This window comes from Prinia subflava, chromosome 9 (genome assembly GCF_021018805.1).
Source record: "Prinia subflava isolate CZ2003 ecotype Zambia chromosome 9, Cam_Psub_1.2, whole genome shotgun sequence".
Taxonomy (NCBI): domain Eukaryota; kingdom Metazoa; phylum Chordata; class Aves; order Passeriformes; family Cisticolidae; genus Prinia; species Prinia subflava.
In genome coordinates, this window is record NC_086255.1 from 15,034,728 (window position 1) to 15,178,906 (window position 144,179).

Consider the following 144,179-nt stretch of genomic DNA (forward strand, 5'->3'; position numbering starts at 1 on the left):
TCCATTTTTGAAAACTATTTATACTGGTTCTGCTTCAGTAAGACATTTGCTATTTGATTTTATGCATAAACGGAGTGAAAATTATTTTGAGTCTAAAGAGCTGCCAAACTCTTCTTTTAGGATATTACTTCTCACTGTTAGGAGATCAAGCACCTTGCATTAGAACTCCTCCTTTCTCTGTTCCTGAACTCTAAGGATTCAATGCAGTTGAATACTCCCCCTTATGGGCTGCTACAACATGACATTATAGTGCTTTGTATTTCTCTTAACTAAATGCTACCACCTCCTACGTGCACTGTATATATAGCAAAAGAGTTAAGATAGGTCCAGAGTATTAAAACCCAGTGAAATGAAACAGTTTCTAAAAGACTGTGACAGCAGATTTTTAAAACTGTGGATTGTCATTCATTTTTTTGCCATGAAAGGTGTTTTTGATTATCATTATTAAATTTCAGAATAAATATATAGAATAAATATATAGGAAGAGAATTGATTAAATCAGGATTTGCTGATTGGTGTTTTGCTCCTATTGGAATTTACCCCAGACAATAAATACATCTAAGCATTGTTGTTAGGAGATTTGTCACTGCAGTGACTTATTTGAAATCATATTTGTTAATCCTGTAAGAACCAAACATAGAACAGCAAAATGAAATCTAATTAAAATGGTATTCAGTACATTCTGGTGAAGAAGTGGGAAAAAGCTGTACAGCATGTGTATGTGGCCACTGGCACCTACTCTCTGTATATTTGCTGAGAATAACTTTCGCCTCCAAGTTCACTACTCATTCTTCAAATCAAGCAGTCTATTTCAAAATGGATTTGCAACTTCTTTGTGCTAATCTTTTAGAAGAAAGCTTTACCAGCTAGACATTATATAAGATCTGCTGCCCTAGACTAAAATCTATCCAACTTAAAATGCCTTTCACAATTCAGAAAGTCTTTCCTGGTTTCTGTTTTCACCCTGTTGGTGACTGAAAACACACAGGGTCTCTCACCTGCTAAAACAGACTGTAATACCTTATTCCTCAGTGCATTTTGTGTTAGTACATGTTCCCTGTTCTACTATGTCCTCATCATGCCTGAGGAGGGGAAAGTGTGTTGATATTTTTAATCTGAAATGCTATCCAAAGAGTAAAATGCATCATCAGTCCTCTTCACTTCTTTTTAACACCAACTCACCTTCTCAAACTGCTGAAAAATATTCATTAACAGTGATATAACTTCGCCTCCTTTGTGCTGTCAGTCCAGCAAAGTTCTCTGCTCTCTTGCAAAGTCTTCAGAATTCAGCTGGTGACTTAAAAGAACAGCAAGCACTAACCTCCCCCAGAAGATCCTGTAACATTAAGCTAAGAACATTAAGGATTAAGATCCTCTCTGGAAATAAACAACATTTCATTTGATTCAAGTTCTTCTCCTTGAACTTTAACTGAGTGGTCCTGAGGTCAATCTAATAAAACAGTTCACTAAAAGGATCCTTTCAGAAAGTGCTTTTATCTTTGCTTATTCTGTTTATAAAAATGAATAGATTTATCTGCAATGGATTTGAAATTTAGATATCTAAACAAAATTATCAGATTAAAAATTTTCTGCAGCATATTCTGTGGGAGTTAATGCAAAAAAAAAAGGTTTAGATTATTTACTAGACTACTCAAAGTGTAAAAACAATACAAAGGATAAAATCAACTAGGGAACTGGTTAAAAACCTACCAAAATCCCCTCACAAAAAATCAAGCTTCAATACTGAAACACCATATAACATTTGACAAATAGTTCCCAGTACTATTTTCATCTCCTCTGTGAACAAATGTGGTGGTGTCAGCTCCATTCAAAAAGTTTACTTGATTTTGCTTTTCAAGTTCCCAAATAATGTTAAATCCAAAAAATAAATGTTCCTCTTTTAGGCAAAAATCTTACCACTAAGAACCTTTTGAAACAGGGAAAGTTATTTATTATTTTGCCTAAATTCCACTATTTTGAAGCTATCAAATAGCACTGAAATTTTGCAATATGAAATGTTAAATTTCAACTTCTCTCTTTCTGAGACTGATTGTATTTGAACAGAATCTTCTTTTGTAAGGCAGACTGTTCTAGGATCTTTCTATATGCAGTTACACAAAACACTTTTGAGGTTTTAAAACTGGAGCTCATAGTGGGAACTAATTCTAAATGTATTTTCTTACTAGTTATAAGCAGTACAGATAAGGAGGTTTTTGTTAGGGAATTAAACACCATAAATATGAAAGCTCTGTCTTTCAGACAGGGTGAACACACAAAGAAAGCTGCTTTTCCACAACAGAATCACCTTGGCTTTGAGGTGTTTCTAGTCTTGCAAGAAGGGGGAAACACCTCAATCCCACAGGCAGTTTCTAATTTAAAAGCAGACAAATTGACAGAAACTCAAGGGGGAAAAATAGGAGGCAGGAAGGCAATCCTTATGAATTAATATATTGGCTCACAACAAACAGAGGGGTCTGGTCTTTTTTTCAGTCTGATTTGTATCAGTGGCAGGGTGAAAGCCAGTCTTTCAGAGACAAGACAAAGTTGGTCCCCATATCCCTCCCAGGACGTTCCTCACCTTCTCAGAGATTCTTAACCACACTTGTGCAGGAGAGTCTTTTTACTTTGACAAGCAAGTATCTGGGCTCTCAGGTTTCCTGGGATACAGATAAAAAATCTGAAGGAGACAGATCTAAGAAAACTCTCACAACAAATACTGCATTCTTTCTGGCCTTTCACTCCTGCTGTCCTGCTCTTACAGAAAGTGTTGACTCACAGGGGTTTACATGCTGTGAGAAACAGCAAGAGTTAAGAGAGCTGAGTGCAATTCATCTGGTATGAGAACAAAAAGGAAAATGAAAATAATTATAGTACCATGAAGTTCCTGAATTTGGTCCATCCAGAGCAGAACCTCAGTTCTTAAGACACTTAAATCTTTCAATACCTCAATTCAAGCTTCCTTTTGGATCTGCAATTATTTATGAAGTCTTGATAGATGAAGTTATGGGGGAAAAGAGGTGAGCAAGATCATCAGTAATAAAAAGGAATTATTTAATGAATCTGTGATTGTGTGTCCTTCCAGGTGCAACCTGAAGATTACTTGTTAGTTATTATCCCTTAAATGTTATTGAGCTTCCTTTAACACCAGGAAGAAAGACACGACTGAAGCTGATGTAAGCACTCTGCAAACTGTCAGTAGAAACCAAAAGCTGGACTGGCCAGTGAAGCAGCACTCATGGCATCATGTCAGTGATGCACCAGGGCCACTGATCAGAGTGCCTGCAGCACACCCTGTGACAGAATGTTAGCTCTAAACAATAAAATTATTTCTGTGCCTGAAATTCCAACTAAAGGTCAGCCACCCTAGCCAACAGGAAAGAGTGGAGATGAACACAGTTCAAAGCAATTTTATTAAGACATTAAATAACTTCTAATCTTTTATAAGCTATGGGCCACTCCAATTCACTTTGCTCATACAGGAGTATCAGGGCCAGTGTATGTTCCCGTAGCTTTTGCACTCATTTGTGCCTATTACATAGACAGCACAGCATATGAAGCATGATGAACTGGGGCACAGCTGACCAAGAGGAGAGAACTGCCAGGGAATTCAACTGTCTGCTGTAGTCTGCCAGCAATGGAGAGATGCAAAATTGCAAGCAGAAATAATAGATCATGCTCTGGACAGTGGAAAAGAGGTGACAAATGAGGCATGGGATGTTATGCAGAACATGTACGTTCCAGGGGATGAAAGTCATCGCTGCATCATTTGATTTGTAACTTCTGGCCTCACTGGATAACCATATCACAGTCAAATCTCATTGCTTTGAAGGTCAGTGGTGAGGTTTTTATCAGCCTGACATTTATTGTCAACTTTTTCTGTAAAGTTCTCATTTCATTTTAATAACAAAGGAACAAGGACATGAAGGTTATGCATTAAAAAACTCCCTCTGACTTTTGCTAAAATACTTGAATCTAAACAGACATCAATTTATCAGGCATGCAGGTAACATTACCAAGTCTTTATTCACATCATACTTCCAATCAACTTTTGAAAACAGGCATGGAATTCTAAGTTAATTCTAAGTAATTCTAAGGAGTGCTTTTGAGGTCTTCAAAAACTTAAAACAAGCATTAGGAAAACATTATACTAGAGTGCAAATGTTTGTGTTGATTTCTTCTCTTTCTAACTTCCTATGGTTTATGGTTCACTTCTCTAGAAATGAAGTTAATATTCACCAGTTCTAGAGAAGAGAATATTTCTAAAGAAATGAAGGTTTCATCACTGAGGGAAAACATGAAGCTTCTATTTCTACTACTATTCAGTTTATTGTCTTGCAAATGCAAATTTGCCCAATGCAGTGCAAGGGAAAACAAAAGTAAGGGGAAATCAACTTAAAACCATAATTAAGACACTTTCTATCCACCCAAATAGTAGCTTATCCTCCTTTACTCTATCTGGTAAAACAGCAGTGTTAAATACATCAACATCAGGTAAATAATTTATATTGTAAACTGAAATGGGAATTTTGCAATAAAAACTCTTCTTTCAAATGCAGTTTAGCCGGTGTTTTTTATTCTTCACATTGCTTCAAAGTATATTCATCATTTGAGATATATTATTCCCATGACAAAGGGATCACAAGGAATCATGGTATAACAATGCTAGACCAAACAGACAGAATGTCAGCAGTGTCAAACTAGCAAATATATCATTTAAGCAGAGATCAAAAGAGAAAATCTGAAGGTCAGAAATGCAATATTTATAATGCTGTCAGTAGATGGATGCATACCAAACAGCTCATATCCAGACCCCTAAAAAAGCTTATCAGAGTAATGTTTACAACACACAAGAGAAGTGCTACTGGAGTATCCTCCATTAGTTTCCAATGTGATTGAATACTGAGGCAAACATTACCTAGTACATTCCCCAGGAACAGCAAAAAACCTTGAGATACACTTTAATGGTACCAACATAAGCAGCAGTCAACTACTACCCTCATTCCCACTAATTCCACCTGGTAGAACAAAATCCCCCCCAGCATATTTCCAATAGGCAACACATACTTCCTTAGAAAGAAACCAACATGGTTAGGATGGCTGCTGGCTTTAGAAAAGGGGAGAGAATAAACAGAAACAACTTCATATTTCACTGATTCATACAAGGCACTTTGGCACTGAGCAAAGAAAATACCTGTGAGAAAATTCTTGGTTTTTCTGGAGTGTCACTGTGACAATGGAACTGGAGATGCTAAAGGTATAGGGGGAAGGTTGACAAAAGCTCACAAGAAAAATGAAAAGAGAATTGACATAAGCACACCAAACTCTGTCTTTATTCAACATATAACAATAAAAGACTCCTCCACATTTGATATGGGAAACAATCCATCACTGAGTGTTTGATCCTTTCCTAACTCTCCTGTAATCATGAAAGCATTTTACCTAGATGGAATTTCACTTAGTACCATGGTAATAGATGTTCAACAATATTAACATTACCTAAATGACAAACAAAACCAAGCTAATAAAAGGATCTAGAATAAAACGTTACAAAATTACTGAGTTTAAGTTTTGTGAGTCAAATGAGATAAATTCAAAAGTAGTTTGTCATTTTCTTCCTGATAATTTTTTCATTTACAATTTATTAACAGAAAAATAGTATCTCTAGAAATATATTTTTGATATCTCCCCAAATACAGTCAGATTTTTTTAAAAAAACAGATCTCTCAGTTTACAAGGCCCCTCATATTGAGATTTTATCATATTCTCTGTTGACTGTCAAATAAACTCTGCTCATTAAATTTTATCTATGTCAGCAGGATAAGGACAGAAAACATGTAAAAGCCTTATTTATGAATCCAAACCCTTGAGAAACATTCTCTATTTATACAGCTTGTCTGCTGTCTCCTTTTGTTTACTTTTTGTACCTTTCCACTTCTAAAACCCTCTCCCTTTGTCAATCTCTTCAATTTCTCTATCTTCTATCTATTTCTCAATCTAACTTTAAGCTCCCATTTCTCTTTGGAATTCCTCATTTTGTCTGCCTTTATTTAATGGGTTCAGTACTTCATTCTCCCATCTTCATTTGCAGGGACCTGTGCATGAATTTGAACTGGAGAGGAGGTCTGCTTATTTTTGGTCCAAACAATATCTGGATGCTGGCCAGCTGACACGGACGCTCCACCCTGTCCCTCCTGAATAGTGAATAGCATGCTTCCCTGAGCCCTTTGGTCCTCCCAAAACAATCACTTCTTGCTCCTTTCCTTCCTGCCTTCCACATGCTGTCTTTGTGACAATAAGCAATAAATACCTTGCCCAAACAACTCTATACTGCAGATTCTCTTCTCAGACTCTCTCTCCTCTCTGTAACATTTAGCCAGTTTCTCTCAGATCGCCTTCTGTCCTACAGAAAGGTCCTGGATTTGCTGTGTCCTTTCCCCCTCCATCCAGTTATTTATCCTGTCCAGTTTTATCTCAATTGTTCTAAATAAGTAGGAGAACAGAAGTTCTGACCTTTGGGAATTCACCTGGTACAAGTTTTTGAAGGAAACCTGCATGTCAGAATCACAGACACACTATAGTGTGTGTCTGCCATAACAGACCATGGCACTGTACTGTACAATATACATGCAATATACCAACAGAGTCAGCTTTGCTGAATATTCCACTGTAAAATGCCATGCAGTGATGCCCACTGAGAGCTGAAGTATTACTTTGACATTTCTCCATTTATTTCATAGCAAGTGTCATGGGTAAAATACTTTCTACATATATCAATGTTCAAGCCTCAAAAAATCAATAGTGGTTGAACAAGAATTCGTTACACTAACAAAATCCATCAGAGAATATTTTAAAAAATATTTAAAACAAGCTTCACCCACAGCATTTCAAATTTAAAATGGCTAGGATTTTTACTTAAATAAGGCAGGACACTGAATAATACTGATTTTCTATTTTAAAATTTATTCACTAGGTTTTAGTGACTAAAAATGTTGCCAGATGGAAAGCTGTTCATACACATTTTTCCATATTTTATCAGAAGAGTCAACACAGATGAACTTCAAAGGAAAGGTTTTATAAAGAAACTATATAAAGTCTAAGTTCAAACTATACAAGGCAGCATATGAATCTAGAGGAACAGACAGCAAGTTTTACCATGTTCAAAAGAATAATAATCAAAAAAGTGGCTCAGTTAAATGGCAAAGAATACCGAGTACTTGCAAAGGATATCACAACCAAGCACTACAGCATCAATTCCTGCCTTCAAAAAAATCAAAGAGAATTTCTAATGAACAATGTCACTTTTGTAGTAGGTTGTGGTTTTATTACTGTTATATTTTATTGTACTAGTTAAAAACATGAAATTTTGAAAAGACAAAGAAAACTAGGTGCAAAATTCAGGCTACAAACAAATACCTATGAGAATATATACTTTTTTAATGCATGGTTTGTTGTGTCAAAGCTCTCTAGAATAACAGCTGAATCTATTGCTAGATGCAAAGAGAAGGTCAAACCAACAATGCAAAGCCATATCAAAAGATTTCAGAAGGTTGAATAATAACACAAAGATCAATTGTCTTTGAGACAATGGGGTTTATGTCATGAATCCAGCCTCTGTGACAAAACATGCAAACAAAATCCCCCAGCATTCAGCAACAATTAAAATTCAGTTGAAACTACATGTCCCAGAAATGGATTGAAGAATGAGTGGAATAAAGAAAAAAGGGCATATTTATGCAGCAAACTGTACATAGTGGAAGTGATTTAAAGGTGATAGGTTTCAAATCGGTGTACAGCCTTGGTGCAGCAATGGTTCTAACCATTCTCAGCAAGTTTTTGGGGCTCTGGGGTTTGTTTTCATATTTTTTCCATTTGAGGCTTCTTTGGTTCTCAGTCTTCTGTGATCCCAAGAATTGCTACATATCAACACTAGAACAACAGACATGGGAAAAACTCACATGCCCATTTCATAACATGAAGATTTCCATAACTTTTGGACAAACCTGGGTTTATTATGTGCTGTGATTCTCCCTGCTACAGCACTCAAGGCTCTCACAGAAACAAAGATGGAGGGAAACACTGACAGAAAATAAGGAGATTGGCAAAGACCCATGAAGTTCTTAGGCAGGTGTAGCTCTCTTTGGCCTCTGAAAAACTCCTTAAAGGACTTATCAAAATCACAAAAAATAATCTACTTCAGTCACAAAGGAAACTCAAGACTCTGGAACAGCGTTTTTATACCTTGTATATCTATAGGGCAAATATTTCCCCTTGAACACCATGAGGGAAGGAGAAGAGCCAAATAGAGAACAGTCAGCCCAGCTTCAATTCTCACGAAAACAAAATGCAAATGTTGGGCCTCAACATACCTATAAACTGTTTCTGCAGTAAAAACTGACTTTTCAGGAACTGTGTCAAACCAATCTCACTTCCTTCCTCATTATGATAGCTACCTAGATAAGGGGCACGAAGCCCATACCAACACTGATGCTTTTAATAAGGCCCCATATAAAAATCTTCACATAAAAGCTAGAGAAATGTGATTAAAGCACTGTTTGTTGTAAGAGATTATCTCTCATTGAGAACATATTCTGTGAATCACTTCCAAACCAAAGAGTATTTCAAGCAGAGTTCCACAGGGGTTTGCCCTGGTGTCAGTTGTATTTAGGATTTTGTTGATAACATGGGTGCTGCATAACAAGCACACTCCTGAAGTCTATCAGGATATTACTGAGCCACAAGTGGTTTCCATGGGATAAACAGTATACTGGGACCTGTTTAGACACCTCATTTTTCACTAAGATACAGTCAAATTGAAGAACACTGGAAGAGAATATACTTAATAAGAGCTTCCCAAACCACTATTTATTAACAAATGCTCATGAAACTGGGTTTTCTGCTTCAGAAACAGCAGGATGTCTTAGTCAAGCCCATCTGCTGCTTAGACAGCAATTATCCTTACAAACATTTCCTTTTGCTCCCTCCACCAGTAGAGCATAAAATTTATTCTAGCTCTTCTTCCTGCTGTTCACTTAAGGACATGGTGAATCTGATGTATCCCCAAGAACTCAAAAAAATGGGTTACCAAACTGACTTCCATGACTGACCCAATTTCCTCTAGTTGTGTTTGATCCTGCCTCTCTGCTGAAGCCCTGCCAAGATCTCTCCAGGTCCCTTTCAGACTCTGTGATTTCTGTTGCTTCTGTTGCTATTTTTATTTCCTGTTAAATGAAAAAAAAAGAAAAAAGACAAAACCAATTAGCAAGACTTTTATCAATCTTCTAGACAGATAGCTGTAAGCAAGGCTTCATTTCCCAACATTCTTTATAGACTTATTTAGACTATGAGTATATTCTAGCTTCTTGCTTTAAGAATGTTTTTCTCCCACCCACCATGAATGCCAAGCCTGTCAATCACACTAACAACAACAAAATACATATGGGACAGTTTAAGGAGGAAGAGCAGACATGAGAAACTGCTCCTTTAACTTATTTGGAATCAACTCCAACATGTGTGCCTGGGAGAAAAAAAAATGACTATGTGGTAAGTCATGTTACTTTCATTATTTTGTTATAAAATGGAGGAAAAAAAACAAACAGGGACAATGGTTCATATTTTCTGTACAGTAATGTTCCATTGACCTATTTTGCTCAAGTATATTTTCCCGGGGCAGTATTCCAATGTTACATCCAGTAAAACAAGTTGCTTGCAGTTGCTACGGGGTTTTGCAAAGCCGAACTTGACTTCAAAAGTTTTGAGATAAGTTTAACAGATTTAGTGGTTATGTTCATGTACATACAGAGAGTAAATTTAGTGAGAAATGCCACTGGTATGATCTAGGAAACAGTATTTACACTGCTTTTAAACTATCTCTATGAAATCATGAATTGAGAACTTAATTTTAAAAAAGCCAAGGAGCTGCAGCCTGCAAAAACTTGTTCTTTATGTTGCTTGTACATTACAGACCTCAGGAAATGAACTTTTGCCAATATATAGTGTAAAGATGTATTAACTCTGCTTGATATACAGGTTCTGTACGGGAAATAATTTCTCTTTAGAGGACAAAATACCTGGTGTATAAAATGCACACATTTAGATTCCTCTAAAATTTGGCAGTTCTCAAGTACTCAATGTCCTTTTTCATTAGGGCTCAAAAAAAAGGAAATTTCTTAAAATATAGAATCAGATTTCTACCTTTTTTTGGAGGAGTGAAACTGTAAACAGTACAGACTAAAAGTGTTAATGTCTCCAGCAAGACACAAGTTTTTAAAATAGCAGATTACTCTCTGCACATGTACCCAAATACATTTTTAATCCTGCCAGGGTTTGCAGCAGATCAGGAGGCTCCAGGGAATTTTCAAGTAACAAGTGAGCCTTACCTGCCCTAGGCAAGTGCTGTTTCACATTCAAGTATCTACAATCTGCTTCAAAATTTTATGTAAGCACCTGAAAGTTTGGAAAGAAACCATTTCTGTGGCCTGTCTTTATCTGGGGAACTCTGGAAGCAGTATTCTGCTCATAATTCCCCCACTACAGCCCTCACAGCCAACATGTGTTCAAGTGCACATATTTATTTGGTTTATCACACCATGGAAGGTGATAAATTACACAGAGGAACCAGAAGGATGACGGTACCAATAGAATCAGTAATCAAATCTGGGGTTCTCCAGCCAACAATTCTTGAAATAATCCCCTTGAGGGTAATGGAAAGCAAGTGCAAATGCATGACAATATTCTTCATTTCTGTCACACATGCTTAAGGACAGAAAACTACAGCATCAGTCAGGCCAAGGGCAACATCAGCATCAAGAGATGAGATGCAGGATCCCAGATGAGCCTCCCCATGTCCCTGGTCTCTTTTTGTTTTTCCTCTTGTCATTATGTTTAATCGGACTAAAACACAAATGGAAAAAGCATTTCTTGCAAGTCTTACAGTCCCTTTGGTTGAACCACCTATGCTACTTCCCCTTTGGGAGCAGAGAGCTGAGGACAACCTTCCCAAGCAGATCTGCCTCATTCAGTGGAGAGAGGCAGATTCTATAAACACTGGCCTTTTAAGAGTACTGTCCTAAGAGCCTAGAACACAAATTAAGGCAAAGTCGACACAGAAGAAGTAGCCACAATTTAGTGTTGAGTGAGAACAGAGAAAAAGTGGGGAGGAGGAGGAGGATGCAGGGGCACAGCAAGGTGGGGCAGCTGGCAGGGCAGGGCTGCAGCTCACCCTGCAGCCCCCCAGGCAGTGCAGGAAGGTGACAGCAGAGGACAGCTGGCAGCCAGGAGCAGTCCCTTGCTCCTCAGCACTGCAGAAAATGCTCCCGGCCTGATGGGCAGTGAGAGGAGGAGGAGCAGGTACAGCTGGCAGCATGCACTGAACTGCAAAATTCTTAAAGTACTATTTTTAATTTGCCTTTGAGATGTTCTGAACTAGGACTGCTTACACCTAGCAAACAGCCTGTACCACATAAATATCTGCACTTCACATTATTCATGTTTCACACCTGATGCCATCTGTTATTTTGTTGTTTCCTGTAAGTGCCATTAAACCTGTAACTCACACATCTCCTACCCAGCTGCTTCCCACCTTCACACTATAACTGACAAAATCACTCCTGCACACAAACTAGTCAAGTAAAATTTCTTGAGGAATACATGCAGCTCTCTCTTCTGGTTCTGCATACAGTGGAAAGAGTATTGCTCCCTCCTGTCGTCCAGGAAGATGATGCCTCCCCTGGAAAAACTGACAGCCAACATTATGAGACATTGAACACTACAAAGCACTATGAAATTCGACATAATTTTTTTATAATGTGCCAGCCAAGGGCCTTGAAGGTTTTTCTGAGCAGGTCAATTTTAAGATGCAAGAGCTTCAATCTTATCTCCGAAACTCTGGGAGTTTAATTTTGCCAGATTCAGACTTCCGGCAAGTCAGAAAACAGCAAAAAAAGGTATTCACTGGCAACAACTGACCTGTCAGTCACTCTAACAGTAAAAATACATGCAGGAAAATTTTAAGAATAGCAGAGGAGACACTTCAACTTTTTCAGTAATGACAGGTGCATATGTTGATATAACAACCAGTTTCCTTATACTGGAGTCACTCACACAGGAACATTGGTACTTCCTAAATCACCCTTTGCAGGCGTTCACTTTAAGTGAGCAAACAGGAAAAAAGTTGCAAAAAGAACTTCCTCCTCGGATTTCTACAACAGTAAAAAACAGTAAAGCAAGAGTTCAGTATTACTCATGCAGATAAGTCTTTCTCCCTGGACAGAAGCATGACCACAAAACTACCATCTCAAGAGGAGTTTGAGAACTGGACACCTTTTCAAGTTGCAGATCTCTTAAGACAGGTACTGAATCTGTGTGTAAGCCTTTAGAGAGTTCAGTCTATATTCAGCTAGCAGAAACACTGGATTTAGCCTTGAAAAACAGATATCTTATCCTACATTGAGCACAAATATTTTAAAGTGCTAAAAATAGTTTAGTCGCCACTTATTAATATAACCTGAGGTTTTAGGTACTCTCCTGTTTTCTATAGGAATCTAATTCATGGTAGAAGCTAAGATCTCCAACATTACAAACCATACAAAAATGCTTTTTCACAGGAATATTTCTTAGGAGAGAAAAGGTATTTTATGTCCAATTTTATTTCCTGCTGGGAAGAAATAATCATTTCAGAGAAAGTATGTCTAGTTTTATATTTGAATATAGCTTTAAAATTTACAGCATGTCAATATGAATCTACTGTTCATCTTTTGTTCTCAGTGCATATATACACACAGTGGTTGCTAGATGTTGTTTAAGTTTAATGTACTTGAGCTTTTGAAGGGTGGGGGGGTTGAAGCATTCCTTTGTTGTAATTTTGTTTTTTCTACAAGGTTTTTTCTAGTATATCTAAAATAACCTGAATTGCACAAAGTATTCCCAGCTCATTTTCAGATATCTTTCACTATCTTATTTATCTCCTCTCAGATATATAAAATATATCCTCCACGATACAGACTTTTTTTATCACATTTTTCCTTATAACTTACTGAATACTGTGACTCAGGTTTAAGAGTTCTACTTGTAACTTCAAGAGTCCATTCCTGCAACTGGATATATAATCTCATTTCCTATGCCTTTTTTGTTGTTGTTTTTATGCAAGTTACTCTATATAATTTTGTATATAGGACTTTTTTTTCCTTGCGTTTATCCTAATTCTAACTGTAAGAGCATCAATCTCTTCCAGTACCTTCTTTACACCAACAGTGAGAACTCACAGTCATTAAGGTTTCTCATCCTTTTCAACTGAAGGAACATACAATCTTTGTCAAGGAAAATAATAATGCTGTAAAGTCCTCCCACAGAACTTCCAGTTGTAGCCACATAAAAAGTAGACCACAGTTTAAAATGATAATTTTGTATTATTAGTTTTTCATTTTTCATATAAATACATATGCTTATTCCTGTACAATCAAAAAAAAAAAAATTACAACAAAACCACAAACAGGTTCAGAGTGGAGATGTAGCACAGGTGAACCTCTGTTCCCACACTGAGAAAGCTGACCTCTCCCATGGAATTAATTCATGCCATAAAGGTAAAGGATCAGCTAAGCTGTGAACTTAGTACTGTGAACAGCTGCTCAAAGGATTAATTAGCTCAAAGCCTTTCAGCTTAAAGGAAATCAGGCTAATTTATAGAGGTTAGAATGCTTTTAAAGTACCCTGCAATTCTATGCAGAGTACAAGACAGAAAATTAATAACAATTGTTCAACAGCTCAGAGGCTTCCAGGGAAATTTGAGGCACACTATAACTACTGGCTTCACACTTGTTAACAATGTCTTCCAACTTTATAAAAAGCTGTTCATGCCTATGCTTACACTCACAGTGCTGATTAAAGCAGCTAAATAAACCAGTTACTACAGTATAACCACATTAAGCACTTGGCCATTCTGTGTATCAGACTGGCCCAGCCATTTGCCTGTGGCCACTGTGGACAGAGCTGTCAGCTCCCACTGCAGCGCTCCAGAGAGCCTCAGCACCAGCCACCCCCTCATTTCCACAGCCAGACCACATGCCAGGGGCTGGATCTCCCTATCCTAACACTGGCCACACATGTGCAGGAACCCGAAAAATAACATTGTTAAGGATACAGAAACAAGCACCAAAAAGCCAGAACTAGGATTACCTCCATAGACTGAATTTCCCATCTTTCACCTACACATCATGAGAGCCAGTAACTGCTTCTTCACATGGTACCTTTTCCATTCACAAAAAAGAAACCAAAAAAAAACCAACCACCTAAAACCACAACACAAGCAAACAAAAAAAATCACTGCCAATGCAGAGAAACCAGCAGGTTTCTGCACTATTCTATGCTGTTACAAAAATTGTAAGGTGCACAAGGCCAGGGCTGGCTGAAAACCAGGGAACAAATACATAGTACTGTTGATTGAATTCTGCCTTGAAATATCAGACCGTGTTACTGCCCCAGCACAAAACTTTTACCTGAAGATATCCAGGTCACCCAGAAAAAACATGACATTTCCCAAGCGTTTGACTTGCAGCAGTGGGAGGCAAGAGGTACAACCACAGTGGCAGCTCTGCTCAGAAGGTAAAAATGGCAAAATATTTACCATGCAGATATACATTTATATCTCCTAGATCTAAGCAGTTGTAGTTAGGTATCAAAACCCACTGGATACTGTGGTGTGAATTTTACATATCATGCACCTCAATTCCCCTTAGAAATGAAGCTTTCATGTCAGAGAGTGGTCTCACAAAAAGCAGTTATCAGTGTTTCTGAAGCACTTGGACAATAAAGAGTGCTGTAGAACAGTTCAGATTTTTAAAAAATTATTTTGGGTTCAGAGGAGGTTTTGAGTACTGTGCAGTACAGGTACACAGTATAGACAAGCAGTGAGAACTGAACAGAAAACAATACATCAACCTTCAGGATAGTAATATCAGCTTCCATGTTCTGTGGCTGAGGCTGGGTTTTCTAGAAGAGTCCAACAACCAGAGCAACCCTCTCCTTTGAATTGTGATCTATTCTGTACTGCAAACAAGCAGGATTCTCCCAATCATAGTAGAAAAAAAATTTATAAACCCAGGCACATCAGCTAACAGGCCAAAAAAATATGAATATATGTCTGAACAGGATAAAGATCTTATTGCACTAATATTTCTCTGTTAGCATCTAATTTGCTCACTACCGATACAGACATTTACATCTAAGCATTACAAATACTAAAACTCATTTTGAGAGTGGTACATTCTTAAAGAAAAGATTTCTAAATTTTTTTGCCACTTTCCATGCATAATAATTTCTTTTAAAAGCCCTACCAAGCCATCTAACACACCGTGAGATTTTTAGGACATCTTCAGCCCCAATCCATTCTTTTCCACTTTTTAATAGAAAATCTGATGTGTCTGGCTTTTTCCAAATTGCTATTCAGTAGTTAGCTCTATTTCAAGATGTAATATTTCTGGAAATTCTGGTTTCATTTCAATTTAAAATCAATGTGAACTTTGGTTTTTAAAAAAAAAAAAAAAAAAGAAAAAAAAAAAAAAAAAAAAAAGATTACCACAACCACATTACAGAAAAAAAATCCTGTTTCTGAACCTCAGTTCTTTCCAGCAATGTCCATCATTTCCCAAATGCAAGACACAGCCCAAATATCTGGTGCTGAAGCTGAGCAGCCACCAGAGAAACCAGAGGTTGGTAAACAGCCATGTGGGATGATGACATGGCTACTGATGAACTTTTGCTTCAGGGTACCTTTTAACCTGTTTCTGATTCTAGTTTCTTATCCCAGAGCAATCCACAGTATTTCTGTTGGGCTCCTTGCTCCATTTATATGACATTTGCTGCCCTACAATTTCTTCTTGCCTACTCCATTCACAATTTCATTAGCCCTTATCCCCTGTAATCTTTCTTCCTAAGAAAGAGGTAATACTGTGTTTTATCTCTGAGGTGAAAGTCACTGCCTAAGCATTAGTTACTCAATATTCTTTTTCTAATTATCCTTGTCAAGTAGTATGACAATTTCCACAAGCCCAAGTATTTGAGCATGGAAATATTAATTAGTTTGTTAACAAATGTCATGTTTCATACTATTGCAATAATCTTGCCTTTTTTCTCACCTCAGTTTGGAATGCCTGAAGCTGCTGCGGTTGTAGAAAAACTGTGCATGAATGGAGCTCGTTTCTTGGTAAGCAAATATTCCATAAGAGCTCTCACTTGGGTGTACTTCAGCATGAGGCTTGTACTCCTTACAGTTCCAGGAAATAACCTGGAATTTTCCTTCTTTATACACACTTGATCAATTGCTTTGATTTTGCATTTTAGTGGGTTGATTTACCTGACTCGAGGAATCCCCTACACAACAGAAATCCCAGCCAGCCTTCCCCTGCTCCAGAGAAAGGGCAGATAGAATCAGCCATCAGCACACAGGCGTGGCAGGGGACATCTCAGGAAATATGAGGAGGCTGTAGGGTTTTTTAACAATATAGATATTTTAAAGCCATCATTTATGTAAAAACTTTTTCATAAAACTTGCATGATTAAGAACATTTACCAGCACAGAATTGTATATGAATTTTATAGGAAAAGTTTAGAGAATACAACACCTGAAAAATCTGATAATGTCCTTTCCTGACCACTGTAGATTTTTTTGTATGAGTGTGTTTAATTGAGTGCAACTAATTAGGAGAGAGGACTAAAATAACTCCTTGAACTGCAGCAATTCCTCTACCAATAATTCCATTTGTGTAGCTATCGAAGTAAAAGTTCCTTAAAATCTATTTTAAAGGTAAAATTATTGTTATGGTGCATTTATGCACTGCAGAGATATTATGTTTGCTTGGCAATCCATTGCTCAACAGAACTGTTTCCTGGGTGCATCAGGAGTTATACCTGCTGTTTATGCTAACAAGAGCTTCAGTGCTGCAATATGATTCATGAGACTGCAGGAGCAGCGTGGCCACAGAGTAAAACTGGATGTCACCAACAACTCATACTAATGTAGTAGGGCTAACAAAGCTGTCAAACACACACTGATTCCCTTCATCCATTATAAACTGGATCACTAAAGGTGCTGTAGCCTCCATCACTGGATGAGAGGCAGTGAAGTTAAAACTAAGGGTGGATGTGGAGCCTTCCCATGGCTCTGCAAAACAAAGCTGTACAGCAGCAGTGGACTGAGAAGTAATTTCAGATGTTAGTGGTAACCTATTCAAAACACAAGTGAAAAAACCAGGGAGAACAATGGATGACCTTTGGTGACAGCCTGCAATACAAAAGTAGTATGATTAAAAACGAAAGCATTTGCTAGTATGTTCTCCAAACTACGTAGTCTCTTCAAACTACCTTTAAAGATTATTATCCATTGCAGAAAACATGGCATTATACATGCCACACAACGAGCAGCAACATACATTTTTTATGTCATTACAGAAAAAATGAGACAGGTCTCACACACTGGTAGAAACTTTCCAACAAATTTTATATATTCTTTAATTGAATTTTTCAGTAGCATTGTCACCATGATAAATCTGCATGCTTGAAACAGAATTAATTACAACAATGCTAAAAAAAATTCAATTACCTATAGTTCGCTATCATTAATAGCCTTATTTGAGTAATTGTAAGATGCTGTTTTCCTATGTATAAACTAACACATACATTAACTTAGAAGTAGTTAAATCAACAGCCAATTTTTTAATTCCAAGCTCCTAGCCCAATATACAAGAAATCTGTACTATGCCAGAAATTAAATGTTCCTTGTCTGTTACAAGGTGTTTTTTAGAAAGCACAGCCTTAGTGAAGCTATCTTAGCAATATACAACAGAGTAACCAGATGTCAGACATTTCCACTCAGAAAATCTGAGTTTCTTTCTACATGGTTTATAGCTTGATTCCCTAACTGGATCTACTGTTCTGTGTAGAGATGTTCAGAATTCAAAAATTCCCCAAATCCTGAAGCTGTTATGTCCCTGTTAACTGTCTTTTGCAAGAACCTTTTGCAAGGGTTTGCACTTCAGTTTATCCTTCAGTTGTAAGATGCATATGATTTCCTTCTACTGCTGCCTGCAAAGTCTAATCAGAAGCTCAATACCACCTTTAGACATTGAGCTTAGAATCACAAGAGAAAAGCTGGACATTCATCACTACACAGCAGTGAACAAAAAAAAACTAAGCCCAAAATCCTTAAAACTCTTGAACAAAGCTGATGACACCTACTAAGTAGAAGTGACAGTTTTTCCTTTGCATAATAGTTTTTAAAAAGCAAATACAAGTTTGCTGCTGTGTGTACAGAGACCCTGTGCACACATGTAGACCTCACAACACACGTGCAGCATTTCCATGTGTTTAGCAAATGTTAGATGAATATTTAGATCTGGTTTTGCTATGAGATCTGTTAGGAATCACTGGAAAAGTGAAAATTCCTTCTAGCCTGGTAGATGAAAAAAGCAGCTCTGTGGTGTCTGACATGAGAGCACAGTGAGCTTCCCCCACTGCACTTTCAGAGTGACCCAAGTTACTGTTTTACCTTTGCACGGGCTGAAAAATTGTCCTCCATCCCAGCAGAAGGCACATCCAAGTGCCTGTGAGGGCAGGGAGGGCGGCCACCCCAACACCCACCCAGACAAGCCCTGCTAAGCACACACAGTACAGGTGGTGTTCTGTGCCAGTGAGATGTGCCAAAACCCAGAGGCAGTGCCAGCCCACTTCTAGGCAGCACTGGAGGGAAGCTTTCCTGGAAAAAAAATCTGCAGCCAGCACACTGCACTTTTATCAAAGATATAAATACCAACCCACCAGATGTGCCCTTATTTCCTGGTTTTCCAGTGAGGACACTCACATCTTTTTCATTTTTCCAAAGAGGAATGTTGTCAAATATTGGGAAAATGCTGCAGAAGGTAGTTATCCTAAAGCCTGCCACTGAACTAACACAAAACAACTGAGGGAGCCAACTGCACAAAATCCTTCATGTCAAATGCAAACTGCATTTTATTTGAAAGTGAATCAAGCATTTATCAATACTAAGGTCTTTTTGAAGTTAAAAGTGTTTAGAGTCATGCAGGCATTATAGCCACAAAATTTGTGATAAGTTGGCCACAACACCTTAAATCAATTTGACTGCCTTCAGAATAGAAATAATCAACATTTATATGGTCATTTCTTTGAATATTTCTTGCCTTTGAATGGCTAAAAAACAATCATTTTTATGGTAATATCATATTCTGTTTTATAAACATACTGAGCATCCAACTGAACTTTTCTAGGAAACTAAATTACATGCATTTCATAAAAATTTAGAAGTAATAGCTCTTCCTCTACACTTCTGTAGAATCTAAAAACACAAAAGGGTGGTATATTAGATCTGAATTGTACCATGCAGTTCATTTTTCATCAATAGTACCAGACTTGTGATAGTTACTCAATATGCAGGTCACATCTGAGTGATGCTAATCTAGTCCTAATGTGCAAATCAGCATTAAGCCACAGCTGCATTGCACAGAGCATATTATATTCTCTCTTGCTTTTTAATGCCTGAACTTGCTACACGGTGCTCCTGCTTTTCAGTTCCCTCTAAGTGTAGGTTGCTTGTTTGATGTTTTTTGGTTTTTTTTAATTTCATATTGAATTCTCGGTGACAGATTGGAAAAAACTTAAAAATTGGTGAAGTTTTACTTGAACTTCAGAACTGAAAATAGGAGAGTTTTTTACTGGATTTGTATATAAAAATTTACTATAAGAAATCTAAACACAGCAAAAATGGTCAGACATTGATTCTAAATCACTTTCATGTATTTCTCCTCTTTCTTGCTCTTCCAAAATGTGTTTTGAATTGCATGGCTGGAACAGGAATGCCCTGGAGAAAACCAGAGCCATGTTATTCACAAATACTCTACTGGGGATTTTTGAATAATATTTAGAAAATGGAACCTGTGTCTTCCTGTGGGAGATTCCTGACTCCCTGCCAGTGCAAAACACTGCCAAGAGCTTGTCAGGTTCAACTCAGTGAGCCTGCCCTCTGACATCCATTTCTGTCAGCATTGCTACCGAGAAAAAGCAGCTCCTGTCCAGAAAAAGCAACCCTCGTCTCACTTGGGTGCTCCCCCATCCCTGCAAGGCAGAACCAGCAGACAGGAAAGGACAGGAACCACATCTGCTTTCAACAGTGACCACACCAACCAAACACACCACACCTAGAGCTCCTCTGCTGCTATTTGAAATCTGCAGAGTCCCATCTTCCCTCCTTTCAGCTAAAAGAGCATTTCCCAATGATGGGAGTGATATTTTCACAGCATGGGATACAGGAGTAGGTGGAAAGACATAAAAATTGGTTTAGGTGGCTTGGATATTTGCTTGGAAAAAAGGTTCTGTTCAGATTGATCTGACATCCACCCTGTATACTTAGTTTTACAACTAAAACTCAGACCATGTATGTCTTGAGTTTCCAGAGAGGGGGGAAAATTATTTTCTCGGTCCTATATTAACAAAAGAAATTAAAGACTTTTAGTAAGTACATTCTTATAAGCTTATTCTTCTGGGAAAGAGCCAAAAGAGTCTTGCAGTGTTTTCCCCGGGTGTCAAGCAAGCACAGAAAGCTTAGGTAAGGTCAGAAAAACACAGTCCCAGTTGCAGGTACTGTTGAGTCCCACCCTTGGGCTGGCTGTTGACACCTTAACGCCACAAGTGCCTATCCAGGATTTAATAATATACTGCATATCTCAGAAAGCCATAAAATAAGCTTTTTGCAACAATACAATTTTAATATTAACAGTTTTGGCATACCCAATTGTTTTGGAGTAGAAGTGATGTAGGCATTGTTTGTCCTGCCTTTGGCAAGCACACAAGGTTACCATGGCAAAAAAAAAAGGATTGCTCACCACAGAATACTGATGTTACAAAAATACACATCTTCAGCTACAAAACTAAATTAGGCCATGTAACTGCTTTAATTTAGTTGCATTTTTACACATTTTTATTCCTCTGACATTGTTTTCTCCTATTTATCTACATCTGCCACCTTCCCCATCACCTTTCCCCTTTGCATTTCCCAGTGACTGAGCCTCTCTTCACCCACTCCCCTCTAAACCTCCTTGCCTTCAGTGCCTTCCAACCCCTAGTGCTTTGTTTCTGCTCCTCTTTTAGCCAGGCTCTTCCTTCCCTTGGCTCCTTAATTAGGTCCTATTGGTCATGGATTGAAATTTCTCCTACTGACATTCCTCATGGATTTACATTCCTTCAGGTTTTCCTCATTTCCATTCTTCACAGATGTAAAGGTTTCATGTCAGAGGCAGCAGCAGTGGCTTAGATATTAAAAGTATTTTTTCAGAAACACCTTAATTTCCAGGTATTTCCACAGACTGTGCTCACTTTCAGTGAAGGGTGGACAGTAGTAGGAGCTGGGCACCTTGAGAGCTTGGTCTGTTTTGTGCAAAGACAAGTGATCTTAGCATCTATCCCTTTAGCAAGTACTTTACAGACCTTGGAAACACAGCTAAAATAAAGCTGTTTAAAATGAAAGTTTTCAGGGCAGGAAGAGATGGAAAATAGTTTCTTCTCCCAAGAGATAGATGCAAAGCACTTAAAAGAGAAGGCAGAAAACGTCACAAGAGTAGGGCAGTGCAAGCTTTGGCCCCGAGCAGCTCTTGCAGGGACGCAGTGGGGGCTGAGCAAAGGGACAGGCAGGAGCAGCTCCTGGGTCACCCTGAACATCAGCAGCTGCCGAGTCCAGAGGGCTTTGGTTCTGTTTCTTACTGTTCCTAACCAAATAGGAAACTTTCTGAAAGCAGAATCAGTTACTGAGAGTCATTTCAAGAAGAAGAAAATGGTAAGAACACGTTTTATAAGGGAGACATATGTTGTTTAACTTATCGCATACTAGCAGAGTCACCTTAAAGCCACGGGATAAAATAAAGAGATTTTACAGCTGAGCACCCCTGCTGCTTATCAATCATCTTCAATCAGGTTGTAAGGTACAAGGGTGCTACATATTCAGCATCATCAAAGCATAAGGCAATTGTAAAGTAAAAGCAACATTTGCATATTTTTCCTTATTCTCAAAAAAAAGCAAAGGAAATATGAAGCTGGATTACTGAATATAGATATAATTTCTGAAATCTAGAGCACTGTGAAAATAAGCATCATTCTTGGCACACAAGAACACAAGTGATTTTAACAAGTTATTAGTTAAACATATATGAATATTAGCAAATAAAACATTGAAAAGAAAATACTAGACTGAAATACGAAGTCAAACATCATTATCACTGGATTGCCATGATTGTTAGCTTAAAACTGCATTTTATGCAATCATTTTGAATTATTTTCCTGCCAAGTATTTTCAAAGATCTCAAAAGCAATTTAATAAAATTGTCTAATGTTATAACTCAGCAATGGAATCCTGCAGTAAAAAATCCTGAGCCCATGCAAAAGTATTTATTGCTGGAGTGGCCCCTTATCTTTTTTTCTGTGACAGAAGAGCATTTCTATTCATATTCCAAATGCTGCTGCCAGAAATTATTTGAAATTTTTTTTGTTGTTTTATGCAGCAGTTGCAAAGGATGCAAAGTGCTTGTCTGCTTTCCAGTCTTTAAGCTCCAGCACACAACAACTCAACCAAATTCTAAATGTCACGATAGTCATAATTACATTAAATATGGATTAAAGGAATATCTTCTGACACAGAATTCTTTGTTCCTAAAGTTTGCTGATAATTTTAAATGTTAAGTTTTGTGTACCTTTCAAGTTCAGGGAACACGAGAAAGAATGTGAGAAGTTGTGGAAATTAAGCCACTGTATCATAGTTTCTAACATGGACTTTGTAAGCCCTTGACTTGACTGAAAAATAGGAAAACTCTACAGAGCCTTGGGCTTTGTAATTTTTAATTTCCTCCTGTTTCTGTTTTGTTCAAGTATCCTAGTTATAAAAGTGCATCTTTTGAGAATCTGTGATTAGAAAAATCTTCATTTTGGTTGCTTTTGTACTCTGTCCTTCACGAAAGATCAGGACATTTTACAGTGCATGTAAGTTGCTTCACAGTACTAATGTCCAAAATCATTAATAACGTTTAAACATTGAGCCAGAAACTATAACCACTCCCCCATTGTTAAATATCAGCTGCTAACCATTTCAGAATTCTTCTAGCATGCCTAATCAGAATTTAGTCCCTCTGCTTTCACATTATCTGTTTCCAACACAAAGCTATAAATTCCTGATTCTCCACTCTTTACTTCATCCTTCAAGGGGTAGATGAAGAGGGGCACCATGGTGCTCTTCACCTGAGAGGTATTTCCAAAGGCTCCTGGAAAAATACACTTTTCTGCAGTAAAGACTAAATCCAGCTGCATATTAGCAATTCTCATGAGAAAGCATGAACAAGGTCGAAAATTGATGTTGTAAAGGAGTTTTTCCAAGAAAGGGACAACTCTTAGGACTGTTGGTTTGGAAAGGTGAATACATATATAATTCCACAGAAAACCAAAAAATCCTGTGAGAACCAGGGAGAAAGGACTCCTTGGGAATAGGCTGGAGACAGTCTGAAATTTTAAGTTGTCTGTTTGTACTGAGTTCAGAAAGGGAGGGATTCATCAGCCTTCTATGTAAAAACAGGATTACATTAGGTACAGCTGACTTTAGTCTAAGTTTCTATTGCAAACAGACAGAACCTGGAAAGGCCTGCTTATATTATAAAGAATATTAACATTTTATTTGTGGCAGTGGATGATGTTAGCACCAAAATGAGATAAATTTCCAAGGATACATTTCAAGCTGCTATTTTTAATCAAAGAACTAACTGGAGTCCTAAGTGCACAAATGAAAGATGGCTAGAAATTATTGGAAAAAAAAATTAAAGGAACTTCCATTTCAAAAATAAAGGCAGAGAAAGGAATACCCTTTTATTAAAACCTGTCTGGATACTGCATCTACAAAGCTACTAATTGTAAAGTGACATGAATGAAAGCAAAACAAGTACACTGTTACCCCCATAGGACATTCACGGGGGTGTTGGGTGAAGATGATTATGCCAGGACAGTTCTGCTGGTAGATATTCACTCAGAAACACTCGTAGCCTAAGATTTAGATATAACTCACAATAATCTGAGCACATTTTGCTAATGCTGACTGAGCTATTATGGCTGTTTTAAAAAGCTTAAGGCACCTAAAATGAAAGTCCATGAAGTCTGCAATGCAAAGTTATAGAAACTAGAAGCATTGAGGAAGTTACCAAATATCAGGGAATTTCCCTTAGTAAAATGAAGCCATCCTGGGTTTTTTTAAAGGATGACATCTGTTCTGAATAAGCACAATGCTAAGGGGAAGAGGAAAAAAAAGCAAACACAACAGAAATTGCAAGGCCATAGATTGCTACCAATGTAGTGAGTGCTAAATTTCAGTGTAATATGGTCTTCAATTTAAAATGATCAGCAGATGGCTTGCATGACCTGTCAGGTACTGGCATACTGCTAAGAGCAAAAGCTTCCAGCCATTCCTAGAATGGCTCAAAAGACACTATTAAATATTGATCAGTCTTTCCATATCTAAAAACTCATGGAATTTGCCCACATTAAAAATAAAAACAAAACACAAATGCAATTGCAGAGATCTTTGATGAGTTTTCCCAGTGCCAGCTTCGTGCATAAACTCAGACCTTACCATTAGGGAATCTGGCTTGAAGTCTGGGTTGGACTGCAGGGAAACCACATCACACACTGGTGCTCAGGAAGAGGCATGTTGGAAAGAATGTAGAATTCCCAGAGGTCCTACAAAACCAGTGCTTAGAAGAATAAGAATTTCAATCATTTCATGTATTTTAGGCCCCTGGAATACTGAAGAGTAAATTCTATCCAAAATTCACATTAGTGTGTCAAATCCAGAAAAACAGTTTCTATTTGTAGGGTGTTTGATTTCCTCTAGGGACTCTTACCTGCAGCATTTGACTTCACATTAATAAGCAGATAGGCATAAAACTCCAAAAAAAGATATTTTAAATTATTTATTAATATTCTTTCAACCTTCTATAGATTTTTATTCTGTTTCTTTGCTTTTCTATTTATTTCTTCCCATCTTCCTGTGTAGTTGGGCTTTTTCACTTAACAGTTTAACTATTTTGTCCCCTGCTACTTGAATGCAATTTACACTTTTAAAAGGTGTAATTATCTGCATCCATTGCAACAGAGTCCTTGAAAAGCAGAAGAGTGAGAATTATTAAAACCTTACAAATGTCCAGGGGTTGATTTCTCATGGTATGACCCCAATAGAGTAAAAACTTGATTTTCTATCAAACTTACTTAAATGTCCCATTAGACATCTAGAACATCTAATCAGCATAATAGGAGTAGGCAGGGTGCTTAACCAATCTGAATACAGGATGAGATACAAATGAATTGAACAAGTCAGATAATTTTTTGGTTAAAAAAATACAGGCATTAGACTACAAACATATGTTATCTATTTATAGCTGATGACCTATTACACTCGTTCAGAACTACTCAAGGCAAGTGCTGACATTTGCCCTTGACCCCTGGCTTCCTGTTAAGGGGAAAATGGAACACTTTATTTGTGTTTTAGGTTGTCTGGGTCCTGTAGTATATAAAAAGCAGATTACAGAAATGTCTGTATGCACCAGCATCACACTGTAAGTGAAAGAGGCTCTTCACTGGAACGAACAAACCAACCTCACTCTTTTACCTGAATGTTTCTGATTCACGTGGTTTCAGAGTATCTGAAATTTTGAAGAGGCAGTAGGAAAAAAGGGCAAATAAATTCTGTAATAGTATCATCCTCAAAGCCTGGCGTTTATTTGGTCATATATACACTTTCCAAACAGAAAGTCCTCTACTGACAAAATTTCAGTGTTTTTTAGAACTGAACCATGCATTATTTATGGTGTTATCGTTTCTTCCTTTTCCCTGTCCAATTAAGTATTCTTGAACTTGACAGTGTAGACTACATTTTCTGTTGGGTCTTGAAGGACTTTTGTGACTGTGCTCATGAATAAATTCAGAAATATATAAAACTGAGGAACTCAACAATTAGGTCATAGGAGGTTTTTTATGTGTTCCTGTGTTTTCATCTCAACACAAACCACATTAGTTCCAAATGCGAGAAATATCCATTTGGTCAGCACAGATAAAACTGGTATAATTTAATATTGGCAGACAATAGCTGAATTTCCACAACATAACATGAAGTATGGTCACAACATCAAGAGTTTCTGGGATATGATATTGCCTTTGTTGAGCTTCAGCTTGAAGTAACCCCGATTCATGAATTTCAATCAGCTAAAGCCAAATAGAGCCACTTTTGTCATGTTAAACAGCACCCACACTCACTGATACTCTGCCAAAGCCTGGTTATCAGTCAGGTCAACAGCCCTTCCAACATCCACCAGCTGATCCCGTGCACCCCACACGCATCTGAACGAGCTGCAGAGTCCCTCTCCCACACATGGATAATTGTGGGAAGCTGGAGTCATTTTACAAATATATTAGAGTGGGAAATGCCAGGGTCTCTTGGATGGTAATGCAATAGAATGAAAAATATAATTTGTTTTTCCTTATTGAAGTATTCTAGAAGACATCTGGTTATACTAAATAATATACCTGCATACATACACACAGGTATATTGTTTGGCTGGGTAGTTACAGTCACATGTAAAAAACAGTAGCAAATACTAAGTAAAAATAAAATTTCATTTTATTACTTGATGTTTTATTTTTCTGGACTAAAAATACAACACTTCTGTTTAGGTTTATGTAGGAGGTACACACCACTATGGGTTATTTCATTAATTTATAAGGACAGGTTTCTAAATTGATTTTGTTTTCTAAGTCTGCACATCTGAACTTTAAAACCTGTGCTTCTCTCCCCTCCAAGAAAAAAAAGTGAATGTAAAATACAGAGTTAGCAACAACACGCATCCATTTCATCACCATCTTAAATTATTAGGGAGTTAATTTTTTCATTTTTTACACTTTTATTGCACCAGAAATAGCTACAAGTAGTTGGAACCTATATTTAAGGTAATATGGCCACGGCTAGCAGCTTTAGTCACTAGAATGAATGTGGAAAGTTATGCTAAAAAATAGTACTTAGTGTATTTCTTGAACTATGAAGAAACTTAAGTAATCAAAATTGCCTGCTTTTATCCAAAAAAAGTTATTTTATTTTGCTCACAGTCAATTAAAAAAAGAACTGGATTCACATTAAGAATTAACTCTTTACAAACCTTTTAACACAGTGCGGGATTAACTTCTAATAAACAAACAATTTGCCAGCAATTGATACTTGACATATCAAAATTCAAATGTTCTCTCTTTTTGTGTTCTTTTCCTGTTTTACAAGTGTATATGTTCAATTGAAAGGATGGCTGCTATGTAATATGGAAATCTATTATTGCCTCTTGACTTTCACAAATCATCAAATCATGTAGAGAGCAGAATATGTTTTTTATCACACAATTCCTAGTTTGCTTCTTGTTGTTTGTGTAAACAACACTACATGACAGTCCCTCTGCATTATAAATTTTTTTAAAACCTTGTATAAAGCATTTAGATATAAAAATGGAAATATTCACTCTAAGGTAAATTTCAGTATTAGTCAAAGGTTTGAGGGTGAGAAAGAGAGAAAATTAACCAACAATGACTTTTTCCTAAAAAGAAACTACTCCCACACACAAGGAAACTGGGGTTAGGAGAGTAAAGTTAGCATGTTGCTCACTTTCAACCCAGCATAAATATCACTGGCTTCCAGATACCATTGTAATGACAGCCTAATATTAGAACTGTTCAAAAATATGTGAATTGTTTTCCTGGAATGAGCTTATTTTTGAAGCCATGTGAATCTTCAGAAATTACTAGGATGTGAAAGGACATTTGCATGTACTGTTTTGACCTCTTCTCTTGCTCTTTGCTTGCTAATATATCTCAGCTGGTTTGTCTTTTAACATTCCAAAACTTCCAGTAGCTTTCAAAGCTCAACTTCTCTCAAAGAAAGCATGTTGCTTTTCCTTTCTCCCCACACTCTGAAATCTGCACAAGCTTGGTAACAGATTTAAAGACATATTGCTCCAAAATGGTGCAACGGCAGCATACTGAAACTCAAGTGTTGTTTCATGAACTGTCAGGAAAGGAAAGAGTGTCTGTACGTCAGTGGAAATTTGGAAATCTTTTGTAAGCATTTCATCTTGGCTGTCAACCATATGTTGGGTCATTGACTTATAAAGCCTTGAAACAAAAATATTTATTTTTAGACACTTCAAATATATATTCTGGTATTCAGTTCACTTCATGAGCCATGCTTGCTAAATACTGCAATTTAAATTTCAAAAATTGGTAGAAAAAGTTTTTTCTAAAGGAGATTCATGTGTACTTACATATAGTGAAAGGGTCATTTCAATGACATTTGGCATCCTTTTTATAACCCACACTAATCACCTGGCTCACAATTAACTTGGGTCACTTCAGGAACAGGCCAAAAGGAATTTTGTTTCTCAGGCATCCCTGAACACTACAGCATTAGGAACTATTAGAACTATAGCATTAGGAATGGTATAAAATCAATGCCATATACTAAGAGCAAGTTTATAAAATTATAAAGATTATAAAATCTGAATACTTGAAAGGTTTGAGAACTTCGGACGTAGACAGACTTCCCTGGCTACCATGAAGTGTCAAAGAGAAAAAGATCAACAAATAACCATTTATGAAGATTCATCAGGCTGAAAGGGAAGGGAAAGATGCACATGCTGGGTACCCCAGGACCCTGATTAAATATGCAGATACAGCATGAAATTCAAATAAATAAATGTTTGTGCGTAAAGACCAAGCAGAAACATGGAAGAATAAAAAACACAAATCTGTATTACTTACATACTGATAGTCTGTAGAGCAATATATATATGCACAGAAACATCACAAATTTAACATAATATGTTGAGTCCTCTATCCAAAACCAGATCTCCTTTTTCCTATCAAAATCATCTAACAGTTTAACATCTATTAGACAGAAATACATCACTTGACAAATAGGTCATTATACTGTTAAATTTCCATGCAAGAACAAAGGAGGTGAAAAACTTTCAAAGCACCTTTTCCTTTGCTTCTTTCTAACTGACACTAACCATTCAGGTCTTGACAGCTAAAGTAAAAGGAAATCAAACCTCTCAAATTAAGTTACTCTCTACCTTGATAGCTATCCCCACAGCATCTATCATCAAGAAGCATCATTAGCACCAGACATGTTGCACTGACAAGACATTGTTGATTGCATTAAAGCAGAAAATACTTGAATTAAGCCATTTAAGCACACTAACAAATTTAGTGACATCCCAGAAAGATGGGATATTGGGGTATGGGGGAGGGAATGCTCTGCCTATAGGCTGTCTTTCAAATTTCCAAACTGAGAAAAATAAAGCAGATGTTTAAATCAAATATCCTTAACCATTTTGTAGCCAAGTACTCACTGAGAAAGTTTGTGAAGCTTTTTGTGTCACTGGTACACAATGAGTAATACTGTACTAGTCTTTGGCTTGTCCCTTCAAGATGTGGCTCTCAAAACCTGTGGCTGTCCCAGCCATAAACCACAAAGCAGCACCTTGCTCTCAATCACAGACCAGGAGAGAGGTGACTCTGTGCTGTACCTGTCCCCTCCCCACCTTACAAGTCCTCATCGACACCCACTGCTGTGACCCAACATAAATTTTGTTCACACTTTAAATGAAGATATTTACAGACATAGGCATGTGTGGTTGTTTTTCTCCAGGGGCAGAAATAGTTTCTTCTGTTTGAGCCAGAGCCACACGCTGCATGCACTACTGGCAGAGTCTTTCCAACACAAAACACTTGTGTGAAGTGAAGGCTGAGCTCTTGCAGCAGCTTAGACATGGCATGTGTGCTTCACAGTAACAGGTCTTAATTGTGCTCAATCTTGATACCTCTGCTCCTTACCTAAATTATCACTATTTGTGATACCACTATTTTGTTTTGTCCTACTTGCAATGACTGCCAGCCAGCACCTTCAGGTCTACCTTTCCAGCAGCCATTGAAATGCATCAGTTGTGATCTTGCTGCTGGAGTCAGTGATTACTCACTATTAATAATATTGCTTGCTGTGGCTGAGGTAATGTTAATCAAGCAAAGCAAGTGCTCATTTTCAAGTTGCCTACAGATATAGATACATGACATACTCGTGAATTAGAGAGTATCTGTATAGGATTGCTATAACCATTGAGATTATTAAAATCTGAACAGTGGAACTAAAGCACTACCTCAAAAACCTAGACCAGAACCAAAGGAGGTACAGGAAATCTATTCCACTATCCAGGAGTACTTTCAAGTACTTACAAGTCAAGTAGCTCAGCACATTTCTGTGTGGACATTTGAAATTGTTTCTTCAATACAGATGCTCAAGGAGCTTATGAGGTGATTTATTTCCAAAGAGAAGACAGCCAGCCATCAAAGTGTTTAGGGTAGACAGGCATGTACTAAGCCACATTTGGTTTCCTTTTTCAGTAAGAGAATTTATTCTTATCATTAAGATTTGCTACTTCTACTTCCCTTGATGAAATGTAATGTGCTTACAATTATGCAGATGTTCTTTCTTAATCTTTCAAGAACATATAGGTTTTGCTTTTAAGACTGCTTTTACAGCTTAGTTGTTGCTGACAGTTTCTGCCATAGTATTTGCTCTGAGAGGTAAGATGATTCTCATACTCCTTCTCTGCAGCTTTTTTGGTGTCAGCTGTTTCCCAGCACTTCTTGTACTAATTGTTTCTGTCTAGGAAACAGAAAAGGAAAGCAGAAGGCAGCTGATTCTGCAGCAGTGTCAGCAGGGAGCACATCTGCACAGTTCCCAGGCCCCTGGCCAGCAGGGGAGAGCTGAAGGTCCAGTGTCACCCACTTTCTGGGATTCTCCAAGATTGATCCCACTGCTCCCTGGGAAGCACCTGTATTTAGTTACTGGGCTTGCATAGCAGCCATGAACTAAGGTTATGACTTAGCTTTCCCTAAGAAGAGTCCTTGCCAGTCTCAGCTACCAGTGACCTGAGAACTGTCTCCTGATATGCCATTTCCTGTTGTCATGTTCAGTGTCCCTCAGAGCGGATGGAAACAGTCAGTACCCAGAAAATTGAGTTTTGCATTTCAGTGCAAGGCACAGAGCATCTTGCACCGACTCAGCCTCAGCCATTGTGTAGAGACATTACAGACTCTTCCTACTAACTCACTAGTCAAATACTGAAAACACCACCACCACAACCATTTAAGTTCTTGCCTCCTCCTATTCCCTCATTAAGCAAATTAGATGAACTGAAGGGACTTTTTCATACCTGCAAAAATGTCTGCTCAGTTAAGGCAAATGCCAAATAACAAAATCAGATTGTTTCAATAGGAAAGACTAACTAGAAACAAACAGCACATAATCACACAGCCAAGGGACTGTCTTTGTTGTCACAGCAAAAGCCAGACACAGAAGGGCACCACTTGACTCAAATCACCTGCATGCACTTACTGAACAGGACTCAGGTAGCTGGAAGCAGCAGCTGGCCTCAGCCCTGGTTCAGCCCTGACAAAGGCAAGATTATTAACAGAAGCTGACAGTGTCAATTCTGCTGTGTGTCACCACTGAACTGGGTCACCAGCATATTGCACTCACACTTTGGGCTGAGTCCTGAGGAACAGTCAGTTCTTAAAGCACCAGGTCTGCTTCCAGCAGGACTCCTCCATACTGAGGACATTTCTGCGGCATGTCCTGTTCTCAGGTGATTGGCGTTTTGACTAGAAATATTTTCCAGGTCTTAATTCTTAGATGTGGCCAAAAATGGAAATTTTGACACTTCAATATTTCCCTTTGCTCTGATTCAGAAGGAATGGTTGCAAACTTCCCGTAAAAGTAAAAATAAAGTGCTTTGGAACCACTAAGGCAGTAATGCTTACATGCCTCATTTGGGACTTTTACCTTGTATTAAAAAACATGAAAATTAATTGATTCAACTTTACCGTTTTTTTATAGTCGTAATCATCACTGAAGTGAAAGAAGCCCTGAAAAACAACTTGTTTTAATTGATGAAGCATTCTTAGAGATAAATTGTCCTGCTAGAAGAATTTCAGCTGGCCCTTTTGAATTCTCTTTTCTCATAAAAGAAATCAGACTTCCTAATCTTGCAGCCTACATCAGCAGAGGCTTTGCTGCCTTTTTGCTGTGGCTAAATTTCTGGTGATCACAGTTATTTCTGTATGTGGTAACTTCCTCTTTCAAACACTAAAGCTCAATTTGCTTAAGCATATATTGGTGCATTACTACAAAGATATGGGAAGTGCTTTTATTTTCTGTGTTCCAGTAGATGTTCTTTCAATAAAGACATGCAAATACAGACAGAGCTTGGCCCACAGAACATTACACTGCCAGTAAGACAGCATAATTTTTGCAAAGAGCCTTGGAAACCTCTGATCTCTCCATCAGGTCAGCCTAAGACTAATGGGGACATCATGTTCTAGGAAAAATAACATGACCTTTCCCGTTGTACAAACAGATTTATATTACAAATCAAACCTTACTGTCTGTCTTAGATCAAGGCTATTTCTGTAGCCAACTTTCAAGAAGACCATTCATTCCACATGTGAGATTGAGTAAAACAGGTTCAAAAATCTTGGACAGTCAAGTATGAGCAAACAGTTCCTGGGGTATACAATAGGTTGGAAACCCTAGGTCATAAACAAATAAATCATAGGTGACCCACTCATAACACAAATAAGAATAAAGGGTCAACTAGTTTAATGTTCACTGAGCTCTTAATGTGAGATGGTACTATTGAAATAAGCAGTTTACTCAGAACAATGCAAACCACAGGGGTTCACTGAGCTACTATTGAAAGAAAACATCTTTCAGTCGAGGGAAAAACAGGTTTCTAGCATCTCAAAAGCTTAAAAAATGTGGTAGGCGAGGCAGTAGAGAATCCTCAGAACCGTATGCTCATTGCATATTAAACTTTATCAAATAATTCCAAAACGCCTTGGTTTTAATTTGAAGTGTTAGAGCAGCAATACTACAGACAGATCTCCATCAATGTAATAAAGTAATTCCAGCTGCCCTAAAGAATGTAAAGTACGCTACTGTTTCTTTCAGCAAGGGAAACCTCTAGATCTCAAACTCCCATTACCTGTTGAACACAGCTCTTAGTGACTTAATATTAGACAGGCAGATTTTTAACTAAAAGCATTGTTGAGGACAAAATAACAGCAGCATTCCACGATGGATGACAAATCCACAGCAGTCCTATTTACAACAAGCATATCCTAAATATATTTCCTTGCTACCACCAGCAGCACAACACCATTTGTACCATGCAAGGCTTTATATAAACCAAACGCAGAGACAGCTGCTCTGCAGTCTTAGAGATCTCATGTTTATTAACAATCCGGGTGCTACTAGCATGACCTATTTATTCCTCATAAGTCCATAACTTTGGAAAGGCAACAGTGTCCAAGAGGTAAGAAGCCCCAGGGAGTAGAGACAAAGTCAGAGAGACTCTGCACATAGAAATTGGCCTCATGTCATTGCAACAGCTCCCACTCAGACCCAAAAGGTCAAAAGCTTATTAGAACTGTTAAGCACCTGAACTGGATTACCAGGTTCAGGACAGACAAGATTGCATCTCCCAGCTCTGGCTGGCACAACTGTTAACAACTAATCTCATCCTTAGAGAGCAGCTCTGCAGCAAACAGGATTGCTGCTCAGCTCTGCTTTCCCACTGAAGCACCAGGCTGGCCTATCTGAAATGACAGCTGCTGTTTCTTATGCCACTTCTATAACTGTGACTCAAGTCTCACTGCAGAATGTCAACATTTGTGTTCAACAAATATGATTCACCATGTTTTGAAAGTAACAGAAATGGAATGATAGAGGCAGCATATGATTCACCACAGCCTTGAAACTGCACAGAGCTCTGTTGAATTGGAATTATGCTACCAAGATTTGTTATCTCTGAAATATTTGCAACAGTTATTATGAATAGAGAAGACTGTAAAATAAACACTTACAACCAGAAATTGACCAATATAGTTTGACAATTCTTGCCACAAACTGATAACCCAGAAAAAATAATCTATGATTTCCCCCCCCACAATTCAAATTACACTTTCACTGAAGCAGACTTGCCTTCCTTCTTCCTTCAGATTTGTCTTTGTCTTCACCTGGTCTTCTGTTGCTGATCTCTTTCATTTTATTATCTGGAAGACAGATTTGAATGATGCTTTTATATTTTTCCATGTTCATTTTAAATTGCACCCTTTGACTGTAGGTATGGTGCCCCTAAGCCATGTTTTAAAAATAATTGATACTTCATTTTTGCATATCTTTTCTTGTTATTAGTAATTTATACATTATGTATATAATGGCACTGGAGGCAAAGATAAATTAAAGTCTCAGTGGGGCAGGCATCATGCAGAGTTTTAGCAAGGGATTTTTTTCTCCAAAGATACTAAAAACAAGCTAGACGAAAGAAAAAATATTTTTAAATGCCTTTTGAACAAAAATGTGAATTAGAAATTAATATATAAACCATGACTCAGCAAATGAAGATGGGAATTTTTTAAGCACATGCCAATATGCTTTATCAATCCAAAGCCCACATATCTTGCCTGAATTGATGTGAGATCTCAGTTTTGGCCATAAATTCCTGCTTCCTCTCCCAGAGGAGCTTACACTGGTGAGTATTGCCACACCTGAGAAAGATCACAGCTGAGGCCAGACTTCTGCTCATTCATAAGAGGTCTAAGATTGGTGGCTGCCAAACAGTTTCCCAAATGACCCTGAAGTTCTGTAGCCCTTACCCTCACCTTTTTTTAACCCTCATGCCTCTTTCAACCTTTTCTCCTCTAATGGTTCCTCAGTTCTATAGCATGAGGCCATGCACTCAGGAAGATGACCCACAACCTGGCATTATACAAGTGAGATATTACTAAGAGAAGCAAATCTAGTTTGAAATGATCTGTAACACCCAGCTAAAGTACAGAGAATTGCAGTTTTAGTAATATAGTTACAATCTGTTAATCTGGACTCACTGTAAAGCCACTTTGCACACAAAGTGCTACTGCTACCACTAGATGTCAGTTTTACACACTTTAAAATGGCAAATTCCCTTAAAAATAGTAATTCTATATTCACAACAGAAACAGCTCTCTATTATGTCATTCTTTCTGAACTGACCTTTAATTTTAACTATCTCACATTTTATTTACCTTCTCTCCACTTGTCCCCCAGCCCTTTGGGGCATAGCTCTCCCTTATTAAAGGAAAAAAAAACCACTATGCATTTATGCCATGCTTTACTCAGTCTGAAGCACTGGCAGTTTTTGCCAGATATCACTGAAAAAAGTTTATATCTGAGGTTGTGTCTCTAGAGGCCAGCACTGAAATCTTACTTGTATTCCTCAGAGATATTTTTATATTCCATAAGGACACTTTTATTTAAAAATGCCATTACCTTTTTTTTACTAAGAAATGCCATTACAATTTTCTACTAAGAAAGTAATTACAGCTAGGCTTCCATGCCAGGTAATAAGGGGTATCATTGATATGGCTTACTATAATGTTATGATTTTTCAGATTTATACTTACATTAACTGCCTAAATATAGTTTTTATTTATACTCAAAATTTCAGTCTCTAAAAAGTCAAAAATGTATCTGCATATTCCTCCTAATCTCCTACAAGAGCTCTTTACAGGTGTTTTTTCTTAAGAACAATTTTCATTAACTAGTCTTAAATTTGGTCATACTGAACAGAACCTCTGTATTATGTACTTACTTCATCACAACAAAATGGAATTGCTTTTTGTCAAGTAAATCTGCCTTTACTCCCTCCCCCCAAAGAAAAATCACTGAAGAAAATCAGGAGGAAGTCAAATCCATTATACATTATTACATTCAAATACGTGTATACATGCACAAAAAGCAACAAACATCTCCAAAGCTGCCCATGCTCAGAACTGGCAACATTACAGAATGTAGCTCTGTGTTTTTATCAGGTAATGACAAGATGATTACATGAGGTTGTACTGCCCAGATACTGACAATTTAGCTAGCAACACACTATGTTTGTTAATCATAATGTCAAAGCAACCCCCTCACTCTAATTCACATCAAAATCTAACATTTTCCAGCTCCTACTGATCCTTCACAGCTCTCTTGCATTGTTCAAGGTATTCTTTGCACCTGCAGCTGTAACCAGCTCATCCAAGTGCTTGCCTACCAGAAAGGGCTGGAAAGCAAGGAAGGGGAAAGAGGTACTTCAATGAACTCCAAAGCAGAGCTGAAAACACTGTATCATGCATTCAACTCTTATCAACAACCTTCTCCAAAGACATCTGAAAACATGTTTCAGGCAACAACTCCATTGAAACCATCCCTCTGCACAACCTCAGTAACCACAAAAGCGTGGCAGAAAACTCCAAGGCAAACATGCAATCCAAAACTCATCAAGTCCCATGACTGCTGACAGCAATGTTCATGACTTGGGAGCCTTCCTTAGAGAGGTGCTCTGCCTGGGGCAGATGAGGGTGTCCCATATGCCACATATTGCTTTGCATTGTTTTGCCCCATTCCCTTTGCCTTCCTACCACTCATTCACTATCCCTTATCCACCTACCAGGCATCCCCAGGACTTCAAAATGCCCTAAATCCCACCCAGGCAGGGCACGTGAGCCACCTGCACCCACACTGCTCCCTTGCAAGCACATGCACAGAAGCAGAGTACCTCAGACCTGCCAGATCACCCTGCACGTCCTGCACAGCCCATGGGCATGGGCCAGTCTGCAGTTCTCAAGATGAAAATTCACAAAACCCACTCGTGCACCCACAGCTCCAGATTGCACTGATCATACCTTCTCTCTGCTTTTGATGTGTCTCCTTTGTCAGCAGCCATGGTGGCAAGCAGGATAGGCTCAGGTCCAAGACATGCTTCTGCAAGTAAAGGAGCAAAAGACACACCTCAAACACTTGCCCTGTGACAGCGTTTCTCTCACTCCTGGATGCTATCTGCAGAACAAAGTTGGCTGGCTTGATCTGCAAGCTAGGAATTTTGGTTACTCTGAGCTACAGAGAAAGTTGATGTTGGGTGAATGAAGCAGCCAGTAGAAATGAGGAGATCAACAGCAGGCTAGAAGAGAAAAGATTTTTAATACGATTTCTAAATTGCACTCTAACATAAAATTGTAAACATGAAAACCAAAACAAACCAAACACATACACACACACACACAAAAAAAAAAAAACACAAAACACCACAAAAAAACCTAAACAACTATCTGTCCATCTGTCCCCTTATTTCTTCATTGTATATTTGACAACTCAAATTCCTCCAGGAAAGAAACTACTTTAACTTCTTCTTTATCACACATATTCATTTGCAACTTATTCCATTCATGCCAATATGAATCACGAACAATGTATATCATAAGCAACAAGAGAAGCAGTGGTTAATTAAAACCTGGAAGCATTAGTCATCTTCCTACAAAAGCTGCCATGCAATTTCAAAAGTGTTGAGTTTGCAAGATATTTTTGTCCTCTTTCCTAGGACCAGAATTCTGCTGCTAAAGAGCAGCAGCAGCTCTTCATTTCAATCAATAGTGCATTTTACTGAAGAAGGAAAAAAAAAAAAAGCTTTCAGCTGGACCCATAGATATCAATCATCTCAAACCTCAGTGAGACACATCGCTTGAGCCCCTCATTGAAGATTGCCCCGGGGGAGGAGAAATAGGTTAAAACTCCCTCAATAAAACATTCCCCAGTAAAGGAACTGCTTAGATCCATAGCTTCCTTCTCTACCAAGCTCCACTGCAAGTATAAGAAGTGCCTGATCTGACCATACAGGCAGCACTTGCTTGTGTGGAAAGGCAGCTGTGCTTAGGCAGCACATCCCAGCAAACAGCATCTTGGAAGGACTGAAGGTTACACAAGATATTTCTTTGAAATCACCAAGTTATTATATCCTGGCAACCTTTATACACACACGTAAAAGCTTAAACACTCTATGTTGCAAAGAAAAGGGAGTGAACAAGAATCAAACCCCTGCAACAAAAAGCAGAACTACCTCCTGCTCCTCTTCTTACTTAAAAAGTGCAAGAGGAGGTGAGAGAATGGCCCTGCTCCTGCTGGTTATTGATATGCAGAGGCAATTTTGTGAGTCACCACTACAGCTGATGAAGCCAGAGAGCCCAGATGGGCCTGTATGGCAATCACACAGCTCAATACAGTTTTAAATTTCCTCAGGAATTGGGTGATTTCTAGATCTGCTGGATCACCTGCTAATTACCATACCCACTACATGTAGATATGCAGCTGCTTTTTGTTACAGTATAATTACAGGCTAAGTATTAAATGTAGGGGCTTCTCTACTGTCTGAAATGGCATATTTTCACAACAGATACATCAAAGAAATGCAGAGATTCACTGGAATTTAAATATAGACTGAGGAAATATGTTTTCTCTGAGAATGTACATGTTCTCCACTTATCTTCTCTTATACACTTATTAATGTCTCCATTTGTATGCCTGATACAAACCCATCTATCATGCTGATGACATGGTGAGAGAAAAGGCAAAATAGTTTGGTTTGGGGCTGATGGCTGGGACATTATTCAGAATAAAAACAGATAGATCTGGGCAAACATCAGTCATAGTACAGTGAACTCAATATCACAAATTTCACAGGAAGGTATCTATTTCAGAGATTTCACATCCACATAGGCATGCCTAGGAAGTGTCAGGAAATACAAATTAATTTGCTCTTCACAACACAAAAATAGATGACGGGTTAGAAACGGACACGTTTTCAGCCTGACATATCTTCTGCTGAAATCTATGCTGAAAAAGGGGGCATTTCAGCATTAGAAGGCTTTTGGGCTGAAAACATGAGATCCCACACTTGGTCTTAGTACAGTCCAGAGACTTTACTGGAATTTTTGCACTAAATAAAAACCCATAGATTAAAAAAGATTTTATTTAGACTAACTTAAAACTCTGACTTGAGAAGTTTGCCTGAAAGCTGCACGCTACCTTGAACATCAAAAGTACTGCATGAACTCCCCATTCACATTGAGATGAAAGGTATACAGAGCTACACAGACTACTGAAATCATTTGGTGAAACTCTTTCCAGTACCTGCATTATCTTGTTCAGCACTAGAAGAATGGGCATTACAAATTCTATTTCTTTTTCATCACCAGGTTTTTGTGGATTGAGAAATCGTGCAAAGCTTTAGAACAAGAACAGGCCAAACATGAGGTTAATAATATCCCAGCCATTGTTAAAGTATCTTTCACTCAGCCATTGTTATACTAATCTGCTGATTTGAGTGAAAAAATACAAAGAAATTCTGTGGTGAAGAGACCATATTAAATGGCTTGCTTATCACTTCTTGAATGATTCATTAACCAGCCTAATTTAATCTGCCACATGCCTGGTAAAATTCCAGTTTAGCAATGTAGTGTGTGCTACCAGCTTTCTAGATTGGCCTTTACAACAGGACAATAACAAAAAGTTAAGCATTAACCAAGATGAGACAAGCATGTAGCTACAAAACTAAAAACTGTTTTTTCAGGTCTTCCTTCATTCAGTTTTTAAAATATCATCTATTTCACTTCCTGAATTGCTCTTGATTAAAATGATCTTCATTTAAACTACAAAATCTGTTTTCTCTCTTTTCAGAATGCATCAGATTATGAGCTGAGCAGATTCAAAACAATGCACCAGCAGTAAGTGTCTCATTATTTTCCATTTTCCCACTGAATGACAAATACACTTCTACTCTGACAGTTGCTCTGTTAATAAATCAGGAAAATGAGAACTGAAACCTCCTGCTCTGGGGAACTTCAACATTAATTGACAGGGGTGGGACTTCCAATGGATTAGGAACCTGGAATGTTTACAAGAGCTGTGGTTCAGATCAGCTGACAGGAAAGTCTCTTTTGCATCAGATTCTGGCTGTTATTCTTCCTCAGGACAGAAAGGGACAACCATAATATTAGTAAAAGTACAAATTCAACTGATTCCAGAACATAAAAGCTCTTTGCTGTTATTGTATTTGAGGGCAAATTTTCAGAATTGGTTCATCTGCTACTTAAGAGATTAATTTAGGTGATCAGTTTAACAAAGTGCTATGTTGAAAGTAATTTAAATAGAATTTAAATACAGAATTGAATAAGCAAATATAAATATAACAGCTGAGAAATACCTTCATATAACTTGTGACAAATCAAGTTCATTTCAAAGTATATCCTCAATATTCAAATATATTATTTCTCTCAGAAATAATATTGGAGAATTTTCTCTATGAGCCAATGAAACCAAGACTTCAGTTTAATATAGTATGTTGCTGTCCTTCACCTAATGATTGTTATTATTCCATGTAGCTTTCCCCTCCCCAATTAGCTGGGAATACATCTATTTCCAAATTGTTTTCTGAATGCCACTCTATTGGTAAGAAACTGGATAAACTTGAAGGCATTTTTACCCAATAAATTCCTATTCCTATTGATAGGAATTTGTTGAGAGCATAGGTAAATATTCTTCTAGGTTTAATTTAATAATTAACTAGATGAGTAAAAAAAATCAAAATGCTTTCTTGCAAAGCACTTTAGTCTAACAGGATATAATTTGAGAGAAAATGTAGACAGAATTAATATAAAGTCAACCAAGTCATACATTTTCTGTTTCTGACATACATCAGGAGTTTATAATTTCTGTTTTGATACCCTTAAGTAAACTTTTTTTTGCACTACACTTCTCATGAAGTCTCTTACTATATTCTATTGGGTTTACTATGTGGATGTTGGCTGTGACAGCCTAATGACAGCCCCATATAAACCAGCTCCCACCTACACTTAAAGCCACAGGTCTACGTAGAGTGTTCCTGAGCAACTGCGGGATATTAAGGTGGAATTACCAAGGTGCAGTCTCTATGAGTGTCTTGCCCTACCCCTGAAATGCAATAAGGAAAGATTTTCTTCCCCACTTGCTAAACAGTCTCAGAAGTGAGGTGCTGCTTAAAAACACAGGACAGCAGAGTACTGAGTCACTAGTCCAAACCCTCTCTGGAGCTGCCAGGGTTGTGCAACAAACTGCTCTCACAGGTTTACATGTTTTCAGCAATCCCGACAGCGTGTTGAAATCTCAAGCTTTGCTTAAAGCCTTTCCTCCTGCACAAGCACCATTGTATTTTTCACTCCACACAGCAGACTCAGTTGATAAACCCTCACCCTGAAAGCCTGAGGTTACCCAAAACACTGATCTAGTTCACTCTCAAGAATGCCAGTACAACTGCACTTTGCAGACACTTCCCATGAGAGCAGTTTCAAACATCTCACCAATTCCAGTCATGGGCTCGTTTAGTCAGTGCTAACATTCATGCCAGGGAGAACACTATATAGAAAACATCGTGCTATATTCAGGAGCACTTTTTAAGAGAGTGCAGGTATCATAATCAATCTCATGCTACAGATTAAGAGAATACTGGAAGTTAAGGCCTTTCCAAACATGCAGTCTTGCTGTGCAAAGAAGATTGACACAATTACAAACATCCAAAACTTAGAAGCATATCTCAAGAAAGAAATGTAATTACAGCTCCATCACCTCAGTGTAGATATTCCAAGTCTATCAGATGTTTATGCAGTTTTTTCATCATGCTTTCAGCTTACCCAAGTTTCATTTTCCCAGGGCCCGTGAAATTAAAAGGCTGCCTTGATAGCTAATGTGATTAGAAATTCATCCCAGATCAAACTCAGATTAAATTTTGCTCTCAGCTCGGGAGCTCTGGGGACTGCTTTACAAAATCAGGACTGAAAACTTTCATCATAAAATCAGTACTTTCTATCACATGCAAATTGAGAAGCCTGTTCTGGCTGTGACAGATTGCCAGGTAAACGAGAAATCCTCACCTGCAGATCAGGTCTAGGTGTCTTGCATTTACCATTTGTACATAGCAACACCAACACGCAGCTATGGAAGATCCTGGGTAATAAGTGAGCTGAGTTGCAGAACACATAATTACAAGTTCTGTTTAATTATGGTATAGGCAGCATTTTATCTCCTTGGCTTGAAATAAATGTCTAGCAATTTTCACTTCTGTGAAAAATCTTATTACTTTATTCCATCAGGAATTTATAGCATATGCAGAAAAAAATAGCTGTTCTTAAATCAAGCAAGTATTCTGCAATTAAGAGTGATTTCTGGATTCATTTCTAACACCTTTCTTATTTTATTTGATCATAATTTTTAAGAACTCCAAACTGAAATTTTCCATCCTTGCCTTCCAAGAATAGGCAATATCTTTTCCTGAATCATATGAATAAATTCTCAGTTGTAAGAGCTGTTCCATACCAGGAAAGTACCTTTGTAATGCTGAGGTGTTTCACTTGAGATGTCTGAACCTGCATAGTTCAAACTGCAAGAACTGGAAATGTTACACATTAACACCTTTTCATTCTCCTCTCTCCATTCTTTTTTTCTTTTATTTCTTTATTAGGAAGGTAAACAATTTAATGTAGAAAATTCGCTTTTCAGCTTTTACACAGACATCAACACTTACATACACTTAACCAAAGACAATTCCTAACAGAAATACTAATAAAATTAAAGAGATTTCCATGACAACTAGGCTGCTTCCTTAAAAAAATAATAAAGACAAAGAGCTTTTGCTGTCTCTTTAAGCAAGATCCAGCAGTACAGAAATCTTGTCTTGTTCTGACAATCTGCATTTGGACTTTCCCCACTCCACTGAAAGCTTTGAGCTGAAAAACAAAGGAAGTAGATTACTTCTATTCCAATACTCAGTAAGCAGGAAATATTTTCCCCTCTCCTTGGGATATACGATATATTTTTCCTATTACTCTGTGTCCTTTGAATACCACTCCTGACTCAGGCTGAAGGTTTTATGTCTAAATACATAGATTTGGTTCCTTGCTTTCCTTAGGCTTTGTTGTAGCTTAAATGCCACTAAAAAAATCTCCACTTATTCCCAAAACTGCAAAAGGCTGGGGCTGGAAATTGAGCAAATACCTCTTTATACAGCAATACCTTCCAATAAAAAAATGGCATCTAAACCAGACCAGAACATGTTTCCAGTACATAACTCTAGTGTCACAGAAACATACTATAGGACACAATTAATATTCCAAAGGGAAAGAAAAGGTATCTGAATTTTGCCTCAAATCCCATTTTTATGCATTATCTAGTAATTTTTAGTGTAGAAAGTAGTGTAGAATTTTTTTCAGCAAAGTAACGCCATCCTGCCCTCCTTTAGAGAGCAGAAAACATTTCACTTCTGCAGCAGAAAGGAGGCAACAGACACTTGCATTGCAGCAGTGCCTCTCCATCCTCCCATGAGCAATGGAGAGCTTTGCAAGGACACCAGTGACTCAGGGATGAGGACAGCCCCCCTCACAACTAAGGAGCATAAAGATGTAGCTAGAAACTACATTGGGCAGAGGTCATAGAGAGAAAACAGGTATCTGTATACAAGAATCATTGTAATTCACTGGAGAATGTAATCCAGTTTTCAAAAAAGATTCTAGAAATAGTAGCTAAACAGTTCTCTCAAAAGTTTAAAATATACAAAAATGCACAAAATACACAAGTTTGTATTCTCTGATCAAGTCCTGACGTGCAGATATTTGCTGGGGTCTTTCTACTTTTCAAAGAGCCTTCTTCAGAGGAGGCAGTTCAGTTGTTACTCTGCAACATTACTACAGGTGTGGTTAAAGTGGGAACTAAGTTGGCAGTGTTCAATTCCTGTGGTTCTGTGTACTGTATTCCTGCCCCTGGGCTGAGCACAAAGAATATATAACAAAAGGTTTTCTTTATGCACATAACACTGATAGACTGAATTATCACTATTGTAATTTTGAGGAAGGGCTCAGGGTTAAGATATATTGTCAGTGCTGGGCAGATTTTTTTCCATTTCCTTGAAAATTGCATCAGGAAACTCCAATGAAATAAATTAATTTTGTCCCTTCTTATTGAAAATAATCCCATTCTTGAACAGTTTAAATACCAGTTGATATTATTTGGAGGTCACCAAAGAACTGATAAAGTATGAAGATGTCAGAGAAAATCCCAAATTATCTCCCAACACCCCTTGATGCAATGGTGGAAAACAGTTTCAAGCTGTCTGAATATCTTCTTGGCACATTTTTTCTTCCCTATCCCAGTTAGGAAAGCACAGAGGCACAGATGTTGCAGCTTCAGCTGGATTATGTGTATATATATATATATATATATATATATATATATATATATATATATATATGTAACATATAAATCAGTACAAGCCTAGAAATGTCTCCAGAATCTCCTCTTCTTCAGCCCCATTATTTTCCATTACACATTAACACTAATGTTCATTAATGTTCAGGACAATTTACAAATTTGAAAATTATAGAATTAGTGAACCTTACCCAAGCACTTTTCATGCTACCCTACCATGCTCCGCCATCTATGGAATGTCATTTGAGAGGGTGGGGGTAACAGTGATAAGTGCTTCTTTAACACTGAAACTATGCTCATTTTTAGGGACCTTCAGCAAGATAGATCAGAGAGACTTTTTAATGACAGTAAGACAGACCAGAGATCTCTTGGCCCTCTGAAGAACAAGAGTGGATCAGCCTCTGAGAACAAAGCCCGTGCTGGTCCAGGTGGAGGGACTGAAACACTCAGCTTCATCTCACTAAGTTTTTGCGACAGTGGAAATCTTTCCCTTTGTTAGTACTCTAGGCCAGCCTAAATAGCAATGGAATATCAGCCAGGTAGCAACTCAATTTGGGTACCAAAAATCAAAGAAATGGGTCATCTGTTTGGGACACATACGCAAATGACCTGCTTAGGTTTCTACACAAAGCCAGAAGAAAAGACCAGAAATGGAAGCTGGTCACAAATCACAAACCACTTCTTCACCAGCATTATATTTCTGGACAGGATCCCTTTCCTCCACCCTGTCAGTTGATGTGCTTTCCTTTTCTCTATTACATGTCTGTCTTGTAGTTTCAATTCACTGGTCTTTCTTCCCTTTTAGAGAATCATATTTGTTAGTCATAAAGCGCTGCACCTGGGACTCAAAACCAGAAGAAAATAACTTCTGGCTCATTCAAGCAATGAAGTGTGAAGGGCTATTAATTTATAATCTCATTTTAGCGGAATTCCACATGTGCCCCAGCTCCAATACACACTGGGCAGAAAACAGAACAGACGTCTGGGTTCATTTTGCTACAAGAGCCCAAACTCGAGTTCTCTCAGTTTTTGGAAGAAATACAATACTTAATTTACAGCATGTTATCAACATATATTTATGCCCTCTGCAGGACGGACATTTCATTCTTCTTGCTTTAGACTAGCCTCTGTGAAAATGAGTGAAAACACAACCTAATTTTGCTTTTGTACAAGCATGTGGAGAGCTTCTTTCATTAGTTCATGTGTTTATGCTGTGATGTCAGGTGGTCTATGCACTATTTCTAAAATAGTGGAGGAAAGTATTAAACCAAATCATGTAAACTTTTTTCAGTTCAGAAATCAGAAAAGAACATCTTGAGATGATACTAAACAATGAAAACTGCAGTACTTAAAAATGGGGTCATGAGGACAAGCAAAGTAGAGAAGTTACAAGATGAGCTGCAAGGAGAAGTTAAGGGACCATAGCAGGAGGGCCAGATGCAGCTGCAAGCCAGACAGTTGGGGCTGCAGCAACCAGACACTTAAAACAGCTTCAGAGGAGGCTGCTGAGCACAGCTGGGCTGGAAAAGATGAAGTGCACTTGGTAGGAATGCCACAGCAGCCCCTTGTGCAACAGAATTCAAGACCTGAAACCCAACTGTCTGAAACCCATAGAAGTAACAACTTTGCCAAAAATACATTTTTCAAAGATTTACCCCAAAAAAATGCAGAAATTGAGTTCAGCATGCAAATAAGTACCTTTTTACTAGCACCTTCCTTATAAAGCCCCTTTCCAAGAGCAAGCAATGGGAGGAATGTAGGATTACCTTAGTAACACCACAGACACTGACATGGCAGCACTTGTGCATAACTGCATGCAGATGCCTTGACTCTCATCAACACATGACTCAGGGCACCAGAGAGCCTCTGGATTGATCACCTGTAACCACCTAAATACAGACAGGATCATAATGTACATATTTATCAAATTATGAGTCACGAGCATCTTCATGCTGGCCTTCTTATTTTCAGTGCTTCAGAGCACCTGCATGCTTGCAGTGGGTGCAGAACAGGGACTGAGGAGTTACCACCAAGCCCAGGAGCTGCTCAGCTGCCAGAAGCAGGAACACTGCTCCAATGGATGCTGCACATGACCAGAAATATCTTGTTTCAAGGTGTAGCACTGCTGTGTCATGTTCCAGAGACTGCTCAGTTCTCACCAGCTCCAGCACCATGCTGCCCCCAAATACAGTATAAACACACTTTGGCTTTACAATCTTGATGTTTGCTTGTAATTCTTAGAAATAAAATTCAGATATGCTCCGAATTCTTGAAGAGAGGAACTGTTTTCAGGCCAGACTATGGCCAGTTTTTTGCCACACTAACAGCAGCTTTCCTGCACGATGCTACGGTTTAGGACTACTCAGACCAAATCTTGCAGGTTATTTTATCAAGCTCCTGGAAGAAGGAGGGATTAAAGAACATTCTCCATAGTAGGGAGGCAAGTCAGTCTCCCTGTCCAAATATGTTTTGGTCTGGACTGTGACTGCTGCTAAAAATTAGAAGGGAACAGTATTACCTAATCTGTCTTCAAAAATATTTTGTTATATTCTTCCACAAGCCATGCCTAATTTTTCAAACCCTGACAATCTCCTGTTTCTAATAGCCAATATTTCTGAGAAGAAAAACTAAAGGAGATTTTATGTATTTTACAGTTCTTATACTGGCTTTTCTGTTTTCCATTCTCCTCTACGTACTGCCACGTCACATTTTCAATACTCTCCAGTGATATCCTTGACAGAGCATTAGGGCTCAGTTTCTTCTTCACAGTTCTGGAACTGAGTTTGACAGACACCTGCTACCACAGCTCTGTCATTTCTCCTATTTAGTTCCTCACTGCACAGTTTCATGGCTTTTTATTATTTTACCAAGCTCTCAGAATACAGACTATAAGCTAAAAATATGTTACCATTTCAGTTAACATACCTTACCACGCATTTCATAAGTGTAATCAATCCTTTCCTAAATCACTGATCAGGATGATATAATTAATTACCTTTATCAGTATATTAGTTCCTCATTCCATTCCTCTGGCTCACGGAATAATCTGAAGAAATACACAAGAATATTAGACCTATCCATACTGTTGCTTTAATTAATAGATACTACAGTTCAAGAACACAGAAGTAAAATAATTCTTTGTATTGCTTGGAATGTCAATATGAATGACCAGCTTTATTCCTTTTATATTACTAGTACAAATATTGTTCACATATAGCCAACAAATAGATGGATTTAAATACACTCTGAAAAAGAGTTCTGAAGTCAACTGTTTCTTAGTATTATTTTTATTTTTAAAGAAATAGAAGTATGAGTCACACGTATAGTCTTGGAGGTATTCTCTGCTAGATTGTTCCTTTCCAGGGATTTATTCAAAATTACAGATAAACCAACAAATTTCAACAATTTCAGCTTTTAGCCAAAAGCAGTACTAATTATGTATCATATACCTCCATGTATTGGTATTTTATTGAGTTTTCCCTTAAAAACAAAAAAAGACAGCTAAATAAACACAGCAAAATAAACATAGCTAAGTTCTGGTCACAGACCTTACAGATGATGTCTTTTCAGCAACACTTTTCTACCATCATCAAGATGACTACAGCTTCAGATCCTCTATTGATCACAATGAATAATGGGAATAAATTCATTAGGATTAAACACTTAAATGCTCCCAAACCAGCCTAAGACAAAACCAACAACTATGTATACAGCTATACCTGTCATGTACCTTGCAGAGTCCACAGGATGGAGCACCTGTTTCTGGGAAAGCACCACTTTCTGGACAGATTTGAAGGTTGTTCATTCACAAGCAATGCCCCAAGAACATTTGGAAACACGGCCCCACGGCACAGCTCCAGCAGACACCCAGGCTTAGGCTTAGAACTCATTCTACACCCAGCTCAAAATGTCCTTCCCCTATCACGGCATTTCTTTCTATTCTGACATCCTTGTGTATGAGCTTTCTTAAAGCAAAGCAGTTCTGGGTCACTCAAAGGTCTGTGCCAGGTGACATTTGTGACAGGAACCCGACGCTCAAGGGAGGAAAGAACGAGCGAACGGGGACGGACGGGTGCCTCCACACTGGTGTGAGAGCAGCCACTGGACTCACACCCCACCTGACGCACATGAAACCACACGGTGCACTCCGACTCAGGTAGTATCAGTTCCACCAGGAATGAGACTAATAATAGAAATCTATAACTGCTTTAGAAGCCTCATGATACTCTGAGTAGTTGGGGTTTTTTTTTTTCATAAAAGGAGCAATTCTCCTGTGAATAGAATGATGAAAGTTAAGCGACCTTAAGGAAAGGTTAAGCTTGAAAGAAATCACAATGCTTAAGGAAAAGACACCTTGAAAACCAATAACTTCTCCCTGGAAGACTCTACTGTACCAGTATTGTCTTCCCATTTGCTAACTAATATGAACATTTCATAGCAAAAGCTATACAATTAACATACACCTTGTGAGTAGTTTCAAATTACAAACAGTGCATAGCAAACTAGTCTGCACTCATCAGTCTGTTCATAAACATAATCCTGACTCACATCATTATGACAAAACAAACAGGACTGTTTCAAATGTATGACGTAACCCCAGAGAGATAGCTAAAATACAGAGAAAAGTGTTAAATATTTATGCTGCAGATGTTGGTAAAATCCACCAATAACCAGAAATCAAAAATCTTGTACAGCTATCACCTATGCATATTATTTCTAAACTAACAGTCAGAAACTTTCTTCAAACACAAAATATTTTAGATTGTCATTTCCTCAATGCAGTGATCTTCTTGCTCTCTATTACACTATATAACAAAGGGGAAGATTGTTTATAAATAATACAATGGAGTATAATGGATATTCAAATTTACATATATGTGTTTCTTTACATGTAGACTTCTGTCATATGTTCTTTCTTCTTTAATTTCTGAATTTTGTGTTTTCCCTTAGTATTTTAAATCTGTAGGGAAGTTATTCTGAAATCCAGTGTTTGATAGTAAATATAGATTTTCTCCCAATATCCTCTGAGAGAGGAAAGATGCAGGATTATACAACCACAAACTTGTAAAGTAACTCTTTTAAATTATGTACTACAGCAATAAATGCTTCACATTAGGACCTATAAAAATAATAACCCTCTCTGATATAGTGTTGGAGTCCAATTCATCTGCTACAGTTTTGTGGTCTTAATGCAATTAAAGTTAGCAACTGTGTAAACATATCCTTAGCAGCAACCCACAAAATTTGCAGCTGTAGACAACAGAAAAATTTCATGGCTGTAGTTACAAGCCTGAACAATTTTTCTTCACAGAAGAGAGTATTCCATTCAAGTATTTATCTCTGGTCATAAAATGTTCTCTTGCTATTATGTCAAATAGTAGTTTGCTACTTATTAAGATATTTTTTTTCTTTAGAAAGTCTCCCATCTACCTGATTATTTTCCTCATTGCTTTTTATTTTGTGTTGGTGGGGTTTTTTTCGGGGGGAAGGTGATATTTCAAATCCACTACATTTTTGTGTGAAAAAGACTTTTGAAACTTTACCAGTTCAGTGATATCCCTGCTTCCAGAATACAGTGTTAGGCAATTCCAGTTATCCAGGAAACAGGAGAGAGCACTCTCAAGCAGATAGAAACACATGAAACTAGAAAAGATTACAAACAAAATTATTTTTCCTGTTCTTAAAAAGGAATAGGAAAATGCTAAGACAGCATAATTATGGTCAGTGAAGTGCAGATCACCAAACTGCGCCAGGGAACACACCCACCAACCCTTTCCCTTTGGCTCTATGTATGACAGGCTAGTGCAGGAAAGAAGTAGTTTAAAAATTTAGTTTTTCAGCATTTTCCAGATATTGAAATCATCATGGTACATGTAACAGCACTATACAAAAATAACCTTATTTCAAGACATTCACTTTGAAATTTTAAAAATTTGTGCAGCCTTTTGTCTGTGCGAGCAGTTTTGTCAGCAGGGACACAAACACCTTTCGACCGTTCACCATCCGTGCCTGGATGCTCGCAGGCAGCTGCTGACAGGAGGGACACAAAGCACTGCTTCTCCCTGACCCCTGCCTGTCCTGAGTCTCATTCTCAATGCCCAATAAACCAAGCTGCTCCCACAAAGGCCTCCTGGGTATTCCTCAGGGGAAACCCACAGCCCAGACAGGAGGGCGGATGGGAAAGCAGACTTCTCTGATTTAATCCCACTGCAGCAAGGGGTGAGGAGGGAGAGCAGGGTATACAAGCTCTGTAGAAAAGTCAGAAACAAGCGTGGCTTGCCAGGCTGCAGAGAACTCTGTGTCCCTACACCCTCCCTCCCGTGTTAGGCTCAGAGTGGGATTAAGCTGGCCACTTAGGGGTATCTCCATTGCAGTCACTCCTGACTGCTGGAAGGGGATCAGGTCTCAGCACAAGCAGAGCTGCTCCCAGGAGTCGCTGTGGGTATCAGCTGGCTCCAACACAGGTCACTGCCTCTGAGACAATCTGATCTCAAACGCTCTGAGTTTGACATTAAACAATTAGTGTGTCTGTAGGAGCAAATTTTGTGTTTCTGTATGCACATGAAACAGATGGCAGTAAAACTGAAAAGCAGAAGTACAGCTTTTTGCACAGTCCCCAGAGAAAGAAAACACATATTCTCAGCAGGTGCAAAAATGTGTTTGCTCCGAAGACTCTTCATGAGAAAATCCTGCTAAATTTACTGTTCTCACATTTTTGCCTGCAGTACATGCCTACATGTATGACCTGTTTCCTACAAAGAACCTAATAACAAACCCAAATCCCGTTCAATAGAATTTAGAGTTGCATTTTCAAATGTCTCTCCTATTACTCATACTGTAAGACCAGCTTTGAGTATGCCATTTGGTATCCAAAATGATAAAGGATTAAAGTTTTAAGAATCTAGGGCAGTTGATAGGAGTCGTCCAAAATCAACACTATGGCATCGAGCCATCTGATCCTCAATAAGACTAAAAATTCTGAAAATCAATATTATGTAAAAACACTTGAGACAGAAATGCACCTTCTTCTCATCTGCTAAGACACAACTACAGGCCACATGTAACTTTCCTGTACGAGAAGTGTTTCCTAGTTTAAAATGGCATATAAGCATCCTAGGAAAGGAAATAAACCCATTGAAATAGATTAGTTGGAAAAATACAGGTAAGTTTTATTTTAAATAAAAAGCAGAACTGTTTCACCTGTTTGTAATATACAGCAAGTAGCAAATATAGAGAATATCATGAGAAATCATGTTTCATAAACTCATGCTTTCCACATACCAGCTATGGGACACTGAGTACTAAGTTACATAGGCAGTGTGTTGACCAAAATAGAAACTGAGGGGGCAAAAGCCCTATGTCTAAATTGACATCGTTTTAAACAATAGAGTTTGAGTGCATTTCTGACCTGGTATAAAGCACCCAAAATTTGCATTCAGATCTATATGATCAAGCACAAAACCCTCACAGGCAGCATGTGACAGTCTACTGCTAATTTTCTGTTTCCCCTCCACTTTTTACCACCACAGCCCATTGCTGGCACATCTTCAAACAGATATTCTGAAAGCAGAAGAAATCAAATACATACAAAATATTATCAAACAGCACATTCTGTTAGGGAAAAAAATTGAGCCTGAAACACAACTACAGATTCCAGTTCAGATTCACATGGTTTGTACTTGGGCTGTTTTCCAATGCAGATGTAGATGGTACCAGTTTGGGCTATTTTCACTCGACAGCCATGAAAAAGAGGACTGTGACAATCATTTCCTAACTTTCATGTGAACACAGAGTGATCAAGGCAAATTCCTGTTACTGACCAGTTATATTTACATTCCCATTACAGTGCTTCTATGGCTGGAGCTCTCTCTTTAGTGCTAATCTAGTAGCTCAGAGCTGAAGCAGTAGAAGTGTCTTTTAAATAGAGTTCTTCGTGTTTGAATACCTTCTGTCTTTGAAGCAATTATCAATGTGAGATTAAAGACAGCCTGTAGATATGGGCAGAGAGAAGTACCTCTGAGCTAGGTGACATACTATGACCTCAAGACAGTAAAATCAGACAGATACTTTGAAGTGAATTATCAATCATTTTATGTATTGCTCAGGAGACCTTATAGTGCTGCTCTATTTGCCAGGATTTCCTAAAGGAAGAGTCAAACAAAAGCTCAAAAAGCTGCCTTTTAAAGAGCAAATTTTGCAATATCCTGTGGCTCTCCACATTCCCCAAATGCAGGGAAGTCAAAATCAAAGAACACACTTGGCAAGAGAAGGTGGTACATGAAATTCTCTCCATTATTCTTTCCTATAAACAACAGTTGCATCCTTCACTTCTGAGTACTTCTAAGAAAAAAAATTGGCCCAATCACCTGTAATAATGTTGGAGACAAAACTTTGTTAATAGAGAAGGGGTTAAGAAATGGGTTTCTTATCATGACTGAGAGAAAAAATCTTATATGGTCATGTCATGAATAAAAATGAAGCCTGGTAATCAAACTGACTGCTTACTTCAAATCAGGCTTCGTGGCAGTTTTATATACATTGAAGGCACTAGACTGTATCTATGAGCATTAATGCAATCTCTAAAAAGTAGCTTCCTCTTGAATAGTCATGCATAGATTGAGATCCTTTGATGCAGCACTGTCTCCTCAAAGCATCAAAAATAAACATTAAAGAGATTTACTGTAAATCATTTTAATCTACTTGCAGTTCTTTTTATTCAGCTTCTCATTGCTAAATGTTTATGCTATATGATAAAGTTTAAAATTCTGCTATTATTTCAACTGTGTGAAGCCCTAGAGGTTCAGAAATGGCAGCTGAGAGCCAAGGCTGTACCTGTACCCTGGCTTGGACTTTTCCTGCAGCTTGGCTGCCCATCCCTCCTGTGTGCCAGAGCTCCTGCCTGGGACACGCTCCTGGGGTTTCTTGCCATGCAGAGGAGGCTAAGGGTAGATGCTGCTGCACCACTGAGCCTCACCCCACCTGCAGTCAGGATGTGGCTTTGGCCCCAGATCAGGAACTCAAACAGGCCCCTGGGCTCCCTAGACTATTTAGTTCTCTAGACTAATATGTCACACAGTCAGAATCTGTAACTTGCATTAAGACAATGGCAAAAATGGTCTCTGTAAAAAGCTGTTAGCATCAAAACTTGTGAATCTTAAAGGAAGATACATAGAGCTGATATATTATATTTAAATTTAGTAGCTTCAGCAGGAACCCCTGACAAACCCAAAATCATTATACAAACCATATACTAGAAGGTATTAAGCTAGGGAGCATTAATTTCAGTGGAAATAAGAAAAGGCAGTCATCAAAGGAGTCAGAGAAAAAACTTTGGGCAAGAAAATACACCTGTCTTGTCAGTGGTAGCAGCCAAACCCTGGATTTTGCTTAATTATTTCTCTACAATTGGCTCTGTACAAAAAAGCTTGTTCTGATCAAGGGACATCACTTAACAAGAACTAAAATGCTTTAGATAAGTCATCTGATCCTTTGTTTCTATACTATAGGAGTTTCTTCTACTCAGAAATTCAAAGTCAAACCGAAAATTATCCTAACAATAGGATATAGAGACCTGGAGCCCTGAAACAGGGCATACCTGGCCATTCACAGCAAATTTTGACCCAATGAAGGTAGGGTGCTCATAGTCTTTGTGACAGAGTTTGTTTCAGCAAGTCGGGTTTTGACCATGCCTCAATGGCCTCACAGCTCCGAAACAGAAACCAGAACATGCCACCAGAATGAGGCAGCGTGTGGAAGGAAAGAGCTGGTGGGAAATAAACAGGAGAAAATAGCTGAGGGCATAAAACGAGGTTCTGTTTCTGAACACCTTTATCAACATTCTTTATCAAATGATAAAGAAGTTGTTTTTAAAAATCTATCTATCTGTTTATGAGCATAAATGGAGAATTACGCAGTCATATTGGGAGAGGATGAGAGAGACCTACCTAGACTGAGCCACAGCACTTGCAAGGAAGAGAAAATTATGTTGCAACAGACAGTGGCATTTAGGAAATCTTTTCAAGCATTTAGAAGGCCTTTTTCAAAATTACAATGGCATTTTGAACATCAAAAATTTAAAATAGAAATTCATGTATATTCTGTAAGCCATCCTGCCATGGGACTTGATGGCAAATCCTGCATACCTCCATTAGGTAATAGTGACAGGAATTCATCCCCTATCCTTTGCAGCCATATAAAGGAAAATACAGTTAGTGCCTATCTACATAATCACAAAAGTGGCAGTCTGTGTGGATGCAGGTTCTTAAAACATTAGATAAGAAAATACAATGTAGATAAAAAGCTTCAGTGATGTTGCTCCAGAGAACTAGTATTGTAGGAACACCTGTGCAAAATGCCTCATCCAAGCCTTCAAGACACATTTTTCTGGGACACCATTATGTCCCACACCCCAGGGCCCTGTCCCTCAGCTGGGCAGGCTGGCCCAGGCTTCCAGGCCATGTCTCAGCAGGCAGCAGCACAATTCCCACTGGCCTAAGACATGCCAGGGAGCAGGGAGGTGACACAGGCATCCCTCAAAACATATCCCTCTCTACCTAAATCAGCTCTTGTGGCTGGGAAAGTTTCTTGTTAACCTTCACTGTGGTCAAGATGCCACCCACATGGTATAAAAATCCCAGTTCCTCTTTGGCCTTATCCAAATGAGCATATTATGCCAAAGAGGGAGAGTTGCTGGGGTTACAGCTCCAGAAATAGTGTGACATTTGCTGCGTGGCTCAAACCTACCACCGCCTCCAGGCTCTCCCAGGGCTCCTGAAGAGGAAATCAGGGTGTTTCCTGCAGTGGGGGTCAGTTGGGCCCAGCTCCCACCTCCTGCCTGGGCCCGCAGAGACTGGTTTGGAGTGATAAGTAAGGCAGGAAGGATGGAGAAACTCCTGCTCCTTGCCCTGTCCCTGGTGCAGGTCTGCAGGGCCACTCTCCCTCCAGCTGGACACTGTGATGTGTCCCTGTCCATTGGGCTGTACAAGTGCACTTGACCACAGACAGTCCCAGCAAGGGCCAGGAGTTCAGACTCTGCAAACACCTGCTGGGTAAAAAAGAGAGGCCTAGGGCAGTTTGGAGGGGCCTGGGTATGCCCTTCTTTATTTAAGGTTTTTCTGTAGTGGTTTTCCTACGTTGTTGCACCCAAACCAGTCTTCTCAGCACTGGGGCAGATGGTCAGATAGGCTGGCTTGGAGGCAGACCAGAAAGAGCTAAGCAGGTGCCACAAAATTTCATGAACAAGCCTTGTGTAATGAAGACTTTTCTAGGAGTAACTTTATGGCAACAGCACCTGTCTAAGAACTCACACGTCCTATTCCACTCACCCTGTGCTGCACCCTCACAAATATCTGTGCAGCAACTCAAACCAAAGAACTGATGCAGTTAAAAAACCCTCTTTTTGTGACTTTTTGCTAGATTGTCTGTAGTGGACTCCTTCCCCATCCGTGTCACTGCACAGTTACACAAACACAGGGACAGGCAGATGACCGGGATGAGAAATCCCGAGTGAGTCAAAGCGTCACCCTGAGGGAGCACAGGGACTCAGGGACTTCAGGGACACACCTTCCCGGGACCAGGGGGTGACAGCACTGCCAGGACAGGCGAGAAACCCTCTGCACTGGGCACTGCAGAGCTTTAAACCCACAGCTTTGGCTGAGTCAGGAAGAAACAAGGTGAAACCAGCACAGTATTGCAGGTGAGATCTCAAAGAACCCAAAGGAAACCAGCCCGGGATTTCTGTGACAGCCAGGCTGCTGCAGTTGTGTGTAAGGGAAACCGCTGCAGGAGCCTCCTGAGCAAATCTCTTATTCTGGGATGCGTTCAGATAAATGGGAAGATTACATATGCAAAACAGAAAGTGACACAGCAATTTATTCGTATCTACTTCTTCACATTGTCAGTGTGAATTTCAACTAATTCAAAATTAATTTAATTTTGAAAATAACATTTAGGGAGTGAAATTGCAAAGTTGACCGGTCCACAACCAGATACAATGCAACGTGGAATTCCAATTTTGTGTATTACATGATATTCAACATTATAGTACTCCTTAAAGCCCACAAACTTTGTAAGATACCACAAAAAAGCAATTTCTACACTATCGGCCCATCCTAGAAAATACTGTAGTCAAACATCAAATGATTCCTATGCTGAAAGCTCACAGACCAAAAGCACCAGCCTGCCAAGATCACAACGATACCACTATCAAAGACAAAAATCTCATGGCAGGCTATTTCCCCAGAGTCACCTGCACTAACCAGGAAAGTCTGTTTTGCTCCTTCAGTTTCATAAGAAAAAAACTTTAGTCAGTACGACCTGGGGAGAAGAATTCCATGTGAAAACCTAGCCAAGTAGCAATGAGAATCTCACCTTTGTGTGACCCCAAAACATATTGTACTTACGAAAACATATTAACATGATGGAGATGTACACTTTTTAAAAAACTAACTACTAAGTAGTTCTTCCCTAGAACAGCCTTAGGTTATAAACTAAGCTGCAGAGAGGCCAAAGATACAGAAGGGGAGCAACAAGAGTCATCCTCCAAAGGTGCAGAATTCAAATGAATCAGCCCTTCAGGATAAAAGCTGGTTGTGAACAACCGCTTACATTACCCTTCAGAAGCAACTGGCTGCCTCCAATGTTCATCTTTATAGAGGAAAAGATGAAGACTGAGGAAAGACTGAGGAAAAAGTCCCAGGCTCAGAGATATCAGGGGCATGAGACACAGTCAGCTGCCTGCATCATGGGTGGGAACAGCCTTGCTGTGTCTCTGGAAAGATCAGGATTTTATCCCACCTTAGTTTAAAAATAGGGTTAGAAAGTTTTTTCTCTTTATATTTACATTCAAAAGAATGGCGATAAGATGATGGTTTTCTCTCGCTTTTACTGGGCAACCTCGGGAAAGTTCCCACGCAGCATGTTCCCACCTGGCACGAATTCACCAGGAGCCTCGAGGAGCGGGGAAGCGAAGGGGACCCAGGCGCCTGCCTCGCTCCCGCCGCCGGCGGAGTCACCTGTGCTGGGCAGCTGGCGGCGAGCGGCTCCCCGGCCCGGCCCGGCCCCGCTCCGCCCGCTGGCAGCTCCCGGGACGGCGCGGCCCCGGCGGCAGGGGCGGATCGGCTCGGCTCAGCCCCGCTCCCAAAGGCTCCTCCTCGGCTCCCGGCCCGCAGCCACCTGCAGCCGTGCGGGCGGGGGCGGGCCGAGCCCCGGGTCCCTCCTCTGCGGGGGACAGGCTCCGCAGCGCGGCACGGCCGCGGCGGCACCCGGCGGACAGAGGCACGGCCCGGCCCGGGGCAGCGGCAGGTGCCGGCCCAGGGCAGCGCGTCCCGGCGGGGCAGCGCTCACGGGCATGGACAGGCTCAACAAGCTGACGGTGCCGGCCGGGGAGAAGTTCAGGTAGGGGCCGGCCCGCTGCCGGTGTCCCGGGAACGCGGCGGGACGAGCCGCTCCCTCAGCGCAGCGCGGCGGGCCCGGGGCGCGCCGGGGCACGGGGAGGTTGGCGGAGTTTGGGGTAAAACGGAGATTTCCCCGGTTTGCCCGGTGGCCGGGGCGCCTCAGGAAGCGCGGGAGGTAAACACGGGGCTGGAGTGGATAACCCAGATTTCAACGCGAAATGTGTGTCGGTTTCACCTGCAGCGCAAAGAGGAATGTTTTCAAAGTGTCTCTTCTCAAAGCTGTAAGGAAACAGTGTCTGACTCATTGTGATGTATGAGGCTTATGCAAATTAGAAAAAAATTAATTGCTTAATGCTTTGATGTCTTATGAAGATGGCTTTTGCAGTTAAGTTCTGTAATATTTCCTAATCTTCGAAAGAACTGGTGGAATAGAGGGAACTGGAAAAAAGGAAATGTTCCTCAGTGAAGAAGAACAATGTTAAATACAGGGTTTGAGAGAAAAAAAGCAGAAGCTGGCCATTACTGAGGTATTTTTAGCGTGTTTCGTTTCGTGTGCTGGTAGAGTGGGCACCTCGAGCCTCTTTCAGCATGACTTTTTGTATTTCTGAATAGTTAAAAGAAGTTCTGTTTCAGATCAAAATAACATTGAATTCTTTTCTTCCTCTGAAAAAAATAAGAATGAAATACTGAAAAACATTTTTTCCTAAAATAAGTCCTACTTAAGCACTCAATACTAACTTATAAACCCTTCCAAGTCTCTCCCTCTGTCCAGAAACCTTCATGCAATCTGGAATAACCCTTGTAAAGCTAATTTTGATGGCATGCAGCTGATGGATATCCACTCTTTCTGCACTGTTGAAATGTTGTTGTGGGGGGTGTGTACTTGCAGGGCTGCAGTGACAATTATGCTCCTCAGCCGGGCACACCTAATGAAAGCCAAGCTGGCGGCATCCTAGGCCCAGGGAAGAGCTCTGTGGAGGGCTCAATGGTCAGGGACAGAACGCAGGGAATTTCCTCATTTTATGCAATTTACCGCCTTTAGCAGTCTAAACTGGTTTAAATGGTGTCAGAGCTCAGTGTTGGTCTAAACCAACTATCTTTAAATAACAAGTTGGAAAGCTTGTTTCCATCCATTGCTGGTACACAAAATAATAAATACACACCCTCTGCTGTTACAAAATTGTGGCTGAGATTCATCTGCGCTTTTGCAAACAATTAAAGCACAATTACCTTCAAGTATCTAAAGCAGGTCTGTATGTGAGGGTTGTAAGAGCCACAGCTTTTGGTGAACTGATTCAAAAGCCCTAAACCTGAGAGGCACACCTCTGCTGCATCTTCACGTATATGACACTCTCCATCTCATCTGAGGTTTTAGTGTTGTTATAAAATAGGAAAGAGTAAGAAGTAGCTCTGCTTTCCTGTATTAACCTGAAGTATTACAAGTTACTTTTTCTCCCCTCCTCATGGCCAGTCCAGCCTATTTGTGCAGGGAATGTAGGAGTACCAGTTCCTCAGGCGTGTGAGCATTTTCACCACATGCACCAGACACGTGTGCTTTGACTGGAGCATACTCCTTAGAAACCTGGATATGTGGCTACAAAATCTTACTGTGCTATCAGAATTTTAAAATCTGGAGGCAGAACTTTCCATGAGTAGATATCCATAGGATAAAATTAAGAGGGATGTGCAAATACAGGAAGAGATTGGCATAACATGGTGGGAGCCTTTCCCTCCCTCTCTCAAACACCTGGATACCCCCTCGTGCTCGGGGACCTGTCGACTTCCTAATACCACATCTGTCTGCAGGGGACACACATAGGTGGTTCAGAGTTTGTACTGAATGTTACATGATCTAAATGGTTATGTCAAAAACATACTTTTCTTTATATGCAATGATGCAATGCCAAGGAATGTTCCCGCCAAACAGTTTCAATTTATGTGATTATAGTTTGCGTTTTTAAATACAGCTTTCTTAAAATTTCTGCTTTGTAGCAGCAAAAGTTAAAAAAGCGCTACTGTTGAGTCAATGTCTAAGAGAGGATCTTTTGATTTTTTTTTTAAGTGTAGACCTGAAAAACTTGACATTATGTGGTTTTGCTAAGCTCAATTATTCTTTATGGGTATAGTTGAGCCTCCCAGACCTAGCTTTTTGTTGCATTAGCAAATCTTACATCAAATCTGAATTCTTAGCATGTTCCATTTGTTAAGTTTATTGCAACGTAAAAACTATAAGTGTTCTTATATGCCTGTCTCCTTAAAATGTTGTGGTATGTACATTGTTTGCAGTTAAGCCACTCAATTAACTCCAGTAATAGTTGGACAGGAATGCTGGAACTTCATGAAATTCTCTTATTAATTTCTATATAGTGTTTCTTATAAGGCATGCACAATATTATACAAATATTCCCTCAGAGTACCTTGTGTGTTCTAACTGCTTCCTTATAGTCAAGAAAAATTAGTTCAAAGGCTTGGTTATTTATTATGAGAGAAACTAATCTGTGGTGCATACAACTAATGTGGTACTTTGAATTGTTTCCCAAAATGTGGAATGAATACATGAGCAGTAGCCATGCTGCCATGGCAGGCTCTAGTGTGCCTGGATTTCAGACTGAACTTCAGGGAAAAAAAATTACACTGCAAACATACAGAAATAGATGCACTCATGATCAGGGACAGTGGGCATGGATAAGGGGAAGTTAGCAGTTCAAAACAAAAGCCTGCAGACCTTGCAGACTCTTTTGTGGTTTAACTTCCCTCAATTATAAGCCTTTGATTTTTGGTATTTAAATAATTTCTAGCTTCTATATGTGACTGTATCACAGCTTCTCTTCAGACTTGCTGCATTTTTTATGACCACAAACCTTGATGATGGCCCTCTGCCTGTAGCTGGCTTTGCTGTGTAGCCCAAAGTCCTTTTGAAGGCATCATCACCACTGCGGTGATGGGCAAACCATGGCACAAACCAAAGTGTGCCACATGCTTTCACTTGCCTAAGGCCATGCAGCCAGCGAGTTCCAGACTGCAAACAGCCTTTTCCAGGAGCACAGTTTCATGTTCATTTCATCTGACTTCATTAATTTGCTGCAGTCTGTCTCTGCCCCCAGCAAAAAAAATGTTTTAAATCCCTATATCCAAGCATAATTCCCATTTAAATGGAAGTGGAAATAAACTGGCAATTTATTTTTTTCAGGCTGAACAAGTGTGTCTGGAGTTTTTTGCAGGATTTTGTGTTAGTCTCCCTTTTTAAACAGAAGGGTTAAAATCTTAATTCTGTGAAAATCAAGAGGGGTTTCCTTAAGGCCTGAACATCTGTTGTCTGTCAAACTTAGAGGTGTTCATAGTCTTTATTAATTTTCTACTGGTAGCTTGGCTGTAACTGCTAGGCTTTTTTCATTAACAGAGGATCTTCTGACAATGTGTCTTCTTGAAAGTGTATAGTAGAAAATTAATTCATTTGGGATTGAAATGATACTTACCTGTAAACTGACACCTCCTATGTATAGGATGCTTTACCATAGGAAGCATTTACTTTTGGAGAAAATGTTTGGGGAATATCTGAATATTAGTTTTGTGCTGTAAGAAAATATTTTATTATAGTAGTTCTACTAATTCCTCTTAGTGGTAGCAAACAGACTTAAAAACTTAATCTGTTTTTTCAAGGCAAATTTTAACTTAGTTTACTGCCTCAATGAACTTGAACAGGACAAAAGAACAAAAATAAACTCAAGCAAGAAATAAACTGGAGTTTCAAAGTAACCTAGGGAATGTTCCCCATGACAGAATCAGGCATCAAAACCCACATCCAACTTCAACATTTCAGCCTCTTATTAGTTACATAGAGTCCAGAGGAAAGGCTGTGCAAATGATAAAATCATTCAGTGCTTTGGGTTTGAAAGGGACCATCCTATTCCCATCCCTCTGCCATGGCCAGGGAAAACTTCTGCTAGATCAGGTTGTTGAAAGCTCCATCCAACCTGGCCTTGAACACTTCCAGGGATGGGACAGCCACAAGTTCTCAAGACAACTTGTTCCAGTGCCTCACCACCTTCACAGTAAAGAATTTCTTCCTAATATCCAAACTGCTCTCAGTTTAATGCCATTCCCCCTTGTCCTGTTACTACACACCCTTGTAATCAGCTCCTCCCCAGCTTTCTTGTAGACTCCCTTCAGTTACTAAAGGGCTGCAATTAGATCACCCCAGAGCTTTGCCTTTTCCAAGGTGAACAATCCCAATTCTCTCAGCCTCACTTCTGCTCTTCTACCTGCTCTGGTGCTCTTTCTAGCAAAAGTCTGATCTGCCCTAAGGCCATGACAGCTGTGAAGGTCTTCTGGTCTTCACCACCCATTGCCACCCACAGCCACCTCCTGTCACAGCTTCCAGTGTCTCCTGACAACTTCCCACTGCACAGTGTCACTCTGCTGACAGCAGCTTTTGTGGCACACCCATGTTTTAGCCCACCAAAACGTAGGCTGAACACAAGGTCACATGAAATCACAGCTCAGTGATTTGCAGTCTCCAAAGCTGAGTTTCACAGGCACAGGGAAAGGAGGTCACTGGCTGCATTTGCTGTGCTGATAAGCACAAAAAAAGTTTGTTCTGTAGGATTGTTAGGTCCTGTTTGCCATACAAAGCATAGGATTTTGATTAAAAGATAAAGTTTTATAATCTCTATTTCCTCTAGTTTTCTGTCACCTTAAATAGTTCATGAATCTCTCTCTCATCTCTGGACTTTGGAATGAAATGAGATAGGAAATGCAAACTTCTCCAAATACCACTGCAAAAATCCATTCTTTCACTCAGTGTGACTTCTGCACACAAATCCTCTTGCTTCTGGCTCTGACCTTGCTTCAGCACAGCATAGCCTCCATCCCATCTATATTTGTCCTTCTTTATTCCCATCTCTCTGCACAACCAGTTTATTCTACCAATCCCTTTAAAGCTTCTTTTCTTCTTTCCAGCTCTGTCATCCTACCTGGACTAATCCCCAGGCTAAAAACTAACCAATAAAAACAACCAAACCTGAAACACGCTAATTTTTACAAGACAAAAGCTGATATGAGGAAAAAAACCCAAACTAAACCACCACATAGGATTTATTGTCACACAAAATTTCCTGCCTATAATACTGTTTATAGAAAAGTATGTTTGAGTGTGACTGTGATCTATGTGTGTTTTAAACAAAAATATGGCAATGTGGACAAAATGATGCAGTATAATATTGAAACTATCAAGAGATACCCTGCTTTGATCTCTGCAGGTAGACAGCAGTGTGTGTGTTCACAAGATCAGCTATGCTTATATAGTACCTATAGCTTGATTCTACTTTCACTGGCAAAATTAAGTCATTGGCACAGCTTATTCTACCACTGATTGATATGCACACTGTTACAAATAAAATAAAGCCTTGTAGTGACACTGCAGTTCTGCCAAAGTAACTGTCCTGAGTAGGAGCATTTGTCAACCGTAGCAGTCACAAATGACACTGTCCTTGGCCGGAAACTGTCAGTTACTCAGCAGAAGAGAGTAATTTAGATTTGATCTAATGACATGTGGTTTTTTTGAGGTTTTTTTGGTAAAATAGAAAATTATCAAGAACCAAGCAAATAACCCAATAAATTAATTTTCATGGCCAACATTCCAGCAAACATGGCAAAACATTAGTTAATAAATGTACCCCTTACAGCTGTGTAGAGTTAGATATTAAATCATAATCATGATATTGCAGGTACCCAGTGAGATGTTGATTCCAGAACAAAAGAGTTTTGTTTTATAGAGTCATGCAAAACCTATGTACTGCACAGGACATGAAAATGTGATAGATGCTTTGCTTTTGGAAGGCAAATATGACAATCCTAAATCAATGCAAAAAAGCCCCACTGGAAAACCATATTATTTTATATGCTCAGTAGACAAGAGAATTGAAAATTTGATGGAAAAGAGTGGAGAAAAGGGACAGTATTTTCCCATTTGGCACTGGGGCATCATCTTAGATTTTTGGTAAACGGTAAGAGGATGTAACATAAGTATGTTTGGTTTGTGCCAGCCGTAATAAATTAGTGAGGAGTAACAGAAGCTTGCAAATTCTGTTAGCATCTTTATCCTAATCGGTTCGTATATACATTTTGAACAAGTTTATTTTCCAGACATAAGCAAAGCCAGATGTGCAATGCTACAAGTTTATGACCTCAGCATAAATTACTACACAGTAAATACTTTAGAAAGAATTGAAATAATACATCCTGAGGCAATAATATGAAAAACATGTTTTTCAAGCTTAATTCAAGGGAAAACCGGGTGCAGTAAGCTCTTAATACAAGAGGCTATACCATGTGGCTAAATGTTTCCTTCCTGTCTTAAAATATGGATGCTGTAGGTGTCTCTGCAAGAAGCACAGAGGCAACAAAGTGCTGCTGAAGCTGCAGTTACATGGCCAGTTGAATTTGGCACAAGTCTGAGCTGCTGCCAAAAGTGCAGGTCCCTTTCTTCCACCCTCCCAACGCCCCTGCCCCTCTCTGCCCTCTCACTGGCACTAGGGTTCCAGTGACCCTGTGACAGAGCTGGATCTGATCCTGCTGCTATCTAAATTGGCAAAAGAATAAAGAAGTTAGTTTCCCAGCTGGTAGTCTCATGATTCATCACGGCTGGGGAAGCACAGAGGGCAGAGAGGAGCAGAATTTCCCCTTTCAGTGGCAGCCCAAGTGGGCTCCATTACAGTGACACAGGGACCAGCTAGGGAATTTCTCCAGAGTTTTAACAAAGTTTGATTGGCTTCAGAGCAAAACAAACAAAACTGATCCATGAGTAGCCTCCATTGGGGGAAGGCTGTCAGTGCCACCCCACATCTATGATGGGTCTAATGCTTCTGTAGCTAGAGCAAGAACACTTTCAGCCCAAGTACAGCAGTGTTTGTCAGTGGTAATCTTCTGGGTCCATACCCAGCCACTTAATTCTTTTATACTTCTGCCCTTGTTCTTCTTCAGTGGCCAGGCTGTAGGGTACTAACCCTTCAGGGAGGTACAGCATTCACTTAGTTTTAACTTGGAACTGAATTTTAGAGCAGCCTAATGTGTTGAGCTTCCTTCTGCTGCTTGAAAACCTTTCAGAAAAGTGGAATAAGTCTTGTGAATGTGGCTTCTTTGTGGGTGGTTTTGGGGGGTTTTTTGTGGGTTTTTGTGGTTGTTTTGGTTTTTTGGTGTTTGTTTGTTTGTTTGTTTTGGTTTGTTTTATAATCCATTATACCCAGAGAGCTGGTGCAAAAAAGAGGTCAGTAAACCAAAGAAAAAAGACTCAAAACAGAGCAGGTCAGTTACAGAACAGAAAACATACTTTACCTTTTTATGTCAAGAAGTGATATGTAATATTCAGTTACATATCATAATACCTAATTATTTTCTGTATTTCCTGTGGTGTCACTGTTATTTAGTTGGAATAAAAGGAAGAGCAATCTGCATAAGAGGGAAGAGGTATCCAAATCTTAGAGTTTTTGACTGTTTGTTTGTTTCCAGGCAAATTCACATGCTTAGCATTGGAAACCTAGACTGGGTTCTTTCAATATGCAGAACTCCCAGTCACCCCAAAGTACTTACACTGTTTACTTTCACACTAGGCATGATTTCTGTCAGGAATGTATGATCTCTTTACATGCTACATTTTTAGTTTACTCAGTGAATATTAGTACTTACCAGTACAAGGAAGACTGACAGCCTTTTTGTAAATATTATGTAGAGGACAAATGAAGATGAAAAATATAATCAATATTTAGCCTTTCTGTGCTTCTCTGTGTTCCATGTAAACACACACCTGCTCTAACAGTGGGGTTTGCCTTTAGGCAAAATAATGGATGATTCAAAAGTAAGCAGAATAGGATGTTTCTGAGACTTTACAAAATCAACCCTCTTGTCAAAATGAATATAAACTATTGTCATTTCCCCTTGTGCATCTCCCAAACACAGGTGAAAACAATTCCTTCTTCCTTTTTCCTCTCAGGTAGCTGTAATTCACTTCTCCCGATAAGCAAACCTCTTTGAACTTTCCTTCACAGCTTTGAGATAGCTTTACAGATAAAGATCAAAGGCTCAGTGCCTTGAATGGATGCTTTGGTGCCACAGGTTACCACCTCCAGCTCCAAACTTCCTCTTCTCCCACCAAGAAAGCCATTGCAGGGGGTGGATAAAACCCCAGAGTGGATATGGGGCTGTAAGGCCCTACCTTGGACCAGTAGCTGCTGAAGTGATTTATCTGACTGCACCTCAAGGACTCAGCTGTCTCTCTTACACATTTTTATGCATTTTACTCATATCACAGCCATTGAGAACACCAACTCTGACCCAGGTGCCTGATTCCACCTGGCATCTCCTTGCAAAGGATTCCCACTCTTGCTGTTCTATCTGGCATGTGATATGAGAGAGTGCATGTGGAAGGAGATCTAATGAGGAATTAGACGCTTTCTTTATCTGGTATTTCTTTTTGCTTTCTACTGAGGAATTAGAAATTAAGTGGAAGGGGGTAGAGTTGTTTTATAACATTTAATTGCATTGTCTTTGAGGCACAAAACTGCCAAGTAATATGAAAATACATCTTAGGAAGACACCCAGTTCACCAAAATCCATGTTCTTCCACAAAGACCATGGCAGGAGCATTGCTTTCATGGAAGCCTGGCATGGGAAAGGTGGTCCTTTTCTAGTTTGTTAATTCAGTTTGAGAAGATATTTCAACATAAGAGCTTCATGCTTTTCAAAATCTCAAGTGATACTTTTACAAATCTCCTTCTGGGTAAGCAGGTTCTCCCCCCAAAAGGAAGCAGGACTCTTCCCCTTTGTCCAGAAACAATAACTTTCTTTCTTAATTTGATCACCTGCATAGCTGTTTATAAAACTGAAGGATAATAGAAACACAAAACAAAGACCAGCTGGGGAGAAGGTGGTGGAATAATTGTGCAATGATGAGCCATAAAGGAGGAGTCTGGGCATACTTTTCTTTCTTTAGTTTTATATTTTAATATGAGAGTTTTTTAGTTAACAGAGGTAGCTGCAATAATTTTTAGTTTTCTGCTCTTTGAGTTTTGGCTTTTATCTTCTAATAATTTAGCCTCTATTCTTCAAATCTGATTACACTCCTGCTTGCTTTCTGTTTTGTTGTTCTTTCCTATAAAACTTCATAGCTGAGGCAAGTGAGTATTTCTTGGACATTTTTTATTTTAAGTCTAAATTTGCACTTACTAAATCCCATTCTAGGTTTCTAATGCCGAGTATTTAAATTTGCCTGAAAAAGAACCCAAACAAACAAAAACTCTGAAAAGCAACAATTCCTTGTTTTAATGTGGTCTGCCTTTCTTAAGCCAAACGTGAGTGCTACAGCTACCCACAATTTTACTTTAAGTGAATGGACATGGTAATCTCCAGAAAATGTGATTTTCTAGGCACAGACAGGTTGTCCTGTCAGTGAGAAACAGATGTACCCAAAAAGATATAAGAACTTTGATTGGCATGCAATTTGTCTCATTTACAGTGTGTTTATTTTTAAAATTATTTTTACTGTTTTAAAACCAATTCACGTTAAAGACCAACTGATGTGAGGAGGAGGAGAAGAAGGAACATACAGGTCTCTTAATGTTGAATGTGTCAATATTGCTTGTAAAGCTGCCCTAGCAAACCTGTCAATATATGTCCAAAATTCTGCTCCTCTTTAACTAAAGAAGCTAGTTTGTGAGTACTGATGGAGATTTTTCAAGAGGCAAAACAGGTAATTCAGACAGTCCTGTAAAGACCAGAAATGTAAGAAGGTATCTGGGGGTATTTTCATCCCCCAGATAAACAGAAATAGGTATGCTTGCAATACAGAAAATTTCCTGTAAATAATTTAAAATTAGTTTTTGTTCTGCTCCCACTCCTCACTGATGCTGCAGTCAGCCCTGTTTCCAAAGCATTAGCAGGACCCCTCTCAGCTAGAGGTGCTCACAGCCAGACACCCTGAAGCAATTGTGTCCCTCTGCCCACTCCAGAGACCCTGCAAAATACTCTTGCAATGGACTGTTTTACCTTTGGAAAGCTTTTGTAGGATAATGTGTATGCAAAAGAGCCAAAGGCTTCCGGGTGATGCTTGAAGGTGGGGATGTGTCACAGGCCAGGTCTGCCCATCGTCCTCACTTCATCACGTATTCCTCATAGGATGAGCTGTGACCAGATCAAAGACAGAGTGGGTTTGTTTCATTTTATCTCCAGGCAGCTCTGCCAGTCCTTGAGCACAACAAGGTATTTTGTCACACAGCAAATCCTTCTTTTGGGATGTATGGTATTTACAATGGTAAAGATTTCCACCTTCCTTCGCGTGTGTATCACAGATAGTGACCCCTTTGTCAATAGATCTGAAAATTCTGTATTACTGGAGTTTTTAGCTACAAAAATAGCAACACGGGGCTAAAAAGTGTTTGGTTTAGGTTTCTGTCTTTTTTTTTGTTATTCCTTCCAACATGTAGAACTTCTAATGTATGTGTAAGAAACCTGAAACTTTTTAGAAGCACCTACAGCCAAGACTTCCAAACTTACTATCTGCAGAACTTTGAAAATCTGATGGGTGCCATGAGATCCAGATCAAAGGGTCCCATCCAGTCTATACAAGTTAAAATTAAAATGGATCTCAAAATATCTATTGCTGAAATGTGTTTTCAAAAATTAGCAGTAACACAGACTGCACCTTTATCTGCAAACCTAATTTTGCATAAAAAGATCCCAAGCAGGCTTAATGAAGAGTTGGAGCTTGTAGTTAAAGAAGCAGCTTTAAGTTTTACCTCTTGATTATCTTTAATTATATGCAATGCAAAGTGAGACAAGCATTACTCATTATTTTTATTTACAGTACTAGCTGATGGAGGTCCTTGAGTATTTCTAGTATCTGCTCATCCCAAGAGAACTCTATTTATTCCCAAGAGAATAAACACTGGTTGGTGACGAGGTCCTGACTCAGACACGTTGAGAAGAGGTTGTAGTCACGTACCTGACACAAGGGCTGCCTACACTGGGCCGTGGGAGCCCCCATTTCCTGGGTACCTTGGGGCTGCTCCTCTGGTAAGGTTCTCTCACAGCAAACCCCTTTACTTGGAGCATAATCAAGTATTAGGGAGCCATCCAACAAGTGTTTTCGTGCTAGTCAGATAGGTAGATTCAGTCAGAATTTGAGGTGTATAAATGCCCTTCTGTGCTTCACTTTCCTCATTGCTCTGGAATGGCCTTTGGGCTTGGGATTGAGAGCCTTAAGGTTTGGAGAATCCTCTTGCCATGGATCTATCTGCCTCTCATCTTTTCTTATGTCTCTCTAACATCAGACAGCTCTTTCTAAAACTTTCCAGTTGTTGCCTTTTGTATGGCCTGGCATGTCAAGAAATTTCAGCCTCCAGCTGACTGGACAGACTGGTTTTGGCAGCTCATTCAACTCTACGGGTCAAAGGGGATTCCACTTGAACTGGAGATCAGCTGTGCTTGATGACTTCCTACACTTACCACTTAGTGCTCTCATCTGCTTACTCTCACAGGCTGCAGACAAGTTAAATTCTCCAGAGGCAACAAACAAGTACTTTAACAGCTCCCATAAGAGCTGTGTAACTTTAAAAACTGAAAAAATTCACACTACTGCATATCAGGTACTCTCTAAATTATCCAGGTTGTAATTAGAAATCTAAATGCCTCCAGAAAAAGAATAAGGAATAAGAAACACAGATTTTTAAGAAATTTGACTATGCAAAAATGGGAATTTTCATATCAGTCCATCAGCATGGAAAAAATATCATAATAGCACTAGTGCATGTGATTTTCTAGTTTAAATGCACCATTTTTACTAGAAATATGTAATAAAATATGTTAAACTATAGCCTTATTCAAGACTTATGGACTATCCATGATGCCTTAATCAATTTACCTAAGTATGATCAAGGGAAAAGCAAACTAATTCAGGTACTTACACTTACCAATTTTGTGTTGGATCTTATTTGCATGTGTGTGTGAAGATTATTTAGCAAATAAATGACAATACGGAATAAAACCAGTAATGTGAAAAAAGCCCACCTTTTTCCAAAATAAAGTAATAATTTTGCAAAGATATTAAATATAAAAATATTTATTATATTTTTGTAAAGATATTAGTGTCAGTGATGAGCAATAAGCAATATTCAGATAGAAATCTACAGTTAGATTTTTGTTGGTGAGTCCTATATCTGACAAACGACAAAAGAAATGTAACTGATGCTGACATCCATCCCTAACTGAAATCTGGCAAGCCTTTTTGAAAGAAACACAAACTCTTACAACCATTCTCCCCAAACTAGAACTAAACCATTTAGATCTCCTCTCATTCTTTTCATTCCTCATTACTTTTCATTTATAGACACTGCCAGGTGCCAGCTGGAGCACAACACAGAAACAGCAAACTGCAGATGATGGCTATTTCTGAGGTTTCGAGCAGAACCAGAAGCTGAATCTGTTAAGAAAAAAAACCCAACAAATACAACAGAAAAGCAGAAGTTCTTCTGAGCTTTCCACCTCAGATTTAATGTATCTGATTAGTTTAGATAATAATCCAAGCTACTCTTATAGGTGTGCTACATTGTTGTTGGAAATCTTGGAGCGTTTTGCTGTACACCTGTTTCTCACAACTATAAGTAATTAATTTCTTTGTATTAGCAGGTAACACTATATCATTTTCCTGTAAATTAATGGTTTGCGTTTTCAGCAGGAGTTAAAAACGTGCTTGTGAATTATTTGTCTATTATTCTCATTATATTTAAGTTTCCCAACTATGGTCAGAAATCAGAGGTCATCTGATTAGCTTTTAGCTTTGCAGTGTTGTAAAATCAGTTCTAGATAAAATGTTAACATTTAAATATTCTAAACTATTAATTTAGGTAAGGATTTCTTTTTTCCTGATGCACTTAAATTGACTGTTGATACCATACTTAATTGTATGTAGAAGAAGGATAACAGAAATAATGCTAAAGAGATCTTAAAAGGGAAGAAAAACTTCATGCACAAATGATTTAACAAACTATTGCGCATATTTTTCTTAATTTATATTAATGGCTTTTCAACCACTTGGTAATTTAATGCTGGCTTTGTTTAATATCTTACAGGAAGCTTCAAAAGATGGTGCATGACATCAAGAAAAATGAAAGTGGGATAATAAACAAGTTCAAAAAGTAAGTTTGTAATGCCAATCCCTATTTTATCAATGTGGGGAAGTTTGGATTACGAGCACAGTTGTGTGTAGTAGGTCAGTGATGGGACCATGTCCTTCCAGAAAGTTGCACTTCAGTGCATGGAAAGAGCTTCAGCTGAGACTGCAACTGCAGAACTGTCATCGGAATTAAGACTGTCATAAAGGAGTTGCAGAACTGGAGTCCAATGATAGGTTGTGTTTGTAGCCTGGAAAAAAAACAGTATTTGAGTGAAGAGCCTTTTTTATTTTGAGTGTTTGCTGGGAATGGTCATTGTTTATTGTTTGGATGTGTGCCTTCCTCCTTAGGCAACTGTTTGGGCTTCATGCTGCAATTAAGTTGAATTTGACGTCCACCTTGAACCAACTGGTCAGACATCATACTTAAAATTCCCATAAAAATGCTGAGTTTTCTTGTGCTTCAGTCTCATAAAACAAAATCCAGCATTACCTAGTACCCTTATTCTAGTAAGATGTGCTGAACAACATGCAGATTGTGTCACGTGTATGAAAGTATCATAAAATATTCATATGTGTTTATACATAGAAAGAAATTCCACTAATTTTGCATCCTTGTCAAATGAATACACTATTCACTGTTTCCAGTCAAACATCTATTTAAAGCAATTAGCTATTTAGCACACTTTTCTTAATGCAACAGCTCATTTGCATTGAAGTTCCATTTGCATGTGATTTTCTCATTCAGATGTGTTTCTTTGCATGGGTCATTGGCAACAAAAGTATTAAGTACTTTTAGAAGTTAATTACAAGACCCTATGTGGAAGTGTTTCCAGGACAACCATATTACATTCTAGAAATGCAGCTCCTGTACCTAAGACACACGGAAACATTGTTTTACATTGGTTTTAAAGCGGGACCATGAGGGCTCAGTTCAAGAGAACAGCTCATTCTGGGTTTATAGGAAGCCGTCATTCGGCTGCTGGCAGAAGCAGTAGGGCCCTGCCTGGTTTGGCTGTGCAAGGGCTCTGGAAAGCTGAGCTGGCCCAGCTCTGGCCCCTGCTGCCAGCCCAGGCAGGGCTGTGGTTTGTGGGGCAGCTGCTGGAGCTGCCAGAGGAGGGGGATGCCCTCCCGGGAGCAGCAGCACTGCCCAGCTCCCCTGTGCCCCAGGCAGGAGGAGGAATCTTGGCCTCCAAGCCCTCCTTTGTGCTCTCATTTCCACAGCTGTGTTTCTGCCCACAGACCTCGAGCAGGCTCTGATGGTAAAACACCTGATATATGAGATTTGTGTGATCATTTTTTTCCTTTACTCATCCTCTTTCACTCTAAGTCTGCTGCAGTTCACAGTTAATCACAGTCACTTGCTATACTTACTTATTTTCACGCAAACACAAAAGGAGATTTTCCCATAAAATGGCCCTCTTTCAGCTACTTGGGGTTTTAAGTTAATTTGTGGTTTTGTTTTTAACACAGTGACCACTGTGTTCACCACCCGTCTACAAAAAACTGATTTTCAGCTGAGACCTGCTCACAGGGAAGGAAGAGCTGCTAGGCTGTCTGAGGCTTTTGGTGGGGTTTTGGAGGGAGGGGGTTAAAAAGGGTTTCTTATATATTCGCCCTTTAATAAAGGGTGGCTTCCTACTTCACAGTAGTTGTTTAACTGTAATTAATAATGTTCCAGTGGACTCAGATCAAAAGCCTCAGACAGGAAAGATGACAGAAACAACAGAGGCATCTAAGGTTTATCATTTGAGGCTACAAAGTGTCTCCCACAGTTGCCTGAACATGAATTCTTTGTTAATCTGATTGTGTGCCCTTCCTAGAGAGTAAGAGAGGAAGGACAGAAAAGGGAGAAGTAATATGAACCAAATGTAGCAAAAGCTGGGAAGGCCATCATTAAGTGTCAAAGATTGCTGCTGTAGCACTGCAATTCTTTGATTCACTCAAGATAAATATATATATATGTATATATAAAAGAGCAGACTCATAAAATCAAAGTTTGACTGCAGCACAAAGCTTACATGTCAGCTCTCTGTTATAAGAACACAAACCAAGGTATAAAAACATAATCTTTCTGATGTTTCTGTGATTCATCTGAGTCATAATAACCTTTTTTGCAGTTCTGAAGATCAGAAATTTAGTTTTTAGAAATTGAAGAATTTCTAATATTTGCACATGACTTCAGAGTTCAAGTCTTGAACCCAGCACATAATGAGACTTGCAATAAAAGCATGAGTTGCCAACACTGATAAGGATATGTACAAGAGGTATAAGCTTTACAGAGTTAGAGTTGGCTGTCTTCCTCACTGTGCAACCTTTGGGGGCTTTTTGTTTGATTGTAGATGCTTTCTCTAAAGCATGGTTGTCCAGTTGATCACTACTTTCATTTCAGTTAAAGGATTATTTTATCAAATGTCAAGGTTCTAAACATAACTGAAGCAGGAAAAGTTTTGTTTATAATGGCTTTGTATAGCATATATTCATTCATGTGCTGGGAAGGAAAATAAAAACCAAACCTATTACAAGTAGAAATAATTTTAGAGAATTCAAATAGTGTACTTTCTTATATGAAGCCTGAAGTTATCACCTAGAATTATGCTGTAAGGCTCTGCTACATAAATTGAAAGAATTATCAAGTATTTGTAAAATACGTTAGATTTATTAGCAGTATTTTTTAAAACACTTCTGGATTGGTTCTTGATTATGCAGAAACGAAAAAGGTCTTGCATCAAGACTTTTGCTCTCCAGTCTAGTTCATCTGTGGGGTGTAGGTGGGGAGGAATTCATCTGTTATCCATGTGCGTCTTAAAGGTCTGTGGAAAGCAGGCTGAACAGTCCTGGTAACAAGAAAGAAATGGACAGGTTGTTTTTTCATTGCTTAAAAGTTCCTGTGTGTTCCCCATTCCAACTCAATGTTTTCTGGCAGTAAAAATATTGGCCACTGCAGGATAGCTGTCACCTGCTTGCCCTTAATCCCGTGCAGAGCTGTTTACAGCCCTGAGTCCCAGCTGCTGTGCAGATCACAGTGTCAAGGAGGATTATGTACTCAGGTGTAGAAGCAAGGAGTGTAGCCAGCATTGGATAAACAATGAGAGCTGGGGGCATTTCTTCATTTTCACATCCTTGGTAATGGAGAACAGGGAAGCAGAGAAATCATAGGTTTCATGATGCAGGATGGTTGCCTGTGCCTGAAACACGTTGTAAAGACATAGCACTCATCTGTACATCATGAGCTTTAAGCCTCTGGGCTTTGTTCAGTGGAATCCTGGCTCCACAGAAGTCAGTGTTAAAAGTCACACTGCATGTACAGCAAAGTCAGGACTTCACCTAAGGCTTTGGTACATGCTGACCTACTGTGTTGAATAAGAAACAAGAAGTTCAGTTTATTTGCCTTGTTTGAATATTACATCCTTCACAAAGCCATCAAAAAGCATGCACTTGTACTCATGTTTCTGACAGCACACTATCCAAAATGTCCATTTCTTGAACATTTGCCATGTGACCTGAAAAATGGAACAGATGCTTTACCCAGCTTTTTAGTTGAGTATGTCTTTGCTTCAGATTTGTGTGGTCCATTTTTCTATACCATTTATAATTTAGGCAGTAACTTCAGGCAGAAAAATAGTTATTGTGTCACTAAAAGTCTCTTCAACCTGCATAGCTTTAACTAAAAGATATTCACGGTCAAACCCTTGGGAGAGGGAAAAGTGGTATTTTATGAACCAAACAGTGAAAGAAACTACCAAAATCAAGCTGTGCCACACTTAGAAAACAGGAAAAAGTATAATACCTAATTTTAGCTGTTATGCTGGAAAAAACATGAAAATTACTGTGTAGCTGAATAGAATGTTTTGAGTGTCAGGATTTTTATTACGATAACTGCCATAGCACATGTAAGAACATGTGTGAAATAGTAGTAATAGCATTTTTTAAAAAAAAATCTCTTTCAGTTTAATTTTATCTTGTACAACTGCTGCATAATTCCAAATCTGTAACAAACTATTCCACTAGGTCATGAGAACACAGTTCAGGAAAAGTTTATCTGTTTGCATCACACCTTTTGGACCACTGAAAATGTTTCTGGCAAAGTTCAATTAATTTATTGTGTAATCACAAGTGTGATGATCTAGTGCATGTAAAGCTAATACATAATATAAATACTCATCCCAGAAAATATATCAATATAATTTTTGTAAAAACCATTATGTTAAAATGCTTCCTAAGAAGGGAGTGGACTTTGTCCACAGATTTAACAATACAAAAAAGCAAAGGATTTTTGAAAACGAAGAGTTTTCAGGTGTATCTTAAATGCTGGGGGAGTGAGCAGAAACACTAGTAGAGAAATGCACCTGTGGGAAAATTTAAGTGCTACATGTAAAGAACTACTAAAATGTATGTTTGGTTCTTTTTCTGGGTGTAGCCTGTAAAAACAAATGTTGCCAGAGCAAAACACCCAGACCTCTGCTGCAGTTTATTTTAAAATTCTTCACTTAATGCAGGAAAACAAAAATGTGCCTCAAATTTGAAGTAATTAATATTTGCAGTTCCTACAAGACCATATATGTTAGAAAAGGTAATTACATGCCTAAATGTTTTGTTGGATCAAGCTCAGCATATTATAGAATACATTGCTTTACAGTGGAATAATTTATTCTCTTAAAAGTTGTTTTGAATTTCTGTACCCTGTATGAGAAGCATCTAAAATCCATTATATGAGATGTCTCAAGTGCTACCTGGTTGTTTGTTGAAGCTCCAATATATGTACTAGGATTAAATACACTTGAATATGCATTAGGATTAAATACACTTGAATCTGCATGCTCAGTTGGATGGCATTTGATTCTTTCAGTCCCTTCTCATTAACTCCAGAGAACAGGGCAGAGTCAAGTGCCATTCTGCAAGGATCTGTGTGGACAATGAGGGCAGAGTCTGCAGTAGCTGGGTAACCACACCTTGGCATGGGATTGTGTTTTTTGAGCTTGTGTTGTGGTTTGCACATTGGGCAGAGTTCTGGCTCCTGTAAAGTGAAACCCCAGCTGACTTCAAAAGAGCCTGGATTCCAGTTCTGGCACTCAGCAAATCATACCAGTACTGTGAAAACTACTTTTTAAGTGGATTTGAATTTTAGAATAAGTAACATATTTGAAAAGATTCTAGCAAATATAGATGTGGCCGTGAACTGTTTCAGCTCTGTGACAGAAACATTATTTCTTTTCTTCTATTGATATTCAGGTTCCAAAATGAACAAGTGGCCTTAATTTGCAAAACTGGGAAAGATACTTGGGATCGGTATGCTACTCCATGGCTGCACCATAGCATGATAGGCTGCTTAGACACAGACCTCTGTTCTGTACCTCGTGTGCTTTCGTTATAACGTATTTACATTTTCTGCCAGGGCCACTGCCAGGATTTACAGGCCCCAGTACCATGGAAGATTTCTGCTTAGAAGCCTAGAAATGTGTGATATTGCTTAAGCCCTGTACTTTATACCATGACCCAGACAGCCTCTTACTGTTGCTTTAGTTCCACTATTTTCCAAGTCTCCACCATTTCTGAACATCTCATGGTAGGCATGTTGCAAAATACATCAAGGGATCTTGGTCTCCCCTTCCTAAGAAGTGAGATGAGCCCTGGCAGTGGCCCTGGGATTTTCTTTCTAACATGGCTGTGCTAACCTGGACAGAAGACCAGAGCAGGGCTGTTGAGAATGCTTTTAAATTTACTGTTTGTACACTAAGTTACATAATGCTTCAGAAGTTAAAACCTGAGAGACAGCTGTCTATCATTAGTTAGTCATGAACAAAGCAGGTTAACATTGAAAAAATAATCTTCCTGGTCTGGTTTTTGTTTGGTTTGGGGGGGTTGGGCTTTTTTGAGTTTTAGCAATCCCTGCACCGTTTATTCATTGATTCGTACATGTGCATGGGGTGGTTTTGGTGACTGTCTGAACAACAGAATTCCATTAATTCAAGTAGCCAAAAGCTTTTCTCAAAACAGACAGGAAAATATTGATGTGGTAGTGCCAGCATGCCACCACCCTGAGTACAAGTGGTACCTGAGCAATGATACCTAGGCAGCAAGCTCAGGACCTAAATATTGAGTGTCAGATTTCTGTGGTAAAGCAACATTTGTCAACATTATTGCTCAGAGATCCCCAAAAAACCATTTTAAATTCTTTGGGGATTTGAGTTTTTTAAATTATTCATTTATTTTTGCAAATGAATTTATTAGGACCTGACTGCAGAATGAGTGAAGTCATCAGTTTAGTGGACAAAGCTTCAGGTCCACGATGAGATCTCATCAGTACTACAAAGAAGCTGTCAAACAATATTCAAAAGTCACTTTAAAGAAAAGTTTTAGTGTCATTAATTATCTTAATGCTTTATCTGGCTACTAAAAACAAAAGGTTGTCATTTTTTCCCTCTGCAGAGGCATCAGTCTGGCCTGTGACGTCACACATGCACTGTTCATCTTGACTTTAAACCCAAATTCTTCTCTTTCATTACAGGGTAGTGAAATAATTGAACTGACTGTAATTCAGTGTCTTCTTTGGATAGCTGCAAGTTAGTAAGGAGAAGTATACATGAAAACACATATATATACACATGTATACACACACAGACACATATATATGTTTTTACATATATGTGTACTTCTGCTTGCTAGATATATATACATGCACATACATATGAATTTACCTGTATAGCCAAATATGCTTCCAATATTTCTACAAATTATCTTTTGATTCACTGGTATGTGATGCCATTGCAACAGTTTTTACCAAAAAAGCGACATAACATCATGAAATAATAAAAAGTAGAATCTTTCATTGAGAGATCTGGTATACATTTAAATATTAATCATCAAAGTGTATGCAAAATTATAGTTCTAAAAATACAAATGGAGAGTGCTATACCACTTTCTTACTCCATAATCTTAATAAAGCCTCTGTGAACCTGAACAGATTTTCATCTTCCAATAGATCATAATTTATCTCTGCCCCCTGTCTTATCTCTTTATGGAAATGAAGAAGGGGGGTTAGCAAGGAAGCTGTCCTTTCAAAATACATTCTTAGTGAAAAAAATATATTAAAATCTCAGATTCTATTTTATTATTTTATCAGTTTCTAGCTTTTCAAAGCATTCTTCTACAGCTATTTGCTAAGCATCTGTGATGGTAATCTCTGTTTCTTTAGCTGTCTGGCTAATGCTCCCTCCTAGTGAAGGTTACTTTTGAGATCATAAATGTAATAATTCTAATTTACAGGCTTAAAAAAAAGCCACCACCAAGTCTACCACAAAGGGATTATGCTTCAGGTAAGGCTGTATTAATGTAATTTAAACTGTATGTCTGTGTTAATTTGCTATCTGTATGCCTAACAGTATTTCTGTTATACATTGCCTCATGATTTGTTTTTAATTAGAGAACAGGATACCATTATCAACAACTCTGAAGGTAGTTCACACCTCTGAAATGAAAGGCAAGGAAAAAATGATGAGTTGTGCCAGCATGAAGAGTAGCAAGTAACCACTCTTTCAAAATCAGTCTTAATCAGAGTGCTGTATCTAGGCTGCTGTACAAATGGAGGAGAGTTTGCATCCAGTCCCTCCTTACAGATCTGTGAAAGTAAATACGGAAGAAATTGAACAAATGCATCATTACAGATTTTACATCTTAATACTATTAATATAATGGTGACATCATGAATTATCTTAAAGGTAGATCTCTACTTGCTTATCACACAGTACTGCCACAAACTAGTTCATAGCTATTTGTACAAGTTAACAGCCATCTTGTTAAGATAAGAACAGAAGACAGCAGGACAGAGTTTGGAAGTTATCAGGTAACTGTTCCCTGTTTAACATGAGCACTTGTAATTAGTGTGCTGTCCTGGCACTTTAACCAACAAGAAGGGACAGAGCCCAGAGGTCAGCAAGAGTTATTATCAAGAAATTGTCACCCCTACCTAAAAATGAGATGCATTAGCAGGACATTGTGGGTAAAGCGCTTGCTCTGCTATTCAGTTTGTCATTTTATAAAGCTTTTCCAGCAGTTCTGAAATAATTTGTCAAAAATAAGCAAGAAGGCATTTAATTTACTATTCTGTCCAAACCAGATGTGTTGCTCAGAACTGTCTGGAAATTTTGCTCACTCTTTTTTAACTCAATATGATAAGTATAGATTGAAAAACCAATCTAAGATAAACACTTATATTCACTGTTACATCTCTTTAAATAACTCTAATGTTTGGTTTAGAATACGCAGACAATGAAGAGGAACAATGGTCAGATGATTTTGTAAGTACATATTTTGGGCTAGTAGGAGGTTACTGTGGCAACAAGTTAGCACAAGAAATAATAATAAAAGATTCTTTTAAAATTATCCACTTGTGGTTGAACTAAATAATATTGAAATTTATGTTATTTTTTTACATCAGTTTAATTCACAAGTAGCCACTGATTTTTAGCTGCCTCAATTTTTTTACATTCAACTTAGAAATACTTTCAGAAGCACAGTCAATGGTAGCCATGAACGCTAAGGTTTTTGGATAAGTAAGCACATGGCATCAATTTGAGAGACTCCCTAAACTGAACAATAATTTCAGAAATCAGTAAGAGGTTTTATTTGGGGCAGGAAGGGTGGGAGGGGTGAGGAGAGGAAAGCAACTTCTTACTAAAAATGAAAACTTCTGCAAAGATTTTAGAAAACGTTAGAATGAGGCAATTCATGGCTGTCAGCCATGTAGAGTAATGGTGCAACTGTCAGTGCACCATTTTCACAAGTGACCAGTTTCCTTCTGGAGTCAGACCTTGAGTACCCTCATAACAGGAAAGGGAGAGGAAGTGACAACACACATCAAGAGTCACAGCTGGATCTAGAAAGGAACTGTCCTGGGAAGGGAAACAAGCTGTGGATCATAACTTGAAGACTGAGCTCTTGAGGTGATAGGACTCCTTGAAGACAGCAAGAAGACAGGGAGCTCCTGGGAGGAGTAGAAGGGGAGGAGGCAGGAGTGTCTCTTTGCAAGAGGAAGCACTAAAAGGGAATATGATGTGTCTGTTCAGGGGTATATTGTTGTAATTTTCTTATCATACTTGTGCAAAGATGTTTGTGTTATAGATTGCTATGAGATGAGCAATGGGAAGTTCTGTCTTTCTAGGACAGTGATTATGAAAATCCAGATGACCACTCTGACTCTGAGATGTATGTGGTCCCCAGTGAAGAGAATCCTGATGACAGCTATGAGCCACCTCCAAGTGAGAAGGAGAAAAAGAAGATTCCCTCTGCATTCCCTATTTCTAGGGGTGAATATGCAGGTAGTTATGGAACAGTTAACTATATCACCTTGATAATTGCTTTTTGATCAGTAGCAGAAAAGAGGCCTCAAAAGCAGTAATCTGTCCTTTCCTCAAGAGTTTGCTTTTAATTCTGATACTCAGATCTTAAGTATTCAGGGGTATGAATTTTTTTTATTACAGCATGAAACAGGTTAGTATTGCTGATAGTGATGTTTATAATTTTAATATAATGTGTTCTAGTGACTTTGATAGACATCTACTAATGACAAACTTGGGGCACCAAATTAATCTATATATATTGATGCAGGAATTCCTATTAAAGATGAGGTACATAAGACTAGACAGATCCCTTCTTAATCTTCTTTTTCTCCAATCATTTTTCCCAAAGCAATAAAACAGTAGCCCAAATATTAATTCCTTATTGTCCTTCAAAATTGGTACTAAGGATGATAAATATCCTGAAAAACAGGACATGATCGAGATTTTATTTACATCAGTCCAGTATAAAGGGACTTTTTCTTCCTTATTTGATTCTTTTCAACCATAGATATGTTGTATTAAAATGAATGAAAGCTTCAGTTGATAAAGATTTGAGACATGGAGAAAAGAAACATTGTCATGATGCCTGCTTTCATTTTTGTATGATACCAGACTGTTACTGGTTGTAGAATATTCATCAGAGTGTTAAAATACCACATATATACTCATAGAATTTTATCAGCCCTTCACCTGTGTGTTCTTTGAAAAGGGAAGGACTTGTTAAAATGACATCCCAGAGAACCTGGCATCATTCATGTTCCTGTCCCACCCACTGTTGTTTTTCTCATGTGTCCTTTATGAGAAACTAGAGCACCCAGCCACCACCTTTTCCCCAGGGAGTTCATCAGTTGTTCGTACAACAGTCAGTGTCCAGGCACCCTCTGCAGCCTGACACAGAGGGCTAGGCTGCTGCCCTGAGCACTGAAATGGGACCTGCACACACAAGTCTCAACATCAGGTTGAGACTATGCTCAGGTCTGCTGCTTGACCTGTGCTGCAGCCCCAGCAGTAGGAGAAAGCGCAGAGACTAACGTGTGATTTTTACTGAAATTGTTGTTTTCTGCCAAATTGAAAGACAATCGCACCAGTCACCAGCAGCTTCCTCCCATCAACAAACCTCTGCCAAGTACACCCAGTCCAGCCACATCCAGACCAAAGAAACCATGTGTGCCATCCATGCCACTGCCATCTCCTGCTGCAAAACCAAAAGTGCCACCAAAGCCTAAGGAGTGCAATGATGATGAGGTAAAGCCTACAGATACATTGTTTTAACTGTGTAAATGCCATGGTCTGCTCTCTTTCTTAGCCTCTATAGTACAGATCATTTCTATGTCACTAACAGTGACCTGCAAGTACCATGCTGATTCCTAGTGGATATATTCCTGCTTTGAGTATCAAGGAGGCTGTTTAGACCATGGAATAGCTCCTGATCATCCATAAAAAGCTGCAAGCACCAGGAGAGAGTAACCTTGAAGGCTGCTCCAGGACCAGAGGGAAGGGAGGGCTTCCACACACCAGTAGAATATTTTCATAAAGGGTTTTCACTCTGTGGGATTCCCTTCCACATCGGATGATAAATGTCTGAAATAGGAGTCACTGTGAAATGGCAACTATTGTAAACTGCTGCCAGGGCTTCAATCCCAACAGTTTGTTGACATAATGACATGATGGATTTAACTGATAGATTTTTGTCCTGCATTTCTCACAGGATAACTACATTGTGCCAGTAGACAATGATGATGATAACTATATTGAACCCACAGAAGGCAGCATGCCACTACCTACAAGATGTGAGTTTTAGTCATTTAAGCTTATAATTATTGCTTTATTAGGAATAATAGTGGTAAAATGGGTCTAATTAATGTCTAATAGGGTTCAAAGAGTGGAGATGCAGCTATTAAAGAAATCACAGCCTGGAAAAGCCAGTTGGCTCTTTTGGCTTATGACAAGGCCAAGGAAAATGATTTTTGACTTTATTGGAAGACGTTTAATTTCTGGCTCTCTCACTCAGCTATTTCAAAGTCCAGCCCTTGTACAACTAGGAGGCTTTTCATGACATATGACCTGCCTTCTCATCCAAGGGAGCAGTAGCATTAAAGTTCTCTGTCTGCTGAAGTGTTCCAGGAGAAGAAAAAGCATTTTTAGTAGATAAAAGAGAGACTTTGCTTTTATTTATTTTTTTATCTCATTATATATGTAAGTATATTTAGCTAGAGAATGAAACTACTACAGCCCAAAGGTGAAAAATAAATAGAGAAGAGTCTGCAGTTCTGCTCTCTGACATTACTGACAGTATCAAACCTCTTCAGAAAGGCTGGAATAGAATAATATTTCTCTTTTTAAATGAGAGCTGCTTTCTGACTTAGTTGATTTATTCAAGGTCACACAAAAGGTTGTCATTTGAACCTACTTAATACTCATTCTTGTTGTATAAATTTTACATTGTTAGTTTGTTAACAGATGTGTGTATATATATAAATATATGTCTATATATACACACATGCACAAATATATATATGTACATGAATAAAATATGTTTTTAGCACCTGTGAACAGATTTATGAAGACAACAAAGCCAGCCCCCCCTATTTCTCCAAAGCCTTCTCTTACTTCTAATATGCAAGGTATGTGGAGCTTGCATCGCTGTTAGAATAAAATAATGTAAGACTGTGGAATATTAAATTATGCCTGATGTATTCACACCACTAACCCTATGACATACTAAAGTAAAAAAAAAATATGTTCCCCTTTAGCTTTTCTATGTTGCAGCAGTTGATTTGTTTAGTTTGAATTGTAAATCCATTTTAAGCATAAATAAAACTAGAACAAGTTATTTGCCCCAAATTAATTTCTTTTTAGTCTTCTGCTCTAGTGGAGGAACACAAATGGATCAACACAGCAAAAAGAATTATAGGACTCAGTGTGTCAGTAATTCCATTTCACCATGAGACTCAAGACCCAATACTTTTAGACCATTGGACTTAGCCATATAGAAATTCTGTACAGGCTGATGTCTTGCATGACCTTTTATAACAGTGTTCCCACTGAGGCTGTGTAAAGAGCAGTTTATTTGGAAAAAGAAACAAAAGCAGAAGCAAATAAAAGGAATCCTATTTGCTTTTGTAAGTTCACATATTATTTTTTAATCTCTCTCTGCCAACTTAGAGTTGTTTTGCATCCTCACTATCTCATTCATTGCTTGGATGTAACCTTTCCAGACATGACACAGTTCTTTAAAAAACTTTGCATATTCATTAGCAATGTGTTTAGCTTTAAAGTCACAAACTACGAGTCATAAGCTAACATTTTTTATTAATTACTTAAGATCTCGTGAGTTATTTTCCAGACATTTTAAAATGCCCTTTTCAATCTCAGCCTTTCTGTAAATCAGTGTCGAGCAACAACCAGCTCCTGACAGATGTTATTAAAAAATAAAACGTCTCCCCCTGGTGGGAGCTGGGACACTTGGATGCAGTAAAGTGATGAAACCTGACATGAAATTTACTGAAATAGGATTCTATTTTCATTGAAGAAAACGGGCGTAGATAAAGATGCTGGTGGGTTTTTTCTTTTAAGATCTATGAATTAAAATATACTTGTGAGTCAGAACTCAGGGAGGGATGTTGGCCATGGAAATGAGCCAACTTGTATTTATGACTGACCTGATTTCTTCCTCCCCGAGTCGAGGAAAGGCTAAATGCTAGTACAGGTGTTGTGATAATGCATTTTTTCCAGACTGACCCAGGTTTGCACAACACAAGCATTCTTTTTGTTTGCAGGGGGGAGGAAAGGAGAAGAAAAACAAAACAATAAAAATGTTTTGCTATGGGAGGAAACTTGATTAATGCAGTTACTGTATCTCAGAATCCCAGTGACTTCACCTGAAGTTCCCACTAGAAGACAGGGGGGTCTTGCTGTTCTGGGGTTTTGGTGGCAGATTCAAATTCTGAGCAGATTCTCCAAGCTATTTTCTAGAGTCAGAAGTATGAGTGATACAAATTCAGATCAGCTTTTATGGTAACCTGCAGTGTGTTTTTGCTACACTAAAGAATGTTTTTTATTTCTTCCCTGTCCTATAGAAGTCTACGAGGTTCCTGAAGAGGAGGTGAGGCCTTTCTAAACTATGACTCCCATTGCCTCAGGCAGGGTACAAATGTGATTGTAAGAAAAGATTATCAGTCTTCCAAAAGGGAAAACTGGGAACAAACCTCTTCCTGCACTTAAAGCTTTCTGACACTCCCTTTTCAGAAAAGCTGGTGAACCATTTCAAAAGAGTAAGGGGCGAGTTCCCCAGGTCTCTGTGATAGTGATCCAATCTGTGAAGCAGCAGCCTAAGGAAATGTTTTACAGGAGCAGAACTGCAGAGCAACAGAAAGGAGAAATGACAGTTCTGACACAGCAATTTTTTTTCCCATTTGCTGGTACTGGCATAACATATGGCCAAAGCAGATTTACTGATGTTGAGTTCTTGCCTCTCCCATCCTAATGTAGATTACCAGACAGAGCTCTAGTAGAAATCTGTATCACAATGCAAAAATAATATTGTGATGTGGTAACATAAATAGGATCATATAAATTTGTTTTATGGAATCAAAAAGTGACCAAAAAAATTCAGTGTATTTTCTCTTACAGGAAAAACCATCACCACCACCAGTAACCAGGTAACCCATTGCTGAGAATGTTTGTGCATCATTTAAAACTGTTAGAAAATATATTTTCTCATCTAGATACTACATGCCTGATAGTTCTTTATCTAGAAGAAATACAGTAACAGAAATAAGAAATACATACAGTAAATATCTCTTCAGATTATCTACACAAAGTTGACCAACCATTTCTATGTTAATTTCATTAACTCGAATGTAATACATATTAAAAAGAAATACTCTTAATGTAACTTTTTAGAATTTTGAGAGGGTAGGGGAAAAAAAAGAGATTTTCTTTGTATTCACTGTTGTTAAATGTAATTTTCCTTTCTTAATTTGTGTTTCATTACTAGGTTCACCAAGCCACTCATGTTTATGCCTGCTCAGAATACAGAGCACTCCCACATGCACAGAGGGTCACCTAAGCAGGATACCTCCAGGTAAGTTAACAGCAGCTTAGATCAATTGGAAATATTATTTTCTTCTCTCTAATGTGTAGCCTTCAGACAATAGACAATTGTCAGGACACTCAAAGAGCCAGGGATGCTAGGACAAGGTGAGAATGGAAAGCTCTCATTGCTTTGTGAACTTCTGTGTTCAAGCCAGTTTGCCACATGGATAGGATTTTCTGAAATATCCCTTTAGGGATTCAGTACAGGGATAAAATACCTCTGCAAGCCAGGTCCTATTAGCCATCTCTGCACCCTTGCAAATCAGATGTTTTTGCAGTTGTACAAGACTGCTTGTAAAGAAACTGTGCCCAGTAAATCCATGATTTATATCCCAAGTCTCTGGAGGAAAAGGGAAAAATGATACTTGAGTGTGCAGCCTACTTCACTCCTGTGTCCCCAGAAGCATTGAAAGCTGCCTCATAACCCCTGCCTCCTCCCTAGGCCGTTATTTTACAGGATATGTTGTGTGCCCCCAGAAGGAGGCATCCACAGTACTCAGTGTGTGAGGGTGTTTGGTTGGGTCCTGTGCACAGTCACAGGGGACCTGAGGTCCAGGACAGAAGCTCTTCTAGAGTAGTTCCACACCAAGGGCACAGAATCACACTGTCTGTGCAGAGCTGAAATCAAATCCAATTACTGCAGACCTCCTTCCCTCTAGATCTTAAAAAGCCCATCTGAGCCAATTAAATAAATAAATTCTACTCATCATAACTTACTGTGTGTGTTTTTCAGAAATATTTTGCCTCTCCCCAGAAGTCGTCTTCATCCAAAAACAGTGAGTAATTAATGGGCCACTCTAAAAGAACATGTTAAATTTAGTCCTGTATTTTATATACAAATAGATGGATTATCTATTTATTATCTGGATTAAATAACAGAAACAGATGACCAGCTGTCAGATTCATCTAATATTGTGATTGTTGCTATTAATCTTTTGGACAAAAGAGCACTGGACATCTATATTGATCCAAGAAAAAGTTCAAATGTTTTAAGGGATGCATGTCTCAGTCCACAAAAATAATTTCTTGTACTAAAAAGTACCAGTTGTACTTCAGGAACCTTACTTTAAGTAGCAAAGGATGATTTTTCCCAGTCTAAAGCACTTTTCCTTGAGCCTCATTCCTTTCAGATGGTGAGATGATTAATGCTTTCTGAAAATGGAAACCTTCTAAAATGTCAGACTGGGTAGTCTGAGTAGCCAGTATCACTAGAAAATGCAGTCCTTGAAGGACTAATTACAAGCCTTGGGTCCTAAGGCTGTTTTTCAGCCAGTCCTCTTATCCCAGTCTGTCCTTTCCACTGTGCTGCGGTTTTTTTTTTGAAGTAAACTGTTTGAAAACTTGTCCAACTGCAGAAATGAGCAAAAGCAAAGCATAAAAGATTCTTTTTCAGTCAGATTAGCTCCATAAACTGATCTGCACCATAGCTCTATTCACAGCTGTGCCAGCTTGAGAGGGTCTGCATGAGGAGCCAACCAGCAAGAACAGAGCAACATAACTGTGCCAGCATCTGTGCCAAAAGCTACATGCTCAGACCCTGTCCCAGCCCTGTGCTCAGGATTGTCCCTAAGAAATCAGTCTACTAATAAGTATACAGAGAAATTAGACACTTAAAACTAGAAATTTGGGGTCATGTAACAGGATTAGATGTTATGGTAACACAGTGTAGGTGGTATATCAGCACCTTATAGTCTTACATCACTCTCTACATTTCTTATGTACCAAGCAGTTCGTACATACAACAGCATCAGCATTTCAGTTTCCCTTCCACCTCATCACAAAGTTCTTCCCATTTAGATCTGTATCCTGTGGGACTCTGAACAATTCTTAAGCAGTGCCAAATTTGGGACTCCTTTTATGGAATAGTTTGATTTATCAGCTTTTCTTACCAATACAAGAAAAAATGTCGCATCTGAAGGGAGAATGTTAGACAGAAATTCCACTGTCTGATCAGCACTAAGAATACTGCTTCAGAACTGACTCGAGTGCCATATTGCAGCTGAAACCTCTCCATTAATGCATTTTCAGAGCTTACATCTGAGATGGATATCATCCTAGCTTTGCAGAAAATAAAAAGAGACTATCCTCTAGCTGGAGCCACTCACTGAGTGAGTTACAGCTCCAGGATGAAGCTCCCAGACAAACACTCATCTGTACCAGGGGTGCATTCAGCTCCTGGGTGCTTGCAGTTCACCAGTTTGTCACAAGAGCCAGCCTAGGAAAGAGTTACCCAGTGCAGTCCCAGTTCTGGGGTCTTTGCTTGTCTTGTAAGTGGCAGCCTTCACAATTTTAAACAAACACATGGCAATGAGCATGATGTTTGTCCAGTGCTCTTTCCCTCCTGTTGTTCCTTTCCATCCCTGGCTGCAGCACATTGCCAAAGCCCAAACAATAACTGGAACATCTGTTAAGTGCTCCCATTCAATCTGCTGTCAGCACTAACCAGCACTGATCATGTGCACAGAACTGTAACCCTTGCTCCTCTCAAAGGCCAGAGCTGACTGGGAGAAAACCTTTGCCATGTCTCATTTCCCCAGCCTCTGGGTGATGGATTACAGCTCTGCAGCCAGAGAATGGATGCATTTGTCACTAACATTAGTGAAAAGCCATTAGCTAGGAAGATGAAGACAGACAAATTAATAACTGGTGCCTCCTTGAAAGATACTTATCAGATGGGAGTCTTGGTTCCCTAAAAGTCAAGAAATGGCAGCCAAAATTAAGCATCTCCAAAAAAAGCCAGGAAATTAGGTGGATTGGTTCAATTCTAGCATTGTGACAAGAGAGTCTACTCAGTTTCCACCATTCAGTGGAAGATGTGGTTTCAGTATATTCAAATTTCTGTCTTCCAGGTCAGAAATTAAACCTGAACCAAAAGGTCTTACTACAAAACTAAGGCCAAACTTTCTCTATACTTACTACAAGCAATCTCAAGATTATTAGAAAGTTCAAAATTTGATCGTTGCTTAAAATTTTTGAAATTACATTTTTGAAATGATCATGAAAGTATTCTGGATACTATATACCTTCTGTACAAATAACTACAGATTACTAAGATTACTACAGATACCAAAACCATATTGATTATTCACGCTCATTTAATAATCAAAGTAAGTTCAAAGTTCTCATTTAATAATCAAAGAATCACTCAGGCTGAGAAAGACCTCTAAGATCAAGTTCCAACTGTTAATCCAGCACCACCATGCTCACCACTAAACCATGTCTGTAAGTGCCACATCCACATGGCTTTTGAACACTTCCAAGGATGGTGATTCCACCTCTTCCCTGGGCAGCCCATTCCATGCCTGACCACACTTTCAGTTAAAAACTTTTTTTCTAATATCTAATCCAAACCTCTCCTTGTGCAGCATAAGGCCATTTCCTCTTCTCCTGTCACTTGTACCTGTGAGAAAAGACCAGTGCCCTCCTTTCAGGTACTTGTACAGAGCAATAAGCCCCCCTGAGCCTCCTTTTCTCCAGGCTAAACACCCCCAGCTCCCTCAGCCACTCCACATACGCTTGTGTTTCAGCCCCTTCACCAGCCTTGTTGCCCTTCTCTGCTCCATCACCTCTATGTCTTTTTGGTAGTGAAGGACTTAAAACTGAACACAGTAATTTATTTTTTAATTCCTTCATATCAAATCTAACTTATTTTTCCATTACAGGACCTTGAAGCAAACAATAATGATGAAAGTAAGTATTCAGATGAAAACATGGCAATATGAGAGGGACTAATATGCCACCAGTTACCATAATACAGCACACAATGTAGTATGTCAGTGTAAATTTTATCTGTACAGCAGACATTAAGCAAGAAGTGTTATTGAACTGTCCTCTTGTATAATCAGACTGAAAACGTGTTAAGAAAAAAATTAAACCGATGGAAATTTTTTATCTTTATTACATTAACACTAAAATGGCCATGAGGAAAATCCACTGCTCAGATACAGCTCACATTGCATACTAAATATGTTGCCTGCATCTCTAGGTCAGAGGTTCAATAACACACAAGAATCCAGATTTCCCACTGCAGCAGCTCCATCTCCATTACCAAGGGGCCTGTGAGTAAAACATGATAAAAATACTTCTTTAATGGGGGTGGGTTTAATAGGTATATTAGGAGCTAACTCCTATCCTTGCCTATAGCAATTAGAATTCAAGACTAATATTTATTCCTGTTTGTGAAAGATACCCTGAGTAGGTTATTTTGTTATTTCTGGAGGAATACTGTTTGTATGCCAAGTGGCCTTGCCCTTCACTGCCTGCTGAAGGCAGATGCTGGCTGCCTTGTCTGATTTAGTTCCATACTGCAGTACTGGCACATGCGAGCCTAGAAGTGCAGAAAGCTTTCACTAAGTTTTCCTGCCCCACCCAAGTCACGTTAACTACTGGACAGAGTTGTAGCTTCCTTGTGTAAAACCTTTACTCAGTGCCCACATTGCATCTGATACCCTTATTCCTTTTTTATTCTTGTTTGTTTCTAACTGCTACAAATATCCAGTGAATCCCATCTTAGACAGAAATACCCTGAGAACCAATGAGACTGATGCTTAGTTGCTAAATGAATCATGTATCTGCTAAGTAACCATATCCTTTTGCTTTTTCCTCCATACTTCAGCAAGAAAACTTCTAATCCAGTAATTTCACCAGTAAGTTGACTTGCAATTGCATAATCAACCAAAAATTTTATTACATTTTTAATTTATTGTAAAACTTAATTTTATCATGGGTTTGGGTACAAGATAAATGCAAAACATATTAGGGGAAAGAGTTATAAAGACAGAAAATATTTGTGTGCTATTACATGAATGAAGATTAGTGATCTTTCTGCTCAAGCAGAAAAATATTTTGATCAAAGCAAGATTTGAATTCAGTGTTCCAGGATGTAACAATAAACACAGTGGATGAACTGAATAAATGAGAAATAAATGGGAACACCCTCAATTCAGAAGTATTCCCAGAATGTACAGGGCTGCCTATGGGGAACATGAGTTCATTGCAAGTGATAGCTCCAGAAATATGCAAGATTTTACCAGAATTTGTCTGAGGTTTTTCAGTAAGCATTTCATCATTTGAAAAATATCCCAAAACTTCTTGTGGCAGAAAGTAAGAGGAGTGGTTGAAATTTTCAAAGAGATTAATTTGAAAAATGTTTCAAAACTGGCAGTTTATTATCATTGTTTCAAAATGAAAGCAAACCAAAAAAAAATTAAAACTGGAAGATTGGTTCCAGTTCTACTGTGAGCTAAACTGACAGTTTAATTTCCAGTAAACAGAAATGTGCTCAGATATTTGTGTGCATAGCTCAGTAAGGGTGAAAATCAAATTTTGATTTGCAAGTATTTGGGATAGACTTTTCATTTTTGGGCCTGAGATAAGAATGAACCATCTAGATTTTACTTTTTCTCCATCTATTTATACCCACAAACTGGGATTCTTTCCAAATCTCCTTTGCAAAATCCCAAACTTCAAGGTTGTACAATTGGAGGCTTTTCACAGAATGGCAATGTCCCTGCCTCCTAATTCTGCCAGGATGTTGTCAAGTCTAAACTATTTCACAAAAAGTATAAATTACAAACATTTGCTGTACAAGTGATGTATCAGTTAATACTTGGTTGTCCCTCTCTTTTACTGCAGAAACCGTGTTTACCTTCTAGAGAGACCTTAACTGCAAATGAAGGTAAATTATAGCTACTACTGTGAAAAAGTTGACATTTATCTGATTTTTTTCTTTAACTAAAAACATGAAACAAACAATATCACATTCAGCTTACTGTAGGTTTTTGAGGGGTGTTTGGTTTTAGCAGTTTCAAACTGCATCTGGGCAGCCTTAGTTGCACTAAATACTGTTCTCTAAAAGCAGCCACATTAAAACTGCAGAGGTTACCGGCGGGGTGATGCAGCACCAGCAGTGTGCCCATGCAGCCCTGTAAGTGAAGGGGGAAGCGAGGGACGGGTGCTGAACTCAGCCAGAACCATCTCTCCTGGCAAGAGCCAGTCCCTGGCACAGGCAGGAGGAAATCCAGCCCGTCCCGTCTGTCTGTGTGAGGGGCGGCTCCTCCAGGCAAGGCTCGGCAGGCGCTGCTGCCGCACTCCAGGCTGGGATGTTCCTGCAGCCGGCCCGGCCCGGCTCCTGCAGCCCAGCCCAGCTCCGGCCAGCCCAGCCCGGCTCCTGCAGCCAGCCCAGCCCGGCTCCTGCAGCCAGCCCGGCTCCTGCAGCCCAGCCCAGCCCCAGCGCCCTCCCCTCACGTCCCGGTGTCTCACCGAGCCCTGCACGCATCCACAGCATATTTGCCTAGAATTAGTTAACAAAAAAACCCATTAGCGCGATGGCAAGCTGCCATGTAAGGAAAAACCCTCAAATTTATAGTAAAAGAAACCCTCCTTCACCTACTGGGTCTCCCTAATCTGGGATAAAATATTTCTGAAGAAATCTTGACTCTACCGTTTGTTTTCCCAAACTACAGAAAAACCTGCAGCACCAGAACGACGGCGCAATTCCAACCATGAACTTCCACTTCCCCCCCTTCCAAGTGGTGCCCCAAAGTAAGATCCCTTTCCATCCTCTTTTGAGTATTTCAGTGCACCAGCTGTGAGAGGCTCACCTTTTTCACTGGAGCCTTCTCGGTGCTTTTTCAGAGCTGAGATTCCTGAAGCCTCACAGTAGCAAAAAAATAAAACACGGCAAATGAATGCACACAAATAGCATAACCATCACCAAAAAGCATGAGGGGATATAATCTGTAACAAGGTGATGGAGATTTAAAACATATGTTTAAATTCCTACTAGTGGGATATAACTTGTTTTAAATATCTGTATCAGACCCATGTTTCTCAATGAACAAACAGGTGAGATGGAACACATTCTATCACTGCATGCTTCAAATACTCAATTTTCATATTCTCAGGACTGGGTGCATCCCCTCAGAATTTTCTGTAATCTCTCAACATTTATTTCAGGCCTCTGCTCCAAAAGTCCTCAGTTCTGCCAAGTAAGTATTATTCAGTTTTTGAATTAAAATGTGACTAACTTGTAATTTCAAATTAATCTTTGAATTTAAATTATTTCAAAATAGCTTGCATATTAATTAATTTGGAATTAATGTATCTGTAATGCATACAAAGAGGAGGTCAAGTATCCAGGATCTTAGCTCAGCTAGTAAAATTAAGGGAGTATCTCAGGATTATTGATGGAAAATGGGTGCTTCATTTACATTTATGAATACTGGAAATTTCTAGCAAAGGCAGTTTGGGTCATTTCCCATCATAATAAAGATTCCATCAATCTTCCTTATCACAAAAGAATCCTAAATATGATATTTCTGGGCTGCTCCAGGCTTCTGTTGCCTAGAAGACAGACAGATTATTATTGCATTCAATTTATTCTTTTTCTACAGAAGGAAAAAAGAAGGTACTTTTATAATAGCAAATGCAAAAGCTTTTCTCTTAAGTAGTGCTTTCCAAGAAGGACTTTGTTTCAGTTCACAGCTAAAAACAAATTAGGTAATATGTAAATAAACCCCCTTTGTACAGAAGTGTAAATTAGATTTCATATTTTTCTAGTTGCTTGTTAGCAGACACTTGTCTGACCTTCCTGTAAGCCCTTTACTGTACATACCCAGTCTGAACATATCTTTCACACTGTAAACAGATGGTGAGAATGGCACATATAAATCTACATTTGGTTTAGCCTAAATTAACATGCTGTTATTAGTGCATCTCTTTCCTGGAAACATTTGCTTGGTGCCGGGTGCAATTACATCTCCTGTGCTGGGTAAGATAATATGGTTCACATTAATGCTCTTGACTGATGCACTCAAGTTTGTCTGCTCCTGTCAGACAGCTGATGTGCTTCAACTTGAAGCATAAATTCTTACTATTCCCAGAACTGTAACTATTCTTCAACACCATCTGGTGCTAAATGATGCTCTGATTAGTAAACTTTCTTTAGCATAATCTTATTCTGTGCCAGGTCCAATACCAGCTTTATAATATATACCACTGGTCCCATAATCACTACTGTCCCTTCAGCATAACCTGCCATCTCTTCTTTGTCCCCACACAAGCCTAGAGCTAACTTTCATCTTCATCATTAAAAGTACTTAATTCCCATATGGCACAGTGTCAAATGCTCCTCTGAAGCCCAGGTTAAGTACAGTGCACATTCCCTCTTTGTAGAACTCTGTTATTTTATGAAAGAGCTGGAATATTTTATCTGCTTGGCTAAGATTCAGATTTTCTCTTATTAGTTGTACCTTTACTTCCAAATCCTGATGCTATTTCCTTCAAATTCTCTCCTAGGGCCTTGTGTTCTGTGGAATCAGGCAAAAAGCCCTGTAGATGTTCAAGTCACTTTTTCCACTTTAGGTATAGCAATTATGTTTGGTATTCTTTGATCATTTGGTACCATCCTGACTTGAAAATTACGTAAAGTAACTGTTACCACCCCTGAATTTCATGTGCCAGTTTTTAAAATTTCCCAGGTAAAGATTATCTGGGCCCATCCGTTCAATTGTACTGAAGTTATTTAAACTCTGCTTCTAATTTGATTATGGAAATTACCATTTCTGTGCCAGAACTACTATTTGTTTGGTACCTACCTTTAAAATCAATAAAATTCTTATTGCATAAAGCCCCACCTCTCTTTACATTTTTACACACAGCCAAGGCATCTTTCATTACATATTTTAATATCCTTTTGTCAAGTCTAATTCACCATCTGACTGACTTCTGGCAGTTCTTGCTTTATTCATACAATCTACTTTCGGCTGTGGCCTAAACAGCTGGTCAGTGAATTTTTTACAGAAAAACCAAAATCCATAATATTGCATAGCCTTTTCCAGGTGATTATTAATTCATTGAGAGCTCGAACTGCTCCCTACAATGTCTCCCCTCCACTTGGGATGCAGCTTCCAGACAGTTCCATCTTTACTACAAAAGAAGTTCTAAATGTATTTCACACAATTGTCTTTGAGCTCTCCAGTCCAATTTTTTTTAATTCTGGTCACTGTATGGTCTTTTCTATAACATGCTTATTGCTTTCTAAACCAATATATAAATCAGAATTTTATTAGTGAAGATTTGACAGTGCAGTCTGCAGAGCACCATATCCAGAAAGGGTAACATTTGTTTTCCCTAATAAGTAAAATAGACAGGAAAAAAAGCCTCCCATAATAACAAAATAAGTCTCACTCAACTGTCTACAATGATCTTCTCTAGTATATTGATTTGCATCCAGCTGTGTTCACAAGTACCTATAGCAGACACCTACACTGTTGGGCCAAATTTTGTTTCACCTGAAAGCAATAATCCATACTTAGTTCTATCATATCATTATTATGCAACACTACTCAAACATTTCACTTCTGATTTTTTTAAACTCTTAAATCTGTATTTCAGCCCTAGTAACTATTTTCAGCTATGCTTTGTTATTCCAATTAAGCATCATAATATTTTCTGTTAATTCTGCTTCCCTGTTTACCTGCCTGGACTTATTGCACATGCATACAAATAATTCAGGTACTCTAAATTAGTGAAAAAATATCTCTGAAATAAATTCATTTTCCTGACTAGGTCACCTGTAAGACTGGTTCTCACACTGGACTGAGAATTGCTTGCATCATGTTCTTGCATTTTCTTTTGTTCTGTTATTACAGTCATTCACTTTGATGGTGGAAGAGATTTTTTTCCTGTATTCTGAGTCTAGTTCTGGCTAATAACCAAATTGTTAACCAAACTGGTTTTCTCTTCAAAGCAAGGCTACCCTTTGGGCAGGCAAGTGTCCCAGCCCTTATACAGGCCCCAGCCATTTCCAGTAGAAAGCTTTCCTAAGTGATATCAAAGGTCAAGCATTTCCAGATATTCCAAGCAAATCCTTGTAACAAATCATTTTCTTGAATTATAACAAATACACTTGGAAAACTTATACCTGTTGTTCTTTCTCTTTTCTAGAAGTGCCAGAAGCTGCAAACCGTTCTGTGGGTGCTTCCCCTCCCAGCAGCACTTCATCTATTTCAAGTTCTGCAGACCAGGTATAATATTAGCTAAATTCATATTACAGAAATCTCCTTGTCCTTTATTTTAAAATAGTATTTCCACCCCTACCCCCTTTCAAAAGAAAATGACACTCCTTTTGTGGAAGGCTTCTATACCCCTTTTTGCAATGAGGCTTTTCTGCAGCACAAATAATCTGAAGGCTAGCTTTCATTAAAATATGCTCAGAACATGTAGCATAGGTGAGTTTTAACAAACTGTAGAAAAATATGTAAATAGTATTATATTAAATCTTGGCACTCTGCCAATCACCAAAAGCTTTAGTTTCATGTCTTCCTGACTCTCCAGTTCATACTTTCAACATCATTGAAACCAGGAATCTGTGGTGAGGTACTTAGGTCTAGTCTTTGATAGAGGTTGCCATAAAGAGTTTTTAATCACCTCCTTTTTCCTAACTTACAGCTGTACAAATTGTGTACAGGGAAAAGAAAGTGCAGTGAGCAAATACAGTGATGCTGCAATGCCTCCCCTTCGTGTTTCAGTTTCTCCCAAGTCCAACTCCCTTCTGTTCCTTTAAACAGATCTCATCTCATTACAGTTACTGCCATCAGTTTTATGGCCAATTCTTTTATGTGTTTTGTTGCAACATTAAGCTTTGAATGATCTAAGCAAATGCAAGATTATTTACATTTCAGTGCTATTCCCCTTACTGTCATTTTGGATGAAGGGAGACTACAAAATGCAAAAAGCCATTCTTTTAAGCCTAGTAGTCAGAAACAAGGTAAAAATAGTTCTGTTGAGTGTAAAACAAAGGCTCTATCATGCAGAGCCAGTAACAGTAAGTGTTCTAAAGTCTGACATGACAAAGATAATACAACAGTGAAGAACACAAAGGATTTGAAGTTCTGGAAAAATGTTAACTGTGTGTCATACTAGATACTTACAAAAAATACTTTCAAATAAGCAACCCAGAAGACTACATAAACAGCTTGTAGCAATTACATTTGCAATTTTTATGCAACAGCCATGGGCAGAAACAGAACTTTATAAAAGATCTATTTGTTAAAAAAAGTTTAGCTGTTAGTGTTGTTTTCCCAGCAATTATATACAGTGCTACCATTTGCTGTAGCATCCTGCACAATACAGGTGCTCACAGATGTCATTCATTCCCGTGACATTCACTCTGTGCTTGGTTCCCATTCAAACATTGGCAGCAGCTGTCTGCTTTTACATTAGAGGCCACAGATAGTGGTAGAAGAAAGGTCTGGGAGCCACTGATTCCTTCTTTCGTTGAACAGAGATTTGTTCACTGGACTCATTCTCTGTGTGGGCAAGTACCTTTCATATTCGCAATTCCTCTCACCCTTTCTTTTTCCAGTGAATAGTGTGACTGGAGAAATACACAGAAAATTTTTGAAGGTCAAACTATATGTTATGGCTTGAGCCAGTGTAAGAATTTAGTGCAGTGCCCCCAAAATTGAGGCTCTGCTCTCTCCTCACTGTCAGTTCCCCTCCCAGCTTCTCTGGTGTTCCTTTCTGATCCTGCAATGGGTTGAGCCAAGTCATTAAACTGACAGAAAACCAGCTTGGCAGTCAAACACAAAAAGGAAAGTTGGCTTGGTTTTTTTTCTGCAAGATTAATAAAGTGAATTATCTCACCATGGGATCAGATGAGCAACAAAATGAGCACAAAGGAGAAGCCAAGAAATTCCCATTCTGGCATCAATAAGCCAGGTAGATTAGCTCAGTTATAATGTGCAAACTTTAATCTGTTTTGTACAGAGGTGACAAAGCTTGTGTGAAAATTAATTTTATCATTGAGGTTGTAACTGTAAAGCTGGAGCAAAACTTATCCAACCTTCATGCTGTCCAGGTGGAGACAATCATGCTTGTGGTCACAGTGTTAACTAGATGGGAAACGTCATTCCCAAAGCTTAGACATCAGCCACATCCAAACCCCTCACGGCCACAACTAAGCAGCATTTAAATTGTTCATGGTCTATTTATTCCTCAACATTTATTCCTCTTTAAATTCTACTGGAATAGCTTCCATCTTTAAAACTATCCTACAGTTGAACCTGACTGCTTTCCTCAGGGCAGCTCTCTTTAGTCATTTATCAGTCCTCTATCACAAATCTGTTAGCACTGTTTTGACACTCCAGTTTTTCTTTGCCCTACCTCTATCCAACTAAAACTGTGAACTCTGGGCAAAGAGTTTTTTAAACCCTTAAACTCTGTGGGGTTTTTTTAGTTTTGTAGTTTGTTTTGGGTTTTTTTTTTTTTTGTTAAACTCTGTGTTTTTAAACTCCTTTTTTAAACTCCGTCTTTTCTGCATTTTAGTTCTTCATAGCTGTCATTATTTAAGAGTAATTCCCCTACAGGCCATATTCTTTATTATTATCATTATTATTTTACAGGTGAAACATTGTTCCTCTCTTTTTAGGATGCTGGTGTTCACAGTAAAGCATGGTATGCTGCTACCTGTGATAGGAAAATGGCAGAAGATGCATTATACCGATCAAGCAAGGTACTTCACTTTTAGAGAATGTCTATCTTATCAGAAAAAAACCCCAAAACTTCAAATAAAAAAAAAAAAATGAAAAGACAACCAGAACTATTCAGAGAGCATCAGCTGCTTTCTGAACAAGTCAGAACTACTGTGCCATGCAAGTGCTGTCAAACCTGGAATGATTGTGGTGACATTAGTTACTGCTGGCTTTCACTGCAACACAAAGTTGCATTAGTGTAACTCAAAGACCAAAGCACTGCAGAGAAAGCGATTACAGACCAGAGAGCTGAAGAAGATCTTATGGTTCATGCACACCCCTTAAAAGAAATGCAAAGCCCAGTGGCTTTAAAGTAGTCTCACCCACTGTCCAATGGCTCATGTGAAAACAGCTGTTTGGAAAGGCTGGTGTTGCTATGCATTTTGAAATAGGAACACTTTAGGTGCATTTAGGTGTTTGGAGAATTTGAATTCTCTCAACTATTCTTTGTACAGCATCTGGTGTCACAGGAGGGAAGAGGAGCATGTAGAATTGCATCCTCAGCATCAAGTACATTTCCACTCTTGCCTAAGTGCACAGAGCAGGATAAAGGGGCAGAGATAAAGGGCTGTCACCAGGTAAAGGTGTGAGCTGTGAGTTAGTGAGCACAAGGTGACATTGTCAGGAGTGCAGGTGCTCAGCTGTGCTGGGAGTGCTCTCACAGCTCTGCAGAAATGCTATCTCCACCTCCCCCTGCTTTCCTGCCTACCTACGGCCACTGACAGGAACTGTTCCCTAACAGTCTGTGGACCCCACAGGTGGCTGCCACTGTGTTTTTATTACTGCATTTTCTGGTTGAGAGAAAGAACAGGCAGCAGCAAAGGTGATACCTCAATGACACCTTTGTAAGCTACTGTTACCAGGAATACAGGCTACTTCTCATCTCCTGCAATTCTGTTCTTCTAATGGGAGAAAAAAGTTTAATGCTAATATAAATCTAAATATTAAGCCAAAACCAAACTAAATTGTAAGAAAGAAATGAGCCAAATACACTGACTACTTTTTTCTCTTTAGGATGGATCTTTTCTAATAAGGAAGAGTTCTGGACAGGACTCACGGCAGCCATATACCCTGGTTGTGTTCTACAACAGAAAAGTGTACAACATTCCTATACGATTTATTGAATCAACAAGACAATATGCACTGGGCAGAGAAAAAAGTGGTGAAGAGGTGAGGTGATGTGGGGGTATTTTTCCTAAAAGTTTTCAATTATATACCTTTAATAAGCAAAGGCTAAGAGATATTGCAATATTACCAAAGAGATTCTTCATGTATGAAGATAAAAATATACCCTTTATAATGACTGATCTGTCAAGCTAAAGAAACCAGTGTTGTAACAGCTCCTGTACACTGTAACTAAAACCACAGATCAAATCTAAAACATACTCATAGAGGTGTTTAAATAAAGGTAACAGGATAAGAGCTGCAGCCACTAGATACATTTTCTGGCTATTTATGGTCCTCCATTTACCTCCTAACACTCTAGTTATGTTTCTTGGAAAACTGCAAAGGAAAAGCAGCCATGTCTTAACAAAACAAAACCCCCCAACACTATCAAATATGAGAATGACATTACTGTTAATACTTTTCTCACATTAAAAAAATATTAAACTTTAGCTCTGGAGTGAAAAGATCACTCATTATCTACTCTGCCACAGAGATAATTACTCTGATAACAAAACAGAAACTTGAAACACAAGTACTAATAAAAACAGTTTATCACTGCAGAGAGTAGGCTTTTCAGCAATATGAAAGTAGGCTTGACATAGCATAATTATCTGCCTCCCAGGCACCAGTTTTCAGATTAATAGAAAATATAATAGCCTGGAGCTCACCTGGTCTTCAACAAAGGGTGAAAAATGACCTCAGGATAAATAGATAGTCCAAAGTCTTTATTTGACCAAAGTCCAAAAGGAAAAGCAATAGATCTAGCAGATTCTGGATACTAATTTACAGTGCCAAACATCAAATATGGTAACTAGAACAGTTCTCATAGATGGCTGCCTGTGCCTGTTACTCCTGGACACAGCCTTCCCTCTGAGGTGGCTGAACCATTATCTGCCACAGCTTCTGAGCATTAAGGTAAAATGAAATGTCAGTTCACTGTGGCCCACAGCAAACTCAGTGGTTCCGTTTGTGCAGGTGGCAATCACAAATGGAAAGGAGACAGGTGCCTATAATGTCTTCTATTGTCTAAATCTAATCTGTTCATGACTAAAAGCAGAATTAAGAGAAGGATCAGTCCTTTCACTAAAAGGCAAAGCATCTAACTTGGTAAGAAGTAGTTTAACACTCTTCAATTACATGAGAAGCAAAGATAAAAAGATGCAGTGGTTACTGTTAATATTATAGCTTTAAAGGAAGACAGCACTAATTTTTTGTTTTCTTGATCCAGCGCTTTGATAGTGTTGCTGAAATAGTAGAGAATCATCAGCGCACCTCCCTGGTTCTAATTGACAGCCAAAACAACACAAAAGACTCCACAAAACTGGAACATATTGTAAGAGTTTCTTAATCAAACTGAACTGCTAAAATGAAGACCTCTTTAATCATTTCTTTCAACATACTGAGACATGGACAAGGCATTAAAAGAAGAAAATGCAAAATTATGGGAAACACTCGTCAAGAGCACCTACAGAGTAGTAAGAAATGCATTTCATAGAGTTCAACCCCATGCCACTTTTTATCAGGAAAGTGTTCACATTTAACACCAGAAACCAAAGCAGATACGCCATCATCGGTGACAACATGGGTGTCCAAAGTCACAGGAAGAGCAACTGCATACCACAGCCTGGTCCTCTGACTGCTATTTGAAGATAGATTTCTTGAAGGACATTTTCATTTTTAGAATGAGAATACCTACAGTGATCTATCTTTCAATTTATGTTTACCACATATCACTGCTTTCAGCAATTTCTTCGTAAAGTGCACAGCCCCAGAAATTTAAACAACTTGACCTAATGTTGTGTCACTATGCACAAGTTGAAAATAGGACTGTACTTTGTGATTAGTGGCAATAAATCCACCTGAATGTTTTAGATTTATGGAGATGTGTTGTACCTTCCCTCAGCTTCACCCTATTTCACTGATATTTTTGTTTGTATTTTCAAATGTACAAATAAAATGTAAAAATACTGTTAACTCAGTAGTGTGTGGAGACTTTGGACTGCATTTCTTGGCACACTTCCAGCAAGAAAGCATCAACTCACTAGCATTGATATTTTAATATATATATTTGTATGTTGTGCTCCTTCACAATTTGTTATGAACAGTATCACTTTTTACAGCTTTATCTCAAATATATACACACACACAACTTGGCTTAATTATTGTCAAATCTTTTGTCTACTGTTGGTGACCCAGGTGCACTGCATCATTGCTAAACTAATTACTCAGTTCTTGCTGAATTACTGTTTATGGAGACATACAGAAAAACACTTTTATGTGATAGCCTGGTCTGTCACAGTGGTTTACTTATTGTATTATTGCAAAGTAAACTTCTACAAATGTTCAAGTGGTGAAAACTGGTAAGTGTATAAACTGCATTAATGAAAAAACTTTTAGGAGCAATTGTTAACTAGTTCTGGTAGTGTTTGATTTCACTGTACCTGAAGACTCATCCATCTTTAAGGTATTTTCCAAAACTGACACTTTATACACACCTGGTTTGGTTTTTGTTCCACATTAGGCAGTGTTCTCTAGGATTATATTCAAGGCATTAAAAGCAAGACTGAGTCAAGACCTGCAAAGTCTCAGCAACTCACTCAGGGCCATAGCGTAGCTGTATTCTCCAACTCCTTGTGCTTTTGTTCTGAAGTCATGCGCCTGCCTTCTACAAAGAACTGTGTCAATGCCATGCTCAGCACACGGCTACCTACACACCTTGAGGCATCTCAGCTTCTCCCCTCTGCAACACAAGCAATACTCACCCATGTGATATGGGTGATAAAGTCTCACAGAACAGCTCTGTAACAAATCTTTGTTAAAACACTGGAATTACTGAGGAAGGGCACCATGACTTACTGATGAATATACACCTTGCCAAGAATACACAATGGGATAGATTCTAGACCTCTTCAAGGTCAAACACAGGTACTGTACAAACAGTTGATGACCTTGTGCTTGCACCTCTCTTTGTACATCCCAAAACAATACAATCAATTTAAGGTTTATTTTGCTGTGTGCAATGTTACAAGCTATTTTAAAATGTTATGGTTGCAAGGTCAGGCACTCAAAATCAAGATACTTCAAGCTACCTGTGCAACCTTGTCACATCAGCTACATTCATTACAATACAAGCATTAAATATAGGATTATTGATTATTTTTCCATATGGATTTATGTTTCACTTGGATCACACAATACTTCAGGGATAAATTGTAGCTGTGTAATTAAAAACTGCGGTTTGTAGGATAGTTGTAAGATACCTTTCCCGATTTACTGAAAATGCTGAGAAACACACCAACATTGAGGATTCGGCCAGTAAAAAGGTGGCTTCATACCATTAAAGGAGTTGAACATTTCACTGAAGAACTGAGCATATTTTACCTGCATCTTCTACTGCACCTTCTCCTGTGACACAGGTCAGATCACTTCAGCCAAATTTGCTCCTGATGGTAATTAACTGTGATCTTGATTTCAGTGAAGTCCCACTTGAGATTTTCTGAAACCTGATCTGCAGAAATGTGAACTCTAAAGACTTCAAACAACCCACTATGGAAAAGGTCGTAAGAATAAAACAATATATTTACAACACTTGAGCAACCTGCACCAAATAACACAAGGACCTAATTAAGGGTGCCGACACAATAAACTGAATCACTACCCAGGAGGGAGCAATAATCTCTGCACTGAATGAGATGGAGGTTCAGCAAAAAAGTGACACATGCCAATTAAATAATATCATATAAACCAACCTTATTTCAACATTTTCTAGCTTTACAATGTTTTCACACTACTGTTTAAGGTCAATTCATACAAAATCAAACGAGTTAGAAAAAAATTCCTCCCAAGATTTCAACGCCCCAGTCCTCTCCAAGCCTACTGTTCAATTTTGACAGTTTTTCCATCAATACTTTGGGAAGTTGGTTTATACCTTCATACTTGGGCAAAAGGTGCCAGCCATATGGTAAGAGCAATCCCACATAATACTGAATCTTCTACCCTACAGAGGTTCATTAAGAATCTGGAGGACAAAAACAACAAATTATGTCCTCAAGATATAAATTACTGTGGATAATAAGGACCTTCATCTGTATATCCTCAGTCATACGTTTTTTTGTTGTCATATAAAGACTAAAAAATTGTAAGGCATAATCTCTCTGCGTTATCCTTAAAACTGAAAGTAGAAAGCAAGCAGGGTCCTAAGAACATTACCCTACTGACTGGTAAAATGAGGGAAGAATGACTTGAGCCTTGGTTTTGCCACACCCTGGTGCCCCAAATGGCAATATATCAGAATAAACAATAGCACAAAGCATTAAATCATTATGGAGACAAATTACACCCACCTGAAATAAAGCTATGATGCAATTACAAGCCTAAAATGGTGCTCTGCACCTCCCCATATCCTGACCTTCCTATAGGGTTTGTGGCAGACATAGCAAGACAGAAACATTTTCTATAAATGCTCAAAGTCACATGCTGTGAACACAAGTTATAGCAAATTTAATAGTGACAAAATCAATACAGATTAGGAATGTTCACCATTCTTAAACACCATATACATTATGAATATATATACTGTATATTTTCAATCATTTTCATTCTGGCGCACCGTATTAACACAATCATAATATGTTTTATTAATTTATATGAAAAATACTTCACTAAGAAAGTAGACAAACTGCACAGAAATAGTACAAGTGTCATGTGCATAGCAATATAGCTTAAAGCATTCACATATGGCTTTGTTTAAATGAAACTGTTGGGGGAATGGCCCTATACGGACCTATGGTTACACAGTCGACATTATGTAAACTGCTTCACATCTTTGAGGCACTTGCTAATAATAGTGTTCAATCCCTGAAAAACAAAATCAAGAGCTAATAAGTGAAAATAACAAAAATCCCAGGATAACAGTTGTGTGTATTTGAAAAATTTTTAAAATTTGTTTTAGTAGTGCATGCACAGATCTGAAAAACTGGGGGGGAGGGGTGTCATTTCTGTGCAAGAATTATACCAAGTAACTGGAAAGTATAAAAATATTTACATGTTTAGGGATTTTAAGTATGTACAGAACAAAAGCCCTGAAGACTCATTCTATAGAATAAAAATATAGCACATAATAGCAGTAATAAAAATAATATATTTTTTATAATTTTTTTTGTATTTGCAAATAGTTACAAGTTATTTAAACCACAAAGTTCTTTGATCTCTCTCAAATCTGACGGCAAAAGGGAATACACTCTTTCTTTTAAAACACAAGGACTTTGCATCCTTTTTCAACCTCAGGTACAATACTGACATACAAAACAGAATGACTTGTGTATCCTAATCCAACTGATCTTCTTTTTTGTTAAACTTTAATGAATAATATTGATTTACTTCACTGGTCATCGTTTCATTAATGAATTCCAATCTCGAGTAGCCTCCATCAGATGCCTCTGTCCATGCCCTACCCAATTATCCTGATTGTCAAATATTCTACCACAAAACCAGCAGCTAAACTTAGCTTTCAAGGTATTATTAGAGGTAGTTTTCACAATCTGGTAATTGTTTTTGCTAGTCTTTTTCAGTGTCAATTTTAAGACAAATCTTTCTTTTACAGGGTTAACGGGCTTTATTGTCCTGTATCGTTTTTGAGAAAAATCATCAGTAGTTGCATCCGAAGAATTGCAGAAGTCTTGCTGCAGAAGAGCTTCAACAGTTCTTTTTGACAATAAAACCTTAAGAACATGTCCCTTAAATTTAGCAATAGTTTTCATTACATTTACAACTTCTGGAACATCTGCATCAGGATGATTAAGCACAACAACTGGTTGATTTCTCCGGGGGCATTTTACAAGCTGGTTAGAATTAAAAGGGAGTAATTTCAAAGTCCTCACAGTTTTTTTGGATGCCCTTGATCTGTAAGGGCTACCTGATTCATTAATAATTTCAGCCTGATTCTTTTCCTTACACTTTCTGTGCAATATTGCTTTCTTTCTAGGAGGTTCTGGGCAACTAGCCTTCCTTTTACGTTTGAAATTCTTGTTTCTTTGCCCACCCACAGTTCCTGATCTTTTAGACCTAGTTTGTTTTAAGCCAGGTTTTACTTCTGCAGTTCTGTTTTGGGCACTCCACATGGACTTCTGACAACCAGAGTTACTCCTCTTGTTAGCAGTTATTACTTGTGTACTCCCAATAGAACATTTTTGCAACTGCGTCCCTGCAGATTTAGCAGAATAAACAGGTTCTACAGGAGGAACACAACATGCTGGATTAGAGGTTGCCAAAGAGGCATTTGCTGGCATTAACCCACCTGGTAAGTTTAAGGCATCATTAAAACTAAGATCAGTTTGTTTCTGTGCTAGTGCAGGAGTAAGGAACTGCAAGTTATCCACCTGTAGTGAGGGCACCGAGTTGCTTACTGACTGAGCGTTATCAGACAGTGTGTCTGAAGTAGGAGTCTTAATTCTCAGCAAAAGCTGTTGTTGCATGGCTCCAGTTTTCTTTGGTTGACAATTTTGATGAGCATTATCCTGAAAAAAAATTGGTTTATGAACTACAGGCTTGTTTGGTGTCATACATTTCAGAAAACCTTCCTGCTGTCCGTCAGGCGAAAGTGCATAAACATGTTGTTCCTGTTTAATTTCCTGCTGCTTTACTGACTCCAAAGAACCACAGACGGCATTCTGGTGCTCTGGTAACACCTTCACAGAAGCAGCTGCTCTCACAGATGACTCTGATGAGTCTGTCATTACAAGAGGTGCTCTGAACGGTGTACTATTCGAGCCAGTTACTGTACCACATGCTTCCCCATTACAGGAACTTCTTACGTTTCTAAAACTGTCACTTTTCCCCTTCAATTCTGAAGCTGATATGGTTATTTTCCCAAATTCTCTGGATGCAATTCCCCCTAAAACCTGAGAACTATCATTAGCGGCATTTGCAATTGTTCCAATTCCCCCACTGAAAGTCAAAATCATTCCAGGTGTTTTATCTGAACCAAACGATGCAGGTCCATCTTTAGGAGCATGCTCATCTGATGAACTGGTTGATGGAAGAGATTCTCCAGAAACCACCTGTTGTCTAGACTGGTTAGAAAGGTGGAAAGGAACAAAAAAACGTGATGGAAGGGACTGAACAAAACGGACTTTCTTCTGTTCCTGAAGAACAGGCAAAACTGGTGAAAACCTGCTAGGATTTTGAGCTGCAGACAGTACTTTATCTTTTACTAACTGCTGTGTAAACTCATCAGTAGGAGTTTTTAGCAAAGTACCAACACGCCGAGTTCTGGATAATCTGTCCACGTCCTGTGAATCAAGTGATGTTTTGGGTGTCTCTCTTTCTCTCCCACAACAGGTACCTTCATTTGTGCTACATCTTGTGTTCAACTCTCTCTTACATAAAGGGAAGTGTACATTAGAAGGAGGCCTCTGAAAACCACATGCAGTTGCAGAGCTTTTTAAATGCACGCAGGCTGCATTCCTGGTCTCAGCACCAGAAAGCAGCTTATCAGAAGGAAGTTTGACACAGCTATTTGTTTTGCCATGGAACTCTTGCTGCGAAGCTTTTACTTTTAACACATCTTGCAGTAACTGGTTTATCTCAGGCGATAAATAATTAGCTGCCTGTTCACTTTGCAGTGAGAAAACAGATGTGATTTTAGGCATTAAGAAAGAGTTAACACAATCAGAGGCATTTTCCTGGTATTTCTCAGCTACGTTCTGAAAGCCTTGCTCTATGTTAGTGTCCAAATACTGTTGGCCATTATGCTTGTCCTCTGTAAAACATTCGCTGTCAACACCAGATGTAAATTGGCTTTTAAAAGACACAGAGTTATTCTTAGTGTTTATGTGTTCGTAAGTTTTATTAATATTTGTTTGGGCTGACACAACTTTCTCTGCTTTTAAACCTTTCATCGATTCTGAATGTGAAGATGGAGGTTCATTTCTACTGTTTTGAAAAGAACCTCTTTTGGTAAATTCTCTGTATCTGTCATCTGTCGACGTCCAAATGCTACATGGATTGTCCAAAGAGTCCATTTTGGAATAGTTGTGAAAAGACAACAACCCTTCATTAGATGAATCCACAGAGGTTGAACAGTAGAGATTATTAGTTCCATTACTATTATTCAGGCCACCATTTTGCATTTTCAGTTGGGGAAAGAAGGGCATTTTCACAGGCTCATAATGAAGGGTATTTGTAATGGCGGGTGGTAATACCTGAGGATGACTTGAAGGATGAAAGCTTCCCCATGAGATACTAGTCTGAGTTCCAACTTTTGTTACCTCTTCATGTGGAGGTACAGTTGAGTCCAGCTTCATTGGCAAATAATTTGGACCTTTTCCTACAGCTGTATTAGAAGGCGCTACAATTTCAGAAACACTTCTACCATACAAGATGGAGTGATTTTGTTTTTCCACTTTTGCTTTTCCTGAATGGGGAGCAGGACAAGAAAAGGGAGGGGAGGTTAACGGATGAACACAATTGTTCTTTAAGGTTGACTGATCAGTTACATGGGGTATAGCACCTGAAGACAAGCCACAGGGATCAGCAGTCTGGAGCAAAGGAGTTGCAGAATCATCTTTAACAGGATCAACTTTCTGATGCAACGAATATTCATTTTGCTTGCTTGTAGGTAGTAACTTTATAACAATATGTTGTTTTCCGTCTACCACTTTAAAGCCCATAAATTTAGCACTGTAATTTGCTGGAACAGATATTTTATTATTTTTAAACATCAGTACTGTTGGCCCATGAACAGTATTTTTCAACAATCCCAGGCCGTAACTTGTTCCATCATCTGCCTTATGGTATTGTGCAGTAGTAGAGAGCATTCCACCCACGAAATGACACTTGTCTGTGTATTTAATTGGATCTTTCTCTTCATTCATTTCCACATCTCTCACACACTGGTTCAGCTCCTCATCATTTGTCTGAATTTTATTCACACTTCTTAGCACTTTTATGTTTTCTTCTCCAGCACTGTCACTTCCACTGCTTATCTTCTTCCATCTCCAGAGTGTTTTTTTTGATGCTCCCATTTTATACCTTCTTAACACAAGCTTCAGTCCTGCTGGAGTCTTTACTATTCTTTTTTCATATTTATCTTTTTCCAGTTTTTCTTTTGCCATAAAGTGGTCTCTGTGTAAAGCTATGATGTGTTTTAAAAGATAATCTTTCCGAGATGTGCTGTAACTGCAATAAGGACAACCAAATGAAAACATACTGGTATGAACAAGAAGATGATTTTGGAGCTCCTCTTCTGTCAAGTTTTCCTGATGGCATTTTCCACATTTATAGGGAATCTCTTTATGTTTGTGAATGTGCTGAACAAACGTACCCACATCACCTGTAGAAAATCCACATTTTTCACACTGGAAGTGTCCATTTACACAATGCTTTGATATGAAGTGTTTTGTCAAAGCCAACAAAGTATATACCTGTTCATCATTACAGAGCTCACATTTTACTAAAGTGCTACGATGGATGCGTCTGTGCTGCTTAAATGATTGAAAGTCATTAGCTGAGAAGCTGCACATCTCACAAGGATACAAAGGCAACTCACCATAGTGTAACAGCTGAAAATGTTTCTGTAAGTCATTTGGGCTGTATCTGATGTTATCCTTGCACTTTGTACAAGTGAAATTCAGTATCTTTGCTGCAGTTTTCAACCTTTCTTCAAATTGCACTTCTGGTTTAATTTGCAAGTGGCTTCCTTCTGAACAATTGAGATTGCTTCCGCTTATTTTCACTGGACTTAAGGACTTCCTTGCAGTTTGATGCTTACACTGAAAGAGTTTTCTAAACCTATCAACTTCATGTTTCATTAATACTTCATTTGGAATGTTCACCTTGGGCAATTCAATTTTCACGTTTTTTAGTCCGTAAGTGAGATTGACATCTAATATTGCTGGCTGAATCGTCGTGCTTAAAGTATCACTCACCAGTTCTTTTTTCAAAGTAATGTCTGTAGAAAAATTCTTCATAGCATTGTTTGTCAAGAAACTGATTTGCTTTTTCTCACAAAAAAAGTGTTCCTGTTCAGATGACATGATTTTAGGTTTTACTTTTCTTTACATGAATTCTTGAGATTTAGTCTTGCTTCTGGCAGCAAATGAGACAACTGCACCGAGTTACTCTCAAGGCTCTACAACGTCCCCATTTCATTCTCCTGAAATTTAAAAAAAAAAAAAAATCAAATAATTACTTTTGAAACTCATGCAATTAGAACACCTATTACAATTCACTAATAAATATATGCCAATCTCTGAAGTTGTTAATTTTTATAATATCACTTGAGAGGTGAAAAAGAGGATGAATGGAAAATAAAGCAATTACACTGCAACCTTTATTTGTTTGTGTTGGGGGTGTTTGCTGGTTTGTTGTCTGGGGTATTTTTTTCAAAAAAATATAAAACTTGAAAAATACATTTTAAAGAACAACATCTACTGAAAGATACATGTCATCAAATTTTGGGTTTCTCCCACCCTGTAAGCATAAAGAAATCCAAAGACCTACTTTTTTTAAATGAAGCCTGGGTTTATTACTCATCTGGGATTTCAAGCAAATAAAAACTCCTTTGTGAGATGGGTCACTAACTGAACCTAACCGAAATACTACAAACAAATCAAAATCCACAGAATTTGGTATTTTTATTATTCAAGTGTGCTACTCTATTAGTAATTATTGTGCTTAAAAAGGAAAGAAAGTAAAATAAGAATCTGACAAAGGATTCTCTTTACTAATGGAGACATGACCTTTACCAAACCAAAAACCAATCACAATGACCTACAATGAATTTTTCACGTGCCTGCCTTTAGTACCACATGAGTCTGAAAAGTCAAGAGATAAAAGTTCTCAGGTTTCTCACTGTTCCTGAGTACATGTTAATATTTTCAGTGCATTAATGACAATAGTCCTCTATGGATTAAAAGGCTCAAACAGTTATGGTCAGCATCATGTCTTGCTATAGATTTCATGTCAATGTTTCCATAACAAGCTGCATCAACAATTTATTGTAGCTCAAGCCTATGCTTGAACAACACTCTGCACAGAATGTCTTCACAGAATCAGCAGAATTGGATCAGCAGCAAAATTAACTTAAATTCTGAAAAGCAACTCTGGAAAGGAGGAACTCTTTCTTCACTAGTCTAACATTTTTTACTAAAAACTTTTTCCACAGTACGAGTCATACAAGTCACAAAGTCACTTTCTTCTTTCCTAACAAAAGTTACTAAATTGCTAGCTGAAATCTGATTAGCCATTCTCTCTCCCCTACTCTCATGCTCACCCTGAAGCAACACAGACTTGGAACTCATCAGATCATCTTATTTAATTCATATTCAAACTGAAAAAATGATCACATCCTCTCCCTCACTGCGATTAAGTGCAAGGGCTGCTTCTAGATCTCCAAGCCATCATAAGCATTAGCCCTAAGGTCTTTCAAATATTTTCCCACAGTCCTGGGACAAGGAAGTATCTAGCATTAGACATGCAAATTAGACAAAGAAAATGGAGACTGAAAAATTTTCAAGTCAATGTTCTTGTATCATGCAGCATGAAAAGCAAAACACCTTTTTTTTTTAAGCACATGCTTTAATGCATTCCTTTGGAGACGATACTAGCACTTCTGCACAATCCTTGAAAATAATAAACAAAACATACTTCGACATTATACACAGACTCTTAATATCAAGGAAATTCACTGTGTTCTCCAGACAGGAGACCTGCGAGAGTTCAACTACACATCTGACATCAAAAAAAAACCAATAAAAAACACCCTAAAACAACAAACCACAGAGACATCAGAATCTCTCCAAATGGAAACACTTCGGGGTTTTATTTTTTTTTTAACTCAATAACACATTCCCCATCTTCCACACAAAAGATTAATATGTGGGAGATTACCCTACTCTGAGCCTTGAGAAGAGAACAACTCCTGTGCATTTACATTCCATTTCCACCAAAAGAGTATTGCATTAAAATGCATTCTTCTGCCAATGGTATATCACTTATTTGAATAGACGTAAGCTGAACTTCTATATAAAGAATAAGTAACTAAAAATTATTTGGGTTTGCTTGAACAACTTTTTTAATACATAGGTGCAACACAAAGATTACAGGTTACATGATGCAATACATCATCCTGATGGTAGCTGCCCATCCTTCAGATTACAAGGTTATACTGCCAGACACCGAAACCTGAAGTACAGTCAAAATTACAGAAATCAGAGTGGATTAAGTGCTGCAGAGAACAAGGCTCAGGCTTTTAATACCAAGCCAATGTGGTCCTCAACTGGGCAACATTTACATTTGGCAAAGAGTCCCCATCTAAGATCTCCTTGAATTAATTAACCTAATAACTTAAAACTGTATTTTATTATTTTTGGGTAGCATGCAACTATCACCAAGCTCCTGCAGCATGACAAATAAAAATATTTACTTGAAATAACCATTAAAATGGTGGGGGTTTTTTAATCCCAGGGAATCTTTAAACGTACATTTTCAAAGAAGTCTGACTTACACGTTAAGAAAATACTTGACTTCAATTCTTCAACAGCTGGGTTTTCTCCACATACACAGAAGAGGTAAGTATGCAAGACTCAGAAAAGGCCACAGTTAGGAGAAATACTAAAAAAAGTTCTGGAAACAAAAGGAAAGGTATTTTAAATGGTGTAAATACAAGCATAACTGAAAGAATAAGGAGAAAAGCACAAATCCCTCATAAATTCACCTTATGTGGGTTTTTAATACATTGAAGACAAAAATATTTTCTCCCAAAGAACACCATTAAATGCAATACCAATACTGTATTACACACAATATTGTGTATATAACAATATACATTGTTATTTTACCTTAGCTTTGCCACTACATCTCAGGCATTCATAGCTGGGAAGCACAAGCACATGTAACTTAAAAACAGCATAGAAAGAAGTGACTGGTATCTCTGTCCATCAAATTTTAACTTGGAAGTCAAATGGCACTTATCTTTTCTCAAGCAAAAATGTTAATGGCAAAGACCTAATTATAAATTTTTATACAGTGCAAAAGCCTGGGAAGGAGGCAGAATATTACATTCACAGTACGTGAAACAAGTAAGTAGATTTAAATGCATAATGAGTACAAATATTGAAAATACGTAAGCATGTGCCACTCACTCAAAAAAACCCCAAACCACTAAGAACAAGGGCAAGTAACCACTTGAGGCTCTCAGCCAGTCTTCTTCCCCCAAAAATTCTGCAATATGTCCATATTTTGTTTAAAGAAAGTACAGCGAGAAAGTCTTAGATATATACCTTGATCTAGTGAGAAATTACAGACAGGAGTTAAGACACTGCTAAACTAGGTAACTTTTACAGTTTTCCCATTTCGAACTACATTCAAAACAGGTATCCCAGCAGGCAGTATCTTCAAGATCTCTGAAAAAATTTAGACTTATTTAAATTTCATTAAGTAAATAAGTATATGCCATGCCCAGTCCCATTCCATGTGCCTGCAAATTTAGAGTGGTGCCTTAATCTCTCCTAAGACAGGACACATGCAGGATCTTACAAAGCTAGATCTTAAGAAACGCACAGAACTGGAGCAGATACAACCTGACCAGCACAACGATACTTTATTAAAAAAAAAAATTTAAAAAAAAACGAAAAAACATCATCGAAGCACTCTCAGAGCTCACACACACAGACTGCCCGTGCCACAGCGCGAACCTGCCATTTACAAACACAGCAGCTGAACGCGGCGGCGACACACGGCCAGCGCCAGCCCACCTGCGGGCGGCACTGCCTCGCCCGCCCGCGGCTGCCCGGGAGCCGGCCAGGGGCTGCGGCGGCCGCTAAGCGCCGGGACAAAGCGCCGGGCGGCCGACGAGGCAATGGCAGCGCGGAGCTCCGTCTGACCGCGGGCACGGCAGCGGGCGCTGCCGACATCGGTGTAGCGCCCAGCGAGGGGCGTCTGTCCCCGGCTCCTCCTCGGGAGTCCGCGGCAGCGCCGCCCCCGCCCGCCTGGGGCGCCGCACGGCCCCGCGCCGGCCGCGGCTCCCGGCACGCAGCCCGGCGGAGGGATACGGCCCCCGGCCGCCCGGCAGCGCACACGCGGCCATTCCTGCCCGGTCCCGCCGCCCCGGGCGCGCCCCGCGGCCCCGCCCGCCCCCAGCCCCGGCTGCCCCGCGAGCGTCCCGCGGCCGCCGGGCGCGGACTATTTAATGTCTCACCCTCACCATGGGGCACCGTCCCGCCCCGCCGCGGCCGCTCGCGCCCCCTGCCCGCTCCGCTGCGAGCCGCGCCGGGCCGTCCCTCCCGCACGGCGCGGGGCCGCCCCGCTCCCCGCCCGCCGCCTCCCGCGCAGTTACCTCGGGTGCCGCCGGCGCGGCGCCGCCGGCCGCCATCACAGTTTGCATCCGGGGACTGCCGGGTGCGAGCCCGGCCGAGGGGCGGCCGCGGCGGAGGGATACGCGTTCACCTGAGAGAGGGGCGGACGGCGGCCGACGAGGCCCAAGGGGCAGAGGGCGGGGCGGGGCGGTTCCGGCAGGTCCCGGTGCCTGGGGCCTCAGCGCCGGCTGCGCTCCTCGTTCTCCCTGGGCACATGGCCCGGGCCCTCGCCCGGCCTTACCTGGCATGGCCCTGCGCTTCCCTGTACCCAGGGCACCAATGGGCGCCAATGGCAGTGGGCAAGGAGAGCTGCTGCCCCTCACAGAACACTCACAATAAGCAGAGGCCTGGCCCGGCATGTTTGCGCCGCGCTCTAGATACGGCTCGCTGACCTGCATAGACAACAGCAGACAATGTATAAAGGGCTGTCTGTAGCAGATGACAGCAGTTAAAGCATCAAAACGATGTATGCATTAGATCAGTTAATTTGTTTTAACACGCTCAGAATAACACAAAAGTCAAAGCTGATAATCACTACGAAGTGCTTGTCTTGTTAGAGACACAGTATCATTTCTGCTGAGGAGTGGCATCACTGGCAGGAGCATCCTCTTCATGTTTGTGCCAAGTTTTAATGCTCGTGGAAGCCCACGCAGCGTAAGGTCACCAAAGAGAATGAGGGCATGTGGGAAGTAGGAAATCGAGCTGCACCACGGCCAGAAAAGGGCGAATGCCCGTGACACAAATAGATTGTAAAGATGAATTGTGGATGAAGACGTCATTGAAAAGGAAATCCTTTCTCCACTTAGGATCAGTGATCAAAAATCAAAAGCAAAGAGGAGAAAGCTAGAGCTGCTTCCTTTGGGAAGCCTATCTAAGGAACAATTTAGCCAAGCAATTCAGCTAAATTTTTCTCCACAAACCTTGTGAGAATTTACTAGTTGCAACAAAGTTTAATAAATGCAATATTTACTCATGATTAAATAGGAGAAAAGAAGGAGTGTTGATGTCTTATAGGGTGCCTGCGTATACTAAGGGTACATTAAACATGAACACATTTTTAATTTCTTGTTCCAGTTGGCATCACTTATTTCCCTTGTGTCCTAAACTGTAAAAGAAAATTAATAGAAGCCATTCTGGGATGGGCCCTAAAAAGTATCTTCAAGGAAAGAATTATGTAATTGATGGTTCTACTACACCCAAATCAACCAATCTGTGCCAAAAACAAGCAGAGAAAAGTGTTCTTCAGGTTTCTAATTCAATACATTTTTCTAAGTAGAAAGAGGGTATTTTACATATCCATAGTGTTTTTGATGATTTGAAAAAGTGGAAATACTTGGCTTAAGGTGAAAACATTTTTTCAGTTAGATTTTCACTTTTGCAATTATTCTGTGTTGGTATGTGTGACAGCTAAATTTCAAAAAGTTTTTTGATCTATGGCAATTTTTTTCTTGGTTCTCTCACATTTTTTCTTCAATCTAAAATGAATTTAAACTAATAAAGTTTACAAAATCTATACAATAAATCAAGATATTCCTGTATTCTATGCTTTTCTTAGTGTTTCTGTGACTTTGCTCTGTAAGGACGTAAGAGTTAACAGTAAATAGTTCTTTCATTCAACTCATAAATCCTGTAACAAATTGGTGTCCCATATGCCTTCTTCTATTCTTTCACTTAAAACATCACTTTTAAGTAAAAAATAACATCTCAAACAATCATGCAGCTACCTCATTCTATATTGCACTAAAACTCTTAACTGTGATCACACTGGCTTTGCTCCTGTTCATTTTGTTCTATAATCTTTTCTACTCACACTTTTGAGACAATTTGACAGTCTTTCACACATACATCATGAATAAAGAGTTGGAATGCAGAAACCTCCCCAAGTCTGTTCTTACAGATGCAAATTCATTTTGGTTTTTCTCCAGTGGTTTGAAATTCTGAGTGCTCATGTATTGGCTGTACAGGTTTTCTGGAAGAGTTCCTGTTTCTGATAGTTTTCTTATGATGTGGACTAAATCATTCCGTAATTATAGCAGATAAAATTCTGAATCACTTTGTGGCTTTTAGTGGCAGTAAATAAAACTTAATCTCATGCATTTTTCTACGTCAGCATTTAATAAATATATTAAATATATACTTTATAAAATAAAATAATTGATATTGCTTTCCTGGTTTGTATGTAATGAGATTATAAACCATATTCTTATGTGCTGCTTGGCAGCTAGAGCTGCGACTCAGTGTTGCCAGAGCAGCTGCAATGATTATCCGTTTCTCCAGAAGACAGCAAGTTCTGAGTATGTCCATGAACAGGGTATAAAAAAATTATGCCTGTCTTCATGGTACAACTGGGTGGGCAATATTACAGGTAGCAGAGGCTGGAAATTCGTGGAGGAAGGAACCTGGGGCTAAACATACTCAGATGTAGGAAAACAATGTTTAGGAATTGACAGATCTTACTTAGCCTTGGCAGACTACCCAGCAGGACAGTCTTTGAAGGATAAGAAAGAAAGAATTAAGATTCTATTTCTTTTTAAGAACATCAGGTTCACAGGAGTTAGAAAATATCTGTTGTGATTGTAACAATAAGTCTGAGTCAAGCAATCTTACTGCTAGGTGGTTGTTTCAAATTCTTGTAAATAACTAAATAGAAAGTGTAATCTTACAGGTAAACAGCACAGTACAAATGGAGGGTTCAAAGAAAATACACCCATTCTTTTCTGTTCCGTGCCACTTCACTCTTGAAAGGTGCTAACTTGACTTTCTGTATTAAATGTTTTACTGGTGAATTCTTACATAAAAGCCTTTCGGTGGGGTCTTTGAGTTTATTCTTCAAGTCTAGTATTTTATACTGATCTGCTTACAAATATCTCCAAACTATGCTTGTCACTTAAATAAATAATACATTGGCTAGGCAGAGCTCATTTCTTTCACAAAGTACAGTGTACTTCAAACAATGCTTATATGAATAAGCTGTAGGGCTGTAAGAGAAGCTTCATATTTCTAAGATGAAACATCAGTACACAGTGAAAATAAGAAAATTGCCTTTTAAAGCAGTTCCTAATACACTATATTATTGGTTTGACAATGAAGTATCTAGCAATGTATTGTTGCCTGTATGTCACTGTCAGTGACATATGTCACTGTAATTTTGTCTCTGTATTTCTTATGATAAATAGCCAACTTTTGTTTAGGGCAAAACAGCAAGAAAACATAATTTTAAGGCTTCCTTTTGTTATAAATGCCAATACGATATTCCAATTAAAATAATAATTTGGTTTACTAATAAAGATCGAATTACAGAATTTCGATAAACCCACCAACAGCGGAGATACTTGACAGTCTTTTTCCCGGGAAAATGCCAAGGGTGAACCATGAGACACAGAACCTGGCAGTCTGCTGTCTCCCCAGCGGTTCACAAACTTGCCAGTTCGGGGCTTGGTTTTTATACACTTTATTCTGCCCTCAGCAATATTTCCCCATATTTCCCTTTGTTTCCCGGCTAGCTATTCGAATCCAAGGGTGTCTCCGGCTAGGCTGAAAAGAGTTCTTTTCTCAGTTCATATGTTAATGTCCAGTTTCTATAGATCCTCATGGCTGATGCATGGTCAAGATATGGATGATGGTGCTTGATGCTCTGTGAGGGTGTCAGCAGAGGTGTGGATCACTTGGCCGCCTTATCTTGTTGGGTCTCCTCCCAGTGCTCCTGGAGACTGCCATAAACCTTTTGTCTATTTATGAATGTGAGCTCTTAGGGTGGTGCCTGCCTTTTCACGATTTGGTTTCACCGACTGCTACAAGGTATCCTGAAACTTATACAACGCACACATTTATACAGTTTTATAGTTTTTTCAACTAACCATAAGAACATGAATTAATCATTTCACATTTTTCACACTTTCCTAGATATATTATCTTAAAAGCCTTAATGATGATAGCTAAAGGTGTCATTATTAATACCAGAACATCTATGAACTCTTCTCATGTCTTCACCTGCACATCTAAAGCAATATTGCAACAATGAAGGAAGTCAACAAATTGGTTTTCTTTGTGAATTTCATGGCATAAATCAGTCCTGGAGATATCTCCAATTGTTTAAACCTAATTAATCTTAAACCATAATTGTTCAAATTTCAGGAATAATAGTTTGAACAAAAACAACTGCAGCATTCAATCTAAGAATTTAAATTTATTTATCTTTCTACAGGAAGAAGGGTGAAATAGAGCCATGCCAAAATTTGATGACAGTAAGTTTCTCAAGTCAGTTTGGGAAATAGCGGCATTTGCCATCATCTTCTAAGATCTGTTGGAATCTGCTTTTGGCCAAATGATGCTCTGCTAAATAGACTTCATACATCAGTTCCCCCTGTTAATTATTTTAATACACCCACCAGATGGACAGATCCAGTTAAGAGGCCCTGTTATAATGAATATCTTTATATATCTTTATATATCTTTACATACGCATTCTCAGCATAGCTTTTTAAAGTACAATTTCTGATCACTTGCATACAAAGAGTCTGTTGTACAAGTGAGAAAACATTCTTAGAAACTTATTGAATCTTCTTCAGAAACTTGTGGAGAAAGCATCTCTCCGCCTTTCAGAATATGTGAAATGGGTAAGAGACTTTTTTATTGTTATAATTTGCTAATGGGGAAGTGTTGCCAAACAGCAAAAGGATACAACACTCTTAGAAATGTGTAAACAATTTTTTTTTTAGGTTTATCACTGTATTTATGGTTCTACCACATCAGTAAATCATTAATGATAATCTGCTGAAAGATGTGATTCACCTTCATGAGTAGCTTGAACTAGAATTTCTATAGATCTTATTTCTTGATTAGACTATCACTGTCTAATCATTGTCACTGTACTTGGAAAATGTTTTGATCTCATGAAAACTAAAGTTTGCATGGTTAAGTGAAGATGCCACTTGGCTCATTATAATTTTAGTCTCAATGTTTGCAAATGTCTTCAGCACTATCAGTTGTCCATGCTGAAACAAGTTCAGGCAAGCTAATTTAAAGCAGAAACTGGAGCTGGAAAAGAAAGAGGCAAGATCTAGGAATCAAGACTGAACAGATGAAGGCAGATTAGGATCTAGCACTCAGTAGGAGGAACTAGGACAAGATCTAGAAAGCAGGAAATTGGATCAGGAGTTCAGGCAGGAAGTAACACTCAAGAGTAGGATTCTCGAGCACAATTACAACTAAAAAGTATTAAGCTTCCCAGCATATCTGGACCTATTTCACATACACCAAGACAGGCTACACCAGCCTCTCAGAGATGAGGCCATTACCCTTTGGAAAACTAGTTATGGCCAGATGACTGATGAAGAGGTGCCTGAGCTGACTGTGGGAGATATCTTGACTTCACAATTTTCAGTGACACTGAGCAAGCAGGATGTTATGAGTGACACGAGCATCTTCCTCATCGTCAGCGAGTCACAACCCCAACAATTTTATCGGCAGTCAAGTAACGTGAGCAGTGAGCTGGAGCATGATTGCTCAGACAAGACAAGAGTGACTGGCAAACCAAGGAAAGTATCAAAGAAAACTGCAATAAGGTTAATGCACATAAATGCTAAGAAAGCAAGATTACCCTCAAGCCTTTCTCAAAATGGGGAAGATTTTACTCTTGGCAGCAAACAAACTAAAAACCACACACCATTGCACATACTGTCCTGATGCAACGTTGCAAAATACATCCTGGATACTGGGCTGGTGTTCTTTAGCAAGGAGGGTGCTCATTTCTCTTTTGGAAGGTGCAGATAAATGGAAATAGCTAAACCAACAAGTTATTCTATGCCATAAGATAAGACATGGCATATATTTTATAACACTATAACTTCTATCCATTTTTGCATTTCTAACAGTCATTAATATCTGTCAGTAGAGCCCTCTCATGATTTTTTACCATCTAGATGCACATGTCCTCACCAGCACACTTCAGGTCAAGCTGTTTACCCTCTCTCCTTCAGTGTATCCATGGGTTGGAGTGAAGCTGTGCACTCCTAAAGAATTAGTTATTATAAGATTATTTTGTTTTTACCCCCTTGCCTAGAGCATCTCACAATGGGATGATGTAATGTGTCATGTCACTGTTGAGCCTTAATGGCCCATTAACAGAAGATAACGCCCAGAGAGGGGGACAATGGTGGAAGAGATAAGAAGCACTGATTTTAACTGGCCCATTATCAGAAGGCATCCGCCCCCTCCCCCCTGGAGTTACAAGAGATAAAGAAAAACATCTCCCCAACTGCTTTCAACAGATTAAATAGAATACACTTTTTTTTGGTTACACAACCCAAGACAATGGATTTGTAAATTCTTTGATCAGGAAAATTAGGAAATTCTTGAGTTTCAAGAACTCGGTGACATTTCTCATACAATGTATTTTTTTGCATTAACAGGACTTTCTCCATTTTAACTGGAGATACACACATACACTTCACACCAAATTAAAATGGGAGAAGTAAACAACATTCAGGCATGAATGTTTGCTTCCTGTTGAATTCTGTGGGAACTGCAGAAGTATCTCCATGCATAAGAGGACAGGATTTGTTTATCCTCTGCTGCATGAACAGTAACTTCCATTCCAGACACTGCTGATAAACCTCTCCTAATAAAATACATATCAACTTTGAATATAATGGGAAACTAAATTCCTTTCTTTTCTTCACATATCTTTGTACCTTTTGTACCTTAGTTAAATCACCACAAGTTGAATTTTATCTGGATCTTCTAGAAATTGCTTTGAAAACATTTCATCATGGTATCAAGTTAGATATCGGCAGAAATGTTTCCCATTTTATCCAATTTTGATCTGTTTCATTGATTCCCTACAAGATTTCAAGTTAATTTAAAATTATTATTCTTAGACTAAAATCTAGCAATCTGTTGGTTTAATATAGTTTTCAATTTTTAAATTTTGAGTCATCTCACATCTTTAATCTTAGGCTAGCAAATCCTCTGCTGCACTCCAGGTCTGACAAAGGCAGCAGCACAAGAGAATTTCTATACATAGCCCCACAACTATGTAATTGCATTTAATCATATGCAATTGCACTGCAAGTAAGTCCCAATTCCATATTCATTCATCTTTGGCACTTTTGCTGAGATTACTAATGTCAAGTAGTAACTTTTGAAGAGTGGAGATAGAGATTGTACTCCCTTTATGTGAGAGTCCAGGCCATATAGTACTGGACCAAATTTGAAGTAGGAACCTACCATGGATAATCCTTCATATACCATCCTCAACCCCTTGATAAACTGCATATCCTCTTTCTACCTGTTTCAAAAGATGTATTGGAGACTGCAGGTGTCAGGTTGCCTTTTAATTGTGCTCTGTGGCTTTGGATTTCACTGCCTAATGGCAGGAGATCAGTTACACTGTCATGATGTAGTTTAGCAACAAGCTAAATAAAGCCATTTTTGTTTTTCTGTCTCCTCAATCCATTTGCTGGCTATTATTTTAGTTCTATGGCCCACAAGGCTTTCCAAGCAGTTCTCCAGATTTGTACATTGTACCATTCCTAGTTACAGAAACAGGTAGAGAGCTGCTGCAAACATGTTCATTGGTTTGTAATGAAGCGTCCCTTGTGTTGGAGAAACTAAGACTTTAATTAAAACCATCTGGCACTATAAACTGTTTCATGCTCCATAATACTGACCATGGGTTTCAGTTAGAGAAAATCAGGGAATTTATTCATCCTATCTTAAAAACTCTGGTTGCTGATCTTTCTCTTAGCATACTCCCACACAAGAGATGAGTAAAACAACTGCATTGTGACAGTTTTGTATCCTAAACGCTCAGTATTTGCATCTCAGAGAGTTTTACAAAAGGACAAATAAACTATATGACAATCACCTTGTTACTGTTCCTGCATTTCCAGTCAGCCAATTTCCTTGAGTTACAATAAAGATAAATAAATGCAGAGTCCAAAAATTTGCAACTCAGCAAATATCTTGCTCTCAATAGTGTATGTGGTGACAGTTGATGAGGGAGAGTGGCTGGATGAGCACAGTTTTGAAACATTAGAGATCAAGAAGAAAAGTACAACACAGCCATTACAATAATACCTCCCAGAACCAAAATCCAGCCCTAAATGTTTTCCGTTTCAGTTATGAGTTAACTTTGCTAACAGTATTTTATTATTTTCCTTCTCATGAACTCTAGTCCCCCAAATTAAATGAGTTTTCCCACAACATTTTGTTGGTGAAACTACAAAGATGAACCTGTTCAGTATTTGCAGAAAGAGACTACAGTGATTATTTCGGCAAAAGATTACGAGCAAGGCCAATCTGGATCCTAATCCCAGCTGAGCCATTTATGGTGTAACCTTGGGGAAGTTACTTGACCTTCATGTTTCTCAGCAAACTGCTGGAAATTAGATACCAGCTGGGCCTCAGAGAATACCAGACATGCCTGCTGAACTCCTTCCAATTAGCATTGTTAGAATAATGGTGAGAAGCTTGCATTATTATTGTGGAGTACTATGCACAAAAACACAGCCAAGGATTAATGATCTTCTTTCCCTTTCCTGGCAGAGATAAACTAATATTAAGAGGTGGTCTATGTACTATATATCCTGGGCAATTGTTGGCTGTATTATACATTAAAATAACGGTGATCATGAGGCAATTAGGCTTTAAAAGAATTCCAGTCCTTCCCTTTGAACCAGTGTTCTCCTGCACTTCCAGAAAGGACATTTATGAGATTAACTGATTAGAAAGATTAGATTTAAAGGCCCAGACTCAGCTGCATCCATGATGAACTATGTGCAGTCCTTTAATATGAGATCAGTTCTATGCAACTGGAAGAGACAAGTCCAAGAGTTCATAATCCCTTAGGTGAAATACCATTTCGGCCACATTTACCACAAACATATCTGCCAATGATCCAATGCCAGTGACTTTATATCATCAAGGAAATTCCTCTTGCCAGGTGTATCTCAAAGTCCTTTCATGCAATTAGATTATTTTCCTGAAGTGAGCCTAAATTTTCTTCTGTCAATTTTTGTTCAATTATTAAATTTAGGGGGAAAAAAAGAAAAGAAATGAAAGGGAAAAAAAAAAAAAAAAAAAAAAAAAAAAAAAGGAATGGTGAAGAAAGGCTCAGTCACTTTGGCAATAAAATTATACGAGTCCCACATAATCCTCAGGGGGTCAATATGTGTATTGTGTAATCTCCTCATTAAAGGCTTTGATGGTAGGGCATAGTGCCCCAAACCCTCAGGAAGTTTGCCAGCCATACTTGGGAAGAGTGGTTAATACACCAGTTGGTTGTGCTGCCATTCAGAGACACCTGGACAGGCTGGAGAAATGGCAGACAGGATTCTCAAGGACTTCAGCATAACAAAGTCGTTGGACTAGATGATCTCCAGGGCTCCCTTCCAACCTCCTTCAGTGATTTAGTGAGTCTGAACAAAGCCCCCCCCACAAATCAAGGCTAATCCTGTTGCCTTCCTGATCAATAGTCCTGCAAGGACTTAAAATCCCTAAGTTTGTGCAATATCTATTTTTACATATACTCAGTGGGAGTTTAGCAGAGATTAATAGCTAAAATTTAAAAGATAGGTATTCCTGAGCAGAATTAAACTTCCCTCTAAACATGAAAATACTTAAGGGTACCTCTTTTCACTTATTTATCAAAGTATGTTACAGAATTTCACTCCGTGGATAGCAAAAAGCCTTCTAATGTTGTTCATAATGAATTATAACATTTCCCTCCTACACTGATAATAGTATTTGACATCTTGTTTAACTTTGTAAAATAAATGTTAAATGAAAATAAATATTGTATGAATTCTTTGGAGAAGTAGGTATCAAGCTAGAAGCAGGTTCAGGACCAAGGGTGAGTTGAGAAAGATGCAAAAGAAGAAGAAGGACTATCAAAACCCCCTTCAATTTTGTTAGGAGCTACTGGTGGCAGAGACAAACTGAGACTGGTGATTGTTGAGGAATGTGAGAGGGGAACCACGAGCCTTGGGTACAAAAGAGCTTTCTGTGATGGGGCATTGTGACTGACAAATTACTTAGGCAAAAGTACTTAGATAAGAAATCTACATTGAGGAATGTGTGAAACAGGGGTGAACTTACTGATTAAGAGCCTGAGATGGAGAGACAGCTGGAATGGGTATTGTGAACAAACTGAGTAAAAATCTTAAATAACAGAACTAGGACTTTTAAATATTTTATTTCATCCATCTCAACAAAATTCTGTTTATTAGAAGATATATTTTTTTTTTAATTAAAAAGTGGGAGTTTAACAGTTGGACCAATTCTGCTTTTCAGTGCTAATTGGATGCTGGATTGCTGACATAGGTATGATCAGATTAGTTCCTTGGAATGAACTGCAGAAATGCTTGGTCAGGCTATTATGGTTGTGTTGGTTGTGTTATTTTGTCCTATTTTTTGTATTATTGTCAGCTTGTTTATATTCCTTGAAGTGAAAACAGCAGCCAAACTGCCACTGAACCTCTTAATTTAGCCTCACTAAGTCTGTTGGGATGTGTGGTCTGTCCTGCTCCAGGCCACAGTGATCAGGTATGGGGCTGCTCACCAGGGACCTTGCCACAGCCTTGTCTGCTTTATTTTATACCCCTTAAATAAACAACACATGCACCTTAAATAAACAACCAACCCTGGTTTACTCTTTCCCCACTGGCTTCTATTTTGCTGACTGCATCCTTACTTGAGAGTTTCAGCCTCATTCTGCTCATCCCTGCCACTGTCCTTGAAAATTTACACCCACAGGGAGTTTTGCCCACGTCCCTCTTCACATCTTTTGTCTTGTAGTCCCTCTTGTTACTCTGTTGCTGTTTTGGCCTTAGCTTGGCCCACTCCTTTCTCCTTCCCCGCTCCCAGCAGTTTCTCACACTATCAGCCCGTGTTGCCCGTGAGGGTGGGGGCAGCTCCAGGCCCTGCTATTGCCAGCACCAGAGCGACCCTCGAGCAGCAGCGCAGCCTGCACACAGCGAGCTGCTCTGCAGCAGTGCTGCCGGGCTTTGGCTTGGTGGCACACACCACCAGCTCAGGTGGAGCACACTCCTCCTCTCACTGGCTGGTGACACGAGTCCCTTTGCATCGCTTGTTCTACAGGCAGGTCTGTGCTGACCACCGAACCATGGGTTATCCCTCCCGGTGACACGCCTGGGGTGTGACACACTCCTCTGCTGTGGTGTCTTCCCAGCTGATCCACTCCACCTTCCCAATGCACCCAATTGTGCCAAATAAACCCCAGGAAAAATGCTCACACATTTTCACAGGAGCCATATTCTGTTTCACAAAACAAGACGACTGACTTAGTGGGAATTTATGTTTCAGAAGTATAACTTGTCATTCCCACCTAGCACCCACTTACTGGGTTATAACTGGGGCAAAGGAGCACATGAGTTACTTCTCGGGGATGTGTTCACAGCTGCTTTTAGGACTTATGGAAATTGGACATTGTCCCCTGATATTAAATCAGCCCTCAAACCTGGAAAACAGACGTTTTAATTACAACTAACATTGTTTTACTTATTCTGGTTACTCTATCATTCAGATACCCAAGCCTCTGAAGGTTCTAAACCAGACTATAGTTTACTTCTTCCATTTTTACCCCCATCATAATGATTTCACTTTCAAGTTTTGACTACTGCTTTCAGTGTAATTGATAAAAAAAAAAAAAAAAAAAAAAAAAAAAAAAAAAAAAAAAAAAAAAAAAAAAAAAAAAAAAAAAAGAGAGAGAGAAGAAAAAATGCTGATCCAGGAATCTAAGTAAAGTTGGGGGTCTGCAGGCAGCAGTGCAGACCACTAGAAACAATGTGAACACAAGGTCAGCAGGAAAGTAAATGTAGCTTCCTCTTTGGAAAATACATTAGTATTGACTTCATTAGCTTTGTTTAAGAGAAAAGGCAAACTTTAGGCTGTAGACTTCTTTCTCATTTCCCTTGAAAGTTTGCTAATATAGATTTAAGGCATTTCATAACCAAGTAACTTAAATTAATGACAAACAAATGGAAAATTTAATGTACTATAACTCTTCAAAGCCCCTTCTCAAGCATGTATTTGTACAGTCTGCAGCATAATGACATCTTTGTCTGTGACTGGGCGTAGCTTCCCATGGCACCTCTCTGTTACAAATAGCAAATGACAAAATAGAAAAGTGACTTGTGAATATGTCCAGAATCTAAATTTAAAAGGTAGGGTGAGATTTTACAAACATGTGTCTCAGGAATGTAGTTAGATCTCTTCTTGCAAAAGTTGATTTGAAGTGTTTGATCCATCCCCTCATCCCTCTGGGGTTAGTGTCCATGTGGCTGAACCATGACCTGTCCACTGGCAATCATTTGTGTAAGTGCAATTTGACACTTCAGTTCTGGGGGTGAAACCCTCCAGGGAAGAAATACTAACCATGGATTAACAGCAGTGAAAGAAGGTATGTCTATGCATGAAACCTAAATATTAATTATTTACAGACTGTTTTAGACTCTGACCCATTAATTTTACTGGTAATAAAGCATTTACATAGAGATTTTAGCACTATGGTCACTGGGCCTAGTTTTAGCTCCCAGTCTACTTTTGTAAACTGGACAAAAATGAACATGAAATTATGGTAACCTCCTCTAAATTCTTGGGTTTTGTGAAAAGGAAAACCAGCAAATCATATTGTAATCTAATATCAGGCAGACATTTGCTTTATAGTATGATAGACGTATAAACAAACAGACAAAAAAAAAAAAAGCCACCAGAAGCACTTGAAGCATTTGACTGTTCAGGAAAAACAAGTGAACCGTTAAAAAAAAAAAGAGAGAGAGAGAGATAAGGCAAAAACCTACATTCATTAAGGATTCCCTAATCCCTCTAAGAGGTCTCTGTATCTAGAGAGCAGCAGAGGCATTAAAGATGGAAGATCAATATAAAATAGGCAGTTCTTGTAAGCAGTGACTTTGGCACTTAAAAGATCAGAGATCACTGAGGGGAAATTAACCTCTATGCAGTGCTCTGTAACAAGGAAATTAAAAAAAAATATTATGGGCATGCTGCCTGAAAAGTTACAAGACTATAACATTAAATATGAAAAAAAATAGAATTCAAAGCAATCAGAAATGCGTACATGTTTTTCCTTCACAGCAGCAATGAGAAATCACATCTTGTGAGCCTGTAACTGATATAGAGCATAATTCTGCAGACGCTTCCAAGAGTGTAGAAGCTGACTTGTGCAAGTAAAAGCTTGCATGAGTTGTGTGTTCAGCAATGCAGGTAACAAATTTAGTGCATGATAATGAAGACTTCCAACCTGTTGGGCAGTAGAACAGGTTATTTTGGCATCCCTAACACCCAATTCATTTTGATATGCTGCCAAGAATGGATTTACAACAGCTCTCTGAAACTGCTGGTTGTGATACCCACATTGCTGCCACCTAAATGAGGGTAATGTTCTTTTGTTTAAAAATAGCTGAAACAATTGAAAACCACCGGCCAAGAGAAAACCACCAGAAGAGGTTCAGGGAAAATGGACAGTAATGCTGTTTTCCAAGGATCTGATAAAGGGAGAGGTGAAAGACTGGTTTATATGGCAGGATGAATAAGAGATTAAAAGCAGAGGAATGCCCAAGAAACACTTCAAGAGAACAGCAAAGCCATTAGAGGCTGTCCCTGGAATTTTTCTGCTACTTTCCTTTTGCATAATCTTCAGAAAAGAGACGGCAAAACAACGCGGTTGCTATGAAACTGCTTCCTGCTGTTTGGTTACTCTCTATCTACAGGATGCAAGTACAGGATGGCAGAAAAAAACCCCCAACAAAACCCTGCCACCTTCATCACCACTGTCTTCTCCTGAGAATGACAACCTGCAACAGCCTGACTATAGGGGTAGCTGTAGGAAGATGAAAAGGTAGCATGGTGAAAGGGTGAGGCTGTTTTCCAGAAAGAAAATGTTGAGCCATTCTTATAATTTAGCTGGGGGAAAACTGTAGATGCTTGCAAAAACAAGTCCCTTGAGCATTATGATCTGAAAAAATTGGAGTTGATTATTTCATGGAAGGAATTAACCATTTTCAAAGTTTCCATGGAAAACAAAACTCATTCCATGATAACATTGATTGCTGAAAAGCAGCAGAAACCCCCCAGCCATGCAGAAAAAGCAAGTTGCATCACTCACTGTTGGAAGCAGCAAGACAGACCGGGAGGGTGGCCTGTATTATGTGGAACAATTTCTCCAGAAAAAGGAAAGTCAAAAAAGAGCTTTGGTCAGCCAACTCTCTCCTGCAACTACAGCCATCCCCTTACTTCGTGCAATGGGCCCCTCTCTTCCACTTTACCTCTTTCCACTGGAGAAGAGGTGAGAAATGTCTGATCAAGCCCCAGGCAGACACAGCTCATTCACCTGGAAGACCTCCCAAAAGAGGGTTTCCCCAGGGATGCGACCCAAACCAGTGACAATATATGAACTTCACTGTCTATCTATACCCACAGACGTTGGAGCACCTGTTGGTCTTGGTTACTCACATAACAAAATCTATGGCCGTGAAGTCTTCTGAATTTTGCAGTTGGTTTGTTTCTGATAATTTATTTTGCAACCACCAAGTGGTAACTTGGTCCTTGCTTGCAGTCAGCTGCTCACTTGCTACATTAGGCTGTTGCTCCACAAACATCCGGTGATGTCTAAGTGTGAATAAAAACACACCGGAAAGTCACCTTCCCTCCAGTCTTTTGATTCTCCTTTGGAAGCAGAGCAGAAGCACACACAGCTGAGCAGAGTGCAGCAATGCCCAGCATGTTACACCAACTCAAGGTTTAGCAGTGCTTAGAGCTCCACAAAGCATTAGACAATCAGTACTTTGAAAGTACTCTGCATAAGTAGACAGCAGAAAATAAGTATTATTATTCTCATTGCAACGGTGGCAAATGGAGCTTCAGAGAGATTACATGACCTGTCCATGGTCAGATAAGTGATATCTTGCAGAGCTAACTTGTAAATCCAAACCGTCAAACTACCAGTCTAACATCTTAATAACCAAGTCACTCTTCTTCAGTTTTTTCAAGAGTTTGTCCCTGAATCTGGTGTAGAACTGCAGACGGTTTTTCCCATTTTTCCCCGTGTCCCTCAGTGTTTTCCAGTCAGATGCAGAGGTTACAGGCATCCCGCTACCGTGCGGGCTCGCAGATGTTGAGGGATACCTTCGGTGCAGGGTGACGCAGGTAGAGCTCCGGCGACGGGAGCCCGAGACAAGAGGCCGTGAACTGCCCCCTCTGCATAACAAAGGGCCCGGGACCTGTGGCGCCGGCCAGGGGACCGGACACAGACACAGCGGGAGCCGGTGGCCCCAGACTTCCACGCACATGGGTTTTAAGGGCATAAAAACTCCAGGGTTTCCTTTGTTCAGGGTCTGTCCTCGAAGGCTCCATCTCGAGCTGTTATTCTGTTGTTGAGCCAAGATTAAATTAAGGATTCAGGCGCCTGAGGCTCTGCTGTGGGAAGCCTGGTCTGACTGAGTGTGGCCAGTGCAGGGAGCCAAGCGGAGCTCGGGAGAGCTCCCTGGAGCTTCCCGCTGGGAAGGGCCTCGGCCCCAGCTCCGACTGCGACTGCCAGAGCGGCTCCTGACGGTCGGACGGGAAAGTTCCTTAACACAGATACATATTTCTGTGTAAACCCAAAGAGATGCTTAGGCCAGAGTTTCCATATGAAGAGCAAACAGACGTTTCAACTCCGTAAATATCAGTGAATTCAACACCAAGTCATCTTAGGTAGAACTCAACTATGTCAATAGTCAGGATGGCGCGAAGTAATTTAAAAAATGTGCATAGCGTGATAATCTAACCACAGCCCAGAGCTCTGAGCTGAAGAGCAAGGACTCTGCCTATTGGAAATTTCATTCTGCTTATTCTTTTAACTGGCTACAGTGTTTTCTATGTATCTATATAACTACATTTGTGTACCTAAACTCCCCATTTATAGAGGTTTAAGATCAAAAAGCTGAAAAGGTACTCAAAGCATTTCACTGTAAGTAGTTATCAAAAGAAAGTAAATCAAAGATCATGGAGACACATTTGGCAAAGAGTATGAGGAAACCACTCAGAATTTTGCTTGAAAAAGTCACGCTGAAGAGCAAGCTCAGACTAGTTTGGAGAGACAGTAATGAGGAAATCGTGTTCACCTTGTTCTATTCTGAATCAGTGTGATTTCTCATATTTTGTGGAGGTGCTGTTTTCTACCCTAACTAATCCTAGCAGAAATTTCACAGCGTAAATGCTTAATGCAGATACAAAAATGGTATGGGCACCTCCAGGCATCACATAACCCACCATATTCTAAAGGCTCATCCTGCCCTGATGGTGGTGGCAGAGGTCACACTGGAGAGAAACACTGGTTTAAAGTTGTTTGAACTGCAAATACAAATGATAAAAAGCAAAAACACTGCCTACATGAAGCATGAGTGCAATCAGCTGCCTACGCTGGCCTCTGTCTCACAGGCAGGAAGAAGAGGGGACGGAGCAGGAGACATTCGAACCCTGTCGGGAGGGATTTCTCACCGCCCTGAACACTACACGGTGCCAGTGTCATTCCTGTAAAGGTTTTGCTTCCCGCGGTTCCTCTCCTTTCAGGATTTCGCTGTCACCGCTCCGGAGGAGCCTGGGGCGCCCTGTGTGAGGGCAGCAGGTTCGTGAGGGGAGGGAAGGGACGGGAGCAGCCGCATCTCCGGTCCTGGGCGTCCCTCTAGAGGCGAAACAGCAGCCTTGTCCCCAAATCTTCTCATCCACAGACATCCCTGCCGGGCTGGCGAGCAGGGGTAGGAGTGTGAGCTCTGAGAAGCTGGCACGTATCCGATCAGGTCTCACCGAACTGCTACAAACTCCCAGGTTGCAGTCGGCACCGAGTGGCACCGCCACAACCCGACCCAGGAGCTGAGCACGGCCCTGCTGCTGCAGCCGGCCCTGCTCGCCCCCTGCTCCTCAGACCCCGAGGCTGAAGATTGCAATACACTAAGTAAGAATTAACATGCTTGATGGGTTATTTCTTCTTCCGCACGTTCATCCCTTTCCCCTGCAGCATTCATGTCTGAATAAAGGGAAAATAAAATCACTTAAAGGAGGGCTGTTATGTGAATAAAGAAAATGACATTAACAGCATTTGTTGACTTTTTTGTATCATCTCACCTGTTTAATTATAGTCAGGAAAAATATCCAAGTATTTCTAATGAGAAAAATAGATATATACATGTGTGTACATATATATAAATAAATATATAAGGAATATTAGATCTTTTGCTTCTTTCTTATGGTGATTACATATTGATCACAACAAGCTCCCCAGGAGAAGAGGTTGCAACAAAAGCTCTTTGTCTGATTGCTCTGCTGCCAATTGACAGCATTTCACAGCCTGGGTGCCCAATTTCACACACACACACACACACAAATCCATTTGCCTCTGCTCTGCAGTCACACACAGTCAATGGAGCTCTAAAACACCAGTTTGTCATTCACTGTTATCAATGAACTGTGCAGTTCAAATCAGCAAGACACCCAAGGGAGTTGCAAAGGGTTTTGCCATTGCATTTCAGGGGAACTGAGCTGGATCCTTGGTGAAGGATACAGAAAAAACTGTGTACGGAAGCCACAGCTGACAAAGCCTGAGACCAGTGCCTTGCACTGTACCTACCTAGGCTGTGGCCATCTATCTGGGAGTGCAGCCACTCAGTCACAGGCTGCAGTGCTCCAAACCTGAGCCTTTGCTATCACCACTATTTTCTTACCACTGCCCTTCCCAACCAATCTAAGCATTGTAGGAGACTTTCTAGGATATATGTTGTGGAGCCTGACAGCCATACCAGCCTTTTTCAAACCAATACGTGATTATCTAGCAAAATCAAACATTTGTGCACAGGCACCTACTAGAAAAATTCATAAAAAGCCACAAAATTCTCCAGTGCCCTTTAGCTGAAGTGACTAATTCCAATGGCACACACAAGATATCCACAAATTTAAGGACGGTTCTGTACCTAGAATGGCAGGAAATTCAAGAATCTACCAATTCATTTCTATATGAAGATGATCCTGAAACTAAGACATTCCCATGAACTCTCAGAGTTGAAATTACTTTCAACTTGTGAACACTTAATCATTTCTGTTTCTTTTACAATAGCACTGTGTATATTGTAACCCTGTTTCAAATGAGGTACTTCAAAATACTTTTCACACAAACAAACCTGACAGGCTTCCTCACAGCATCCACCTGGCTAAGTGTCCACAGCACACAGAAGCCACCTGGCTTTTCTTTTACACCAAGGCAGTTTTAAATCTCACTGCATTATCAAGAGCCTGCAAATGACCTGAAATAATGTCATAGCTTCCTATTCAGTAACTAAACTGAGTCTTGGAATTTAAATCCCTAGGAAGCATACAAAAAATTGTGGGTCTACATCAAATTACTGTGAAGTAAAAGCTGCCTGCTTTTGCTCATCTCTCATTCTCATTACAAAAGTCATCCATTACTGAGTGACTTTGGTTTCTGCATGCAACACCTTCATTAATGGAAACTAATACATATACATATTAATTCACCCAGCTACTTTTGCTAACAACACTCAATGCCTTCTTTTAAAATATGTGAATGGAGCTAATTCTAGATGTACAACTCAAAAGGCTCTGCTAGTAGGAACAAACCTGCAGCAATGGATAAACTGAGTTAAGAAGAGGGCTTGAGTTTCGTTTGTTGTTTTTAATAAATTGTTTCCTTCTCCTGTTTAAACCAGGACACTGTTTGAATACTACTGAAAGAACAGCATCATTAGATACTATTGGTGAATTAGAAAGCAAGTGTCAAATTGCTAGATTTGACAGCTCCATAAACAGGAATATTACATTATCAGGAAAAGGGCCATGCCAAGTTCAGCAATTCTCAGCCCAGAGCCTTCATCATTCTCAGCCACGGATTCACAAGTAGAAGTCACAACAGTTCTCACAGATGTCTGTGTTCTTCCTAAATACTGATCCTCAAAGCAGCCCTGACATTCCCTGAAATCCATTTGATTCATATTGCAAAAAGCCTGCAGGCAGTTACTGTGACAGTGTCTGGGAACATACTGAGGATGGAAGATGCACTAAAGCCACAAGCCACACTAACACCAACAGCATCCTTTGGGTTTTTAACTATCTGCTCTTTCTGTGTCAGGTGGGATAACCTTAGTGCCAATTGGCAATTAATGTTGTCTCTAAACCTTTTAAATGGCATGCATACAAAATTATTCAATCTTCTGTTTCTAACATATTTATTGTCCTCAAATATATAATTAATATCACAGATAAATAGACTCTGTGAGAGAAAGAGCCGCACTCAGATTACAGCTATTCCTACAACTGGGAATAGGAATGGTACCAGAACTGTTACTGCTGAATGTGGCACTGAAAGTAATAAATTATTTAGTAAAGACTGTACAGGTCTGACAACTTAAGGAAAAAAAATTTCTCAGTATCAAAACCTCAACTGACTTCAGTGGAAACAGAACCGAACTGTTCCAGTAACTAGAATCAGTTTTTAAAATCTGGATTAGGGGTAGCCCTCAATTAAACCTTGGTGATGATATGCTTATGGCATGTTTAAATTATGCTAATACAGCCTTCGAATGTTCTATCAATTCCACTGAGCAACCTGGCTCTTTCCCAGCTGGTTGGAAGCAGGTCAAAGTCAAGCAATGCTTCCAGGGCAGGCTCCTGCCAGACATCAGTAATTACCCTGCAATCTTACTCCTGAGAACTCTTTCTAAATGATGTGAAAAATAGCCCATGTTAATCTGCATTTTGCAAATTGACTTTTTCTCTCCATACCAGGCTCTTAGTTAAGTAGTTCAGGTGTTCATAGGAAAACTCTGGCTGTCATTATACCATTTATTCCTGTTTCAGAAAGTAGCTAAAAACAGGAAGGCAAGACAAATGCTGTGTTCCTCTACAATGCTGCTCAGCTGATTTATCTGCTCCTCCTGATACAGCTAAATAAAAGTGATGATTAAATTAATCTTGATACATTTATATAGATTTGTGTTGCAAATAATCTTAATTTGAAAATGGTTGAAAACAGATGCGTGCACTGCATCTGTTTTCAACTTCTCCTACATCCATATATCCACTTTTCCTACTTTGTGGAGATTTGTCTGATCATATATTGAAGGCTTGCTCCCTCATTTTCTCTGCCTAAAGTATGTCTTAAGAAGTGAAATGTACATTACCATGATCCCATTTTACATCATGACCTCAGTAACATGAGAAACACAAAATCTCAGTCAAAGGGAATGAGGACAGTGAAATAATGTTCCTCCTGTTGTGAGGGGGATGTTGTAGCTATGCTGTCAATTCACTTTGTGTTCTGCAGCCTCAAGAGTATTTCATTGCTTGCCCTCATTTAATTGCAGACCATTCATCAGTCAAAAATGTATATTTTGGCTTAGGAAAGTACTCACAAACCACTAGAGAAAACCCATGAAATAATATTCAGTATGACCTAATCTGAACTCAGAAGCAAACCCAGTAGATTCTTTTATTACTTCTCCTGTGTTTTTTAATTTGAATTCAGTTAATCTGTATAAAAGATCCACAAAGTTGATCAATAAGAGTGGAATTTTATCTTTTAAAAATTATTTTAGTTTTCAACCTCCTCTGTTTCCCTTCACCTTCTGCAGTCCAGAGCTCTTGCTCCCCTAAAACATCATAGAGACACAAAACACCAGTTTTGGGCAGTAAACAAACTAACGCATGCTCAGGATAACTTTAAAAGGCACTGCTTATGTTCATGAAACCTTTGGAGGAAGATCAGAACCCAGTTCAATTCAATTCTGATGGTTACTTACAGAAACAACAGGGAACTCGCAATAATACCACTTGGCTTTTACAGCTAAGTAACATGGTAAATTACGAACTGCAGATGTAGTTTCAAATGGCAAACTCCAAAGAATTCTATAGACATTTTCAAGCAAAGAGTAATTTACAAATTACTCTCAAAAACAAACATCCACAAAATAAACACCCAGCAGTATCAATCAGCTTATTTCTTACAAGCAATACCTACTCTAATCACAGCCACATACTAGGCAAAGTAATGATTCAAACACAAAGATTGACTTTTACCATCTGTTTTGAAATTGTTGGACCACCACTTAAGGAAAAAACACAAGCTGGCATTTCATAAGACTGAGGCCATTAGTGAGAAGAGAAACATGAAGTGCTAGTTTGTTTTCTTGCCAAAAGAATCTTGTACAAATTTAAGATATGGTAGTGTATGAGTGTTTCACAGATATTGTTTATTTACCATATTGATATCTCTAATTTGTCTGAGATTTATATCATTTTTTCATATGCAGTGTTTTGCATTCAAAATGCTAAGCAAACATGACTCCATTTTGCAAGAAGCACAAAAGAGGTGGTTCTTACACATTGTCCTTCAAAGTAATTTTGAATAGGACAGGAAAATGAATATATGGGTTCCTTTGAAATTGTGCACGTGACCACAGCAATGTGCAAAGCAACTAAATAGAGCCCACAGGTGCACACTGACTTTTGACAGCACTTTTCCCCCAACTCTGAGGCTGATTAAAGCACAAAATAAGCAATACCTCACCAGTTCCTCCCATCTCTTACAGAGTAGTTGTGGAGATAAGTTCTGCTCTAAGAGGAGAAGGGCAATCTTAATACTGTCTGTTATTGTCAGAGACTGTCAGAGAACCAGTCACTGCTGACTAATTTCAACAGAAAACATCTTCTACTGAACCCTGCCTCCCACGGGTTGTTAACTACTTGTTAAAGGCATTGTTTTTCTGCATATGTTCATCAAACACATCCCAGAGTCTTATTCAAAATGGGGGCCACATTTTCAGATGGGAGTACCACTGGCAATGAGCTGTGAAATCAAATATTTTAGGTTCATTTTACCCTTCCATCCAGAGACCCTTTCAACTGGATTGATCATTTAACATACTTGTCAAACCAGTTATCACAGTGCTTTTAGCAATATCCAAATGGAAGTATGTTTCTGCCTTTTAATAATGCAGTGGGTGTAATGAATCACAATGCAATGAGTGAAAATAAAGAGTACTGACTCACGTCTATTAAAACATGTCTTGACTAGATCTGTTGTGAATAGGTGATTACACACTAAATAGCATGAGGTTATTAAGAAGCAGAAGTGAAGGTCTGCTTGTCAATAAACCTCAAGAAAGGTACACTCACACTATCTAGATATGATATTGTTAATCAGCTCCTTCAACTCATGACCATGTGCCTGTCAGTAAAATGTGTCCCAAACATATGAAAATCTCAAATTCTTTCAGCACAGTAAGATGCTAACATTACATTAGGAGCCCCTGGGCTCTGGCTGTCAGAAGCAGAACTGGCCACATGCATTGGACACTGAGGGAGAACAAGATTTCAAATGTCATTGTCATCTATGATTATGTTGGGAATCACTGTTCCTACTTACTGCAGCCCCAAACCACACGTTCATCCCTAACAACACAACTGATTAAGGTACAGTACTTCTGAATAATGGAGCACAACACTTTGAACACAGGTAAACCCTGTGAGATTTGGCAGGATTTACCCCAGCCCCAAATTTGCTGAAGTTTATCATTCTTCATATTTGACCAGGTTGTTTTGTTTGTTTGCTTTGTGGACACAGAGTAAACCATGCTGTGACCCTGGCAAACATCCTGGAGGGAGCACAACACAGACCAGCCAGCACTGCAGGGAAGCTGAAGGCTCCTAGAGCAGCAAGATGAACAAGAGTCAACAATATGCTCTGGCACTGAGGGAGGCTGACAGCATTTGGCCTGTGTTAACAGAGCCATAGCAAAAGAAGTTATTTTTACCATTTATTTACCACTTGTTGAACCGTACCTAGAATATTGCATCCAGTTTTGGGACACCCTCCTCCCCCCAGTACAACAAAGACATTGACCAACTGGAGCAAATCCATCAGAGGCTCACCAAGATGGTTAGAGACTGGAGCATTTGCCCTTTGAAGAGAAGCTGAGTGATCTGGGCTTGTTCAGCCCAGAGAAGATATAGCTTCAGGATAACTTTGGAGTAGCCTTCCCTAACTTAAAATAAGTGCCATGCTCTTCACATCTCTGCCCTACCTCTGTGCATGTAAATCTCAACAGATGAAACTGTTTATCAAGTTTATCAAGTCCTCTGAATAAACAACAATAACTTTAGTTATTTTCACTAGCAGCAATTGGCTGTTCATTAGGAAGAAACTGGAAGTGTGAAATTTTCTATTTGTGCTGCTACTGAAATGGAACCCCAGTTAAGTACTTGACCAAGAAGCAGCACAAAGATAAGTGCCCCTGTCCCACATATGCAGGCAATTCTCCTCCTGGGCCACCCAAAAGACAAAAGCATTAACTTTGTGGTGCTCTGCCTGGGTTGGCACCTAATTTGGCAGCCCTGGATACTATATTAAAAAAAAAAAAAAATCTGTGATGGAACTTAAGTTTGAAATGAAAAGGAATAGCCCAGTTTGCCCTGCTTAAATTCTGTGGATATAAGTAAATTAAAACATTTGACAGGAACAACTGCATATTCCTAACTGCTCTCCCTCTATTGGCGATTGATGAGAGACGGGAAGACTGATTCGGTGATCAGAATTCGATTTTACTCAGGTTTTCCAAAAGCTTATATACTATTTCAGACAGGTTAATCATTTCTACTACAATAATCAGGTTAAAAATCACACAGAAAACTCATGCATTTTACAACAACTCTTTGCTTGCAGAAGTTGATTGAATCTTCTCTCTTCCCGTAAGCAGGTGTAATCCCATCTCCTGTAATTTTCACAGTTCTGTTTATTCCTGCCATGGCATCTTGGTTATCAAACCAGATATGCTAATCAAGTCTGTTTGACTCTCTGTTTTGTGTATTCCCAGATCTCCCCCTTCTGTATTAACCAAGAATACCCCCTTGATGGCTTTATTAACTAATCTCTGCACACATTGAAGCAAGCAAGGTATCATAACTAATACAATTATTATTAAAATCATTACATGCATTCCTATCCTAAGAAAATCTTTCAGCCAGGGTGTCAAACCCCAGCCACTAAACAAGTTATCTAGCCAAGATCCAGATTCTACCTTTAGTTTAAACACACTGTAAAATATAAGGAATAATTATAACAATACATAATATAATGTCTAATACAAGAAAGCTTATTTTAACTAAATTTCTAATTTATTTATGGAGTCTTTAGCTTCTTAGGAGTTTATTCAGCTGTTCAAAACTATCATCTGTTTGCAGGTTTTACACTTTCTTATAGGGCTGAGGCTTCACGATTTTGCAACATAAACTGAATCTGTTACTAGGTTAAAAGGAAGAGAAAAATTTTTGAAAAGCTCTGACAGCAGTAGCAAGTTGAATAATTTGACGGGATTTAAGTCTGTCATTGAACAATTTAAGAAACTAAAAACATACAAGGCTTTGCATAATCTTTCAGCAGGAGTGTCCCCGGCTCCCCCCTTTTGTTTTACCACAAGACGTTTGAGAGAGCCATGGGCGTTACCTTCAGTGAGAAAACCCGGTAGATTGGAATGTGACCTGATATGCATCACAAAGTAAGGAGCCGTCCTCTGGTCTAACAGAGAGACCAGCAGTTTTAACCAGGAAAAAAGAATGTCATTTTTAACATTTTTCAAAACAGAATTCTCTGCTCTCTGTACAATACCTGAAACATATGCGGAGTCAGTAATCAGATTAAAAGGTGTGCTGAATTTCTGAAACACTCTGACAACAGCAGCTAATTCCACTATTTGTGGAGACCCTTCAACCACAGCAATATCAGATTGCCAAGTTCTAGTTTCAGGGTCTCTCCATACAATCACTGATTTACGGGTTTTCCTAGACCTATCTGTGAATATTGTCATAGCTTGCAAGGGAGTCTCACTTCTCTTTGGCTTGGGGATTAAATTAAAAAACGAACTTAATAATTTGTGTTTAGGCGGATGGATAGATATCTGCCCTGGGTAATTTGTTAAAGCAATTTGCAATTTTTCAGACATCTGTAGCAACCAATTCAAATAAAACATTGTGAGAGGTAGATAGATAATATCAAAATCTTTCCCAGCCAAAGAGGTCAGTCTTTGCCGAGCCTCGACAATCAACATGGCCATAAGTTCATCTTGCATGGAAATAGTCTTGGGCATATTGTTAGGCAAAAAGACCCATTCGATAATTAGAAGAGGATCTGGTTTTTCTGAGTCCCACTGAAATATTAATGCATAAGGCTGTTTATTAGGATTCAGAATAATTAGCCACAAAGGCAACTCTGGAGCCCACCTAGCTGATTGCCTTTGAGAGATAGCATCAGCTACTTTTTGAAGCGCAATTTGTGCTTCTTTGTTTAAGTGTCTGGGTGATAAGAGGTTAGGCTCTCCTCCCAGGAGGGCAAACAATGGCTCTAAATCTGCATTTGAAATCCCAAGCAAGGGACGGACCCAATTTATTGTTCCTAGCAACTTCTGTGCATCATGTAAAGTTTTGATTTCAGTTGAGATTTGCAAGGGTTGTGCAGAAATAGAATGCATGCTTATTCGCCAGCCCAAATATTTCCAGGGAGATGTCTTTTGAACCTTTTCAGAAGCAATGGTGAGGCCTGCTGAGGTAACAGCTTGGCAGACAGCCTGCACTGCTTCCTCCATATGACCCACGGTTTCTGCAGAAATAAGAATGTCATCCATGTAATGATAAAAGAGAACATCAGGCATTTGTTCCCGTATCGGGCTCAGGGTTTTTGCCACGTACCACTGACACAAAATTGGGCTATTTCGCATTCCTTGGGGAAGTGATAACCAATGATATCGATTTAGAGGTGCCTGCATATTAATGCTCGGCACAGAAAAGCTAAATTTGGGCGCATCATCTCGATGCAGAGGAATGTCAAAAAAACAATCCTTTAAATCAATTACTGTTAAATGCCAATTTCTAGGAATCATAGAAGGGGAAGGGAGGCCTGGCTGTAGGGGCCCCATTCCCTCAATTACCTCGTTTATTTTCCTCAAGTCATGCAATAGCCTCCACCCCCCAGACCGCTTTTTGATTACAAACACCGGTGAATTCCAAGGGCTATTAGATGGGACTATGTGTCCCTTTTCCAGCTGTACCTTTACAAGTTCTTGTAAAATGCGCAGTTTTTCTAATGACATGGGCCATTGGTCTACCCAAACTGGATCAGAGGATTTCCAAGTCAGTTTGGGGGTCTCGCGCGCCCCAATGACCCTTATACAAAATTTGACTGCATGAAAATTCCCCATTGAGACAAAACATCTCTCCCCCATAAAATCAGCGGCGCAGACAACACATAAGGCCTGACAGTTGCTACCCTGCCTTCAGGCCCTGTGATCTGTACCAGGTGTTGGCTTTGATAGCTTTGACTGTTTCCACCCACCCCTGAGAGGACCTGGGGGACAGGCATTAATGGCCAATCATTAGGCCATTGATTTTGGGAGATAAGACTGATATCCGCGCCCGTGTCAATCAGTCCGGTTAAAATTAACTCTTTACCTCTCAGAGACACCTTACACCTGCACGTAGGACGTTCAGGAGTTATGCGCTGGGTCCAAAAAATTTGTGGTACCCCCGTTGAACCAAACCCGCCTCCCCTCTGATTAGCTATCGGGGGTGTGGATAAGGGGGCTGCTGGAAAAGGTACAAGCTGGGCTATTTTGGTCCCTGCTGGGACCACGCAGGGGGGCTGTGGGGTCCAAGCCATGATTTTTATTTCCCCAACCGTGTCAGAATCAATAACTCCTGGCAAAACAAATAATCCTGTTACTGAGGTAGAAGATCTACCTAAAAGCAAAGCATGGTGACCTGGTAGCAAAGGTCCGTAAATTCCTGTGGGGAGACAAAACACTGAGGAATTGGTCAACGTTACTGTATCACGGGTTGAAATGTCCAATCCGGCGCTCCCTGGGGTTGCTGGCCGTAGGTCGGAGATGGTCCGGTGGATGGGGGCTGGGCCGGCTGGAAGCTGAAGGTTGCTCCTGGTTACTGCGTCTGCTGTGGGACTTGTGTCTGCACTCGTTGCTGTCCCATGCTGTGAGATGATTTGCTGTAAAAGCTGGCCATTTGGTGAAACTTGAAGAGGCATTGATTAGCGAAATAAAGGCAAGGTCTCTGTCTTTAAGGGCTTTCTTTTTTATCTGTAACCAATTGATATGCATATTTGAAGCGAGTCAGTCCGGATCATTTTCGGGGCCGGGATCAAAAGACTCCCCGTCACTGCTAAAGTCAGAGTCCCCATAAGCAGTTAGCGTTCGGCGGCTCTGGGGTTGCTGGTGGGATCCCGGTGGGGGTGCAGCTGGCGGCTGGGCTTTATCTTTGGCGTTCGTCGGGGAGGGGGTGCGGACGGGGGACGGGGAGCGGGACCTGGGCAGGTTTCGGTCTGGCACGGCCTCCGGGGCCGTCTCCGCGGTAGCCTCGCAGGCTGCCTCGCTCCCCCCCTCTTTTTTAACCGCTTCCATGACCGCCCTCCATGCAGGAAGCAGGCGCAGCTCTGGCTCGTGGCCAGGCAGCGTAGCCAGGTCGTAGAGCTTTACGCCGACCTTGTCCCAGTAGCGGAGAGTAAGAACAGAGGAAGGGGTGGTATCGGGGAACATGCGTGACACCCATCGTAGGAGCGACTTAAGGTCCTGCTTAAGAATGGGGGATCCATGCTTGCTCAGCAAGCGCTGGATGGTTTTCTTAACGTCTCTTCCGTCGGACATGACCTGTCCCATACCTTGAGTTCCCCTGGCTCACCTGTCACGTCCGGCGTACAGATGATTGTAGGCCCAAACACGGTTCTTTCACCGCCACGATCAGTTCCAGGGGCGTCGCCAATTGCCAGCAGACCGCCGGTTCTTCTCCTCACACGGAGCACCAATTATTGGCGATTGATGAGAGACGGGAAGACTGATTCGGTGATCAGAATTCGATTTTACTCAGGTTTTCCAAAAGCTTATATACTATTTCAGACAGGTTAATCATTTCTACTACAATAATCAGGTTAAAAATCACACAGAAAACTCATGCATTTTACAACAACTCTTTGCTTGCAGAAGTTGATTGAATCTTCTCTCTTCCCGTAAGCAGGTGTAATCCCATCTCCTGTAATTTTCACAGTTCTGTTTATTCCTGCCATGGCATCTTGGTTATCAAACCAGATATGCTAATCAAGTCTGTTTGACTCTCTGTTTTGTGTATTCCCAGATCCCTCCATCCCCCCCAGCTAACTGCATGACAAATAACCTTTACTAAATTCCAGTCAAATGAGCTGAAGACCTCCAAGCAGGAAGTACATTTGCTTTAGATGCAAAATTCCTCGCATCTTTTTAGTTACTGACAACCATAAATGCGACTTACAGAAAAGAACAATCCCTCAGTACAACTTATATCCACCAACACCCTTCCACTTACATGAATGTTTCCTTCATACAACACATTATCAAAAACATATACATTTATCCCAATGCCAAATAAAACATTCATGGGTGCACATTTTTATAATAGCTTTCCAGAAGATGGGAAAATACTTAAAGCCAAATTGTTCATTAAAATGCTTCATGAAAAGCATGTATTGCTCAGGCCTGAGCATTCTCAGATGTTTTCTATGTTAATAGCCATATTAACAGCTAAAGTCAACAGTTCCAAAGGATATTTATCAGCTCAGATCAAATCTATTAATCACATTTCAGTAGCTATTCTGGGAATTCAAATCCCCAGACAACTTTGAAAATCCTGCCCACAGAGTACCTTTAGCATTCAATACAAGATTTACAAATTCAACCCCAGAGTATTTTCTGTAGGAGATTTCTTTCATTAATCCTTCTGAAGCATTAAGACTTTTTACCAACATGGCACATTTCATCTACCACCATGCAGCAAAAGAGCTCTGTGAGCAATTAAGTCCTGTCTTCAGGGTGATTCATTCCCTTTAATTAAATGCCCTTGAAATGTTACTGCTATGAATGTCATCAGATGCAGCCTTTGTTTGAAAATAAGATCAAGAATGATAGAACAAAAGCAGAGCTAACTTTCTCAGCCCCAATAAACTCAGGAACTAAGTTTGGACTTTTTTTTTTTTTTTAATAATTCTGAGTTCTACAAAAGTGAGATTCCCTTACATTTCAATTCCAAAAACTAAGTCCTTCAAAATGTCTTTTGAGGAATTACCATGTTTTTATTCAGATGAGAATGACCAAGGAACAACAAAACAAAAGCAAGAACCAATAAACAAACCCCACAATTAACATAGCAATTGAGCCATTATTTAAATGTTTCCTTCAGTGCTATGTCACCCCAGAATTTAGCTTCCATACTGTGCTGATTGTGTGTTGATTCATCTCATTCTGCCAGTCAAGATAAATCCAAACTTCAAAGATGTATCTTATGATAAGAAGCACAGAAGTAGAACAGTGTCAGTCTTTAGAAACTTGGTCTTTGTGGCTAATGCACTATTAAAACTAAGAACAGTACACCAGAAACAGACCCTTTTATACTGGGAGGGGTAAATGGGTTCTAATGTGGTTTGCAGGATCAGAGCATTTGCTGTACTTGGCAATTACTTCCAAGTTCTTAATTTGTATTTTAAAATTCACATTTCTTTTTTCACAGGCCAAGAAGAACCATCAGAAGAAAACTATGGGAGAAAATAGCAGCTACATAAATACATGCATCAACTCCTGAGATACAGATCTAACCTCCCAGTAACTACAAAGAAAAGACAGCTCACCCACCATGTCTGAAACCGTGTTAGGACTATAACCTGTGAATTACAGGTCCATAAATTGTAAGACTTCTGCAGCATCCGCTTCAGAAGATTCCACAAAAATGTTACAGGGATTTTAGTCCAGATTTCACAGGTTACATTCTAGCCTATTTTGGATGTAATTCAGGGTAATAATTTTTCTTGGTGAGTTCCAAGAACAACGGTATTTCTTGCTACTTGGCACCTTTTCAAAGCACAGACAGCAGCTCTCAGAGCCAATTTCATTCCCCCCCTGAGACACACATATTTACTTAGGTGATCCAGGGTCATTTACAGAAAGAGGATACCAATTTAAAAATGGTTTAAAAACATTTAATGATGCTGTTTTCTCAGGTTCTATATACTATACATACTTCACGCTTTCAGTTTCTTGCTAAGAAAATGTAATTACTGCCACTGAAAGTTATGTTTAACATCCTTTGTTTATCCTAAGGACTCACTGAGTTGGTTTTTGTTCTATCCTGACTTACATACAGGGGACTAAGGTAGGAATACTTAAAGCACTGTATACAGCATTGACCATTAAAAGCAGATGAAATATGGACTGGCTAAAAAAACTGCACTGATTAGTACACTTGGGATTGATTATAAGGCACGCAGAGAAGATGTATTAACTTATTCTCATTACAGTTGTGCTACTCCCATTCCCATTCAAACCTCAAAACTGTGATCTTGCAAACTCTGAACTCTGCAAACAATCAGCCTCAGTTCGGTACTCCAAGAAATCTTCCAGCTGGGGCTAAGGCATAAACTGAGGTCATGGAATACCAGGTTGGAAGGGGAGCTCCAGCATCATCTCATCCAAACCTTCTTGGCAAAAGCAAGATGTCCCAACATCCTATCCCCCTGAATCTTAGAAGTGTCCAACGTTGGGGATCCACCACTTCCCTGAGGAGATTATTCCAATGGCTCATTGTTAACAGCTGATAGGATGTAAACTTCCTGCAGATAACCAGGCTGTACTTAAGTGCTCTGGCTTTTTCAATAGGGTGATTTTCTGAATGTCTCCAAGATTAGAAAAATGCATACCAGGAGCAATCCTGGCCTTGGGCAGGACGATGAAACTCTTTCCAAACCTATGTTTTCATTGCATGAAAGACAGATATA

At 39.2% G+C, this 144,179-nt stretch overlaps 2 protein-coding genes and 1 long non-coding RNA gene across 10 annotated transcripts; 1 reads left to right on the top strand and 2 right to left on the bottom strand.

Moving 5' to 3' along the window:
• The first annotated feature begins 12,219 nt into the window (after positions 1-12,219).
• BLNK (B cell linker) lies at positions 12,220-100,926 on the top strand. 7 transcript variants are annotated; one of them, XM_063405566.1, is made up of 26 exons: positions 12,220-12,347; positions 16,133-16,195; positions 39,704-39,750; positions 70,770-70,835; positions 76,043-76,099; positions 78,077-78,126; positions 79,067-79,107; positions 79,971-80,127; positions 81,224-81,393; positions 81,857-81,938; positions 82,692-82,772; positions 84,228-84,253; positions 84,781-84,809; positions 85,148-85,234; positions 85,979-86,021; positions 88,908-88,935; positions 89,231-89,303; positions 89,861-89,891; positions 90,880-90,922; positions 91,710-91,788; positions 92,203-92,234; positions 93,544-93,609; positions 95,194-95,273; positions 97,679-97,762; positions 98,796-98,951; positions 100,177-100,926. In XM_063405566.1, exons 1-26 carry the CDS (start codon positions 12,273-12,275, stop codon positions 100,294-100,296), a joined length of 1,866 nt encoding a protein of 621 aa, XP_063261636.1. In that variant the 5' UTR covers positions 12,220-12,272; the 3' UTR covers positions 100,297-100,926. The 7 variants fall into 7 exon arrangements, with proteins under 7 accessions (XP_063261636.1, XP_063261638.1, XP_063261637.1 ...); XM_063405568.1 differs by lacking the exon at positions 93,544-93,609; XM_063405567.1 differs by lacking the exon at positions 76,043-76,099.
• On the bottom strand, positions 34,153-57,307 carry LOC134554734 (uncharacterized). Its single transcript, XR_010081310.1, has 3 exons — positions 57,184-57,307; positions 36,880-36,958; positions 34,153-34,227 (listed from the first exon to the last, which is right to left on the bottom strand). It is a non-coding gene; the product is annotated as an uncharacterized LOC134554734 (long non-coding RNA).
• A 1,576-nt stretch (positions 100,927-102,502) lies between the features above and the next one.
• On the bottom strand, positions 102,503-113,405 carry ZNF518A (zinc finger protein 518A). Of its 2 annotated transcripts, XM_063405565.1 has the most exons (4): positions 113,284-113,405; positions 111,454-111,572; positions 105,244-109,101; positions 102,503-103,805 (listed from the first exon to the last, which is right to left on the bottom strand). In XM_063405565.1, exons 3-4 carry the CDS (start codon positions 108,980-108,982, stop codon positions 103,786-103,788), a joined length of 3,759 nt encoding a protein of 1,252 aa, XP_063261635.1. In that variant the 5' UTR covers positions 108,983-109,101; positions 111,454-111,572; positions 113,284-113,405; the 3' UTR covers positions 102,503-103,785. The 2 variants fall into 2 exon arrangements, with proteins under 2 accessions (XP_063261635.1, XP_063261634.1); XM_063405564.1 differs by having other exon boundaries at positions 102,503-109,101; positions 113,284-113,401.
• Positions 113,406-144,179: the final 30,774 nt, after the last annotated feature.

Excerpts from the sequence above, each read along its gene's own strand:
- BLNK (XM_063405566.1), top strand. The coding sequence starts at position 12,273 with ATGACCACAAAACTACCATCTCAAGAGGAGTTTGAGAACTGGACACCT. Across the intron at positions 12,348-16,132 it reads TTGCAGATCTCTTAAGACAG|TTTGGAATGCCTGAAGCTGC; the intron begins GTACTGAATCTG and ends TTCTCACCTCAG. Across the intron at positions 89,892-90,879 it reads CTAATCCAGTAATTTCACCA|AAACCGTGTTTACCTTCTAG; the intron begins GTAAGTTGACTT and ends CTTTTACTGCAG.
- ZNF518A (XM_063405564.1), bottom strand. The coding sequence starts at position 108,982 with ATGTCATCTGAACAGGAACACTTTTTTTGTGAGAAAAAGCAAATCAGT.